We start from the raw sequence: 126321 nt of genomic DNA on the forward strand, positions 1-126321 counted from the left end.
TTATCTATAGAAGACCTTTTTAGGGGGTTCTGTTTAAGGGCTTCTTTCCATAGAAATCATTTTAAGATCTCCTATCATTAGAAGCCCTACCCCTTTCAAGGGCTTCTGTCGCCATAGAAGTCCTTTTTATTATGTCCATATTCTGTACTTTGCACTTACAATGATGTGTTTGTAGACGAATTTTTATTAGCTCAATGGGACACGCTACAAAGGACTGCACAAAACCCGCTATGGAACCAGCTATGAACATATTTTTGTACTCCATTGTTCAACAAGGGGAAAATACAAGCCTCTGAAGAAGCCATTGATCTGCAAAAGGGAAGGAGATAAGTAAGAAATATTTGTTCAAAACAAATAGGAATTTGTGTGGTCACCAACTACCTACCCCATTGTTGCGTTTATAGATTTGTTGTATTGCTGTCGGTACCGATGTATTAGAAGCCTGTTGCCATGTCTTAATCGTATCCAATGGATGAGCCACAAATACACCACAAGCGCCTGTAATTGAAAAAAGAAAAACACGGGAAATTTAATTAAAAGGTCATCAATGAAAGGTTAAGTGATAAGTGTGAAAATAAAAATAGGTTGCGATTTTTGTTTTCTTAATTAAAAACAAGTAAGAACGGCGTTAAGTTCGGCGGGGCCGAACTTGTTATACCCTCCACCACAAGTTGTATTGAAATAAAATGGAATAATTAGTTTCTTACTTAATACTAAATTTCAGCAATTTCGGTAAAACAATGTGAGGCACCATTCTATGGGGGCTATTTCAAAACGTCGATCAATACCGACAAATTTCTGACGGAAAGTTTTTAGGCTCAAAGAAGACTAAGTACCAAATTTCCTATATTACGGTAAGAGAATGTGGCTAAAACTTAAAAAATACCGAAAATCAAGAAGTTAGCTTCTATGCGGATATAGGAAGACGTGGACCTATACTGATAATACTCTTCTGGAATATTTTATAACTCTTGGAAGACGAAATAACGAATTTCAGCCATTTCGGTTGGATATTGACGTCACAATCTTCAGTATTACGAAAATCGGGAGGTACCGTTCTATGGGGGCTATATCGAAACGTGGACCTATACCGACGAATTTTAGTCAGAAATGGGGCAATATGAAAGCGTGGACCTGTACAGACATATTTCTGGCGAACAGTTTTATATCACATTGAAGACTAAATACCAAATTTCAGCCATTTTGGTGGAATATTGAAGACACAACCTTCAAAATACGAAAAATTGGGAGGTACCTTTCCATGGGGGCTATATGAAGGCGTGGACCTATACCGACAAATTTAAAGGGGAAGCTTGAGTACCCCCAACGAAGTCTAAATACCAAATTTCAGCCATTTCGGTGGAATATTGAGGCCACAACGTTCAAAATACCGAAAATCGGGAGGTACCGTTCTATGGGGGCTATATGAAGGCATGGACCGATACCGACAAAGTTCTGGGAGAAAGTTTTATACCACCAACGTTGACTAAGTACCAAATTTCAGCCATTTCGGTGTGATAATGAAGCTAAAACCTTCAAAATACCGAAAATCGGGAGGTACCGTTCTATGGGGGCTATATGAAGGTGTGGACCGATACCGACAAAATTCTGGGGGAAAGTTTTATACCCCCAAAGAAGACTACGTACCAAATTTCAGCCATTTTGGTAGGATAATGAAGCTAAAACCTTCAAAATACCAAAAATCGGGAGGTACCGTTCTATGGGGGCTATATGAAGGTGTGGACCGATAACGACGAAATTCGAGGGAAAAGTTTTATACCCCCAAAGAAGACTACGTACCAAATTTCAGCCATTTTGGTAGGATAATGAAGCTAAAACCTTCAAAATACCAAAAATCGGGAGGTACCGTTCTATGGGGGCTATATGAAGGTGTGGACCGATAACGACGAAATTCGAGGGAAAAGTTTTATACCCCCAAAGAAGACTACGTACTAAATTTCAGCCATTTTGGTAGGATAATGAAGCTAAAACCTTAAAAATACCGAAAATCGGGAGGTACCGTTCTATGGGGGCTATATCAAAACGTGGACCGATATATCCCATTTTCAATACCAACCATCCTGCAAGTAATAAAAACTTCTGTGCCAAATTTGGACTTTCTATCTTTAAAAATGCGAGCTGTATCTTGATTTCAACAGACAGACAGACGGACGGACGGACAGACGGACATGGTCAAATCGACATAGAATTTTATGCTGATCAATAATATATATACTTTATAGGGTCTCCGACGAATATTTCGATGTGTTACAAACGGAATGACAAATTTAATTATACCCTCCATATGGTGGAGGGTATAAAAAGCATTGTGAAGATGAGGTATTATAATGAACTTGCTTTGACGAAAAGGGAAATACCTGAGATGTTTTAAATGGGAATGCGGTAATTTTTTAATAGAAATTAATTTGTCTCAAGAAAAGTTTTAAGAAATAAATAAATCCCATTAAAAATAAGTCTGGCTTAACCCCATAGTTGTTGTTTTAATATTTTAAAGCAACTAATTTTTCGCCAAGGGTTAAGGCAGGAAAGTAAGATTCTCATCAGTTTTTTGTTTGCGGATATTCTCCGCTGAAGTTTTTTTTCAACAAATTCTTCGACAAAAAACATTTTATACCAAATATCAATTGTTGGCTCAAAATAGTTTCGAATTTCGCCTGCAGTTATTGAAACAATTGTGTCTTGATTTGTTGTTGTGATGTAATAGCATTAATTTCAGAATTCTACTTTTATTTCTGTTTCACAAAAAACAACTCAAAAACAATTTCTAATTTTTTTGCTGCACAAACTTTTATTAAAAATGATATCTAAAAATTTTATTTTGGTTTTTGTTTAATTAACCAATAATAGAAAAAGCACAATTTTTTCATGTGACATTAATTATTTGCATAAATATTCAAAATATTTCTCTACATTGGGTTCTAACGAAATTATTAATTAATTTTATTTATATTTAATGTTTTAGTGTAAACATTTTTAAAATATATAGAAGAAAATTTTAGCACACCCTAATGTCGCATTCAGAATTTCGTCACATTGCCAAATTTTTATAGAAATTTCTTTGCAAATATGACCATGTGAGTAACAACGTAATTGATGTTTATTACAAACAGACAAACAAACGAATTAAGTATCCATTAGCCACTTGTTTGGGAAACATCTGATTAAACAGAGAACGGAAACAAATAATGAGAAAATTCTAACAGCATTCCTTAGTACACAAATGGACTATGTTTTTTTATTTATTAAATATTAAAAACATTGTTCCACACAATTTCTTAAATTGTTCTTTTAATTAGACGGTGTAAACCACAATATGGGTCTTTCAATGAATTTACTTTATTATTTTATTTAGAGTCTTTTCAGTATTTTGTGGCATTTTTTGGACATTTGAACTTTGCCGACGAAAATATGGATTGGGATTAAAGTTCAAAAGTGTTGCCGAGGAGGTACTTGAAGGAATGGACCGACATAGTCCATTATGGAAGTCATTTCAGTGGGTCATCGTATAACTTTTGGACCAGTATGGCAGTAAGCATGGACTTGTCAGCGGAAAACATAATATCGTTCTAGACATGACCACAACGAACACCATCGGTATATATTTACAAACGATCTTCGAACAGAGCCTTAACTGCACTTTGGCACAAACGTTGAACTTTTATGGGCGAGGTAGCCTAAGAAGAGGACCAATATGGGCTATTTTAGAAGTTAAACTAAATTTGGACATAATATTAGAAGAATCAAAATTTGGACCAAACTGGATACCCTGTTCAAGAAAGAGTATCGTGCATATGTTGGACCGAATCGACAGATCTGTTCGAAGGTTATCTTGCACTCCAACAAGTACACATAGGGGTTGTTTGTCATAGGGGTTGTTTGTAATTTTCAGGCTATTTTTTCAGGAAGTATGGGCTCGACCATGATAAAACTTGTACCGTCGTATGGGGGGGCAGTGAATACAAGTTGATACAACAAAAATCAAAGCGATTCGTGAGCTGGTCCCAAACTGAACTATTTCGAAATTTTGTGTGGGGGGTACCCGATGGAGTGGACCGATTGAGTCCATATTGGATCCTCATCTAATCTGGCAGAAATTTCACGATGTCCAAAGTATGGACTAAATCGGTTCTCCCTTCAAGAGTTATCGTGCGCACAAATTTTCCGAACATTTTCGAACTTTTATGGGGGAGGTACCCGAAGGAGTGATCCGATATGGCCCATCTTCCTAAGTATAGGCAAAATATTACGATACCCAAAATTTGGTTCGAATCGGTTCATCAGTTCGAGAATTATCTTGCGCACCAGCCAGACAGACAGACGGATGGACATTGCTAAATCGACTCCAAATTGTCTGAAACGGATTTCGTCCAAACATACTTTTACACTTACATACTTTCCATTTCATTATTCCCTGTGAATGAATTCTGAGGAAAAAACTCACCCACATTACGGTACCTACAGATTTTAAAGCAAACTCGTGATACGAAATCAATATATTTTATATACGGCATAATTATTTGGTTTGGTTTGGTTTTGTTGTTGTTTTTTGGTCAGTAGCTGCGGGTATATCTTCGTCAGCACAGCTGACTGCTACTTTCTTACTTGTTCTTAAGTATTTCGAATGTTGCGTTCGACTTTTTATTCTTGCAAAATTTTTAATTTAAATAACGCTGTTCAATTCCAAAGGACGAAAAGAAAAAATATTGGTATTTTGCTTAAAAATCCTTAAATACCGCAAATACATATATAGTGCTTCTAGGTGTACCAGTACGAACTTTGGCGCCCACAGGCGTCATCTATTCCTAGAGGAGGGAATAAATTCAAAATTTGTTTTATTTTTAAATCTTCCTTCGTTATAGTAATATGTGTGTTCGTTTACTCAAAATTTGTACAAATTGTTACTGGATGTTGTTCGTTTACTCTACAGTACAATGCAAAAGACCTTAGACATTTACAAGAAGTTACTGGACTTGTACAAATTTGGGCAAATTATTGAGTAAATAAACACACCTAATTTCTCTATGGGAACACATGCAATTGGTGCGATAAACTCTAATGGGGAAAGGTTTGTTGAGCTATGTCAAACGTTTGATCTTGTAATAGGAGGCTCAATATTTCCTCACAAAAATATACACAAATACACATGGACATCGCCTAATGAAAGTATTAAAAACCAAATAGATCACATATGTTTCAGCGGCAAATGGAGAAGGAGCTTAGAGGACGTACGTTCCAAAAGAGGAGCAGATATGGACAGCGACCATGAACTAGTGGTAGCCACAATAAAAATAAAACTACAAAAGATTATTCGAAGGAACAAAGAAGGATACAAAAAACGCCTCAATGTAGCAATCTTGCGAAACACTGTGAAAAATGACGAAGTCGGAGAAACGTTAGAAAGATGTGTACCATCAGAAAATCGAACATGGGAAGAAACCTGTATACTACTAAATGAAATCGGAGAGAGCAACATAGGCTATATACAGAAAGGAAACAGAAAACCCTGGATATCAAATGAAACTTGGAACCTAATAGAGAAACGGAACCAATTAAAAATACAAAAGAACGACAACATGGACTTTATAAGCAAATATAAAGATGTAGCAAAGAAAGTTAAAAAATCGGCCAGAAATGATAAACGAGCGTATCTAAGGAACCTAGCCAGTCAAGCGGAAACCGCTGCCGGAGCCAACAACATGAGAGAACTACATCAAATAATCGGTCATATATCAAATAGCAATAAGCACAAAAACCAACTGATAAAAGACACCAACGGCAAACTGCTTACAACAACAGAAGAACAAACAAGAAGGTGGAAACAACACTTTGAAACTATAAGTTATGACGACGATTCTACTCGTTACGAAGCAATAGTTCGCCCAGAAATTAACAACAACATCACTGAGGCCACCCCCGACATCGACGAAATAAAAAGCGTCATAACAAAGTTAAAGAAAAATAAAGCTCCGGGAGAAGACGGAATCCCACCCGAACTGCTCCAAACAAACTCCTTGGCAGCAGCGAAAATACTCGCACCATATATACAACATGCATGGACGCATGAAAACCTTCCAGATGCATGGACAAAAGGAGCCATTATCAAACTCCCCAAAAAGAACGATCTCACAGATTGCAACAACTGGAGGGGTATAACACTCTTAAATACCATATATAAAATAATGGCTACCATCATAAACGATAGATTGAAATGTGTTGAAGAAGCATTGAGAGAAGAACAAGCAGGTTTTAGGCCCCATAGAAGCTGCTTGGATCAAACGAACACACTCCGAATAATTATGGAACAGTCTGTAGAATGGAGATCTCCGCTTTATCTCGTTTTTGTTGACTTCAAAAAAGCTTTTGACTCGATAAAGCGGACAGCAATATGGAATGCATTGTACTCGAAGGGCGTTCCACAAAAAATTGTTAATTTAATACGAGCGATGTACCAAAATGCTTCTTTGCATGTGAGGCACAATGGGATGATCAGCGAACCTTTTCGTACCAACGCCGGTGTAAAACAAGGATGCCCACTATCACCACTACTTTTTGCCATCGTTCTTGACGAGATAATGATAAAACTGAGCAAGCAGAAAAGAGGAATTGTCTGGAACTTCAACCAACATCTAGAAGACTTAGATTATGCGGACGACATATGTCTACTGTCTCATAAATTTACAGATATGCAGAGCAAACTTAATGACCTGGTTAACATGGCGAAAAAGGTCGGTCTTGAAATCAATACAGAAAAAACATATGCGATGAGATTAAACAACATAATAGACAACCACTTCGTGATTGAAAATCACATAATTAGCTATACGAACAATTTCTGCTATCTGGGAAGTATAATGGCAACCAACAACAGCGCGGAAGAAGATGTAACAAACAGACTCAAAAAAGCGAGATCTGCTTTTGGTCGTCTAAACAAGACCTGGAGGGCTACTCAGATCTCCCTTAAAACAAAAATAAGACTTTTTAATTCATGCGTTAAGTCCACACTTTTATACGGAAGCGAAACATGGCTCATGTCTAAGAGCATATCCCAACGGCTGCAAACTTTTGTCAACAAATGCCTACGGATAATATGTGGAATATTTTGGCCAAGAACAATTTCCAATGTTGATCTGCTTACCTTGACTAATGAAGAGAAGATTGAAAAGCAAATCATGAGGCGGAAATGGAAATGGATTGGGCATACCCTCCGAAAGCCCCCAGAAGCTATTCCAAGGGCAGCCCTTGAATGGAATCCCCAAGGAGCAAGGCGCACTGGCCGACCAAAGAATACTTGGCGGAGAACAGTGCATGCAGACCTGAAGAAGGCAAACAAATCATTCGATGAAATTAAAGTATTATGTCATGATAGATTAAGATGGAATAACTTTGTAGAAGTCCTATGTTCCCAAGAGGAATAAACAAGGAATAAAAAAAAAAAAATTTCTCTATATTGTTTAATATTTGCATAGAATATGGAATTAATAACGTAACGGTAAAACCTACGAAAATATTGTTAAGGCCAATCTTGTAGAGAATTTTCACTGCAACAACCTTTTTTTCAGTCTCATTTCCATAAGACTTGCGGTTTCCTACCAAAATCGTGAATACCTAAAAAAAACTCTAAAAATCTGAACTTTGACCGCGATTTATTTAAAAAGCCCTCCGGCGATTTTTTTAGCTTTTTGGTTTTTCTCATCTATGAACATTGTAGTTTTAGAATCCGCAAAAACTTCCCTGGTGTAAGCACCTTTCATTTAAATTTAGTTTTTACTTGTTTTCATAGTACCTACTGTCCTGAAGAGATTGTAGATACTTCTGTGAATATGATATTTGTTCCACAAACATCCCAAATAGTGAAGTATCCTTCTCTCATATCAATGAGTCCATTCCGATTCACATTAGCTTAATGATATATTATTTTTAACGCCGAGTCTGAGCGACGTAGAGAACCTGAGGAAATTTGAAACAACACATTTGTCTGGCCTAGAAATCGAACCCCGACATTCACTCACAGTGACACCCAAAGCACTAAGTACTTTGATATTCTTAATAGGAGCTACATACATAAATATTTATAGTCTAAAACACTTTAAAATCGAATTTTATTAAAATACTAGCAGAACCCTGGTCCGCGTTGCTGTCCCGTCGTAATGAGTTTTAATGATACATTTTTATGGACTTTATGCTTGACAATTCAAAATAGGTATTCTCTATTTGGTTTATACATATAGCGTTTAAAAGAAAGGCCAGGGGAAGGTGCCTCACCTCCTCCGAAATTCATAAAATATACATAACAACGGCAAACCTTGAGCTTTTGCTACAAATTAGGCCCCAAAGAAGTACCTAGATTGTAGATTAATTCGTAAATTTTTAAACGGATACATTCGTTGTTTTGGCAAATATATTGTTTTTAAAAATATCACATAGTTATCCCTGACAATTTCAGGAAAATCGTAAAATTTAAATTGTAATGAAAATTGAAAAAATTTGGTGTGGTCAAGCCAACTAAGTAGATAAGGTGGGAGACACAACCATAATTGTCTCCCAAATTAATTTTGAAACCGATACATTCGTAATTATTGTAAATATAGAATTTTTAAAGAAATAGGGTATAGAGGAATTACCCCGCCCCTTTCGAAAATCAACAGAATATGTCGCCTTTTATCACCGGGGTCCATCACTGTACATTCCATGACAATTTTAGGAAAATCAGTTCAGTAGTTTTTGTAGAAAATATTATAATTGAAAATTGAAAAAGTGGGCGTGGTCAAATTTTCTTAGCCGTTTTAAACTGATGTCATTACCAACGAACGACATTTGATTTTTATTTATAAAGATATAACATTTTTAAAGAAATAGGGTATAGGGGAAGTACCCCGCCCCCTCCGAAATTCAACAAAATTTGTAGCCCTGTTTACCTTTACATTCCCCGACTATTTCAGAGAAATCGGTTCAATAGTTTTTGTAGAAAAGATAAACATTGAAAAAAGTGTGCGTAAAAGTGGGCCTGGTCAAATTGTCTTTGCATAAAAACCTAAGTCAGGTTATGGCGAACATTTCACAAAAACAATTATCCAAATCGGGCCAGCCATTGTCAACTGATGCCATTACCAACGAACGACATTTGATTTTTATTTATAAAGATTGAGAGAGCTTATTTTTCCTGATACTCCTCTTGGGAGCATACTTATGGGTCGATTCCGTATTGCGACGCGAGTCGTGTCGCGTTTTCAGATGCAATTTTTCCATTACGTATGACAATATTCGCCTGACGTCGTCAAATTTTGTCGCCGTAACGTTCAAAATAAACCGAAGACCAAAAGATCCACTTTCTTAACCACACATATTAACAATTAACACTTTAGAATTTTTTCAGAAATGGTAAAATATTACTTGCCAACAAAACTTTTAAACTAAAATATCCTTTTCTATTCAGATATAAGTGGTCCCTTTGGTGCCATTATTGGTACGTGTGTTCTGTCAATGCATCCGACAACGCCCGGGAAATTTGCTTTTGAATAAAAATAGTTTTTATTTTGATGCTTTTCCTCTTCTGTTAATTTGGAACAATTCAAATTTTACACAGTTTTTCCTGTATTAACGCTAGAACTTCGCTTAAAACCTTTGAAAATGTGGGTTGAGCCATCCTGTGGTTAAAGTCATTGCCATGGGATTTTTAAACGCTTCCTTCTGCAAAATTCTTAAAGCGGCACACACTTTAAGGAGTGGCTGTATTGCTGTTGATCTTTGGATTTTTTAAAGTAATTTTTTAATGCCTCTAATATATAAACAGCGTCTTTTGGAAGCCGAAAATAGGCTTTTAAACCTAAAAAATTAACAATTATTTTGATGAATGTTGGAAACCAAACATACTCACAATACTGATGGCAATTCTAACGGATTCGATTTATCTCTTAAGTGTCGTCTGATAGATGCTACGTTAAGTGTATTTTCTTCACTATCATCAAAAAATAGTACCACTGAGCTTATTATTTTAGAAAACTATATCTTTTGTGTACAACTTGTTCTGACATTTTTTCAAATTTATCCAAATCAAAGCAAAAAAATCACCGATAACTTGTTATCGATGATTATTTTCTATCGCTTTACGTAGTACATTTTTTAATTTTGTCGCAGAGACGATTGACGTCGCGACATGGCTCGCGTCGCAATACGAAATCGACCCATTACTTACTTAGTTGGCCCTCTACATAACCTTGCCCGATAAGCCGAACTAAGACAAGATTTCCATTCCTCTCTATTTGTTACTTTACTTTTTCAATTTGGATTACCGCTTCTTTCGATCTCTTCTTACATGTGTTTACTCCATCGAAGCCTTGGCCGTCCAGTTCGTCGTCTATCGCCGTGCGGCCCATATTTATACGCCTTTTTAGCGGATTCATCATCGCTCATTCTTATGACATGGTCTAACCAACGCAATCGTTGTAGATCGATACGTTTAACTATACTGTTGTTGTTGTAAAGCCGATACCGCTCATTTTCTTCGAATTTTGTGTGTGAAGTATCCGAAGGAGTGGACCGATATAGCCCATATTCCAACCTGATACATGACTGCGAGAATTATCTGGCGGATTTGATAGTTGGTTGGTGCCGTCAGAGTTTCTTGGAACATTATTCATTCATTCATTTTTTTCGAATTTTGTGTGTGAGGTACCCGAAGGAGTGGACCGATATAGCCCATATTCCAACCTGATACATGACTGCGAGAATTATCTGGCGGATTTGATAGTTGGTTGGTGCCGTCAGAGTTTCTTGGAACATTAAGGCCAATATCTCAGGAAGTATGGACTTGCGCAAGAAACAAATTGTACCGTCGTAAAGGGAGCCGCAAAAACAACTTACTGAAACAAATTTCAAAACGATCCGAGAGGAGCTCTTAAACTTCAATTTAACCGAATTTTGTGTGGGAGGTACCCGAATGAGTGGACCAATATACTGCAAGCCAAGGTTTGCACTATTATAATACCAAAATATGACCATAGTTGGACCAAATTAAGTGTTTTTGATCAAAGCTCAAAAATGTGTCCAAAAATTATTAATAGAAATAGGAAAAAAAAAATAAGTAACAAACGAGTTTTTTTACGTTGTTATTCGATTGCCGTTCAAACCGTTTAAATATCAATATCTGCCCAAAGTAAAAGTAGAAAAATACGAAATGAAGCTTACACTTCTAATGTATCACTTTTCAAAATTTCCACTGCATCCACCTTTTATGGATGCTGAAATTTTGAAGCCAAATTTTAGGTGTTTGTTGTATTTTTTATTTAACAGGGACGCGCATTCTGCTTTTTCTAAGAACCATTAAGAGAATTAAAGTACTCGCTATTACGCATAATTTGATATGTATATTGACTATGTAGCCCACACATCATCACAGTAATCCACTGCCAAAGGCCAAAATTTAGTGCGATATTTTTTTGAAAACCCCTACTTATTGGGTATAGTATTTACCATATCCTTTTGATTGTGCTGGGACCCCAAGGTATTTTAGTTTTTTGACGGTCCGGATCATATGTAATATAAATCATGGATCATGAAAATCCATCCACTAGAACGGCGAAAATAACAACTGCAAAAACCGAAAAATGTGCAAAAAATGTTTTTGAAAATATCGCGGATTTAATCGCTTTGGGTGCCACCGTGGTGCAATGGTATGCACACCCGCCTTCCACGCTGAAGGTCGTGGCTTCGGTTCCCCGGCCATCAACATCAAACATTTTTCAAAATACCCCTCAGTAATTTTGGCGACATTTTCTGAGTATTTCAGCCATGTTAAACTTCTCTGCAAGAGGTGTCTTAGGATACGCCGTTCGGACTCGGCGATTAACTGTAGGTCCCATATCATTGAGCTAATATGAATCGGGGTGCACTCATTGATATGAGAGAAGTCTCCCTTGTCCCTTCCGGGATGTTTGTGGAACAATTAATCGCTTTTTCTCTGGATAATAATAACATAAATTAGGACTGGTTCTCAATATAATGAATAGCGTTTTTATACCCTCAGCTAACGAGGGTATATACACTTTCATACGGGCAAAATGTGCCTCATCGAAATAATGGTTTAAGACCCCAAGTATGTTTGGACGAAATGTGTTTGAGACAATTTGGAGTCGATTGAGCAATGTCCGTCCGTCTGTCTGTCTGTCTGGCTGGCTGGCTGGAGCGCACGAGAACTCTCGAACGGATCTGCCGCTTCGGACCACAATTTGACCTTAGTAATATTTTGTCCAAACATAGTATAAGTTTGAAGATAAGCCATATCGGTCCACTCCTTCAGGTACCTCCCCCCAAAAGTTCAAAAATGTTCGGAAAATTTGTTCATACGGTAACTCTTGAAGGAAGTGGCCGAATTGGTCCATACTTTACACATCCTAATATATCTACTAGATATAGATCACGTTCAAATATGGACTATATTTGTTCACTCCATCCGGTCCACACAAAATTTCGGATAAGTTCACTTTAAGACCTGCTATCGAATCACTTTGATTTCTGTTGAAGCAACTTGCATTCGCTGCCTCAATTACGATGGTAAACGTTTTTTCAGGGGCAAGTCCATACTTCTTGAGCAAACATCCCGAAGGGTGTAAAAACCCCCTATGGTACCATATGTAGTGGCTGGAGATCCACTTCCATAATGGTCAATGTAGATCCATTCCTTTTAGTATCTCCTCCGCAAAACTTTTGATCACTAATCCTAACAAACATTGTTGTCGGTTCAAATTCCCAAAATTTTTAAAAACCCCTAAATACACACGTTTTTTGGGAAAATTGTTCCAATATGCAGGCTGAGGGTATATCTCTGTCGGCAAAGCCGACTGCTACTTTTTTACTTGTTAAAAGATGTTTTCTTATAATCAGAATTGAAACCGCCATAACTTTTGCGCGCAATAACCAAAATTAGTATCTCGAACAGATTTGAGAATGGGAATTTTTACTCAATCCATGTAACAAAAATCTTTCATGTAGCTTCAAAAATAAAATTAAATTTTTTTCAAATGGAATATTAAAAATTTTGACTTTTCTTCATATACCCTTTCTAGCCTCATATACCCTTTCTAGGGTATAATAAGATTCACTTCCAAAATGGACAATAACGATGCATTCCTTCAGGTACCTCCTCCGTAACACTTTTGAGCTTTAATCCAAATATAAATGTATGTCGGCAAGTTTATACGTCCAAAAAGGACCACCAAATCTGAAAACATCTTATACATAACTATTGGGGGAACATTTTTGTTTGCGTAGCAGGTATTCGAGTCTAATTGTCCATAGATGAAAGTTTCAATTCACACAGGATTAAGGGTATATCTATGTCGGCAAAGCCGACTGATACTTTTTTACTTGTTTTACATTTCTCCCACTCTCCCTTTATCTCTTAATAGTTTTTTAACCACAAGCCCACAGCCAAACTCATGTTATATTAAGTCTGTCTGGTTACTTTCCCAGCAAGAATAGTCCAGCAAGAACTTTCTCAGAGAGTAAGTAGTTTTTATTCTCTTTTGCAAGAAAATAGTAAAAAGTAAACAAATACCTTCCCAGCAAAAACAATCAAGCAATCAGCTGACTTGCCAAAATAGAACAATTTGTCCGCCAATGAAGGAAGCAAAAATGTTTTATTTTGATAAAAATAAACAAGAAAATAACCCAAAAAAGGATTTTTCACTCTTTGCAACTGTGTTCTCCAAAAAAGCAATACAATTAGGCTTGCTATTTCCACAATAAAATTGTTTTTAGTTAATTTTCTCGTTTAGAGTTAAGCTTGATGATGTGAAATTATTTGCAAGTGAAAAAGGAAAGCCAAGGACTCGAACCCACATAGTCACCAAATTACGTTACCTGGTTTCATTGGTGGTAAAGCAAATCTTCGGACGTATCGACTATGTAATGGCTTCTCTGTCCTAGAACTTATCGTTTTTCAAATGCAAATGTGTTTTTGTACATTAACGCGGATACTTGGCCACAGAAATGTATTTTCTTCATGACAAACGCTTTTTGCGCTGACTTTGAAGTTATGAGTTGGCTTTGAACGCTAACACGCCATGACAACATTTTTTGATATGTTTTTCAAGGATTAACAAATTAACAAAAATCATTAAAAAATGATCTTCGCCCTAAAAAGGCAAAATTTCAAAAATAAAAAACAGGCTGATAAGCTCTATTGTAAACATGCTGTAAGTGTGGTTAATTAAACCGATAACTTTACTTAAAAGCAACGGGTGAACCTAAGAATTTTGGTTTTAATAGGTTTTCAAATGCATTTTTTGATTTTTTGCATTATTTCAGATTGGTGTAATAAATTCCTATGAAATTATTTGAAATCAATTTCTTATGTTAAAACAAGTAAAAAAGTATCAGTCGGCTTTGCCGACAGAGATATACCCTCAACCTGTGTATATTGAAACAATTTTTTTCAAAAAAAAAAAAAAAAACGCATGTATTTAGGGAGTTTTAAAAATTTTGGGCGTTTGAACTGACAAAAATGTTGATTAGGATTTAATATCAAAAGTTTTGCGGAGGAGATACTAAAAAGAATGGATCTCCAGCCACTACATATGGTACCATAGGGGTTTTTTAGAACTTCAGGGATGTTTGCTCAAGAAGTATGAACTTGTCCCTGAAACAACTTTTACCATCGCAATTGAGGCAGCAATGCAAGTTGCTTCAACAAAAATCAAAGTGATTCGAAAGCAGGTCTTAAAGTGAACATGTATCCGAAATTTTGAGTGGGAGGTACCGGATGGAGTGGACAAATATAGTCCATATTTGGACCTGATCTATATCTGGTAGATATATTAGGATGTGTAAAGTATGGACCAATTCGGCCACTCTCTACAAGAGTTATCGTACGCACAATTTTTCCGAACATTTTTGAACTTTTGTGGGGGAGGTACCTGAAGGAGTAGACCGATATGGCTTATCTTTGAACTTAAACTATGTTTGGACAGAATATTACTAAGGCCAAACTTTGGACCGAATCGGCAGACCTGTTCGAGAGTTATTTTGCCCTCCAACCTCCTCACACGTTGTCATAGGGGTTTTTTGCAACTTTCAGGCTATTTTCTCAGGAAGTATGGACTTGCCCCTGATGAAACTTATACCGTCGTATGGAGGGCAGTGAATACAAGTTGCTAAAGCAAAAATCAAAGCGATTCGAGAGATGTTCCTAAACTGAACTTTTGCAAAATTTTGTGTGGGAGGTACTCGACGGAGTGGACCGATTGAGTCCATATTAAAACCTGATCTAAGTCTGGTACACGCTCCACGATGGGCAAAGTATGAACCAAATCGGTTACACCCTTCAAGAGTTATCGTGCGTACAAATTTTCCGAACATTTTCGAACTTTTGTGGGGGAGGTACCGGAAGGAGTGGACCGATATAGCTCATCTTCGAACTTAAACTAAGTTTGGACAAAATATTACGAAAGCCAAAATTTGAACCGAATCGGTTCATCCCTTCGAGAGTTATCGTGCGCTCCAGCCAGCCAGACAGACAGACAGACGGACGGACATTGCTCAATCGACTCCAAATTGTCTGAAACACATTTCGTCCAAACATACTTGGGGTCTAAAACCATTATTTCGATGAGGCACATTTTGCCCGTATGAAAGTGTATATACCCTTCATAGCCTAAAGGCTGAGGGTATAAAAAAAAAACAATATAAGTCCATATTTACATTTGGCAATTTTCCTTGCGGTAATTGCCAGCCTGATGGAGAGAGAGGTGAGGCATGTGGTAACCTTTTGCCTCTCAACACCCCCTCTCACCGACAAACTGGCAATTGCCGCAAGGAAAATTGCCTAATGTATATGGATTAAATAATCTATCTTCCTTTTCCTTAATAACAATTCAAACAACAATGACTAACACAATAGAATATCACATTCATGTTTACAACAGCCGCGGAAAGGCCCATATGTAAACATGCCAAAACGTGGACGCCAACAAGACAACCAAACCACCGCTGAATGAAAGAGATATGTCGTCGAGAGCGTCATTTGAAAAATACGAAAAAGATCACGGTCGCCAAACATGAACTTGGCCAACTGTTGCAATACGGATAAGGTTAACAACAGCAACAACTTAGCATCAAATGATAATCGAAATGAGGTAGTCCCACAGAAAGAATTTTAACAATTATGCCACAAAAACTGTAGCGTGGAGGATAGAAAATTAGCATATAATATTTGTTTCTTTGTTACATCACTCAATTAGATAGGTTTTAAATTTATAACGTATTTTTTAATTTCTAACACATAACTTACCTCCAAAACAGCCTGCCACAAAATCACAGTATGTTTCTTTCATATTTCATTAAATATTTTGTTTTTTCTAGTAAAGGAGTTGTAAAATATCCAATAAGGCACTTAATACGCACGCACACTCTCACACACACTCTCTCAACTACACTTAGTCTAGTTTTTGTTGTTAAAAAAAATTAAAAATAATTTTCTAATTGCAAATTTAATTGAATTTGCTTCTTCTTATGACGAAACTCGGCACACTCGATATGTGTTAATTCACTTGTTTCCGATGTTGTTATTGTTGTTGTTTTTATTATATTTCGCGTTAATACAGTAATTGCGAATATTCCTCTGTGCCCGCCGCCGCAACTATATCAGCGCGTACAGAGGTTAACGCGTGCGAAAACACCCACCGAATCAACCGCCACCACCAACGTCTGCAGTGCAATGCGGACAACGTTTTGCTAACAACTGCATCTGACCAAGAAAAAACTATTCTAAAAAAACTATTCTTATTTGGCTTTCTCGGTGCATTTTCAACTTTTATCTTATTCTTGCAGAGGGAAATTTGGGAGAGAGAGAGCTTTTACATAAAAGCGTTTGTTCTGTGCATTGGGGAAAATCATTCAGTTTTAATAAGGAATCTTCTTGGTTTACTGTAATTCCTAACAATGTCCTTCTAATTAAATTATTTTGCTAATCCAGCCTGTCGTATACTTTATTTGCCTTCATTTGAGTATAACTCATACGCTAATAAGTCTATACTACGCTAACATAACAAGTAAGAAGTTGTTAAGTTCGGCCGGGCCCAAATTTTTATAACCTCCATCATAAAATAGTCTAAATTAAAATGGAATAATTAGTTTCCTTTTACAATTTTAAATGGAATGCCCAAATTATATAATCTAATCTAAAAATATATTCAGCCAGGTTAAATGTACCACCTACGGTGCTTTATCAAAGTGTGGACCTATCTTTACCTTTTTTCGTTTTATAACTACAGGGAACCACAAACGTCAAATTACGGGTAGTTCCCTAAAAATACCGAAAATCGGGAGGTACCGTTATATGAGAGCTATACCAAAACATGAACGTACATATGTGGACAATTTTTAATGAAAAAGTTTAGCGATCATTGAAAACTTAAAAATGTCAAATTATAGCTAGTTAGATTTTTGCTGGAGAAGTTTCGTTACCACAGAGAACCTCAAATGTCAAATTACAGCTAGTTTGGTTAAAAATTGTAGATAAAACCCTCAAAATACTGAAAATCGGGAGATATACCAAAATGAGAATATATATTGACGATTTTTCGTGAAGCATTTTTGTGACCACAGAGAACGTCAATGTCAAATTACAGCTATTTCGGTTAAAAATTGTACCTAAAACCCTCAAATACCGCAAATCGGGAGGTACCGTTATAAGGGGGCTATATCAAAACATGGACCTATGTTGACGATTTTTGGTGGAGAAATTTCGTGACCACTGAGACCTCAAATGTCATATTACAGCTAATTCGGTTAAAAATTGTAGCTTCTTCTTCTTCTTTATTTGCCGATCGCATTCATACAATAGCAAATTAAGTATTTTTAGCTGTATATATAGATATATGTTTATGAATATGTTGTGGTAAATTATTCAGCAATGGTGATCTCTCTATTTCTCGCAGCGTTGATAAGGCTTCTTTCATCTGTTTGATTTGTCCACTCCAAAATGTTTTTAATCCAGAATATTTCTTTTCTTCCTCTTGGGCTTTTCCCTCAATTTTACATTTAATTATGCTCTGGATGACAGAATACTTTTCGTTTCTCATTATGTGTCCCATATCATAGGATATCTTCCTACTTTTTATGACATCAAGAAGTTGTCGTTCAGTGTTCATTCTTCTCAGGACTTCTCCATTTGCTACTCGGTCGGTCCAAGGAATTTTCAGAGTTTTGCGATAAATCAATATTTCAAATGTTTTTGTTCGTCTATTGACTTTATTGTCCATATATAATATTTTATGAAGCTCATTATACCCTACACCACTATGTGGGGAGGGTATTATAAGTTGGTTTTGGCCAAAAAGTTTGTAACGCATCGAAATAATGGTCGTAGACCCATACTTATATATACCAAAATGAATGTCTCGACGAGCTGAGTCGATCTGGCTATGTGTGTCCGTCCGTCAGTCCGTCCGTCAGTCCGTCCGTCCGTCCGTCTGTCCATCTAAACCTTATAATCACGCTACAGGTCGCAATTTCGATCGGATCGTCACGAAATTTTGGGTGTTGGTGGGGGTCCCGGAGGGGAAGAAGCCCATTGATTTTGGTGATGGTCGGATAATATTTAGGGGTCGGAATGGGCAAAAAACTTATGTGGATAAAAAGACAACGTTTTTTTCCGAAGCGAATATCTCAGCTTCTATATGGGGTATACCAAAGTACAATGACAATGAAAGTAGAAAATATCAACTTTCTAATAATGTAAAGTAGGTTCTCGTAGGTGATCAAACAACGAAGATATCACAATAGTAGCAAATAAAACCCAAATTTTCATTTTTGCGATTTTAATTATAATGACAAATATCACAACTTTGGCTGGAGACTTTCCAAAAGCAAAGCCTGACTATGGAAGGAGAAGATTCCACCTTTACAATGATGCAAAGCTGGTTGGCGTAGGTGCCCAAATAACGGAGATATAGCAATAGTCGGTAATGCATGCATATTTTCAATTTTTTCCAAATCGCGCTACAGGTCGCAATTTTGATCCGATCGTCACGAAATTTTAGGGTTTAATGGGGATCCCACAGGGGAAGAAGCCTATTGCTTTTGATGATGGTCGGATAATATTCAGGGGTCGGAATGGCCAAAAACTTATTTGGAGAAAAGGTCAACGTTTTATTTCAAATATAATATCTCTGTTTTTAAGGGGTATATCAAAAGCAAAACCTGGCAAGGAAAGCCGGTGGTCGAACCACAGATATATAGCATGCATGCATATTTTCAAATTTTTTCCAAATCGCGCTACAGGTCGCAATTTTGATCGGATCGTCACGAGAGTTGATGCGGGTCCCACAGAGGAAGAAGCCTATTAAGTTTGGTGATGGTCGGATAATATTCAGGAGTCGGAATAAGCAAAAAACTTTTGTGGAGAAAAGTCAACGTTTTTTTCTTTTGCGAGTATATCCGCTTCTGGTAGGAGTATTCCAAAAGGAGTATTCCGTCAATGGAAGAAGAAAAGATCTTCTTTATATTGATGCAAAGTATATTGGCGTAAGTGGGCAAACAACCCATATATCGCAAAAGTCAGTAATATATCCAAAGTTTCCATTTTATGTAATCATGCTACAAGTTGGAATTTTGATCGGATAGTCACGAAGAAGCCTATTGATTTTGGTGATAGGAGGATAATATTTAGGGGTCGGAATGCGGAGACAAATTCAAAGTTTTATTCTTTGTGAATATATCGGCTTCAAGTAGGGGTATTCCAACGGTAAAGCGTGTCAATGGAAGAAGAAGATATTATCTTTACATTGGTGCAAAGTAGGTTGGCGAAGGTGGTCAAACAAGGGAGATACCACAATAGTCGGTAATGCATCCAATTCCTCAATTTTTTTGCAATCACGCTACAGGTCGCAATTTACATCGGATGGTCGCGAAATTATGTTTATGCTTATGGGGGTCCCAGAGAGAAAGAGGAATATTATGTTTGGCGGTAGTCGGATTATACTCCCTAAAAGAAATGTTTACCAGTGAAAAGCTTATGCACAGGGGTAGTGGTGTAGGGTATCACATGGTCGGCCCCCTCCCGACTATAGTCTTTGCTCACTTGTTTTTGTTGTAATGTTGACGTCATGACTTGTTAATATTTTGCGATGGTTAAAAAAGGATTGCCTAGCTACTTCTATTCGGCATTTTATCTCTCTCTCTCTAGGCATCCCATTGGTCATTTATAAGGACCCTAAGATAGACCGTATAGTCTAGTGGCAATTAATGTTGCTTGTCGGCGTATCTTACTTACTTAGCTGGCCCATTACAGAACATTTGTTCCATAAACGAACTAAGAAAGGATATCCAATTCTCTCTGTTTATTGCTTCGCTTTTTGGAATACTGAGCCTTGTTATCTCTTCATCCACTTGTTTGCGCCAACTATTCGTTGGCCTGCCAATTCTGCGTGAACCGCCATGTGGTTCGAATTTATACGCCTATTTAGCGGTTTCATCACCGCTCATTCTTATTATATGACCTAGCCAACGCAATCGCTACATCTCGATACGTTTAACTATGTTGATGTCGTTGTGTAGCAGATACAGCTCGTGGTATACGAAGTCGATATTCGCCGTCAACGCAGATAGGTCCGCAGATCTTTCGAAGAATTTTTCTCTCAAACACGTCAAGCACTGTCTTATCTGCTTGCGCAAGTATCTGGCAGTATCAGCGTTTTGTGTAGTGTTATTTTTGTTTGACGAGATGTGGCTTTGTTTTTAAAGTGCTTACTTAAACCATAGTAGCATCTGTTGGCCAATACAATTCTTCTTCTTATTTCACAACTGATGTTGTTTGTTGTGTTTATGGAAGTGCCGAGATAGGCGAAGTCTTTAATTACCTCAAAATTATAGGTACCCACTTCCACAGTTGGTCCGAGCTCTATGGACGCTTTGCGCGTCGACACCATCAACTTGGTCTTCTCATCGTTTACCGCCAGACCCACTTTAGCAGATTCTCCTTCGACCTTCATAAAGGTATCAGTTACTTCTTTTACTGATCGGCCCATGATGTCTATATCATCAGTATAAGCAAGTAACATGTGACTATTGGTGTAGATTGTGCCACTTCTTTTGACGTTTGCTTCTCGTATAACCTTTTCCAGCAGGATGTTGAAGAGATCACTCGAAAGGCTATCTCCTTGTCTGAAACCTCTTTTGGTACCAAACTCTTTGGAGAGGTTCTTTCCTATTTTAACTGAGGACCTCGTGTCAGTTAAAGTCATTTTACAAAGCCGGATGAGCTTTGCGGAGATACCAATTTCAGACATGACTTGGAATACCTTTGAACGCAGCGGACTGTCGAATGCTGCTTTATAATCGACAAAAAGGTGGTAGGTGTCGATCTGCATCTCTTGGGTCTTCTCCGGGATTTGCCGCAGGGTAAATATCTGGTCAATGGTGGACTTGCCAGGTCTAAAGCCGCATTGGTATGGTCCAATTATCTCGCTGACCATAGGCTTTAGTCGTTCGGACAATATCCCTGACACGATCTTGTAGGCAATAGGGAGATGACTTATGCCCCTATAGTTAGAGCATACAGTCTTATCTCCCTTCTTGTGGATGGGGCACAGGATACTCAGGTTCCAATCGTCGGGTACTCGTTCTTCCTGCCAGATGGTGCTAACTAGCTGATGAATACACCTTATCAGCGCGTCGCCTCCGGTTTTAAACAGCTCGACTGGTAAGCCATCGGCTTCTGCTGCTTTATTATTCTTCATCCGGTTGATTGCTGTTTTTACCTCATCTTGGCCGGGCGGTATACATTCTATACCATCTTCTGGGATTGGGACTGTGGTATCTTCGTCGTCTTCGCTGCTATTGGATACCAGCAGATTGGAGAAATGTTCCTTCCATATCCTGAGCACGCTATCTGTATCTGTTACTAAATTACCTTGCTGGTCTCTACAGGAGTATGTGCCTGTACCAAAGCCATCAGTTTGATGTTTCACTCTTTGGTAGAATTTTCGGACTTCATTCTGGTTCCTGTACATCTCTATTTTTTCGCACTCCCGATTTTCCATTTCTCTCTTTTTCTTGCGGAAAAGACGTTTCTCTTCTCTCCTTTTCTCCCGATATCTCTCTCGTGCGCTACGCGTTGCTACGGATTGTAAAGTAGCCCTATATGCCGCATTTTTCTCTTTGGTAGCAGTACGACACTCCGGGTCATACCATGAATTCCTTTGTGGAGGTCTCTGGTATCCAAGTATGGATTTTGCGGCTGTTTGCATGGAGTGAGCAATATTTTGCCATTGTGTTGTTATGTTATCGGGACAAGGAGTGCTCTCATTAAGCAATTGGGCTAGTTGAGTGGAATATGCTGTGGCTATCTGTTGTGTTTGCAGCCTATCGATGTCCAACTTCCGCGTTGTGTCTGTTCGTGCTTTAATAGTGCGATTCCCAAATCATTTTTGGAGTTGCCAACAAAAATCGGCAAAATTGAAACGCAAAATTATGAATGAAAAGTTCAAATAAAAGTTGACAACACTCTTTAGAACTTTACAACTACATTTTATTGGTCGTTAACTTACCGAAAAATATTGTTAATTACCGAAATTATAAGCATTTTAATTTTACCGAATTTTGTCGGTAAATCAAAAAAATAAGTTAAAGCTCCAAAAAATGAGTTAGAGAATCGCATTACAAGCATAACAGAATTAAGTTAATCATCGCTTACCACAAATTGCCTTTATTACACTGTGCGACAACAAAAAAAAATGACGAGGAAAATCGAGTAGATTATGAAAGTAGAACTAAAAATATGAGACACGTGTATCGGCGTTTTAAAAGTTTACGTCGGAAAGTAACGAAAATAGGCGGGGCAAGTTCCGCCCATTTTTATTTTTTCGAAATATTCGAGTTAAGATATCTTTGAATCCTTGCATAGCAGGTATATAGTGTCTTTGGCAGTTTTACGGAAGAGTATGTGGGCAATATTTTTGTTAAAAATGTTAACCCTCATGCGGTTCATCAAAGGGGTCTTTTTTGTCCTTTTTTCAAAAATCTTTCAAAAACTCCTTAAAAATGTGATTGTATCAAATCCAAATATTCTACAAAATTGTTTGCCATAAAATTTTACTATAGGTCTCAGAATACACCAAATCTGTAACTCTTGTCTAATCGCCAGGAATCTCTAAAAATGAAAAACACGTTTTAGGGTTAAAGTCGGACTTCATCTGAGTTTATTCAAAATTGTCCCACAAAACATAATTTTAGAGAGATGATGTTAGAGACAAAAATATTCTTCGTCAAATTTCACTATGGGTCACCAAAGAAATGAAATGTATATTTACATTTTATAGCATGAAAATATCAGTATCAATTTTGCTGAAAAAACATGAAAATATTTCCCAATTTTTTTGGTGAAAAATTGTTCCTTCTTTTTCGAGTTGGTACATGGAAGTAATATGAAACTTGGTTATAGGTGAAAAGTGTCAAAGGATGAAAAATTCTACACAAAATTTTACTATAAGTTTCAAAATAAACTATATATCTATGAACACTATTTCCTTAAAAAATTAGATTACAAATTTATATATATTAGGATGAAATTATATGTTTTAATTTTGGACTTTTAATTTTACATAATTCCATACTGGATCAAAATCTAGCAAAATCCTTTACTTTTTGGGAATATTGTTAAAGAAAGAAATGTTCCAAATGAAATTTCATTATGGGTCTCTGAATAAAAGAAATCTGTAACCATAGCATATAACATTCTTAGCAGCACTTGTTTTTGATATATATGTTTTAGGGCCATATTTCCCAACTTTCATACAGATTGTCGTTGTGATTGGATACTGTAAATATCATATTGATGGTTTTTCGTTGTGAATTCATACAGAAGATGTTGTACGTTCCATTCATAATGCTTTTGAAATATTTGTGGTGCATATATAATTGGCATATAAAAAACCCACATTGGACCTGCCCAAATTGCGTATTTTTAGTACTTTCAACTTAAATTCCGTAGTTTGGATAAACCATTCGTTGCTTATATTGTAACTGAAAATACATTAGAGGTCTACGGCTATGGTCAAGTGAAAATGGGCTCTCACATGCATAATTTGGTGTGGTCCAAAAAACTACAATGATGGGACTAACTCCTACTTTGGTGGCATTTACGGAATAAACCTTAGAAATTTACATAAATGACTATATCCTAACTGGGTTCGTTATGGCCATTCATGATACAGCTATTTATGTCAAATGCTAATGTTAATTCCGTAAATGCCACCAAAGTAGGAGTTAGCCCCATCATTGTAGTTTTTTGGACCACACCCAATTGTGCATGTGAGAGCCCATATGACACCTATATTTTCACTTGACCATAGCCGTAGACCTCTAATGTATTTTCAGTGACCCATAGTGAAATTTGACGAAGAATATTTTTGTCTCTGACATCATCTCTCTAAAATTATGTTTTGGGGGACAATTTTGAATAAACTCAGATGAAGTCCGACTTTAACCCTAAAACGTGTTTTTCATTTTTAGAGATTTCTGGCGATTAGACAAGAGTTACAGATTTGGTGTATTCTGAGACCTATAGTAGAATTTTATGGCGAACAATTTTGTAGAATATCTGGATTTGATGCAATCACATTTTTAAGGAGTTCTTGAAAGATTTTTGAAAAAAGGACAAAAAAGACCCCTTTGATGAACCGCATGAGGGTTAAAATTTTTAACAGAAATATTGCCCACATACTCCTCTGTAAAGTTGCCAAAAACACTATATACCTAAAATGCAAGGATTCAAAGATATCTTAACTCGAATATTTCGAAAAAATTAAAAATGGGCGGAACTTGCCCCGCCTATTTTGGTTACTTTCCGACGTAAACTTTGAAAACGCCGATACACGTGTCTCATATTTTTAGCACTACTTTCATAATCTACTCGATTTTCCTCGTCATTTTTTTGTTGTCGCACAGTGTTATTTAATATCAGTGATGGCTAAACAAATTTTAATTAAAATAAAAAAAACTTCATTGTTTTATACATTTCTCAATTTTTATTTTATTTAGGCATTTATTGTTATTGTTTGTTTGTTGTTTTTTCTTTATCTTTCATTTTTAAATTATTTTGTATAGATGATTTTCTTTTTTGTTGTTTTTTCTCTCGTTTTATGTTTATGTTTATTTATCATTATCATTTTATTTTTTTATTATAAATTATTTCCCTTTACTACTAAAACTTTTTGTTTTTTTTTTTTTTTTTCTTATCATGTTTTATTTGTTTATCTTAAATTTGTCATACATTTTTTTAATGTCAAATGAGAATTGGTGAGAGTCGAGGTGAGTGAAATTGTTTTGTATTTAAATTTGTTGGGCGAGGGGTGAGTTAGTGTGTGTGTATGTATGTGACAAGTGTATATTTTATAATTATTAGTTTGTTTTTCTTTGTTTTTATTTTAATTTAATACTTTTTTTGTATATTCATATGTCAGCAAATTGTTCAAATTGTTGTTTTGTTTTCATTTTTTAATATTTTTTTATTATTTATGTATATGTATATTATTTTTCGGTTTTTATCCTGCTTCTTTGACTATTAACAATGCGAATGAGTTTTTTTATTTATTTTTTATTTATTTTATTTTATTTTTTTATTTATTTTTTTGAATAATAAACATAAATTATGTGTAATAATATTTATATGATTAAAATAATAACTAGTTCAAATAAAAATTAAAAATAAAATAATTGTTTATATTTTGATGAATGTAATAATAGGTAGGTATGTAATTTAAAATTCTAGCATGAATAATTCTTAAGACATTTATTTTAATTTAAAATCATTTTTGGGTCAATTTTAATTTTTTTTACCAGGCTATATAGCTCATCGTCAAAACACCTCATTTAAATTCGGCAAAAATTCAGTCGAAACCACATTCCTCTAAGCTATTTCAACATTCAAATTGAACTTCCCGGGTAAGTAATTGTGGGTCTTTCACATGTCTGTCTGAATTAATCATGCTCGCTATATATTACTAAAATAAACGAAATTTACAAATGAATACTTATGATACAAAATGTATTTAAAACATTAGGTGTGTATGTTACTTAAATTACTATTACTTTATTTTGCACTCTTTACATAAAAACATGTTTTCCTTTGGAAAGGATGCACCAAAATGGGTGAAACAAAAACAGGAAATAAACAGGCCAATCATGAATATTTTCCTCGGAATTTTTCCCACACGGAAAATAATTTTAAAATGTGAAATTCTATTAAAATATATATTTTAAAATCACATAATTATGGAACATTCTCGCCGAATGAACAAAAATATTTTATTTTGGACATAAATGAAAAATTGTAAAATTTGGGGAAAGGGAACAGATTCCGCACGGAATTTTTATTCATGATTGCCCTGAATATGTCGACTGCTGAAATAAACGTGTTAAAATAAAATCAAAGAAGTGGTTTGATATCAAAACTATTAATAGTTCGAACGGAAAGAATCGGAATATATTTTGAAGAAACATTTGGAACTGACATTAAGGACGTAACCTGAAAGGCATATCGACACAATTCGAATACCAACAATGTCTAAAAATTACAATTTTGGGCGTGGGGGGTGGGGGAAGGGAGAGAGGACGTGTCTTGGCTGGGCACCCCTTGCTACTTCGGTGATTGAAACCATTCAGTAAGAAACACTTTCCAACTATGCATTTTTTAAAAAAGCGTCACCAAAGCCTTTGTTTATCTCTCGTACCATTAGTTTAGTCTTGAATAATGAGCATACTTTTAGGCGAAATATTAAAACCAAAATTTCGAGTTAGTACATGAAACATGAACAATTACACTGTGCTACAGTGAAAATTTGCAGGGATTCTAATGCATAAATTCGGTTTTGTGGGAGTCCACAGAAGACGAAAATACCTTTGGTTTCTTTGGGTCACTTCGGTTTTTCATTTTATAACGGTAAATGTAGTGAAAAATGGGCTTTCTAGGATTTTCAACTTTAAACGGACATTACTTCTTTTTTCCACAACCGATTTGCACACACGCATTAAAAAACAGTAAATGCGTAAATGACACCTAACAGTACAATTATTTACAGTTAGCAAGTAGGAAATTAAGTTGGCTTTCCAAAATGGGAAAAAGCAAGAAAATCCGTTGAAAAATGAATGCGTTATGGAATTTTTTGTGTTTCAACTTTTTGGTTTTTTTCATATTTTCCTTTACTGTTTTAATGCGTTTTTGTCACACTTAAACCACTATTACTTAGCCATTTGTTAACCGATTTTAAAAATCTATGGCTTGTTCGAAAGGCATTACTCTCCCCTTTGTAATAAAAAACAGTGTGTGCAAATCGGATCGGATCGTGGAAAAAAGAAGTAATGTCCGTTTAAATTTGAAAATCCAAGAAAGTCAATTTTTCACTACATTTACCGTTATAAAATCAAAACCCGAAGTGACCCAAAGAAACCAAAGGTATTTTCGTCTTCTATGGACTCCCACAAAACCGAATTTGTGCATCAGAAGTCCTGCAAAAAAATTTTGTCCACTTTTGTATCACAGTGTTATTAAGAAACATCTGCAGAAAAAAGTTCAACCGAATCTGCTGTAATTCGCCAATGTCCGACTTAGCGGCTTTGGCTATTAGTAGATTAATATTTACCTACTAATTTAGGTGTAATTTCTACCAAAAACAAGGTTTTCCATAGGAAAACTTTTATTCAGCCATGCTGAATTAGGTTTTCCATAGGAAAACTTCTATTCAGCCAGGCTGAATACGGTTTTCCATAGGAAAACTTCTATTCAGCCAGGCTGAATACGGTTTTCCAAAGGAAAACTTCTATTCAGCCTGGCTGAATAAGGTTTTCCATAGGTAACACTTCTATTCAGCCTGGCTGAATAAGGTTTACCATAGGTAACACTTCTATTCTGCCTGGCTGAATAAGGTTTACCATAGGTAACACTTCTATTCTGCCTGGCTGAATAAGGTTTACCATAGGTAACACTTCTATTCTGCCAGGCTGAATAAGGTTTTCCATAGGACAACTTCTATTCCGCCTGGCTGAATAAGGTTTTCCATTGGAAAATAATTTAAAAAAAGTTGAACTCTTTTAAAATCATTACTTTAAAGCTTTGGGAACTACTAGAATCACTTAATTATGGAATATTTTCGCCGAATCGACAAAAATATTCCCTTTCTGGACCCAAATATGAAAACAAAAAATTGTGGGAAAGGGAACAAATTCGGCACGGAATTTTTATTCATGATTGTCCTGAGTATTGACAGGATTGAGGCCATATCTTCCTTCTTTCCGGGGTTCGAGAGTGACTTAACCGCTGCACCCAATTCCGCACGTGCTAGTCAGTTGTTGTTGTAGCAATGCAAATATGTACGTTCGTGTATTATATCAGTTATCTGGGTCGCATATACAATTTTTAAATATTTTAAATATAAATGCAACTTATAATAATTCAAGCTAGTGCTTGCTGGTAGACCACGGTGAGCCTTAACTAATTTTAAATAGAATGTGCTTACACCTCGGAAGTTTTTGCTGATTCTGAAACTACAATGCTCATAGATGAGAAATATCATGAAACAAAAAATCGCCGGAGGTATTTTAAAATAAATCGCGATTTAAGTTCACATTTTTAGGGGTTCTTTAGGTTTTCACGATTTTGCTTGGAAACCGCGAGTTCTATGTAAATGGCACTAAAGCAAATGTTGTAGCAGAGAAAATTCTCCACAAGATTGGCCTTTATGATATTTTCGTATATTTTACCATTTTTGAGATATGGAAGTTCAAATTGGGACAATTCAAATTGGGACAAGTCTCCTTATAAAACAATGCCATTACTGCAATTTCCCATCTTAAACGTATATATCTCAAAAATGGTACAACCAAGGAAAAAATAAATCATCCAATCTTGTAGAGAATTTTCACAGCTACAACATTTTCTTTAGTCCCATTTTGATGTGACTTGCGGTTTTCAAGCAAAATCTTTAATACCTAAGATAAAAAACTAAAAATTTGAACTGAACCTCTATATCTCAAAAATTGTAAAACCTACGAAAGAACCTAAAGGTCAGGGGCCTAATTCTCGCATACGTGATCGAGTTATTTCGATCGATATTTTCAGTATTTGGATTACGGCATCCGTTGTCGAATACACTTTCGAGTGGAATCTTGCGAGTTTTTGCCCGCCACACATCTGCTGTCGAAATGATTATTTTTGTGGCACAAAACGAACTTTAATGAAACATTTTGCAATAAAATTAATCAAAATCACATACTAAATACTTTTTTCAATAAAATGAGTAAAAAAATAGACAAAAACGGGATGTTTCTTAAAAATTAAAAATATATTTTCCAATGCCAGAATGCGATTTTTATATTTTCACATAGTGGAATTTATTTCAGATCACAATTACTTTTAATTTTTCACAATTTTCTATTATTTTATAAAATTTTTATGTTTTCATTTCATTTTACGAGAAACTTGCCGCACAACAACTTGTTTGTGTGTAATATTTTGTGTTTACCATATGATTCACCGTTCGATAACCGTATGTATCGATAATTATACCCTATACCACAATGTGGAAAAGGGTATAATAAGTTTGTTTTCCCAAAAATTCATGTAACGCCGCGAAATATTCGTCGTAGACCCCTCATGTGGTATACCAAACTTCATATCTCGACGAGATAAAGCGATTTAGCGATGTGTGTCCGTCCGTCCGTCTGTCCGTCCATTAAAAATTGTAATCAAGCTAGAGGCCGCAATTATGGACCGATTGTCACGAAATTTAGTATGGAGGTCGGGTTTGGACCAGAATAGAACTGATTAGTTTTTGGCGATGATCGTGAAATGTTAAAGGGATGAAATGGACCAAAAACAAAATTTTTGCTCGATTTTGTAGCCGCTCTGTAGGTCGCAATAATAGTCCGATCGGCGCGAAATTTTAAACGTAGTTTTGGTTTGAGATGAAGAAGTAGCGTGCAAGTCAACGGTATGATCGGATAATATTTAGCGGGTTAAATTGATCAAAACTTTTGTGTGAAAATTGGTAAAATTTCTAATGCACATCTTATAACAGCTAGCCCGGAAAGCTAGTGCACAGGGATAGTGGTATAGGGTATCACATGGTCGGCCCCGTCCGACTATAGTCTGTTCTTACTTGTTTTTTTAAATAATTTCGATCGTACAAGGGAATCCAAAAATTTCGATCGTTCGTAATTTGTCTTCGAACAAAAACTCGCTCGATAACGGATTCGAGAATTAGTTTTGTAGAGAATTTTGACAGCTACAACAATTTCTTTAGACTCATTTCGATACGACTTGCGGTTGCCAACCAAAATCGTGAAAACCAAAAAAACCCTAAAAAACCCGAATTTTGTTCCGATGTTGGTACGATTGGTTTGCTGGGATGTGAAAGTGATGCTCGGTGAACTCCAGATCATACTCGAATATGTGCGGAGATGGCGTGCAGCGATGGGCTGCTGGGGTGGACTAAAGCCCCAAGATTCTTTGTTACGGGCGACAAAACGTAATCGGTTTGTACGATTCACTTTTGCTGGCACCCTTGCCTGGTTTTAGTAGAGACACCACCCTGGCCATTTTCTAGACTTCCGGCACTTTGTGGGTGGCTGAGTTGAGGCTTTATTTGAGAACTTGTGGGCCGATTCCGTACAGCGAGGCGATTCATGTCGCGTCGTCTATCGTCTCTGTGACAAAATTTAAAAAATGCACTACGTACAGCGATAGAAAATAATCGTCGATAAAAAGTTATTTTTATTTATTTTTTTATTTTTATTCATTAGTAAAAATGAACGTCCGTGCGGAGTTATTTTGTCCACTTTTTTCTCCCATCGGACGCCTCCCCAGGTGGTGGATAGGGGAACGCTCATCAGATATGATGGGTACCGCAAAAATAAAATATGCGGGGTGAACCAAAAAAAAACAAAGGAAGAAGGCAGCGTCTGACCAAAATTTGGCGGCAGCAAACAGCGTCTGTACTCCATGGGAGCGGCTGAATATATCGACGGAAAACAATAAACCCTTCAGAAGGCAACGGGAAACCACTGAAGTATCTTCCCTTGAAAATTATACAATATGGAAACAACAACAGAAAACACACGGCCCTCAGTCTCCGGCTCAAAGAGGGTGCTAAGAATCCCCGGAGGTAAAACAAAACAGAAAATGAAGATAGGAACATGGAATATTAGAAGTCTATACGAAACTGGAAAGCTGAATAACACCATAAGCGAAATGAACAGATTAAATATAGATATACTTGGAGTGAGTGAAACATGGTGGACAGGATGTGGAGATTTTAAATCAGAAAACACAAGAGTGTTCCATTCTGGAAATAGAGAAGGACATCATAGAAAAGGGGTGGCGATTATAACTAAAAATCATATAGGCGAATGTGTAATGGGATATGTCCCGAAGTCAGACAGAACAATGATGATAAAAATCAATGCTAAACCTCTTAATATAAATATAATACAGGTTTACGCACCTACACATGACTCCAGTTCGGACGAAATTGAAGAATTTTACGCTGAAATTGATGAATTAATAAAAATGACCAAACCTCATGAACTAAGCATCATACAGGGAGACTTCAATGCAAAAGTTGGGAAGGACGAAGTAATAGGAATTACTGGAAAACATGGACTCGGAGTTCGAAACGAAAGAGGTGACAGACTGGTGCAATTCTGCCAAGAACAACATCTTAAAATAACAAATACCCTATTTCACCTGCATCCTAGAAGATTGTATACTTGGAGATCACCGCAAGACAATCGCGAAAATATTGTAAGAAACCAGATTGATTACATACTTATAAATAGACGCTATTGTTCATGTGTCACAAAATGCACAACGTGTCCTGAAGCAGATGTTCCCTCGGACCACAATCTTTTAGTTCTTAATCTCCGTACTAAATTAGCAGTTATAAGGCGAAAAATTAAGAAATCTAGAATTGATCTGCAAAAAATGAAAGACCCAAACGTGAAAAGGGATATTAAAGCGCAAATTAATCACAAACTTGAGGTAATAAACAGTGATGATTTGGAAAATTTATGGGATAAGCTCAAAACAAACATCACCACCACCACAAAGGAATGTCTAGGAAATACGGATAGATCCTCAAAAGAAGAATGGATCACGAACGAAATAAAGGAACTGCGGGAACAGCGAAGCCGATACAAAAATATCAACTACGAAATGTACTGGGAAATAAATAAGGAAATACGAACTGCTACAAGGGCTGCAAAAACCGATCTACTTAATAAAAAATGTCAAGAAATTGAATCACTACAGAACCTGCATGATCATTTTAACCTTCACAAAAAACTAAAGGAAGCAGCTGGCGTCTATAAGCAGACTTCTACAACAATATTACTTGACGAAAATAATAAAGCCATTTTTGAGATATCAGACAAGAAAAGGGTATGGAAAAATTATGTAATGAGATTATTTAATGATGAAGGAAGAACCCCATATGAAGAAATACAAATCAATCTGACTGGGACACAGATAACTAAGAACGAGGTAGAATACGCACTCAACGCTCTTAAGGAGAATAAAGCATCAGGCCCTGACGAAATTCCCTCAGAGGTACTGAAATTGATAGATGGAGATAATATAAACCTACTCGTAAAACTCTTTAATCACGTATATGATACCGGAAAATACCCGTTAGACTGGCTTAAATCAAGGTTCATTACTATACCAAAAAAGAACAACGCCAAAAGATGCGAAGAATTTAGGCTTATAAGCATTATGAGTCATGCATTAAAAATATTCCTGCGCGTAATACATAGACGTATATACTCTAAGTGTGAACTGTCAATGGGAGCCACTCAGTTCGGTTTTAAGGAAGGAATGGGAACTAGGGAAGCTCTACTAAGCATTCAAATATTAATACAGAAGTGCCGAGATGTACATAAAGATGTATATATGTGTTTCATTGACTATGAAAAAGCCTTTGATACCGTCCTTCATGATAAGCTAATGCACATCCTCACAACGATTGGAATAGATGATAAAGAAATACGATGTATAAAAAACCTATACTGGAATCAAACGGCATATGTTGACATTGATGGGGAATTGACTGAGGAATTTTCAATTTCAAAGGGCGTCCGACAAGGTTGCATACTCTCTCCGCTACTATTTAATATATATTCCCAGATGATATTTATGGAAGCCATCGAATCGGAGAAAATTGGCATAAGCATATACGGAACACTTATTAATAACATACGATATGCAGACGATACAACACTATTAGCTGGTAGCATATCTGGACTTCAGAAATTAATCGACAAACTTACACATGTAAGTGAAACGTATGGACTTAAAATCAACACTAGGAAGACTAAATACATGGTAATAAGTCGAAATAACTTACCTAGCAATTTCAAATTAAAGATTAACGACTCCGAAATTGAAAAAGTCAATACCTTTAAATATCTGGGAATCAATATAAACGACAAATGGAATATATCCAATGAAATAAAGTGCCGTATAGAGATGGCTAGAGACGCCTTCTATAAATACTACAAAGTACTAACGAGTCACGACATTGGTATCCAAACAAAACACAGATTTATAAAATGTTACGTGTGGTCTGTTCTTTTATATGGCGCAGAAACTTGGACGCTAAAAACAAGCGACATGAAAAGACTCGAATCCTTTGAGATATGGATATACCGAAAAGTTCTAAAAATACGGTGGACAGACCGAATGAATAATAACGAAGTTCTTAGGAAAATGAATGCGAATAGGGAGCTAATAAGAACTATCAAAAGCCGAAAAGTGTCATATCTGGGACACATCATGAGAAATAACAAATACAAAATACTGCAAAACATTATCAAAGGAGTGATTGAAGGAAGACGAACCAGGGGCAGAAAAGAACTCTCCTGGCTGAAAAATATCCAAACCTGGACCGGACTCCAAGACGAAAGAAGCCTTCTAAATGCTGCGAGAAATAGAGATCTTCAATTAATATGAAATGTTCTAAAATATTCACTTTATCACTTAAAATTGTAAAAATATTGTATAATCGCATATATCCGAACATCGGATGTGCAAATAAAGAAGAAGAAGAAGAAAAATGAACGGCGACAGCTAATTTGTTGTCGCCCGAAAATGAACTTCATGGCGACAGAATTTGACGGCGTCAGGCGAATATTGCCGTACGGAATCTAAAAATTGCATTTGGCAATGCGACACGACTCGCCTCGCTGTACGGAATCGGCCCATTGGATTAGGGTTGGCTCGACAAAGATCATCACGTTCATTGACCAATCACACATCTTTTCATCAATTTTGGAACATCCCATCCTAATCTAAAGATAACCGTTTTGATGTTTTAATTATTTGTTGCTTTTAATTTTATTAATTACATTTATTTTCTTGACGGTGTGTATTTATAAATTAATACTCCTTATATAACAACTGTGGAAAACGTTTGTTTTATTTTTGTGAATTATACATTACACATTTTTATTTTTCATTATGTTTTATGCGTGACATTTATGCAATTAAGGATGAACAACTTTTTTAAGCATTTTCAATTGAAAACAAATATGGGCTGTTCCAGAACTGCAAGAATCTAATAATTTTTAAACATAAAGGAAAAAATGTTATCGTAGTAAAAAATAGTATCTTCTTGCAGGTTCTGGAACAGACCAATTATTTTTAATATGCAAAAGAAAAATAATCGGATCTTTAGCACGACATGCAACACACATATTAAAATATGGAACCTAATTTCCAGAGTATTTCAGTCAGGAAATGCCGTCTACTGAGGGGTATTTATTCGGCACCTCTCACAAAATGTCTTATGTTGTATGACCTGGAAATCAATCTTGGTGCAAGGTACCATGGCACCGCAGTGCCACCCAAATAATGATAATTAATAGATTTTTTTATAGAATTTTGTATTCCTTGTCCTTGGTTGAGGCAATGATCCCAATGATTTTTATCGAAAACATACAACTTTTACCTACCTGTAACACCATGTCTCAACATCTTTAGAAAAAATGTGGGTTTAACTTACCATTATAACAGCAGCGACTACCGGATAAGCCCACGGTAGCGGGTTCTTTCGTACCCGATTGACCCGAAACCATAGTGTTTCGACCAGCGGCTGCCAAGCCAGCATTAAACCTATGCTCCTACGTAGGTTTCATGCTACAACACCAACAACCGTATAAGCCCGGCTTCTAAAGCCGGCTTAATATTAATATTTAAAACGAATTTATTAGTGGGGGAAATTTGGCATTGTACGTCAAGGGGTAAGGCAGGGAAGACTATAGTTTCGATTGTCGCCACACAATCTCATCAGTTCCCTTGTTTTTTGATTGCTGATATTCTCTGCCGAAATTATTTTTCAATAACTTCTTTAACAAAAAAACTTTTTATACCCAAACATTAATCGTCGACTCGAGATATAAGAGTGACCATAGAATCTCCCAGATAATTTTTTCTCTGGCAATCCCACATAACCCCAACGAAAGAGTGTTTGCAAAACAAGTCAAACCTTCTCCACTGGTGAAGGCAGCATAATCAAATGTTTGTTGGTCTGCTTAGTCCGTGTCTATAGATTCAAACTGGAATGGCAAATTTTCTTCTCAATTTCTTTTAAAATTTCCTTGCAGTTTAGACACGCAAACAGCGTACGTAAAAATACTTTAAGAAACTTTTCCAATGATTTCGTTTCGTATTTTCCATAGGAACAATACAAAACTAAACATAACCCACGTTGACCGAACTCGCAGTTTAGTTTCGTTTTGTTTACACTCGTGAGTGCGAACAAAACGAAAAGCGAAAAGTTCTCAATTCCACAACAACAGATAGAAAACGAAAAAGTTCAAAACACATGAACGATTCAAAGAATGAATGATTCGTTTGGTGGTCATACTACGGTGTTCAGTATGGCCGACTTCCGTATTGTCAGTTGCTTTGTATTCGTGCATGAAACTAGGGGTTCTTAAATCGATTTCCCCACTACTGCAATTTCATAAAATTAATCTAGTATGGAACTCGATTTAAGAACCCCTAGTTTCATGCACGAATACAAAGCAACTGACAATACGGAAGTAAGTCTATGTTGATGTTTGCGATAGGAGGGTTGTTAAGCGTGGCTGACTTCCGTATTGTCAGTTGCTTTGTATTCGTGTATGAAACTAGGGGTTGTTTAATGTGGCTAAAACCTTGAAAATACCGAAAATCGGGTGATACCGTTTTATTGGAGCTATATCAAAACGTATCAGAAAGTTTTTGGTCCATTGGGAACCCTCAATGCAAAATTTGCAAAATGCAAAATGCAAAATGGGCGTGAAACATATGTAAAATCTTCAAAATTCCGAAAATTTGGAGGTATCGTTATATGGGGTCTATATCAAAACGTGGACCTATGTCCATAATTTTTATCGGAAAAGTTTTTTGTAAAGTGAAAACCGCACATCTCAAAATTCAACCAATTTGGTTGAAAAGTTTAGCTAAAATATTCAAAATACGTTGCATGGGGACTATCCCAAAACATGGACCGACCTTTCCAATTTTTTGCTCTCGACATTGTCACTGAACTAAAAGTATTTATACCAAAATTCATCTGCCAACGCCAACTCCTTTTATATTTGGCCACCGTTTATTTGAAATCGCAACATAGTGCAGCGTTTTTTTGAGGTTATGCGCCATTATCTCGGGAACTATGGACTTGCCCTCGAAAGAAATTACAATGACGTAACGGGGGCCGCATGAACATCCTGTTACAAAAAATTTCATAACGATTCGTGAGGTGTCACTAAACTGCACTTATTTCAAATTTTGTGTAGGAGGTACCTGTAGGAGTGGACCGATATAATCGATATTCGAACCTGATGAATGCCTAGAGGTAGTATTACCATATGCAAAGTTTGGTTCAATTCGGTTACTCCCTTCAAGAGTTATCGTGCGCACAAGTTTTGCGACAATTTTTGAACATTTGTGGGGGAGGTACCTGAAGGAGTGGACCTATATGGCCCATCTTCGAACTTAAATCGAATCTGGACAAAATATTTCGATACCCAAAATTTGAACCGAATCGATTGATCCGTTCGTGATTTATCGTGCGCACCAGCCAGCCAGCCAGACAGACAGACGGACGGACATTGCTAGATCTACTCAAAATTGTCTGAAACGGATATCGTACAAACATACTTGGGGTCTAAAACCATTATTTCGATGAGCACATTTTTGGTCGTATCAAAGTGTATATACCCTCTTTAGCCTAAAGGCTGAAAGTATAATTAAATAAATACATATGTACATATATGTTTACTATTAATTTTTGCTGATAATTTTGTGCTCAATTTATTTTTCATCACAAAAGTTTTTAATTGAAATGTATGAGTTGTTGTTTATTTGCCGGCGGAGAAAATAAAATGAAAGAAAATGCAGAAAAAACTGCGAAGAATAAAGAAAGAAAACAGAATTTGCGAGTACAGGTGTGTGTACCCCCTCTTATTCCTCTCTACTCCCACTCCCACAAACTCAATTTTCTTCCCCATTAACTTTGAACGTCTAAACGCCGCCTTATTACAGGAAAAATCAAAAGTTTTATTCTTTTGATAAATGTGTGAGAGGCGTGGGACCATAAAAATTGCCCGAAGTCGAGTTTTTTTACAGCTCCGACTCCAACAAGATTTGCTAAACTCCATCTGCGGAATCCTGGAAATAACATTTAGAAGCAATCAGAGACACAGCAGAAGAAAACAGAAATCCGAAACTATCAAGATATGGATGAAAATCAAGCCTATTATGAACCTACTGCTTGCATAACAGTACGTTTATATATAACCGGATTTAACAAACCCACTGCACAGAGCTCCTGAACCAACTTTAAATGGAAACTGCTTACACCTGGGAAGTTTTTGCGGATTCTGAAACTACAATGTTCATAGATGAGAAAAATCAAAAAACCAAAAAAATTGTCGTTTTTTAAGCAAATTGCGGTCAATGTTCACAATTTTAGATTTTTTAAGTTTTCACGATTTTGCTTGGATAACGCAAGTCGTATCAAAATGGAATTAAAGAAAATTTTGTTGCTGTGAAAATTCAATACAATATTGACATTAATGACATTTTCTTAGGTTTTACCATTTTTGAGATATAGGGACAAAGCACTGACTGTATCGCCAACTTATAAGACAATGAAACTGTAATTTCCCAGCTTAAACTTTTATTTATCAAAAATGGTACAACCTAGGAAAAAATTACAAAAGCCAATCTTGTAGAGAATATTCACAGCTATATGATTTTCTCTAGACCCATTTCAATAAAACTTGCCGTTTTCAAGCAAAATCGCGCAAATGAACTTGTATATCACAAAAATTATTTTTCTCATCTATGAACATTGTAGTTTCAGAATCGCCGTAAGCAAAACACAAAGAAAGTGTTTTCCAAATTTCCAATAAAAAGTGGTACCAAGTTAGTTTAAGAACAATAATTTTTCCAAAATGAATTTTGGAAATTGGACCTCCCTTCCTTCCTTTCCCATAATGTGCTGTGTAAAAAATATAAGGGATTTGTACGATTTTTTTAAGACAGTACTCATATTTATATATACATATTGTTTTTTGTGTTTATTTAAATTTTTATATTGAAAACAAAATATTAATAGAGTTTTTTTTTCAGAAAAGAAAAAATATAAAACAACAAATTGCAAATTTATAATTTAAGAGACAATTCAATGAGATTTGGCAAAAACAAATTAAAAGAATAGAGAAACGTTAACATTAAAAAAAATATGAGAACAATGACACAAACAGAATGGATTTCATTTCAATTGAAAATGCTAGTTTTTCCTTCGCTTTCTTTAAACTTTATAAGCGAACAGAAAATCACAAAATAAAACTAAAAAAAAAATGGTGAGGTTAGAATGAAATAGAATACGATTTCATGATGGTGGAAAATAACAAGAAGTAGGAGGGAGGAGAATGATGAAAAAATTCTGTTATTTGTTTTGTTTTTTATGTTATTTTTTATTGTTTTCTTTAAATTTCATTCTTCGCTTCTTCTGCTTCTTTTTCAATCGTGGTATCTGTTTTTTGTTTTTCTTTTCTTCTTCTTTAAGTGCTATATTATATAATAATTATTATTATTTTTACTTTTTGTTTTGTTTATAGGTTATGTTCTAAAGTCTAGACCATGTCTTCTAACACACAATCTGTCCATTCAGTATCATCATAGCAATCATTTCTTACTTCTTCACACATTACATCATTTGTATTTTATTGTTATTGTAGTTGGTTTTTTTTTTTTGTTTGTTTTACTATTTTTTATTATACTGCACTTATACAACAATTTTAGAATTTCCATTTTTTTATTATTATTTTTTTATTTTGTTTTTTATTTGTTTATTATTCAGCGTAAATAGCTTAAACTTGTTTCATTTCTTTGTTTAAATTTCTTTTTTCATTTCGAATTTTATGTTTTTTTTTTTTTGTATTATATAAAATAATAATAATTATATTTATAATAATAATTGTTATTATTATATTGTTAATAATTTTTATTTTTTGTTTTCTTCTGTAGCAAAAGCTGTATCAATCAAGTCTGCTGTTAGACTCCAGACTTGAGTTATTCTTCTGTTTTTTGTTTGTTTTTAGTTTAACGTGGGATGAGGGGGGGGGAGAGTTTGGTTTTTGGCCTTGTCTACATGTTGTTGTTATGGTTGGTTGGTTGGTTGCTTGTTATTCCTCCTTCTTCTTACTGCTTCCTTAATGCTGGGGGGAAATTTGCTTATATTTTGTAACATTGTTCTTGTAGATGTTTCTTCTGTATAATAGATGTGTTTTTTTGTTTCTAAAAATTAATTTTTTTCAATTTCTTTCCATTTGTTTTGTATTTAAATGTAAATGAGTTTTATTTGTAGTTTTGTTTTTGTTTCATTATGTTCATTTTTATTTGTTGTTTTTGTTTTTTGTTTAATTAATAATTAAATAGGCATAAGTTAAATCATATTAGAAGTTGCTTATACGACGACGACGAGGCCCACCTTCTTTGCTTCCTTGTCTGCGGTTGCTGTTCGTTCCTTCGTTCAGCATTCCTTTCCAGCTCAGCTTCTTTTTAGCATTTCCTTCCCGCTTTCTTGCTTAAAAATAGGCAGGGCTACACTTATTCCTCTTGCTTTCTTTCTTTGTAAGGGGTGTATGTGTGTTGGTTGTTGTTGTTGTATAGCTCGTTTCTTAAGATTTAATTTTGTTTTGTTTATATTTTACTTTAATTTTCTTTTTTTCTTTTTAATATATATAATAGATAGATTTTTTTCTCTTTAGGTTTCTCTGTAACAGGCGCTCTACGCTCTATTTTATGATGTTTTACTTTTGTTTTTGTTTCTCTTTGTTTTTGTTACCTAATAGGCTTATAACAGTTTTGAATTAATACGATTTATTTGAATATTTCCTGATGTGATCGTGTTGTTGTTGTGGTTTGTTGTTGTTTTGCCGTAAATGTATTGTTTTGCTCTTTTTGTTGTTTTTGTTGCTTTGTGGTGTTCTTCTGCTGCAATTGCATTTTGTTTGTCCATTCGTCACAATCAATCAACAACACACTTGTGAAGCGTCTTTAGTTCTCAACTTTTTCCACCTTTATTTTGGCAAAGGGATTGACACCAGCAGCTTGCGCTGAGCTTAACGCTGATTTATTATCGCCTGAAGCTCCCAGGGCATTGGCGGCTGCGGCACTGCTACTATTCGATTGTTGCGAATTTGTGTTCTGCTGCTGTTGACTGTTGGCGTTGCTGCCGCCACCGGCTGTTGTTGAGGCACCACTAGCATTTGTTGTTGGATTTGCTGCCTGTAAGCTCTTTGTACGATTGAGCTCTAATTCGTGTAATTTCTTCCATAGTTCTTCACGATCTCTTTCGCGTTTCTTCTCTCTGAAAAAAATACAACAAAAACAAAAATTTATAATTTAAAATTATCCACGTTGTTGGACAAATTATTTATAAATTATCCACCTTGGCGGATAAATTATTTATAAATTATTTTATACGACTATATAAATTATTTTTTTAATTATCCAAAATGGTGGATAATATATTCAAAAATTGTCCACGTAGGCAAATAATTTATAAATTATCCGCGATGGTGGATAATTTTTTTATAAATTATCCACGTTTGTGGATAATATATTTATAAATTGTCCACGTTAATGGATAAATTATTTACGTAGGTGGATAAATTATTTTAAATTATCCGTTACTGGATAAATTATTTATAAATTATTCACGTTAGCGTTTAAATTATTTATAAATTATCCAGATTGGTGGATAAATTATTTATAATTGTCCACTTTGGTTGATAAATTATTCATGCTGCCGGATAATTTATTTATAAATTATCCACGTTGGCGGATAAATTACTTATAAATTATCCACTTTAGTGGATAAATTATTTGTCATTTATCCGCATTGGCGGATAAATTATTTTTAAATTATCCACGTTGGTAAATAAACTTTTTATGAATTATCCACCTTGGTGGATAAATTATCCACGTTGGTGGATTATTTATAAATTATCCACGTTGTTAAATAAGTTATTGATAAATTATCCATGAGGGTGCATAAATTATTTATAAGATATCCACGATGATGGATAAATTTTTTATAATTTATCCACCTTGGCGGATAAAGTATTTATAAATTATCTACGTAGGCGGATAAATTTTTTACGTAGGTGGATAAATTATTTAAAATTATCCACGTTACTGGATAAATTATTAATAAATTATTCTGGTTGGTGGATAAATTACTTGCAAATTATCCACTTCGGTGGATAAATTATTTAAAATTATCCACGTTACTGGATAACCAATTTATAAATCATCCTGGTTGGTGGATAAAATATTCATTGATTATCTGCGTTAATGGATAAATTATTTATAAATTATCTACGTTGTTGGATAAATTATTCACGTTGGCGGATGATTTATTTATAAATAAATTATTAATTATCCGCGTTGGAGGATAAAATATTTACAAATTATCCACGATGATGGATAAATTTTTTATAAATTATCCACGTTGGTGGATTAATTGCTTATAAATAATCCACTATGGCGGATAAATTATTTAAAAAATATCCACTATGGTGGATAAATTATTTATAAATTATCCACGATGGTGGATAAATTATCCACGTTAGTGAATAAATTATTTATAAATTATCCACGTTGGTGGATAAATTATAATGGATTAATTGCTTATAAATTATCCACTATGGTGGATAAATTATTTAAAAATTATCCACTATGCAGGATAAATTATTTATAAATTATCCACGGTGGTGGATAAATTATTTATAAATTATCCACGTTGGTGAATAAATTACCCACATTAGTGGATAAATTATTATGGATTAATTGCTTATAAATTATCCACTATGGTGGATAAATTATTTAAAAATTATCCACTATGGTGGATAAATTATTTATAAATTATCCACGATGGTGGATAAATTATTTATAAATTATCCAGGGTGGATATCCACTTTAGTGGATAAATTATTATGGATTAATTGCTTATAAATTATCCACTATGGTGGATATATTATTTAAAAATTATCCACTATGGTGGATAAATTATTTATAAATTATCCACGATGGTGGATAAATTATTTATAAATTATCCACGTTGGTGAATAAATTATTTATAAAGTATCCACGGTGCTGGTTAAATTATCCACTTTGGTGGATAAATTATTATTGATTAATTGCTTATAAATTATCCACTATGGTGGATAAATTATTTACAAATTATCCCATATGGTGTATAAATTATTTATAAATTATCCACGGTGGTGGATAAATTATTTATAAATTATCCACGGTGGATATCCACTTTAGTGGATAAATTATTATGGATTAATTGCTTATAAATTATCCACTATGGTGGATAAATTATTTAAAAATTATCCTCTATGGTGGATAAATTATTTATAAATTATCCACGGTGGTGGATAAATTATTTATAAATTATCCACAGTAGTGGATAAATTATTTATAAATTATCCACGTTGGTGAATAAATTATTTATAAAGTATCCACGGTGATGGTTAAATTATCCACTTTGGTGGATAAATTATTATGGATTAATTGCTTATAAATTGTCCATTATGGTGGATAAATTATTTAAAAATTATCCACTATTGTGGATAAATTATTTACAAGTTATCCACGATGATGGATAAATTATTTATAAATTATCCACGTTGGTGGATAAATTATTATGGATTAATTGCTTATAAATTATCCACTATGGTGGATAAATTATTTAAAAATTATCCACTATGGTGGATAAATTATTTAAAAATTACCCACTATGGTGGATAAATTATTTATAAATTATCCACGGTGGATATCCACTTTAGTGGATAAATTATTATGGATTAATTGTTCATAAATTATCCACTATGGTGGATAAATTATTTAAAAATTATCCACTATGGTGTATAAATTATTTATAAATTATCCACGGTGGATATCCACTTTAGTGGATAAATTATTATGGATTAATTGCTTATAAATTATCCACTATAGTGGATAAATTATTTAAAAATTATCCACTATGGTGTATTAATTATTTATAAATTATCCACGGTGGTGGATAAATTATTAACAAATTATCCAGGGTGGATATCCACTTTAGTGGATAAATTATTATGGATTAATTGCTTATAAATTATCCACTATGGTGGATAAATTATTTATAAATTATCCACGGTGGTGGATAAATTATTTATAAATTATCCACGGTGGATATCCACTTTAGTGGATAAATTATTATGGATTAATTGCTTATAAATTATCCACTATGGTGGATAAATTATTTAAAAATTATCCACTATGGTGTATAAATTATTTATAAATTATCCACGGTGGTGGATAAATTATTTATAAATTATCCACGTTGGTGAATAAATTATTTATAAAGTATCCACGGTGGTGGTTAAATTATCCACTTTGGTGGATAAATTATTATGGATTAATTGCTTATAAATTGTTCATTATGGTGGATAACAAAAATTATCCACTATGGTGGATAAATTATTTACAAATTATCCACGATGATGGATAAATTATTTATAAATTATTCACGTTGGTGGATAAATTATTATGGATTAATTGCTTATAAATTATCCACTATGGTGGATAAATTATTTAAAAATTATCCACTATGGTGGATAAATTATTTAAAAATTATCCACTATGGTGTATAAATTATTTATAAATTATCCACGGTGGATATCCACTTTAGTGGATAAATTATTATGGATTAATTGCTTATAAATTATCCACTATGGTGGATAAATTATTTAAAAATTATCCACTATGGTGTATTAATTATTTATAAATTATCCACGGTGGTGGATAAATTATTAACAAATTATCCAGGGTGGATATCCACTTTAGTGGATAAATTATTATGGATTAATTGCTTATAAATTATCCACTATGGTGGATAAATTATTTACTTATCCACGATGATGGATAAATTATTTATAAATTATCCACGTTGGTGGATAAAATATTATGGATTAATTGCTTATAAATTATCCACTATGGTGGATAAATTATTTATAAATTATCCACGGTGGTGGATAAATTATTTATAAATTATCCACGGTGGATATCCACTTTAGTGGATAAATTATTATGGATTAATTGCTTATAAATTATCCACTATGGTGGATAAATTATTTACTTATCCACGATGATGGATAAATTATTTATAAATTATCCACGTTGGTGGATAAATTATTATGGATTAATTGCTTATAAATTATCCACTATGGTGGATAAATTATTTATAAATTATCCACGGTGGTGGATAAATTATTTATAAATTATCCACGGTGGATATCCACTTTAGTGGATAAATTATTATGGATTAATTGCTTATAAATTATCCACTATGGTGGATAAATTATTTACTTATCCACGATGATGGATAAATTATTTATAAATTATCCACGTTGGTGGATAAATTATTATGGATTAATTGCTTATAAATTATCCACTATGGTGGATAAATTATTTATAAATTATCCACGGTGGTGGATAAATTATTTATAAATTATCCACGGTGGATATCCACTTTAGTGGATAAATTATTATGGATTAATTGCTTATAAATTATCCACTATGGTGGATAAATTATTTAAAAATTATCCACTATGGTGTATAAATTATTTATAAATTATCCACGGTGGTGGATAAATTATTTATAAATTATCCACGTTGGTGAATAAATTATTTATAAAGTATCCACGGTGGTGGTTAAATTATCCACTTTTGTGGATAAATTATTATGGATTAATTGCTTATAAATTGTCCATTATGGTGGATAACAAAAATTATCCACTATGGTGGATAAATTATTTACAAATTATCCACGATTATGGATAAATTATGCATAAATTATCCACTATGGTGGATAAATCATGCATAAATTATCCACATAATATAAATTGTACACATTGGTGGATAAATTATCCACGTTGGTAGACAAATTATCACACCTTGGTCATAACTAATTCAAAATAAATGAATGAATAAATAAAAAAAAACGTTCTAATGTTCTAAACACTTACTTTTGCCTCTCCGCTTTGTAACTGGAGGTTAGTTCATCGAATAATTTCGAATTCATTTCCATAAAAGTCTTTAATACATTATAGACTAATGCCACAATTGTTTGATTCCAGTGTTCTTTGCTAATGCGATATAATGCCGGGAACATAATTGGCATTATAACGGCATTGTTTTCTTCAATTAGGGACATAGCATATTCATTGTTCCACAGATAAAGAGCACGCTCGGCAACCTAAGAAGACAAAGCAATCACCACATCATTATTATCGTCTCTATACAAAAGTTACAACAGGGGGAACTCACCTGAAAATGAGGACTCGATACACATTTGGCGATTTGACGAAATAGTGGTTCTTGAATTTTGACAAACTGAGGTGGATCAATCACATCGAGTATTTCCTCAATTTCACCCAAAAACATGACTTCCTTTTGCGAACAGGTCTTTGGCCAAAATTTCAAAAGGCCTCGTACAACGGGTTCCGTTAAAAATGGATCCTTTTCGAGAAATTGTACAATACAATAGGCCAACTGAGCATGATACAGCGATAGACATTTCACTTTGTGCAAAGGAAGCAAAACCTTAACTAAAAACTGTTTATGTTCGGCTTTAAGCGGTAGAGCGAAACCATTGATAATGCTGGAAGGAAACACAAGAGAGTGTATGAGAGAGAGAAAAAATGGGTATAAACGTCTTTGCTTACCTTCCCAGAATTTCCAGTAATTCACCGACTCCATTAAAATGCTCCGTTTCATAGATAAAACGCAAAAATATATTATTGATTTGCTTTCTTATAAATGCTCGTAAACCTAAAAATTTGCCATAAATACGATGCAAAACAGTTTTCAAAAAATCACGTTCACGTGGATCTTCCGAATCGAAAAGTTCCAAAAGCTAAAAGGAAAGGTGTAGGGGATGCATGTTTTATCACATCAAACGTGACTAGCATGAATTGACTTGAATACTCACTTGTAAAACAAACTTTTGATCAATAACACGTTTTCCTATGGTAGCTTGAAAATCTTGCGATTCTAGAAACCGCAAAAATACCTCATATACCAATTGTAGGTGCGGCCAAGATGCCTCCAATGTTGGATCATCTTCTTCGGGATCAAAATCTGGATTTTCACTTGGTGGCAATGTACGAAACAAATTGCATGAAATCTGCAAAATAAAAAAAACAATAACGTTATTAGGGTATAAATCTGGATACCAGGGGCACAAAAGAATTTCTAGAAGAAAAAATGACTTAACAAAGCGTTCTTCAATGAAAACATTTTATTCAAAGATCTTCCATAGAATACCTAATGATCGTCTTAAAGAAAGCTTAAAGGCGTTTAAAATTCATTGTGGAAAGCTACATAAGAGGACAAAAGTTCATATTTTTGAAAGCTGACAGATCTTCCCATACAATACCAAAATATGGAAGTTTCTGAAGTCTTGTTATAAAATACCAAGAACATTTCAACTAGAAGACCTATGGAGTTCTCTTAGAGGGTCATGTGGTCAAAGTTCGTCCCCATCGAAGCTTGCATTGTCGCTGTAGCATCAGATTTTTTATTACAGAATGGAAGAATGAAGAGACATCCCTTTGTGATGTCTGCCACTTTTGCAGACAATAAATTGGCAGATGGGTCACGGTGCTCTTGAATCAATTTTAAATGGAAGGTGTTTACACGTGGGAAGTTTTTGCGGATTCCGAAACAATAATGTTCATAGATGAGAAAAATCAGAAAACAAAAAAAAAAATCGCCGCAGCGCTTTTTAAATTAATCGCGTTTCAAGTTGACATTTTTAGAGTTTTTTAAGGTTTTCACAATTTTGCTTGAAAACCACAAATCCTATCGAAATGGGACTAAAGAAAATATTGTAGCTAAGAAAATTCTCTACAAGATTGACCTTTTTGATATTTTCGTAGGTTTTACCGTTATTGAGACATAGAAGTTCAAATTGGGACAATGCATTGACTGTATCGTCTCCTTATAAAACAATATCATGACTGCAATTTCCCAAGTTAAACTTATATATCTCAAAACTGGTGCAACCTAGGAAAAAATTACGAAAGACAATCTTGTAGAGAATTTTCACAGCTGTACGATTTTCTCTAGTCCCATTTCGATAGATATTGAGGTTTCCAAGCAAAATCGTGAAAACCTAACAAAAACAAAAAAAAAAACCTACAAATGTGACTTGAAATTCTATATCTCAAAAATGGTAAAACCAAATTCTTTTGATCCATGCCACCACACTCAAACTTCGCTGAGATGCAATAGATAACAGTAGTGGGTGCATTTCAGGGGTTGTTCGGGACTTATCCATGCGAGGACTACGACAGGGACTATGTTACTGTATGCTGCGTGAACACAGGCCCCAGTAAGACATCGTCGATCTGTAATGTAGATGTACTCAGATGGTCTTGGGGAAGTTTATTTCTCATCATGAGTTGTGGGTGGCATTCGATTTTCGGAACCGACCAAAGGGTTATAGGCTGGCTAAGCAGATTGAAAGCTCTATGTTTTGCACGGCGATTGAGGGAGGACAGAATTAGTGGAGAGTGACCTGGTCCGACAAATGACGTCACCTGGCAACCAGTAGTTTCTCTTGAGTCCGACCATTTCCCCAAAATTGTGTCCATCAGCAGACCGCCCGATTTCATCACATCTGGACGCCGCCCGACTTTCAGAGAGTTCACTAATCACCGCTTCAGAATAAGAGAATTGTGGGAAACGGCTAAGTCACTCTTGAACCCTGGAAAAAAAGAAGATAAGGCCTCAGTAGCGTTTGGCGACGTTACGCTGACAGATCTGACGAGGTGCGCAAGTTATTTCAGTCGACAGTTTGTCGAGCACCTCGGAAGTGACAGGGCGAAGAGAAGAGTACTACGTCGCATTAGATTTCTTCCTGCCGAGGATGAACCATCACAATTTACAATGGATGATGTTGCGAATGTCATCAGGAACGCTAAGTCATCCAAAGCGTTGGGCACTGATGGAATCTGCATGGTAATGCTGAAACAGCTGGATGAGCGCAAGAGTCGAGTATCTCGCTAAAGTTCTCAACCTGTCGCTAGCAACCCACACTGTCCCAGAAGTCTTTAAAATGAGGAGGGTGGTGCAGCTACCGAAACCAGACAAGGATGACTGCAAAGGTGACTCGCACAGACCGATTTGGCTTTTGTCACTCGTAGCTATCGTTCATGTATCCCACCCACTCCAGACGACATTGACATCTTTACGTATGCGGCTGATTGTTCGATTTCGGGTACCTTTTCTTTTGTATAACAAGTAAGAACGGCGTTAAGTTCGGCCGGGCCGAACTTGTTATACCCTCCACCACCAGTTGTATTGAAGTAAAATGGAATAATTTGTTTCCTTTCGTGTATGAAGAAGACTTAATACTAAATTTCAGCAATTTCGGTAAAACAATGTGAGGCACCATTCTATGGGGGCTATTTCAAAACGTCGATCTATACCGACAAATTTCTTACGGAAAGTTTTTAGGCTCAAAGAAGATAAATACCAAATTTCCTATATTTCGGTATGAGAATGTGCCTAAAACTTAAAAAATACCGAAAATCAAGAAGTACGCTTCTATGGGGATATAGGAAGACGTGGGCCTACACTGATAATACTCTTCTGGAATATTTTATTACTCTTGGAAGACGAAATAACGAATTTCAGCCATTTTGGTTGGATAGTGACGTCGCAGTCTTCAGTATTACGAAAATCGGGAGGTACCGTTCTATGGGGGCTATATCGAAACGTGGACCTATACCGACGAATTTTAGTCAGAAATAGGGCAATATGAAAGAGTGGACCTGTACAGACATATTTCTGGCGAACAGTTTTATATCACATTGAAGACTAAATACCAAATTTCAGCCATTTTGGTGGAATATTGAAGACACAACCTTCAAAACACGAAAAATCGGGAGGTACCTTTCCATGGGGGCTATATAAAGGCGTGAACCTATACCGACAAATTTAAAGGGGAAGTTTGAGTACCTCCAACGAAGTCTAAATACCAAATTTCAGCCATTTCGGTGGAATATTGAGGCCACAACGTTCAAAATACCGAAAATCGGGAGGTACCGTCCTATGGGGGCTATATGAAGACATGGACCGATACCGACAAAATTCTGGGAGAAAGTTTTGTACCCCTAAAGAAGACTACGTGCCAAATTTCAGCCATTTTTGTAGGATAATGAAGCTAAAACCTTCAAAATACCGAAAATCGGGAGGTACCGTTTTATGGGGGCTATATGAAGGTGTGGACCGACACCGACCAAATTCTGGGAGAAAGTTTTGTACCCCTAAAGAAGATTACGTACCAAATTTCAGACATTTTGGAAGGATAATGAAGCTAAAACCTTCAAAATACCGAAAATCGGGAGGTACCGTTCTATGGGGGCTATATGAAGGTGTGGACCGACACCGACAAAATTCTAGGGGAAAGTTGTATACCCCTAAAGAAGACTACGTACCAAATTTCAGCCATTTCGGTGTGGTAATGAAGCGAAAACCTTCAAAATACCGAAAAACGGGAGGTACCGTTCTATGGGGGCTATATGAAGGTATGGACCGACACCAACAAAATTCTGGGAGAAAGTTTTGTACCCCTAAAGAAGACTACGTGCCAAATTTCAGCCATTTCGGTGTGATAATGAAGCTAAAACCTTAAAAATACCGAAAATCGGGAGGTACCGTTCTATGGGGGCTATATCAAAACGTGGACCGATATATCCCATTTTCAGTACCAACCATCCTGCAAGTAATAGCAACTTCTGTACCAAATTTTGACTCTCTATCTTTAAAATTGCGAGCTGTATCTTGATTTCAACAGACAGACAGACGGACGGACGGACGGACATGGTCAGATCGACATAGAATTTTATGCTGATCAATAATATATATACTTTATAGGGTCTCCGGCGAATATTTCGATGTGTTACAAACGGAATGACAAATTTAACTATACCCTCCATATGGTGGAGGGTATAAAAAACCTCTTGAGGAATCTTTTGTTATGTAGAGGACCCCTTGAGACGTCTTCTGTTCTGCAGGAGACCTCTTAAGGTGTCCTCTATTCTATAAAAGACCTCTTAAGGTGTCCTTCATTCTAAAGAAAACCCCTTAAGGTGTCTTCTACTCTGTAGAAGACCCCTTAAATCGTCTTCTATTTTATAGAAGGCATCTTAAGGCGTCCTCTTTTCTATAGAAGACCTCTTAAGGCGTCTTCTATTCTATAGAAGACAACTTAGAGCGTCTTCTATTTTATAGAAGACCTCTTACGGCGTCTTTTTTTCTGCGTCGCATTAGATTTCTTCCTGCCGAGGATAAACCATCACAATTTACAATGCATGATGTTGCGAATGTCATCAGGAACGCTAAGTCATCCAAAGCGTTGGGCACTGATGGAATCTGCATGGTAATGCTGAAACAGGTAGATGTGCGCGAGAGTCGAGTATCTCGCTAAAATTCCCAACCTGTCTCTAGCAAACCACACTGTTCCAGAAGTCTTTTAAATGAGGAGGATGGTGCCGCTACCGAAGCCAGGCAAGGATGACTGCAAAGGTGAATCGCGCAGACAGATTTGGTTTTTGTCACTCGTTGTTGTTGTTGTAGCAGCATATAAACCTACGAAGAAGCATAGGTTTAATACTGGGTTGGCAGCCGTTGGCCGAAACACTATGGTTCCGGGTCAATCCGGTACGAAAGAACCCGCTGTCACTCGTAGCCATCTTTCATGTATCCTATCCACTCCAGACGACATTGACATCGTTACGTATGCGGCTGATTGTTCGATTTCGGGTACCTTTTCTTTTTCTTGAAGAATCTTCTGTTCTGTAGAGGACCCCTTGACGCGTCTACTGTAGGAGACCTCTTAAGGCATCTTCTATTCTATAGAAGGCCTCTTAAGGCGTCCTTCATTCTAAAGAAAATCCCTTAAGGTGTCTTCTATTCTGTAGAAGACCTCTTAAATCGTCTTCTAGTTTATTGAAGGCAACTTAAGGCGTCCTCTTTTCTATAGAAGACCTCTTAAGGCGTCCTCTTTTCTATAGAAGACCTCTTAAGGCGTCTTCTATTCTATAGAAGACAACTGAGAGCGTCTTCTATTCTATAGAAGACAACTTAAGACGTCCTTCATTCTAAAGAAAACCCCATAAGGCGTCTTCTATTCTGTAGAAGACCTCTTAAATTGTCTTTTATATTATAGAAGGCAACTTAAGGCGTATTCTATTTTATAGAATACCTCTTACGGCGTCTTCTTTTCTATAGAAGACCTCTTACGGCAACTTCTATTTTATAGAAGACCTCTTACGGCATCTTCTATTTTATAGAAGACCTCTTACGGCGTCTTTTTTCAATAAAAGGCCTCTTAAGGCGTCTTCTATTTTATAAAAGTCCTACAGAAGACAACTTAACTCAAGTCGGAAAACTTCCCCAAATTATCGCCTCTTCCGCTCGAGGAATATAAAATATACCACCACTAAATCTACGACCTCTGTGTGCACCACATGGGAGATGAGTACAGAACTAAATGTCCAGGTCGATGGAAAAGAATTCCGACCACCTCAAGACTCTAGGGGTCACGCTCGACAGTGTGGCAAGTCGTCCGCTCATGCACCAACTATCTACGTCAAGTTGAGGAACAAGTCTTTAGCCGACAGCATTTGGGGTACAGATAAAAAACCTTGCTCGCCACATATAACGCGATAGGTCGGTCTTTGGTAAGCTACGCTATGGAAAAATATTCAAACCTCTCAGAATGCCGTCCTGAGAACTGCAACAGGGTGCCTCCTTATGTCTCTAGTGGACCATCTACATGAGGAGACAAATATTCTTCCGGTACAGCAAAACAATGGCATTCCTTCATTGCAGTACTTGCTTGGGTATTACCGTGAGAGCCGTCCTAATTACAATATGGTGGATATGACCCCAACCCAGGCATGTCAGGAGGGATCTTCATGATCTAGAAAGATATGTCAAGCGTTGCAAGAGAGAACTCTTTCATCAACAAGCCTATCAAGCAGGTTTTAATAGCATTCACGCTGATGCAGTCGCAGATGCTATAAATAACTATGGTACGAATTAGGTCCTCGAAGAATATCCTAAATTTAAGCCAGCTTGAGAAAGTTAGTTGTCATAATAAACCAGAGTAGTTTTGGCTCTACTAAGCTCGGGATAGTGCAGCCGTCTGAATTTCTATAGGGCAAGGATCAATGACATCGTGCAAAACATCTGCCCAGCATGCGGCACAGGCCCGCACCACAGACTACACCTTTTCAACTGCCCTGGCAAACTCCTGCATATTTGTGGTGACATTCAATCGCTACATTCCTAGAACTGAAGATAGATTAAGCAGAAAAAGGAACATACAAACATATCAACTACCGTTACAACAACCACAACAACGACCATTGGTGAACACGCCAAAGAATGGAGTCGAATATATGCAGTTTTGTTGAAAAAAGGAAGTACTTTTAGGGGTTGGGATAGCAAAATCTTATGTTAATTGCTGTGTCTGTTGTTGCTACGGGGGACTGTGGTGTAGATTCGTATTTTGGTGACGTCTCACCAGGATCATCACGTAACAAAGTCCATATTGTAGTACCACATACGCATAAGTCCTCGATAACACCTTAAATGTACCAACTCCCGATATCTATTGCATCGTACCGATATTTGAGTGTCGTGAATGCGACGAACATCCCGACACGGACCAAAGGAATCTGGAGCAGGTATACCGATATATACCGCTCATCCATTCAACATAGTTCATTTTTTTTTTTTTTTTAATATCTTCAGAAGAACTTCTTATAGAGAACCCAAAAGAATGTTTTTAATAGAATTATGTTTGTCTTACCATACGAATAATTTCAGGATACACTGCCTCTGTAAGTACGCCTCTACCGTGTGTTATATAGGTGGATAAATCATTTAGGGCGGCACGTTTAATTTCTTTGCCCTTTAAATCTGTCACAGGATCCATGAAATCGAATGAAACGCAACACTGGCGCAATTTGCGAATGAATAATTCTTCTTGCTCCAAACTTGAACAGTCGGCTAGAACGAAAGAAACAAAACAAAAATCCACCACTTAGTAAGAAGATAATGTATTATTGCATATTAAAACTCACCTTTTAATGCCGGCAATTGTTGAAGTTCCACATCCTGTGAATTTCTATAACGTGAGGAACCTTGACTCTTTTTACTTTTCTTTTTTAGTGAACGTTTGGCGAATGGATCGATTCGATCAACAAATGTTCCCGATGACATTTTTACTCTCTGTTTTTGTTGTTCTTCTTCGTCTGTTGCTTGTTTGGTGCTGTTGTTATTATTATTATTATTGTTGTTTTTGTTTATTTGTGCTGCTGCTGCTAATCAACTTTGAATGGTGTTTGGGTGTTCTGTTTGGTTGGTTGGTTGGTTAGAATGGCGTTAAAACCGCCTGTTGGTTTTTTTATTTTTATTACTAGTGGTCGCTTGCTGCCGCTACTTTGCTGTTCTTGTTTTTTAGTATTTCATGTAAATTTTATTTATTTTTCGTTTTATTTGCAAAATCTGTAATAGAAGAAGAAAAAAGCATGAAACAAATTAAAACCCTTCAAGATACTCAAAATCGTATGGAAATGAAAACATGTTTTCTTCTATTCGTCTTTTAGCATTGAAACAATGAATAATACAATTGATTTTGTATTTGGCATTGTTTTTTTTAATCCTCCTCATCTAAAAATATTTATTCTCAAGATGTTCATTTGTATCGTCCGCGTCAGTCCCTCAAGCGGAAATCGAAACAAAATTTGCTAGCGCAGCCGTTAACAACAATTTCAATGACGCAATCTGCAACAGCATTGCGCCATACATCCATTGGGGCATGTGTGTGGTATTGGTCATAAATGCATGCATTTTAAACATTTTTTTTTAATTCATTCTAAAAGTTATTTGATTTTTTGACACATGAAAGCGGCGAAAAAATTTAAGAAATATACAGCAGTTGTTCGGAACGACTTCCTTTTGCTGAATTCTAAATCAAATGTGATCATAAGCTGGCAAATGGTAAGGTTTGCTGAAAAATGGTATCATCATTTCTGTATTCAAAAACAAGTACCGAAAACAATCGGGAATAAATACGAATTGGGGTGTTCATGGTGTGTTTGACTAACTTCACCAAAATAGTAATGGAATGCAGTTATTGTAGGGCTGCTATGTTGTAGTAGTAAGACCGACTGAAAAGTTATTTTCGCATAACAAAACCCTGATCTGGCCTATATTATAGTCGCTTATATCGCGTCACAGGTCTTTTTCCTTTATATCTCACTAAATTATTTGGAGATCACCATTGCAGGAGGAGGCTGCCAAATTGAATATTTTACCCTCAGCCTTCCCAAGGGAGATGTAATTTTCCTACTGGGCACGACTTGCTGCTGGCGGATGTTACGGGAGTTTTTGTGCATACCAAGGATCCAAGAGATTCCTTGGTATGCTGGGATAGCAATAAACCGGATCTAACAGATAGCTATATCTAAGAGATAGCAAACATCTCTTAAATATAGCTATCTTTGTCATGTATACCTGTGGATGAATAACGGATCGGGATAGTTCCACTAAAATAAATAACTAAAAGACAAAAGTTTCGGTGCAAGACCTAAATAACCCAGTGCTGGAGGTAAGCGTTGGTGTGGCCACAAAGCATTTGTAATCAAAATTAAGCAATTGTGATTCGGGTGAATAGGGGGTGGATGTACGGGTCTTACAGATGGACTTGCTACAAGTGCATTACAAATAAGTAATAGTATAGTTCAAGACCCGACGATCTTTTTGGACAAATATAAATCCAAAATGGGTGCAAACCAGTTTACGACTGACAGGACTGAAATTATGGAGGGGCACGACCTACACAGGACTCTAAAAACCGTAGAAAACATAGTAGGGAACTCCTAGACCAACCGAAAATGCTTGTTCAAGAAGTGCAAAGCAGGACATATTCACGGAGAACATGTTACGACAAGCTGAACACCGCGGAGTTTGCGGCCAAGTCTACTAAGATGAGAGTAATGTAGAAGAAGGGGACATTGCCTCAAGTGCACGACTGGCAGCAACTTCAGTTCCAGTTGGTGCGATAACGGCAAATGCTTCAAACTCAGGCGCATGAAAAAAATTGACAGAATTTGCCCTCGCTAGCTTCAGGTTAGCGAGAAGACGAAGTCTGCTGTCTCAAGCAACCTGGTGGAGTTATATTATGTTCCAAAGCCGAACCCAAAGGAATAAAGAAAGTCAAAGAAACCACCACTAAACCGAACAAGATACGTAAAGAAGATCAATTGACGAAACGGTCCGTTTCTAAGCCCAACTCAAACCGGAGAGTTAGTTTGTAGTGCTTTCTATCACTAACTGGGACGTATCTCCACAAATTCATGGAAAGGGATCCGAATTTTCCATACAGAGAAAGAGGTATTTTTCATCAGAATTTGCCTCGAAGCGAGCTTCAGCCTCTGTTCTGTGTTCAAACCAAAGCCTCTAAGGATACTGAGACGATGGCCAAAAAAAGTAAATAAAAAGAACCCTGCTGCTGCTCCAAGCAACATGGTGAAGGAAAGACCAACTAATCTACAATTTAACTAGTCGAATCTACCCAACGAGATCCGTAAAGGAGATCAATTGGGATGCGCAGGCTGTAAAAAGAAGCCAAAGTAATTTCGATGACTGAAAACTGAGAGAAAGCACAAAGTTCCACAAAAAAAAAAACTGGGAAGGGAGTTGGTCTTCGCCCAAGAAGGCAATGATTTCTCAGGCAGTCAATCCATCGAATTCACACGCATATTTCCTTGACCAAAAAGCCAAGAAGAAAAAGCAACCAATTATATCCGATGCCGAACTACGAGTGGCAATCAGTCATACAATCATGCGATGGTAATCAGGGAGACCGCCAGGCCTTTCTTTACAAAGGAATTAAGTTAACTACCTTAACAAGAAATCACTTGTCCAGGCTGTTAGTGGCCTTGAGGAATTTGGTGCTAAGCTCATTGCTCTATCACTCCATCACTGAGATTACCTACAGAAAAGAGTTAACAGCATGGGTTCAATCCTACCCCTACAGTGAATAAAGAACTCATTATGAAAATACTGAAGCTTAGAATACTGATCTCCTTCCGAATGACTGGACTATTACTAGTCTGACTATTTGTAAGGAGATTGGAGTTAAGATCGCTATCTTCAGCGCATCTATAAAGACTCCTTCAGCACGTCTATAAAGACAAAATGTTCAGCTCGTCTATAAAGACGACCTGTTCAACTTGTCTCCCTTCAACGTGACTCCCTACAGCTCGTCTATAAAGACGACTACCTACAGCTCGTCTATAAAGACGACTCCTTACAGCTCGCCTATAAAGACTCGTTTCAGCTCGCCTATAAAGACTCGCTGTGATGTATCTCACAAATTCATGTAAAGGGATTCGAATTTTCCATTCTGAGAAGGAAGTATTTTAAGCAGAATTTGCCTTCATGTGCCTCGTCGCGAGCTTCAGCCTCTGTTCTATGTTCAAGCCACAACATCTAAGGAAATTGAGACGATGGACAAACAAGTAAATAAAATGAAGAACCAAGCAACATGGTGGAGTAAAGGGCAACTAATCTACATACCCCTAAACCGAATGAGATCCGTAAAGGATCAGGGTGTACAGGCTGTAAATAAGCCAAAGTAATTTCGCTGTCTGAAAACTGAGAGAAAGAACAAAGTTCCACACAAAAAACTGGGAAAGGAGTTGGTCTTCGCCCAAGAAGGTAATGGGTTTTCTGGCAGTAAATCCATCGAATTCCTATGCATATTTCCTTGACCAAAAAGCCAAGACTATTACTAGTCTGACTATTTGTAAGGAGACTGGAGTTAAGGTCGCTGTGGGCTCAGTAAAGGGAGATTATATAGGCTATCTTCGGAGGCGACCTGTTCAGCTCGTCTACAAAGTCGTCTATAAAGACGACCGGTTCACCACGTCTATAAAGACGACCTGTTCAGCTCGTCTACAAAGTCGTCTATAAAGACGACCGGTTCACCACGTCTATAAAGACGACCTGTTCACCACGTCTATAAAGACGACCGGTTCACCACGTCTATAAAGACGACCTGTTCAGCCCGTCTATAAAGACGACCTGTTCAGCCCGTCTATAAAGACGACCTGTTCAGCCCGTCTATAAAGACGACCTGTTCAGCCCGTCTATAAAGACGACCTGTTCAGCCCGTCTATAAAGACGACCTGTTCAGCCCGTCTATAAAGACGACCTGTTCAGCCCGTCTATAAAGACGACCTGTTCAGCCCGTCTATAAAGACGACCTGTTCAGCCCGTCTATAAAGACGACCTGTTCAGCCCGTCTATAAAGACGACCTGTTCAGCCCGTCTATAAAGACGACCTGTTCAGCCCGTCTATAAAGACGACCTGTTCAGCGCGTCTATAAAGACGACCTGTTCAGTCCATCTATAAAGACGACCTGTTCAGCCCGTCTATAAAGACGACCTGTTCACCCCGTCTATAAAGACGACCTCTTCAACTCGTCTATAAAGACGACCCCTTCAGCTCGTCTATAAAGACGACCTCTTCAGCTCGTCTATAAAGACGACCTCGTCAGCTCGTCTATAAAGACGACCTGTTCAGCTCGTCTATAAAGACGACTTCTTCAGCTCGTCAATAAAGACGACCTGTTCAGTTCGTCTATAAAGACGACCTCTTCAGCTCGTCCATAAAGACGACCTCTTCAGCTCGTCCATAAAGACGACCTGTTCAGCTCGTCCATAAAGACGACCTGTTCAGCTCGTCCATAAAGACGACCTGTTCAGCTCGTCTATAAAGTCGACCTGTTCAGCTCGTCAATAAAGACGACCTGTTCAGCTCGTCTATAAAGACGACCTGTTCAGCTCGTCTATAAAGAAGACCTGTTCAGCTCGTCTATAAAGACGACCTGTTCAGCTCGTCCATAAAGACGACCTGTTCAGCTCGTCCATAAAGACGACCTGTTCAGCTCGTCCATAAAGACGACCTGTTCAGCTCGTCTATAAAGTCGACCTGTTCAGCTCGTCAATAAAGACGACCTGTTCAGCTCGTCAATAAAGACGACCTGTTCAGCTCGTCTATAAAGACGATCTGTTCAGCGCGTCTATAAAGACGACCTGTTCAGCGCGTCTATAAAGACGACCTGTTCAGCGCGTCTATAAAGACGACCTGTTCAGTCCATCTATAGAGACGACCTGTTCAGCCCGTCTATAAAGACGACCTGTTCAGCTCGTCTATAAAGACGACCTCTTCAGCTCGTCTATAAAGACTACCTCTTCAGCTCGTCCATAAAGACGACCTGTTCAGCTCGTCCATAAAGACGACCTGTTCAGCTCGTCCATAAAGACGACCTGTTCAGCTCGTCCATAAAGACGACCTGTTCAGCTCGTCTATAAAGTCGACCTGTTCAGCTCGTCAATAAAGACGACCTGTTCAGCTCGTCTATAAAGACGACCTGTTCAGCTCGTCTATAAAGACGACCAGTTCAGCTCGTCTATAAAGACGATCTGTTCAGCGCGTCTATAAAGACGACCTGTTCAGCGCGTCTATAAAGACGATCTGTTCAGCGCGTCTATAAAGACTAGTCTGACTATTTGTAAGGAGACTGGAGTTAAGGTCGCTGTGGGCTCAGTAAAGGGAGATTATATAGGCTATCTTCGGAGGCGACCTGTTCAGCTTGTCTACAAAGTCGTCTATAAAGACGACCGGTTCACCTCGTCTATAAAGACGACCTGTTCACCACGTCTATAAAGACGACCGGTTCACCACGTCTATAAAGACGACCTGTTCAGCCCGTCTATAAAGACCACCTCTTCAGCTCGTCTATAAAGACGACCTCTTCAGCTCGTCTATAAAGACGACCTCTTCAGCTCGTCTATAAAGACGACCTGTTCAGCTCGTCTATAAAGACGACCTGTTCAGCTCGTCTATAAAGACGACCTGTTCAGCTCGTCTATAAAGACGACCTGTTCTATAAAGACGACCTGTTCAGCGCGTCTATAAAGACGATCTGTTCAGTGCGTCTATAAAGACTAGTCTGACTATTTGTAAGGAGACTGGAGTTAAGGTCGCTGTGGGCTCAGTAAAGGGAGATTATATAGGCTATCTTCGGAGGCGACCTGTTCAGCTTGTCTACAAAGTCGTCTATAAAGACGACCGGTTCACCTCGTCTATAAAGACGACCTGTTCACCACGTCTATAAAGACGACCGGTTCACCACGTCTATAAAGACGACCTGTTCAGCCCGTCTATAAAGACGACCTCTTCAGCTCGTCTATAAAGACGACCTCTTCAGCTCGTCTATAAAGACGACCTCTTCAGCTCGTCTATAAAGACGACCTGTTCAGCTCGTCTATAAAGTCGACCTGTTCAGCTCGTCTATAAAGACGACCTGTTCAGCTCGTCTATAAAGACGACCTGTTCAGTTCGTCTATAAAGACGACCTCTTCAGCTCGTCTATAAAGACGACCTCTTCAGCTCATCTATAAAGACGACCTGTTCAGCTCGTCCATAAAGACGACCTGTTCAGCTCGTCTATAAAGACGACCTGTTCAGCTCGTCTATAAAGACGGCCTGTTCAGCTCGTCTATAAAGACGACCTGTTCAGCTCGTCTATAAAGACGACCTGTTCAGCTCGTCTATAAAGGCGACCTGTTAACCACGTCTATAAAGACGACCTGTTCACCACGTCTATAAAGACGGCCTGTTCAGCTCGTCTATAAAGACGACCTGTTCAGCTCGTCTAAAAAGACGGCCTGCTCAGCTCGTCTATAAAGACGGCCTGTTCAGTTCGTCTATAAAGACGACCTCTTCAGCTCGTCTATAAAGACGACCTCTTCAGCACGTCTATAAAGACGACCTCTTTAGCTCTTCTATAAAGACGACCTCTTCAGCTCGTCCATAAAGACGACATGTTCAGCTGGTCTATAAAGACGACCTGTTCAGCTCGCCAATAACCCACAGGCTCGTCTTTAAAAACGACCTCCAGGCTCGTCTATAAAGACTGGCTGTTCAGCTTGTCTATAAAGACTCTCTTTAAGTCGTCTATAAAGACTGCTTTAGGACGTCTATAAAGACCGCACTTATATCGTCTATAAAACTGCATATAGGTCATCTATAAAGACTGCATTTAAGTCGTCGATAAAAACTACCTTTAGGCTGTCTATAGGTCGTATATAAAAACTGTCTTTAGGTCATCTATAAAAACTGTCTTTAGGACGTCTATAAAGACCGCCTTTAGGTCGTATATAAAAACTGCCTTTAGGTCGTCTATAAAGACAGTCTTTAGGTCGGCTATAAAGACGGCCTTTAGGTCGGCAATAAAGACGGCCTTTAGGTCGGCAATAAAGACGGCCTTTAGGTCGTCTATAAAGACTGCCTTGAGGTCTTCTATAAAGACTGCCTTTAGGTCGTCTATAAAAGCTGCCTTTAGGTCGTCTATAAAGACTGCCTTTAGGTCGGCTATAAAGACTACCTTTAGGTCGTCTATAAAGACTGCCTTTAGATCGTCTGTAGAGACTGCCTTTAGGTCGTCTATAAAGACTACCTTATGCTTGTCCATAATGTTTTTCTCTGAGTTTTTTTTTTTTCATCTACAAGGCCTCATTCTGGTGGTCTCCTTTCAGCTCGTCTATAAGGACTCCCCTCCGCTTGTATATTAGGACTCCCTTTTGCTCATCTATAAAGACTACCTTCTGCTTTCCTTTTTGTTCATCTACGAAGCCTCATTCAGGTGATCTATAAAGACTCCATCTAACTCGCCTATAACGACTCTTTTTACTCTTCTCTAAAAACTTGTATAAACTCGCCCCTAAGACTTCCTCTTCCGGACAACTATTAAGTTGATACCTAAAAATAAATTCAAATTATTGATTGTCTACACGGTGTCAATTTAACAATTTATTTTTATGTCACCCACAGGACCTAATCAAATAACAAAGTTATCTCTCTCTCCACTTTAACACTCATGGATTGTCATGGATTTTCTAACTTTCATATCTGTGCTCTGCAGCTGGCTGGCTATTTGTAATCACATTTAATCCATACTCCCCATAGAGACTTATTTTACTCCGACAACGTTTTTCGTTGTTGGTAGAGATAAAATTGCAGTGAAACAACAATAAAAAAACAACAACAATTTTGTGTGATTGTTGTCTACAATAGGTGCTGTTTTTTTATGTGTGTCTGTATGTTTTGTAATGGCCAACAATTGCACAATTAGCATGCATACCTCTCTCTTTGCTGTTGTTGTTGTTTATATCTGTTGCTGATGTTGTTGTTGATGTTATTTATTATTACAATGACGATGAATAGTAGTAATGGTAGTTGTTGTTGTTTTGCTGATGAAGTAGTTGTTGCAGTTGTAGTAGTGCATTTAATGGAGGGATTGCATTTGATTAAATGTGTTTGTGTTGTTGCTGCTGCTGCTGTTGCGTCGTTGGTGCGTGTTAGATTTTGTATGAATTGTTTTAAATGATGGTTGGTTGCTTGACTGGCTGGCTGGCTGAATGAATGGTCGGTCGGTCGTTTCTTTGTATGTTATTTTGTTGCTGTTGCTGCTGCTGCTGATTCGTTTAATACCCTGTGCTGTTATTTCTGCTGCTGCTGCTAAGCTTCCATGATTTTCTGTTGACTTTTGTCGGCTATTGCATTTAATTTGATGGATGAGATGGCACGTCGTTTGAACTTTTCTACTGCGTAGTCTTCTTCTTCTTTTTTGTTGTGAATAATTCTCAATCACTCTCTGTCACTTTTTTCTCTGCTGTTCTCTCGATACTCATTTATCAATAATGGCCAAGAGGAGTAGTACATTAGCACCAAATGAAACTTGCTGTTGCTGTTATTGATGATAATGAAGCGATGGATGGAATTGATGAGAAGAGTTATAAAAGATGCTGATGTTCGGTTGATTACTGCTGCCGCCGTTAATTAGTTGTTGATAGATAAATGTTGTATCAAATAATGAGCATAAACTTTGGTAGGATGATTCGTTTTCTTCTTTTCCTCTTCGTTTTGATTCCTTCTGTTCTTGTGGTGACAGAAACGACGACGACGACAACAACAATCAATTGAATTATTCTCTCTTCCTTTCACCTTTGAGTTGATTGTTGTCACTGATGATGACTATATTTCTTTTATTGTTTATTTTTATTATTATTTAGCTTGGTTTGCTTTTTATCACCACAATGTTGGTTTTTTTGTGGGCTGTTGTTGTTCTGTTCTGTTGGTTATTGGTTACAGTGTATTGTGTTGTCGTCAGAGCCAAATTCTGAAATTGTTAAGAAAGAGAAAGAGAGGTAAAACAAGCGAAATGCAAATTATTTCTATTGATTCACAACAAAAACTGGGGAATGAATTTGAAGGGAGAAGACAGGGATGTGGTAGATTTAACAAATCGTTCATTTTGATGTTAAAAAAAAAAAATTTGAATCAATTGCCAAACCGCCGGCCAAACAACTAACCCAGTCAGCCAACCAAACGACCAACCAGCCAGCCAGCCAGTCATCCATCTAACCACCAAAGCTATCATTAAACAAAAATCTTACGTTCTAAATCAAAAGAATAGGTGGTGTTGTATATTGTGACCGTAAAGATATGTGTGAACAACAGATCGACGACAGCGGCAATGATGACGATGGCGACGACAACAGCAACAACAACAAAAGTAGTACCAACAACAATGGGATGAAAAACATGTTTTTCTAAAAAACCTACACACACGTTTTTTATGAAATATTAACAGATATTAAAAAAACAGCAACAACAACATCAACATATATGCCATAACCGCTCAGTTGGCGTGGACAATAAATTAACTGCTTTTTGAAAATAATAAAAATTATTAACAACGACCAGATTTGTGTTTTAAAGACGTTTTTAACCCATTAAGACATAAATCACAACTTTTAAGGTCCCCCCCATAAAAGTCTTAAAGATAATGTGTAGTAGTGTTAGACATGTCAATTGGTTGCCTTGGGTCCGATTCGACTTTATATAAAAGAAACTATGCAATTTAAAGATTGAATTAGTTCTAAAGGTAGTGTTCTATATATAGAAGCCCTATGGACCAAGTAAATTGGAATAAATACGTCGGGTTTTACGACAGGATGAGGGTAGGTAGGGTATTATAAAGTCACTAAAACCTCGTTTAGGGGCAACTCTCGTATCGGGCTAAAATTATTACCATAGATAGTCCTTAAAACCCTGATTGTGGGTCTTTATATTTCGGAAATCGCATATTTGAACACATTACCTTGCTTATGGGCACCTTTTGGATCTGGCTTAAATTTTTCCAATAGGTATACTACCTATATATATACTATATATATATATACTATTCCACTGACAGACCCAATCAACATAGTTTAAACAAACCGGAAAACTGAAATCTTAACTATATTGCACGAACACCATTTTAGGCGTGTGTTTTAGAACGAACACTCGGCCAATTATCGAGAGAAGTATGGACAATAAAATTATAGGCGCTGTAACGAAGACCGCAAAGACAATTAAAACGTTATCGAGAGAAGTGTATGAAGGAGTGGGCTTAAATATCGGGACATTTCGGGGCCCACGACGGCTACCCGCTACCTTAAACTTGGTTTAGGCGCAAACGTGTGAAACTTTTGCAGAGGAGGTACATGAAGAAATGCACCAACAGTGCAATTTGGAACGGGATCAAATTTTTGGAATCATTCCTGTCGAAAGATGTCGTGAAGATGCGGATGTGATAAACCGAGCACAAATATATTGGTCCTGGATTTTCCTACGTCCCAGCACAGAAAAACGAAACAAATACAAACGCATGTACACTGAGGTGACAGCCGCTGAGCGGAACGCTGATGTTGTGTGGTCCCGGGTCAATCCGGTACTGAGAATCCCGCTGTCGTGGGATTGTATGAATCGGAAGAAGATCAAGGTCGCGGCGGTGCAGGAAAACATGCGGAACGACCACAGCTCAGTACGTTGTGATGGTTACAACGTAATAAGGAAGGATCGCATCAGATGTGTAGGTGGGGGATTAGCTTTCCTTTTGCACCAGTCTGTTCAATACAGACCTATCTCATTTGAGCCTGCCCCTAACGAACCGTGGAATGCCAAGATAGAAAGGACGTTCCGAGACATCATAAATGCTGCAGCCGCTCGCCTGCCGGTCGAATATCCAAAGTAAGACCAAATTTCTCATCAGAGGCGACGAGATTAGCAAATGAGCGTGATGAGCTTCGTCGAACCAACCCCGACCACCCCAGAGTCAGGGAGCTGACATTGGAAGTTAACAGGCTGATTGGCGAACATAAGCGTAACAAGTGATTAAATCATCTGAAGAGTTGCAACATTGGAGCCGATATAAGTAAATTGTGGATAACGGTTAAGTCACTCTTGAACCCCGGAAGGAGGGATGACCGGACCTCAGTCACGTTTGGCGACGTTACGTTGACTGACCCGAAGAGGTGTGCAAGTTACTTCAATCGACAGTTTTCGAGGACCCCGAGACTGACAGGGCAAAGAGAAGAGTGTTACGTCGCATTAGATATCTTCCTGCCGAGGATGAACTACCACAGTTTACAATGGATGATGTTGCGAATGCTATCAGGAACTCTAAATCATCCAAAGCGTTGGGACCTGACGGAATTTCACTGGTAATGTTGAAACAGCTGGATGAGCCGGGAGTGGAGTATCTCACTAAAGTTCTTAACCTGTCGCTAGCCAGCCTTATTGTTCCCGAAGTCTGGAAAATGGCCAGGGTGGTCCCGCTACTGAAGCCAGGCAAGGATGCCAGCAAAGGTGAATCGTACAGGCCAACCCTTGAGGCCTTAGTCCTTCCCAGCATTGGAAATAGCTATCAAGTTGCCGATTATCAGCATGGATTCCGTAAGCAGCAGAGCACGACAACAGCGCTGCACGCCATCTTCACACATATTTGTTGAAGACTCAACCAGGAGCGACCGTGTGGTACAACAGTGATGGTGGCGCTTGACTTACCAAAAACCTTGGATGCTGTCAAGCACTCCACGCTATTCGAGGACATCGAGCAGACAACCCTCCGGCCAAGCTTGAAACGTTGGATAATCAAGTATATGTGTGATCGCCAGTCGTATGTGGAATTCAGGAACAAGAAATCCAAGCCCCGTAGAGTGAAACAGGGAGTTCCCCAAGGAGGGGTGATATCTCCGGAACTGTTTAACCTCTACCTTTCCTGTATTCCGCCCCCTCCAGACGGCATTGAGATCGTAACGTATGCGTATGATTGGCTATTCGGAGAAGATTTTGCCCTGCCTGCCGGTTTGACTTTTTGCTCCACCTTGAACGCATCAACCGATTTTGTGCTATATTTTCAGATCGTCTATAAAGACGACCTTAGATCGTCTATAAAGACGACCTTAGATCGTCTATAAAGACGACCTAAGATCGTCTATAAAGACGACCTTCAGATCGTCTATAAAGTCGACCTTCAGATCGTCAGAAAGACGACCTTAGATCGTCTATAAAGACGACCTTAGATCGTCTATAAAGACGACCTTAGATCGTCTATAAAGACGACCTTAGATCGTCTATAAAGACGACCTTAGATCGCCTATAAAGACGACCTTAGATCGTCTATAAAGACGACCTTAGATCGCCTATAAAGACGACCTTAGATCGTCTATAAAGACGACCTTAGATCGTCTATAAAGACGACCTTAGATCGTCTATAAAGACGACCTTAGATCGCCTATAAAGACGACCTTAGATCGTCTATAAAGACGACCTTAGATCGCCTATAATGACGACCTTAAATCGTCTATAAAGACGACCTTAGATCGCCTATAAAAACGACTTTCAGATCGTCTATAAAGACGACCTTTAGATCGTCTATAAAGACGACTTTCAGATCGTCTATAAAGACGACCTTTAGATCGTCTATAAAGACGACTTTCAGATCGTCTATAAAGACGACCTTTAGATCGTCTATAAAGACGACCTTTAGATCGTCTATAAAGACGGCCTTTACATCGTCTATAAAGACGACCTTTAGATCGCCTATAAAGTCGACCTTCAGATCCTATATAAAGACCTTTAGATCGTCTATAAATACGACCTTCAGATCGTCTATAAATACGACCTTCAGATCGTCTATAAAGACGACCTTAGATCGTCTATAAAGGCGACCTTAGATCGTCTATAAAGACGACCTTAGATCGTCTATAAAGACGACTTTAGATCGTCTATAAAGACGACCTTAGATCGTCTATAAAGACGACCTTAGATCGTCTATAAAAAAGACCTTCAGATCGTCTATAAAGACGACCTTAGATCGTCTATAAAGACGACCTTAGATCGTCTATAAAGACGACCTTAGATCGTCTATAAAGACGACTTTAGATCGTCTATAAAGACGACCTTAGATCGCCTATAAAGACGACCTTAGATTGTATATAAAGATGACCTCAGATCGTCTATAAAGACGACCTTAGAGCGTCTATAAAGGCGACCTTAGATCGTCTATAAAGACGACCTTAGATCGTCTATAAAGGCGACCTTAGATGGTCTATAAAGGCGACCTTAGATCGTCTATAAAGACGACCTTAGATCGTCTATAAAGACGACCTTAGATCGTCTATAAAGACGACCTTAGATCGTCTATAAAGACGACCTTAGATCGTCTATAAAGACGACCTTAGATCGTCTATAAAGACGACCTTAGATCGTCTATAAAAAAGACCTTCAGATCGTCTATAAAGACGACCTTAGATCGTTTATAAAGACGACCTTAGATCGTCTATAAAGACGACCTGCAGGCTCGTCTATAAAGACGACCTTTAGGCTCGTCTATAAGGACGACCTTTAGGCTCGTCTATAAAGACGACCTTTAGCCTCGTCTATAAGACCACATTCAGACTCGTCTTTAAAGACGAGCCCACCTTCAGAATGTCTATAAAGACGAGCCCACCTTCAGATCGTCTATAATAAAGACGACCTTCGGGCTCGTCTATAATAAAGACGACCTTCGGGCTCGTCTATAAAGACGACCTTAAGAATCTTCTATAAAGACGACCTTCAGGCTCGTCTATAAAGACGACCTTTAGGCTCGTCGTCTATAAAAACGACCTTCAGGCTCGTCTATAAAGACGACCTTCAGACTCGTCTATAAAGACGACCTTCAGGCTCGTCTATAAAAGCTCCATTCTGCTCATCTATAAAGACGACCTTCAGGCTCATCTATAAAGACGACCTTCTGGCTCGTCTATAAAGACGACCTTCTGGCTCGTCTATAAAGGCGAATTTCAGGCTCGTCTATAAAAGCGACTTTCAGGCTCGTCTATAAAGACGACTTTCAGGCTCGTCTATAAAGACGACCTTCAGGCTCGTCTATAAAGACGACCTTTTGGCTCGTCTATAAAGACGACCTTCAGGCTCGTCTATAAAGACGACCTTCAGGCTCGTCTATAAAGACGACCTTCAGGCTGGTGTATAGAGACGACCTTCAGGCTCGTCTATAAAGACGACCTTCAGGCTCGTCTATAAAGACGACCTTCAGGCTCGTCTATAAAGACGACCTTCTGGCTCGTCTATAAAGGCGAATTTCAGGCTCGTCTATAAAAGCGACTTTCAGGCTCGTCTATAAAGGCGAATTTCAGGCTCGTCTATAAAGACGACCTTCAGGCTCGTCTATAAAGACGACCTTCAGGCTCGTCTATAAAGACGACCTTCAGCTCGTTTATAAAAACTCCTTTCTTCTCGTCTTTAAAGGCTCCCTCCGACGCGTCTATCAAGACGTGATTTTGCTCGCCTATAAAAAAGACCTCCAGCTCGTTTAAAAAGGCTCCCTCCTCCTTCTCCCCTGAAAAGACTCCCTCCTCCAGATTGTCTATAAAGTCTCCTGTTTCTGCTCCTCTATTAAGACTCCCCTCCTGTTAGTCTGTATAGATTTCTTCCCGCCCTTCCAAAAAGACTCCCTCATTATCTTCCTTCCCTATAGAAAGTCTTCTATTAACAGAAGTTCTTCTAGTGGTCCATCTCCAGAAGACATCCGTTGAAATAACTAATTGTCATTGGCATTCCCCGTAAGCCAGACATTGGCATGCATAATGCAGGACAAACGAGAAAACAAAATTATACGCCAATAAAAGATTTTACGTCAGACAGAAGACAGAATGGAATAAAATTAGTTACGATACCGGAAGTATACGAAGATCTTATGCTAAACTAAATATTGTTACATATGTATGAAGAAGGTTCGTATGTATAAATCTTTCATAGGCGGCAATAACAGAAACACTGACCTACAAAATTTTATCGAAAGGTAAGAAAAGGTAAAAAGTTTGGTTTCATATCCCACATGTGCTTAAAAGTAATCCGTTTCGAGCAATTTCGGAGTCGATTTGTTTCAAATACATTGTTCAAGTACTGTTTGAATCCACTTTTCAAAATGCTTTGAATTTTTTACCACACAATGTCCGTGTGACTCTGATTACAGTGATATATGTGCATGTTTTCCTGAGGAATCTCATACTTGCTCAGATATAGGCCCAGAAGTGTACAAAAATAAAACCCCTATAGTCTGCCCCTAATGATAGATTTGTTTCTCAAAATTAGTGAATCAAACACAATGTAGAATTGTGTATCTGCCATGCTCTTCAAAAAATAATCTAAATATTTGAATATGCAATTTCAAAGTTGAAATTCAAAACTACATACAGGCAGACAGACAGACACAAGACCCTAAGAAGATTTTGGTAGAAAAAAATCCATCAACACTGTAGGTGGCGGCGATGGTGGTACTTTCGACGAATTTTTAAAATGCAAAAAAAAATAACAAAAACAACTACAAAACAAAAACAAACATGTAAATTTATTTTGCTTATTATTCAATGTTTCATTGCACTGAGGTGAAGATGACGATGATATATTGCGGCGGTGGCAGTGGCGTTGTTATGGAGAAGTAAAAGATAACACCAAGTAAGACAACAGAATATAAACAACAGCAACAACATCTCATGTAAAGATACTATATCTACACGCAGCAATACATACATGAACACCCATTGCAATGATGTTGGTGATGATGATGATCATCATCACCACCACTACAAATGTTAAATATTAACATTGAATTGTTTAATTTATCATAGGTTTGTTATAGAGAAAACAAATTTACACAAAATGCATATTGTAAAACACACACAAAAAATTCTAGTATATATTATTGGTCATGTCTCAGATGTGTACAAAAAAAAAGTACACATGTATGTAAGAAAGTATCTCTTAGGTTCTATTGACAAAAACCAGCAACACAGCCGAGGGGTTGGTGGGTGATGTGGGTGGGTGTGAGTTTGGTTTACGCTGGAACACACAAAGCACAGCTGCTTTAACGAAAACTACACCACACCACAACAACAAAGATGTTAAAATAACACAAACACTTGAAATAAAGGAGATAATTTTCTGTGTGTTATCCATTTTGCCCAGTTATCAGTTGAAAACGCGCAAAAAAATTCCTCTAGAATACTTTTTGCTTAAAGATAAAACGACGAAATGAATGTGTCAGTTTTTTTTCTGTTCTATTAGACTGAAAAAGTAGCATTAAAATAGGTGGGGTAAAGTAAGGTTGAAGATAAGAAGAAAAAAATTCATTTCACTGAGATTCTTTATTTGCCTTTTTATGGGAACTTTCAAATGTTAAACAACAAGGTATGACAAGTTTAGCTTCAAGACAAAGATGGGCAAAGAGCAAAAAATTAATTCAATTATTTCCTTATTTTCATTAGCTCTTTTTTCATAAGCTTCCTCCTGTTCGCGCCGGCTCACACTGGTCGAAACCATTGATCTAGCGGCTCGAAAGTCAAGAAATCGAACTATAAAATTGCGAAATATTTTCCATTGTATCGATTACAGACACTTTAAAGACAAAGTTTTCATTTTTAATTTTTTGTTGTTGTAAATATTCACTCAGTTATTCACTATCAAATACAAGAGGTTTTTGTTGCATCAGATTTTAATAAAATTGTTGCAAAAAATAACTTCATATTTGTTTAAATATTAAATAAATTCGTAATCAAACTGGACAACATTTATTTTTAATTAATAGCAGTATGTAGTAGTGTAGTATGAATTAAATTATAAAAATTAGTTTGGGGTCTGGAGGTACTTAGTTATATAGCAAAAAATTTAAAAAAAAAAAAATTAAATTTTTTCGTGTTGTACGCGCTTGTTCTATAGAGTGAATCTTGTAAACTTGGCCGAACTTAGGTTCGATTATTTTTTGGGGAAAGAAATTGGACTCTCTGGATACCACATTCGGGCTGCAAATATCTGCAAATCATTTGATGACTGCACTTTTAAAATAAGCATGCAATTCATACAAATTAAGCTGTGCATTTGTATGGGAGCTAAATCAAAATATGGACCTATCTTGAGAAATATTTGCAAGGAGGAGTTCTACCCCCGGAGACACTATAATACCATATTATAGCTAAATATGGTATAACAAGAAAAAATTCAACGAATCAAGGGGACCATAGAAAGGGGCTAAATCGGCGATAAACAGTAGGTCCCATATCATTGAGCTAAATATGAATCGGGGTGCACTCATTGATATGAGAGAAGTCTCCCTTGTCCCGTATGGGATGTTGTGGAACAATGTTTTTGTTATTTTATCTCAATTCGTTTGCAAGTTATTAATTTCGCGCCGCTAGATCAGTGCTTTCGACCACCGTGCGGCTGATCTATATAGACCACTCCTTGCTCTTCTATAAAGACTTCCCCTGCTACTCTTAAGGACTTTCCTCGTCAATAAAACTACCTTCAGCTCGTCTACAAAGACTCCCTGCAACACCTCTCTATAGATTCCCTTTTGGTCAACCATAAAGACATCATTGAACTCTTCTATAAATTATACCTTATGGTATTTACACAAAACAACATAATCCACTTGGGGTGTTTTGGAACAGTCGGACCATTATTGAGAGAAATGTGGAGAATACAATATTTATTATTTTTATATATTTATTTATTTACTTTTTAATTTATAATTTTTTTAATTTATTATTTTTAATTTATTTTTTATTTATTATTTATTATTCTTTAATTTATTATTTTTTTTTTTAATTTATTATTTTTAATTTATTAGTCTTTAATTTATTATTTTCTAATTTATTATTATTTTTTTTTTAATTTATTATTTCTTAATTTATTATTTTTCTATTTATTACTTTTCTATTTATTATTTTTTAATTTGTAATTTATTAATTATAATTTATTATTATTCATTATTTTTTAATTTATTATTTATTAAGTATTATTTATTATTTTTTAATTTATTATTTTTAATTTATTATTCTTTAATTTATTATTATTTTTTTTTTTAATTTATTATTACCTAATTTAAAATTGCTTGATTTATTATTTTTTAATCTATTATTTTTTAATTTATTATTCTTTAGTTTATTATTTTTAATGTATTACTTTTAATTTTTTTATTTATTATTTATTAATTTATTTTTTTATTTATTATTTTCAAATTTATTATTCATTATTCTTAAATTTATTTTTTTAATTTATTATTTTTTATTTATCATTTTTTAATTTATTATTTTTTAATTTATTATTTTCTTATTTATTATTATTATTTTTTTTAATTTATAATTCCTTAATTTATTTTTTTTTAATTTATTATTTTCTTCTTTATAATTTTTTGACTTATTATTTTTTAATTTATTATTTTTCAATTTATTATTTTCTAATCTATTATTTTTTAATTTATTATTTTTTAATTTATTATTTTTTTATTTATTATTTTTTTAATTTATTATTTTTTTAATTTATTATTTTTAAATTTATGATTAATTACTTATTATTTTTTAATTTATTATTTTTTAATTTATTATTTTTTAATTTATTATTTATAATTTATTATTTTTTTAATTTATAATTTATTAATTATAATTTATTATTATTTATTTTTTAATTTATTATTTATTACTTATTATTTTTTAATTTATTATTTATTACTTATTATTTTTTAATTTACTATTTTTAATTTATTATTCTTTAATTTACTATTCTTCAATTTATTAGTTTTTAATTTATTATTTTCTAATTTATTATTTTTAATTTATTATATTTTATTTTATTATTTTTTAATTTATTATTTTTTTTAGTTTATTATTCTTTAATTTATAATTTTTTAGTTAATTATTTTCTAATTTTTTATTTTTAATTTATTATTTTTTTATCTATTATTTTTTAATTTGTTATTCTTTAATTTATTATTTTTTAATTTATTTTTTAGTTTATTATTCTTTAATTTATTATTTTACTACTATTTTTTAATCAATTCTATTTTTTTTAATTTATTATTTTTTATTGGGTATATTATTTTTTTTAATTTATTATGTTTTAATTTATTATTCTTTAATTTATTATTTTTCTATTTGTTATTTTTCTATTTATTATTTTTCTACTTATTATTTTTTAATTTATTATTTATAATTTATTATTTTTTAATTTATAATTTATTATTTTTTAATTTATTACTTATTATTTATTTTTTATTATTTACTATTTATAGTTTATTATTATTTATTATATGTTATTTATTATAATTTATTGTTTTTTATATACCTATTATTCTTAAATTGGGAAGCGGATTCTATTGGTGTTTAGGGTTCTCTATGACACCAACATAGGACCAAGTTTCGGTGTATTTCCAAGGATTTTGCTTCACCTTTGGATTATAGGTACAAGCTGTAAATTTGCATTTGCAATTTTAATAAAGGTTGTGTAATTACTTTATTTTCCCATAATTTAAGCTGCTTAAACGTCATTTACACCATCCCTTATTATAGAGCAATAATTATTATATTTAGCCCTAATGTAAACGTACATTCAGTAACGTTTCAATAATCAATCACTGTAACTACCCCGGCTACCCAACAAAACCATATGATTGTCAAAAATGTAGATGTCATGAGAACTAATACTTCCTGTCAATGAGAGTAACGGTCAAAAGAGAAAAAACAATGATTTCAGCCAACAAAAGATCAATGCATCTGTAAAATTGATTGAAACAACGGTGCTTTTTTACATTCCCCATAAAACAATTGCACATCAACTTGTTTTACAAAGAAAAAAGAAGCAAACGCACACATGATGAAAATATGACTAGAAAAGAAAACAAACAACATACAACAACACCCAATAGTATTACCACCCAACAACACAAATGACAACTGTATCCGGCTAATAGTAGTAAAAGACACAAAGCTATCTTTTTATTTTTTTTAACTGTTCATAACAAAACAGGGTGAAGCTCCAACTAAAGACAACAACAACACACCACACATATCCACCATACATAAATGACCAAAATGAAAAGAAATGTGTATGGTCAGCAAGCAGCAAGTCAGTAGGTAATGGAGAGTATGAATAATCGAAGAAGAGAGTGACAGTGAAAAGGGGGGTAAAGATGGGGGTCAGTTTTAATGGGAGAAATAGACTACTCCGTACATAAATACACTTTGTATGAATATTTATTTTTGTTTTTATAACCATGTTCACATTTTCTTTTTAATATACACGCGCACTCAGTAGACCAAAAGACAACAGCAAACTGAGCAGCAGCAGATACAATGTTTTTTACGAGCCCCTTCGAGAGAGCTGCGTATAAAAACAGTGATGCTAACTCTAAGGAAATTTGGCACACACATTTAGCATTAACATTTTGTAACTTAGAAAACGCCATATTTTTTGCCAAAATTTGAATTTGTGAAAATTAAGATTTTATGCCCGTATAAAAATATTTTAATAACTAAATTTTTGTTTTAAATATAGTTTTCAACGTATTGGGTGTCCTTTATAAAAGGACAGTGGCGAAATACAGTTTGGCATGCATTAAGTAGCTTTATGCATTAGGTAGTAAAAAATTACAAATAGTTGTGATAAAAATGTCGGGTTTTTTGCAAAAAATAGTTGGTCGACTTATTTAAGACCAAATTGAATGGATAAATAAAAAATGAACCTACTTAGTTCAACAATAATAACCAAAAGAATAATTAACATGTAATGCAAGGTGCCAAGAAAATGTTTTCAAAATGTAATTAAGGTTCCAAAATACCCCATGTTTTCGGTAAATGATAAAAAATCATGACATTTTATGAATTTTATTCTTAACAAGGATTATTTGCTAGCAAGTATCAACAATATTAGACATGGAATATCCCCACTAGGAGGGTTACTATATGGACCAAGGGGGTACCAGATCATATTGCATGTAAACAATGTCCTATATGTTTCAAGCTGAGAATATCTAAAAACTAAGACGTTTTATGAGTATTTTGGTTTACCAAAATGGACTTCCATCAATTACAATGAATATTACCTACAGCAGAACTCTATCAGGAGGGTTGCCAGATCGACTAAAAAGTACCAGGTCTTATTAACAGTAAACGGCCAATCAGGCCCACAACCAGGACCGACAGGTGGTTTATTTAATTCCGAATTAATTAAGAGATAAGAATATTTCATAAAACAGTCGAAAATAGCACAAGACTAATATTCCTTAAAAAATTTGTGGGGTACAGATTTCTAAAATATTCGCAAATGCTTACTATGACCTACTGGAGACATTTCGTGTACTCTTAAGTATCACTGTGCCGTAATTTTCTAGGTGACCATCAAAGCCAAAAAACTTACTAGAATTCCCCAATCGGGCTGTTAAAAGATAAAATCGGATGTCTATAGCAAGCTCAGTATAATCTAGCAATATCTTGCATACTCGTATGTATTTCTAAACGATTTTTGTACTTCTTGGTTATATATTTGTTTGTTTTAGTGAATGTTCTTATCCCTCAAATCGATTTCAGTTGAATATACCACTTTTAAGATTTAATTGAGGCCTAGGACGTCCAGTACTTTTTTGGTACTTTTTTAGTCGATCTGGCAACCCTCCTGATCGAGTTCTGCTGTAGGTAATATTCATTGTAATTGATGGCAGTCCATTTTGGTAAACCAAAATACTCATAAAACGTCTTAGTTTGTAGATATTCTCGGCTTGAGACATATAGGGCATTGTTTACATGCAATATGATCTGGTACCCCCTTGGTCCATATAGTAACCCTCCTAGTGGGGATATTCCATGCCTAATATTATTGATTCTTGCTAGCAACTAATCCTTGTTAGGAATAAAATTCATAAAATGTCATGATTTTTTTTACATTTACCGAAAACATGAGGTATTTTGGAACCTTTATTACATTTTGAAAACATTTTCTTGGCACCTTGCATTACGTGTTAATTATTCTTTTAGTTATTATTTTTGAACTAAGTGGGTTACTTTTTTATTTATCCATTCAATTTGGTCTTAAATAAGTCGACCAACTAATTTTTGCAAAAAACCCGAAATTTTTATCACAACTATTTGTCAATTTTTACTAATTAATGCATGGAAAGTGTTCGTTTTCTCAGTTTGAAAACATTTCCTTGGCAAACTGTACATTACAATAAATTTCTATGGAAAGAATTAAGTGAACCACGAGCCCTATATTCCTTTGTGTCGAAGAATTCGTAAATTTTGCAATTTTTACTAGAAAAGTATTCTCGTACAAGAAAAGCAGCAGAATGGGAAATAAAAATTTTGTGCGCACGATAACTCTTGAAGAGTTACCCGTACGACGCACACTGGTCGTAACCATTGATCTAGCGGCGCGAAAGTCAAAAAATCAAAGTATAAAATTGCGAAATGTTTTCCATTGTAGCGATTACAGATACTCTGCTGACTAAAATTTTGTTTTTACTTTTTTGTTGTTGTAAATATTCACTCAGTTATTCACTGTCAAGTGCAAGAAATTTTGATGCAACCGATTTTAACAAAATTGCTTCTAAAAACTTGATTTCATATTTGTTTAATTGTTAAATAAATTCGTAATAAAACTAAACAAAGTTTATTTTTTATTGATAGGAGAGGGTGTAAGTTAAATTAAAAAAAAATGTTTGGTGCCTGAAGTTATATAGCAATAAATTTTCAAAAATTATAATTTTTTTATGTTTTTAGTACTTTATACTTTTGTTGAATGGAGCGTAACTACAAAGGTTCTCTAAGGTCCAGTCCAATATTTTGTTATTAATTAATTTGGACTTCCTAGATTCCGAATAACCACAATTTAGCTGCAAATCTTGCTGATAAATGGTATTGAAAAATAGCTTAAATCCTCAAAATACCCAAAATCTGTCGGTACAGTTATATGGGGGCTATATCGAAATGTAGACCTATGTTCACAATTTTTGGTGGAGAATGTTTGTGTCCACTGGGAACCCCAAATACCAAATTACACCTAATTTAGCCGGAAAATGTAGCTTTAAACCCCCAAAATACTGAAAATCGAGAGGTACCTTAAAAGGGGCCCATACCCAAACGTGTACCTATGTCCACAATTTTTAGTGGAAAGGTTTAGCGATCACTAGAAACCTTAAGTACCAAATTATAACTAATTTGGAAGGAAGGGGTGGCTTAAATCCTCAAAATACCAAATATCTGGAGGTACCGTTATATGGGGGCTATACCAAAATATTAGCCGATGTTGTTCATATTTAGTCCATTATTACCCACGAACACATACTGAGTTTGTGCAAAATTTCAGAAAGATATCTCCATTCGTTTCCAAGTTATTCGGGTATGTGATGGAAAACGATTCGACTCGTTTTGCCATAAATCGAAATCGTATATCTCTAATTTTGGCGAATATTTTAATGAAATTGAAAATGATTTTAAAAATATTATTCAAATAAGGGGCTTTTGCGAAGTAAACGATATATATAGTCAACGGCACTCCGATTATATACCATTTCGATTCTGCAAATCGAGTCGATTCGGTTTTCATCACATACCCGATTAATTTCGCTCAGCTAGATCAGTGATTTCGACCACTGTGCGACGGTACAAATTTCATCAGGGGCAAGTCCATACTTCATGATAAAGCAGTCTGAAAGTTGCAAAAACCCTATGACACCGTAATGTAGTGGTTGGAGCGAAAGATAACTTTCGAACGGATCTGCCGATTCGGTCCAAAATTTGGCCTTCGTAATATTTTGTCCAAACTTAGTTTAAGTTCGAAGATAAGCCATATCGGTCCCCAGCAAAATGTTTGCCTCCAAAGATGCAGTTAAATGATATGTACAAGTGATCTGGATGTGCATCAAATTATGCATTTTCACTGATGATTTTTACAAGAGCGTGACTACTGAAAGATGCACTCCAAAGCACTGCATTTTAACTAACCCTTTGGCACTGCATTTTAACTGACCCTTTGGCATTGCATTTTAACTAACCCTTTTGCACTGCATTTTAACTGACCCTCTGGCACTGCATTTTAACTAACCCTTTGGCATTGAATTTTAACTAACCCTTTGGGGTAGAATAGGAGGCAGTCCAAAGCACGTGTTTGGTACAGGCATTCTGCGGAAATTGTGCAAGCCATTACAAAATATGCCAGAACAAATAAAATGCATTTATTATTTGTGCAAAACAAAAATATTAACAACTTTGTTACATTAACACAAATTATGAAAATTCTCCATTGAATTCAATCGCAAACATGCGTGTTTCCTCCGCTCTCCATTTGTTCCAAGCTGAACTGTTTTTACTTCATTTGCTAAATGGGTTGTCTTCCCATCACCAGTTAAGATTTCGACACGTACTCCAACAGCACTCCATTCGGAAATTTTCTTCTCGTGAGTTACCGGAAAAATGTTCACAAATTAAATATTATTTAGTTTGTATTAACAAATGTTTGGAAATGTTAACACGCTTATCTCGTTTTGGAAAATGTAGAGATGTACAAACTGATTTATGTACATGTAGGGATCTCTAACAACTGCTAATAAAATGTAGCGAATGGAGTGCCTTTTTCACGACTCCGTTTGGACTGCATTCGGATGCTGTTAAATTGTGAGGAATTGGAGTGCCTTTTTCACGACTTAGTTGAACTGCATCCGGATGTTGTTAAAATGTGACAAGTGGATGTGATTCTTTGGATTGCATCCAAATGCGGTTAAAATGTGAGGACTGGAGTGCCTTTTTCACGACTCCAGTTGAACTGCATCAAAACATGCCGTGACAGAACTAGTCCACATTGCACTACTTCCAATTTATTTTGCTGGGAAAGTTTAACAATTCTGTTTTTGTCGGTGCAAATGAAATAGCTGAATGTTTTGGTGATTTTTTGCATCCACTTATTCTCAAAAAGAATGCCAGTTAAATACTCCATACCCTTACCACCCCGCGAAAAGTTTGCCTCCAAAGAGTCAGTTAAATGATATGTACAAGTGATTTGGAAGTGCATCAAATTATGCATTTTCACTCATGATTTTTACAAGGGAGTGACCCCGGAAAGAAGCACTCCATTGCACCGCATTTTAACTGACCCTTTGGCATTGCATTTTAACTGACCCTTTGGCACCGCATTTTAACTGAACCTTTGGCACCGCATTTTAACTGACCCTTTGGCATTGCATTTTAACTGACCCTTTGGGGTAGAATAGGAGGCAGTCCAGAGCACGTGTTTTGAATAACAAAATAAAATGCATTTATTATTTGTGTAAAACAAAAATATTAATAACTTTATTAAATTAACACAAATTATGAAAATTCTCTATTGCATTCAATCGCAAACATGTTTGTTTCCTCCGCTTTTCATTTAATCCAAACTTAAGTGCTTTTGCTTCATCTGCTAAATGGGTTTGATATTGTCTTCCCATCACCAGTTAAGATTTCGACATTTACTCCAACAGCACTCCATTGGGAAATTTTCTTCTCGTGAGTTACCGGGAAAATGTTCACAAATTAAATATTATTTAGTTTGTATTAACAAATGTTTGGAAATGTTAACACGCTTATCTCTTTTTGGAAAATGCCGCTGCCTGTAGAGATGTACAATCTGATTTATGTACATGTAGGGATCTCTAACAACTGCTAATAAAATGCAGCGAACGGAGTGCCTTTTTCACGACTCCGTTTGGACTGCATCCGGATGCTGTTAAATTGTGAGGAATTGGAGTGCCTTTTTCACGACTCCGTTGAACTGCATCCGGATGTTGTTAAAATGTGACAAGTGGATGTGATTCTTTGGATTGCATCCAAATGCGGTTAAAATGTGAGGACTGGAGTGCCTTTTTCACGACTCCGGTTGAACTGCATCAAAACATGCCGTGACAGAACTAGTCCACATTGCACTACTTCCAATTTATTTTGCTGGGTGTACTATATTTGTCCACTCCTTCAAGTACCTCCCACACAATATTTCGGATAACTTCACTTTAATACCTGCTGCTGAATCACTTTATTTTTATTGAAGCAACTTGCATTCGCTGTCTCCATTACGACTGTAAAAGTTTTTTCAGGGGCAAGTACATACTTCTTGAGAAAACAGCCCGAAAGTTATAAAAAACCCTATGGCACCATATGTAGTGGTTGGTGAGCACGATAACTCTCGAACTGATCAACCGATTTGGTTCAAAATATGACTCCCAAAATAATATCCACTTCCATAATGGACTATGTCGGCCCATTCCTTCAAGTACCTCCTCCGCAATACTTTTGAACTTTAATCCTAATAAACATTTTTGATGGCAACTGCAAATGTCCAAAAAATTCTGAAAAGATTCTGTCCGAAGATGAAACTTTCAATTCACATGGCTGATGGTATATCTCCGTCGGCAAAGCCGACTGATACTTTTTTACTTGTTATACCCTCCACCATAGGATGGGGCATATTAAGTTTGTAACTACTCGAAATAATCATTGTAGACCCCACAGACTATATATATTCTTGATCAGCGTGCAATTCTACATCGATATAACTATGTCCGTCCGTCTGTGGAAATCACTCTAGCGTCCGAACAGATTGACGTAGGTGGATGAAAAATCTATTATTTGTACGTAGGATTTTTGGTATTGAAAGCGGGCTATGTAGGTCCACGCTTTCGTATAGCCCCCATACAAAATGACGCGTGACGCGTCGTCGTTTTAAGGAATGTTTAAGATATTTTTCCCATTTTACCACCGAATTGGTTGTAACTTTGTATTTTGTGTCTCCAGAGGCCAAAAAACATTCCTACCAAAGTTGGTTTATATAGGTCCACGTTTTGGTATAGCCCCCATATAACGCCCCATATAAAGTACGCGTCATTTTAATATATTTTGAATGTTTTAGTCCCATTTGACGACAGAATCGGTTGTAACTTTGTATTTTGTGTTTCCAGAGGCTAAGAAATATTTCTACCATAAAATGTTTATATAGGTCCACGTTTGATATAGCCCCCATAGGACGATATCTCCCGATTTTCGGTATTTTGAAGGGTTTTGGTATTTAGTCTTCGTTGGGGGTATAGAACTTTCCCCCAGAAATTTGTAGGTATAGGTCCACGCCATCATATAGCCCCCATAGAACGGTACCTTCCGATTTTCGGTATTTTGAAGGTTTTGGCCACATTAATCCACCGAAATGGCTGAAATTTGTGGTGGAGGGTATAAATGTTCGGCCCGACCGAACTTAACGCTTTTCCTACTTGTTTTTTATCTGAATTTACTAATTTTGCTAATTTTATTTTATTACTCTTAAGTTAAGGCACTAATGTAAAAATAAAAAAACAAAATTACTTCGATTGGTTTACTCTTAGCAATCGCAGTTTTAATTCAAGTCACTCTTAAATGATTAATGAAGGATAGTTTATTAAATATTTTTAATTTTTTACTAGAGCTGTTGCTTCATTTTACCGTCTACCAAGCCTAAAAACGTCTTACAAAGAGTCAGAGTGGGAGAGCACAAGTAATTGACAGTTGTCAGTAGTAATTATCCTATTTGTTTCCTGATCGATCAAGTTTTATTTTATTAAAAAGTAATTATTTAATACATGGGGTTATTCTGAACGAAAATTCCCCGTGAATTTTCTCACTTTCTCCCTTATGTTGAAACGGCGAAGAGGCAAACTCACAGGGAATTTTCATTCAGAATATCCCCCATAATTACTTCAAAAAGAAAGTATAGCCGCGAAAATCCCCTCCTAAAAATCACTAAATTGGCATTACTAATAAATATCATCAAAGGAGGAGCAATAGAGAGACACAATGTGTACGAAGAGCAATCAAAATATTGTTTATTTTAGAAATTTGTATGTGAAATATTTATTATTTAAATAAATTATTGAAGGTTTTTCTAAATATTTTATGTCTATATTTGAATGTTTATTGCATTTTAATGTTTGCGGCCAAACAGAAAAAGAAAATATTTAAAAGAAAGAGTAGGACTGAGAAAAAGAGTCAATTGATTGAGAGTAGTTGTCATTAGTTGTTGACAGAAGAAAATAGACACTTTTTGACCAGCACAAAAACATTAAAAAAAACTGTGGACGAATTGATGGTCGTTGTTGGCAAAACAGAAAAAAGTACTCAACATTGTTGTTAGTGTTCCCTGAGGCGTATATCTAATATAAAATATGAAACATACTACTTATAGATAGATTCCAAATGGTTTCAGAGCGGCACAACAACAATAATAATGAGTAGCCAGCAGCAGAGCGGGCAGCTATGATGTTTGTTGATTAGGTAATTTTTCATTTTGTTTTCTGCCAACATTTGCTTAAATATTATTTTTGTTTGTTTGCCGTTTCATATTATTAAGATTCATTAAGAAAAATGACAACAATATCGCGAAAAAGAAGAAGACAAGCAAAGGCATCATTGTTGTGTAGAAGCAACAGCAGCAGAGCAATACTCGTGCATAATTAAATGGTTGCTTGTCATATTTAAAGTGGCGACCATAGGTCCAGTCCCCCCTTTGCGTCATTTGTTTTTAAATATGTTGGTAGGTATGTATATTTTTATAAATGTATGCAGCACAGAGTGGTGCCTACATGTGTGTATATTTATAAAAAAAAAACAAGTATTTTTATTTTGTGATGAGAAGAGTGTTAGTCGGAATGTTTATTCATTGCTGGGTTGTGCTAAATGACGATGGCAGCAACTGCGCCAGCAGCAGCAACAACAACATTGTGTTTATAACCCACATGTACAAAAGGCAAGGTAGACAGTCATTCCAAACCTCCCCCTCCCTTCCCTAACAACTTTTTCAAACGGTCAAGTGCAGTTATTTGTTGTTGTTTTTTCATATTTTCAAATTCACTAAATGAAATTGAAATTTTTACGTGATTTATTATTATTATTTTGCGTTATACCATTGCCTTTGTTGTTGTTGCTGTTCATTGTTATTTGTTTCATCATCAACAGAGAATAAGAAAAAAAAAACACAAAAAAGCAGATCAAAACAAACGAATTAATCAAAACAGAAGAACTATCTATTTAATAATTTTCACTTTCATAAGTGTGTGGGAATAATTATGTGAGATTTGGGGGGATCATTGCAAAATAGGTAGGGTATTTTTACCGTGGGATAAATGGACTTCTCTCACAGAATTTCAAGCTCTCTCCTTGTGTTGTCTAATCATTTTGTGGAGATATTTATGCAACAAAGTCGAAAACATAACCGTTTTATAGGTGAGAGCCGTATTTTGTTGTTTGGTAAAAAGACGATAAGCATGAAGAGAATGAAAAAAAATTGTTTATACGACAAAGATTCATCGTTTGACATCGTTGGAATAATTAACAATGGTGCCAACATGTCGTTATTTGGGTGATTTTTTTACATTAACGCCAAAACAAAACGGGGATATAAACAGTAACGAGAATTGTGGCAAATTAAAATGAACGTTTTGCAACATTTTGAAGTACGGTAACCTTTTTTGAGAAAATGTACAAAAGTTGTGAAAACTGTTTGTGATGCCTTCAAAATGTTTAAACACAAAGTTGATGTGCAATAGGAAATGTAGAAGGACGTTCTTCCAAGAGTTCTATATTCTGCAAAAATATACATGCAATTGGAAGAGCATTTGAAGCGCAATTTTTCCTCAGTAAAGTAAGCAAGAGCAGTGGTGCAGTGGAACCATGCCAAACTACGAAACTGAGGGTTCAAAGTAACCCTGACAGCACTTTTTTTGTCCATGAGCAAAGTAAAGCCCTAAACACATCCAACGTTTTTGTAAAGTTTTGTGTCATATCTGGTAGATGAATAAAAGACAAAGTGGTGCCAAGTTTCAATTTTTCTTTATTCTTCTATTAGAAATAACACAAAACTTTACAAAAACGTTGGATGTGTTTAGGGCTCTCGGACTCTCGGTTTTATAGTCGAGCTCACTTGACTATAAAACCGAGAGTTTCCAGTTCAAAAATTTACAACAGGGGCCTAATTATGTGATTCGATATTGAGTTGTTTCGACCTGAGTATTCAAAGTTGAGATAACAACATTCTTTATCGAGTAAACTTATCCAGTTATTGAACATAAATTTGCGAGTAATTTCTCGTAGCCAAGTTACCTAAAAAATCAAAGATTTCTTATTGTTAAAAATTTTAGTTTGTTGTCGGTTTATAGAAGAAAAACGAAATTAGTAAATGTTAGCATTTTTTACAAAAATAACAAGAGAAATTGGGAAAAGTCCTTTGCAGTCGTTTTGAGAAATTGTGATAAAATTAGAATTAAAATAAATATACAAATTTATGCATTCATTAGCCAAAAATTTACTGCTTGCAGTCGTTAAAAATAATTTGAAAAAGTAAGCATTTCCGCAAAAACAACGTATTTAATATTAGGTCTGTCTGGTTACCCTAAAACTTGTAACAATTTGTACCAATTGTTGCTGGAAGTCGTCTGTTAACACAAAAAAGACAGCAAAAAAGAGCGAAAGAGCGAATACCCTCAGCATTTCTGCTAATGAAGGTATATACACTTTCATACGGGCAAAATGTGCCTCATCGAAATAATGGTATTAGGCCCTAAGTATGTTTGGACGAAATCCGTTTCAGACAATTTGGAGTCATTGCTAAAATGTCCATCCGTCTGTCTGGCTGTTACGAACGATAACTCTCGAACTGATCAACCGATTCGAACCGAATTTTGGGTATCGTAATGTTTTGCCCAAACATAGTTTAAGTTCGAAGCCATATCGGTTCACTCCTTCCGGTACTTCCCCCACAAAAGTTCGTAAACGTTCGGAAAATTTGTGCGCACGATAACTCTTAAAGGAAGTAACCGATTTGGTCCATACTTTGTACATCGTGAAATTCCTACCAGACTTAGATGAGGTTCCAATATGGACTCAATCGGTCTATTCCTGCGGGTACCTCCCACACAAAATTTCGGAGAAGTTCAGTTTAGGACCTGTTCACGAATCGCTTTGATTTTTGTTGTAGCAACTTGCATTCACTGTCCCCCATATAACGATATAAGCTTCATCAGGGGCAAGTCAATACTTCATGAGGAAATAGCCTGAAAGGTACAAAAAATGCCTATGACACCGTGTGTAGTGGTTGGAGCGCAAGATAACTCGAACGGATCTGCCGATTCGGTCACAATATTTTGTGCAAACTTAGTTTAAGTTCGAAGATAAGCCATATCGGTCCACTCCTTCAGGTTCCTCCCCCACAAAAGTTCTAAAATGTTCGGAAAAATTGTGCACACGATAACTCTTGATGGGAGTGACCGATTTGGTCCATACTTTGACGTCCTAAAATATCTTAAGTAAAAATATAAAAAATTACCAATTATAATAAAACAATAAAAAAGAAGTAAAATATCCTTTTTCTTCAGTGCCAATTTTATCGCTTTTAAACTTCCAGTTGTGACGGAAGTGACAAGCCAGTTAGGGCCGCAAAAGTGGAACAGTTTCCTTAGTCATTTTTATACTTTTGGGCAAAAATGCGACAGAGACTACAATAGCTTTTAAGTGACCTTTCAGTCAAACAGGCGATAGAAAATGTTTGCAGGGCTGTAACTGCAATATTGTAAATTACGATACTAAGCTTTGCTATTGAGCTATGATTTATCAAATGCAATGTGTTTTTTGCAGTGAGTATCTTTTTTCCATTCAATCTGTCAATACCCATATCTCGGGAAGTATGGACTTCCCCCGGAAAATTATATATCGTTGTATTCAGGATGCCAAGGGCTGTCTACTGTAAAAATTTCAGCCCGATCCGAGAGGTGACCCTAAACAACCTAAAGTTGTGAAAATACAAATTTCCGAAATGTCAAGACCCATATCGAGAGGTGCCCGATCCGATCCGAGAGGTGCCCCTAAACAACCTAAAGTTGTGAAAATACAAATTTCCGAAATGTCAAGACCCATATCTCGGGAAGTATGGACTTCCCCCGGAAAATTATATATCTTTGTATTCAGGATGCCAAGGGCTGTCTACTGTAAAAATTTCAGCCCGATCCGAGAGGTGACCCTAAACAACCTAAAGGTGTGAAAATACAAATTTTCGAAATGTCAAGACCCATATCTCGGGAAGTATGGACTTCCCCCCGGAAAATTATATATCGTTGTATTCAGGATGCCAAGGGCTATCTACTGTAAAAATTTCAGTACGATCCGAGAGGTGCCCCTAAACGACATTTAAGCCCTGCATTGCTTCCACGATTAACGCTTTTTAGCGCAACCTTCGCAAATTATGAGTTTGGCTTTAACACGTCTTTACAACAATTTTAATATATTTTCGAGGACGTGGGTTTAAACGCCAGCCTGGCTCAAGATGATTTATTAATTTTTTTTTTTTTTTTTTTTTTTGTAACTTTCATTTGCAAAATTTAACAATATTTCTTTCCCTCCTTAAGGCAAATATTGCGATTTTTCCAAAGTGAAGAGTTAGCAATACTGCATTAAGCCTTGTTCTCAAACACACGAAGCCTACAACGACGACGACATTTCATGCATAATAGAGAGAAGAGGAGGAGAATAGTTGATGATTAGTTTTTTTTTTTTTGTTTCTTGTGGTAGTCTCTTGACTTTGGGTAAGGATGGATGACGGCTGGTTATATCCGAGTGACAGTATGTTGCTGTTGCTTTTTTTTTTTGTTGCTACTGATTATTTCGTTGGACTGTGTTGTTGGTTGGCTAGTTGGTAGATTTTGCTGCGGTTGTGTTCGTCGTAGCACGTCAAAAAAACATACAAATTCGACATTATTTTTATTCAACACTTTTACGTAGCTTTAGGTGTTCTTGCTTACACTTATTTTTAAATTCTTTGTTAAGTAAGCGTGCAGAGCAAAGCCACACTCACTAACTATGGTCACAACACTACAAACTATGTACATATATACTTGACTGCTATTGTTGTTGGTGTATTTAGAAACATACCAGAAAAAAAATCAATAATTTCTAAAAATAATGACTTGAAACGTACCATCATCATAATCAACGCACACAATTTACAGATAATTTTACCGAGATCATGGCCGATTTTCACTTTTTTCTGCCCTCATCACTAGGCTTCATAAAGAATAATTTTTTTTTTTTGTATTTTTCTTTGCTTTCAACTTCTACTTCATCACCTTATTTTCTTTTCTTTCTTTTGGGTTGTCGTCTTCTTTTCTTATTCGTTGTTGTTGTTGCTTTCTTTTTATTGTACTCAAATAATTTTCTACATTTTTTCACATAATAACCAGCAGAGTAGGAGAAGGAGGCAGCACAGCGGAGGAGGAGGCGGAGATAGCAAACGGGCCGAACGAACTGACCGCCGAGACGACTCTGGTGTATTTCGAAAATCTGTGTTCATTGAAAAAATATTCACATATTTTAGCACAAAACGATGAAACACAAAAACACACACGCACGCACGTAACAAACACTGCTGCTTTGCTGGCTGGTCACTCGAAAAACGTTAAATAATTTTTTTTTTTTCTTTTTGTTATGCGAAAGCAAAAAATATTTTTCTTTTTTGATACTTTTCTTATTTGAAAATCATATTTTGTGAAAACTTTTCTCACATCATTTTTTTACTTTTTGAAGATTTTATTTCTTGCAAAAGTTTTCTTTTTTTGGTTCCTCTATAATTTTTATACACTACACAACGGCTACCGTACCATCCGTAAAGGAGAAGAATTCCAACGAATATTTTATATTTTTCGGATACTCTTACACATTTGCGACGACGACGACAATGACGACGACGGCGTACTGCGTCTGAGCAACTAAAAATTGTCTGCTCCCAAGCACTACTGGTCGGTCTCTGGTGGTGGTGATGATGGTGGTCTGGTTCATAGAATCAAATATAACACACAAATGTTGTGTTGTGTTATTTGCTGTTACTTCATTTGCTCACCATAACACCTTCCCCCGCCCCCACCACAACACCCAACCATACGACAGTGGCAACACACAAACAGTTATGCTCTGAGTCCATGAAAGAAGATTACTCTCCCCAAAAAGCCCCAACAATTCTCCACACAATTTTTCTCATTCTCCCTCTGGGGATTTTGGTTGGTTATTCTGAGATTGTCTCTCCACATTGGAGCTTCGTATTTTTGCGTTCGTCGTCATTTAATTACGTTGACATCTCTGCTGCAGATATTGGCAGCTGGGGCAAGTGGCCTGGTACTCGTTTCTTTTGACGTTACTTTTTTTTCTTCTTTTTATGGTTCCTATTTTTCTGATGTCTCCTTTTTCGTTCATTGTTGTCTGTTTGTTTTCGCTTCTTCTTTCTTGGTAGCAAGAAACCCGCAACAAAAGCCCCCAACTACACCACCAACAACTAACTAACCATCGTCGTCATCGGTAGCCAGCAGCATCTGCTGTATTTGTCGTATTTTTAATAATACACCACCATCAATCACAACAACGACAACAACAACTGGTTGGTTAACTAAAAGCATTCATTTATGGACCACATTGCAAAAACATAATAACAGAGAACGAGAGCAAATCTGTTGAAAAGACAAACAACGAATTAAAACATGATTAGTGGTGAATTAGACTGAGCCGACTACCAGTGGGAAGCAAATGACCATTAATTATTAAATAAAATAGAACAGCGTTTCTTCTTCTTATCGAGTGATTTAAATAGCGGTAAATAGTAAGTGATAATGATGTTCTATTAGCCATATTCTGTCTATCTTTTAACCAACTTATCCAAACATTCCTTCACAGTGTTGTCATATATTTGTACAAGTAAATAAGTTCGGGGGAAATGCGAGTGTTGTCAACTTTCAAGAATAAAAATCACTAAAACAGCGGAAATGTAATTTTGTACAGATGATTATTCGTTTTATAGTCGACATTGATAATAGTCGATTTTACCGATTAATCAGGTAACTGAGACAAAAACTATATTAAAGTCGGTCGACCATTACTGGTATATTCACATAAATTCAAAAAATTTCGTTAAATGGTCCGCACGGTACAAACAACACCTAAAAGGACAAAATGACGTTGTCGAGCATAATGAAGAAAAGCTCAGACTTGGAGAGCTTGGATCCAATCACAATGCACTCAACGACACTGGAATCTCCCCTATCCTTATTAGATGGGATGCTAAAGACTTGGGAGAGAGTTCTGTGAGAAAAGCAGTTTGCAGCGGTACACCGCAGCGAGTTGTTATCTCACCCTTGCTTTGACTTGAGGTAATAAATGAAGTTCTTATGAGCTTCAACCACCTTAGAACGAAGGTGGTAGCTTATGCTGATGACTAGAAAGTCATTCTGATAAGCGGCAAGTTCTTAGTATCCTGTCTGATCTGACGCAAGATCCTTTGGTACAGCCGTCTCGCTGGGCCCATGTTAATGGACTGAGCCCATGTTAACGGAAAGCCAGCGCAAACGGAACTCGTACTTTAAGGGGTTATGGCCACTTATTGAGCACGAAGAAAAAACAATTTTCATTAATTTTTTTATGTTTCATGTATCATTTTAATTTCCGATGCATTCAATTGCATTTTCGAGGAGTGTGAGTGTGCAACTGAAATATTTTGAGGAAGTTTAATAACTACAAAGAATCTGACGATACATAAGTCAGCCCTACTTACACATATTGGCATATTCTTTGATAAAAATCAGGAAAAATTATTTTTTTTTTTGTCTGCGCAACTAGGCTAAACCCCTTAAGGGGTTATGACCACTTATTGAGCACGAAAAATTACAGTTGTCATGAATTTTTTACAAGAAATCTACTAAATTTTTTAAAAGATTTTATTTTTATCTGATTGATCACACCTTGAGCTACTTTCGGAATTTTTGTTGTTGAAAAATACTGCACAGTGTTGTGACAAATGGCCCCCTACGAAACACTGTTTTTATTAAAGCAGTTCGCGGTGCCCACTGTAGCTCGAAAACGAATGAACCGATCAGCACATGTTTTGCGGGATCATTAAGAACCTAATTACCTTGTACCATAGGTATCCATTTAAAAAAATTATAAACTGTCAAAGTCAAAATTTCGATTTTTCAATTTTTTTTCAATTTCAATTCTTTCTTTATTGCGTATAATATTAATATGGCTTAGAAATAATAAAATATATATAGACAAGAGGTTAGGAATTTCTAATTCCTTTTCTACTTTATAATTTTATAAAAAATGTAACAATAATAGAGTAAATAAATTAACATATATTTAAATGGGAAATACGCAAAAATAAAACCCCTTTTAACCCAGATATGCCCATTGCTTGATCGTGATTATTTTAAAAGTATTTTTATATTATTTTAGAAGCAAATGTGAAATAATAACAGTATGTTTATATGTTTTTTAAAAATTTTTTGAAAAAAGTGGTTTTTGAGGCCACTTTTGAACACAGGGTTTTATCATATAACTGGGAGTTATGGGACACAAAACATTTGACATATAGTCCAAAAACACCTTTTCGGCATCAAGTTAACGTTTTTTTGTAGTAGGCTCCACATCGTGTATGTTTTCGTTATAAAACTACCCAATAATTAATCGGTCATAACGCAAATCATTGTAAAAACTAAGCGATAGGTGGCAACTTCTATGAACTAGACCTCAAAACTCAAAAATAGTAGCTCAAAATAATGGAATCACATAATATCCTAAGAGCTACAGATGTGTACTGAGTAAATCACCAAAATAAACGGTACTTTGATGAACATAACATATCAAATTAGCAAGAATTTTGTGTGTCCTATATATAGGACGTTGGGCATATCTGGGTTAAACCATTTTGATGCAAGTTACGTTATTAAGGTAAAATTATGATGATATTAAATCATTAATATGCTGATATTGAGATGTTTGGCATTTTTCAATAAAATTTTCTGTCAACTTGTTGAACTAATTCGATTCCTGTAAAATGATGTAGACGTTGAGTTGAAAATAACCATGGAAGGTTGCATATCATTTTGAGAATTTTGTTTTGACAAATTTCTAATTTTTTGATATGACACATCGCCGAAGATGACCATACTGGGGCGCCGTAAAACATAAGTGGCTGAAAAATGATTTTATAGAGTAGTTTTTTATTATTTAAACTCAGCTCAGATCTTCAATTGATTAATGGGTATAGCAATCTTATGATCTTATTTATTTTATCCACAACATATGATATGTGACTCTTAAAAGTTATTCGGGTGTCCAGTATGAGACCCAGATATTTTACTTCGTTCTTCCATATAATGTTTTGGTTATTAAAAAGAATTTGTCGCTGTGGCACGAATCGAGGGCAACGCTTCCTGGTGATGTATATCGCTTCTGTTTTGTCAGTGTTGAGAAGAATTTTCCATTTGAAAAAATACTTGCTTAATTTTATTAAGGATGATTCCAGACTTTCAATGATATTGTTGGATAAAGTACCAGGACAAAGTATTGATGTGTCATCTGCAAAGATTGATGCTGTGCATCCGCCAAGATCAGGAAAATCTGAGGTGTATATATTGTATAAAATAGGAGAGAGGCAGGAACCCTGAGGACATCCTGCAACAATAGTTTTCTTCACTGAACAAGACGAGCCGATTGAGACAATGAATGTTCTTTCAGATAAGAAGCTTTGAATTATTTTTGTTATTTCCATAGGGAAATTACATTTGAACATTTTATAAATTAGTCCGTTATGCCAAACGCAATCGAATGCTGATTTGATATCCAATAAGACCATGCCTGTAGATTTGCCAGAGGAAAAATTATCATGAACAAAATCTCTTATTTTAATTAAGGGTTGGTTAGTGTTGTGTTCCTTTCTAAATCCGAATTGTTGTTGAGGAATAATATTGTGTTGTTCAATAAAACTGAGAATTTTCTCTTTGACTACTTTTTCCAAAATTTTGCTCATCGAAGATGGTAGACTAATAGGTCTATAATCAGAAGATGACTTTCCAGTTTTATTAGCCTTTTTAATGGGAACGGTTTTTGCACATTTCCATATTCGAGGAAAATAGCTTAAGCTCAAGAAAGAATTTATGATAAATGTTAAGAAGGTAACTCCAGCACGAGGTAGGTTTTTCAAGCAAATGTTATTAATATTATCAAAGCCTGGAGCTTTTTTATTTTTTAACATCTTCAAAATTTCACTGGTTTTGTCAATGCTAACCCGAAAACTTTCTGGAAGGCTAGTGTTGCTGCCATGCACCTCCAAAGCAATTTTATCTACTTCGTCAATCGTATTCTATCACTTAGATGAGATGATAATGAATGGTTGTTCAGGAAATGTTGAGCTAATAATTCACATTTATCCCCTGTTTTGAAGTATGATGTGTTATTACAGACTATGGTAGGGATCTGATTATTTTTTCTTTTCAAAACTTTGGAGTGGAATGGTTTCGACGCATGATCTAAAGAAGATAACGTTTCATTCCATGAACGGTTTCTATGTTCCAATAATTCTTTCTTAATTTGTTTATTAAGCCGGTTCATTGCGTAGCGATCGTTAGGGTCCCGAAATCGTTTAAAGTTTCTGGAATAAATATTCCTATGTTGAATCAAAATTTTGATATGGTTGGGTAATTTTCCAAATGATTTTACGTTTAGGGACAATATGGTCAACTGCCGACATCAAAATTCCTGTAAATTTTTCTATGTAAGAATCTATTAGATTTTCATCAGGTGCACAATTTTCGTAATCCAAGGTCGCCAAATTACGGTTAATAAATTGTTTATATCGATTCCAGTCTGCTCGTTTGTAGTTGTAATAGGATTTGTCGTTGATTTTTGCTCCAAAAACGATTTTACAGAATAGAAGCAGGCGATCGGATCCCAGATTGTTAACAGTTTTTACTCAAAGAATATTTTCAGACATATTCGTGATGAATAGATCTAAATTAGAAGGTTGTCTTCTACTATCAGCAGGTATATAAGACATATCCGAAGAAAATAAGACTTGGAGATTATTCATTCGTAGTTTTTCGATTATTCATTTGTAAATTTCCCCAGGAATTGCTCCTGGAGCAGCCCCAATGAGGGTGTCTTGAATTGAAATCGGCACCGACAATAAATTTGTTGCTAGTACAAATCAATTTCCGCAAATCAGAAGAACACAGCCTTTTCCTGTTAGAAAGGTCTCTGTTGCCGCCAGGGAAATAACAGGAGTAAATATTTATGTAATCGTGTTTAAATTGCTGACGTATTTACATTAGGTAATAGCTGGTGCTCAATATTTTTTTGATCAGTTTTGCAACGCCCCCACCTCCTTGATTTGATCGAGTGATCGCTTTCAAGCCAGGTTTCATTGAGAAGACATATATCAATATCCTGACTTTCAAGAAAGTAAATTAGTTCAAACATTTTGCTTCGTACGCCTCTGGCGTTCAATGAAATTACTCTTAAATGCGTGATCAATTTAAAAATTTAAATGTAAGAGAAGTAATGATTTCGAATTGGTCAGACTTTGACTTACATTTTTTCAAATTAGATATTAACTCAAGAGTTAAATTTTTCATTTCCTCTAGGGAAAATAATTCATTTGATGTTCCTTGTGGTTGGTTATTATTAGTGGCAGAAGTATGATGATCCTGGTTCAAGGAATTTGGAAACATTTGGGAATATTTTTGATTGCCAGAAAACTGTTACGTCGGATTAACTTGTCTTCTGGGCTGATATTTTTGCCTAATCTCTAAAAATGATTTCCTTGCAGGACAATCAAGAGAGGAAGATTTATGTTCTCCATTACAATGGCGCATTTTACGGTGTTAACTTTACATTCTGCCGTTAAATGATTTCCGGCACAATTAACAAAAGGTTTTGACATTGCATCTATTTGAGCCATGACCGAACATCTGACAGTTATAGCACTTTGTTACTTTATTTCTGCTAGGCTTTTGATATTCCCAACGAACTCTGATACGGTTTATATCAAAATAACTTTGACGTAATTCGTTTAAAGTTATTGACTTGCTTTCAAAGTACACAATATAAATAGCGTTTTCTTACGAGGCGTTAATTTTTTTGGTCACCAACTTAACATCTTTACATTTCAAACCCGTTTCAATAAGTTGGCCTTTTATTATTTTGGGGTCCATTTTATCCATGTTGAATAATAAAGCTTTATAAGGTTTTTCATTTTTTGCAGCATACGTAAAAAATTCAACCGCTAAATTTTCTGAAAGTCCCTTACAAATAGGCTCAACATCAGCAACATTGGTTAGAAATAGTTTCAACCCGATAGATATTTTTCTAATAGAATAATTGTTTACATTCAATATTGTACATAGTTCATGGATTTGCTCAGTTTTGCACTTCAGTATTGTAATTGGAGGCACCTTGACTTTTATCGAGCTATCGATAACTATTTCATTATTTCCATCACTGATGTCATCATCATCCAATGTTTGGAGAGGTAAATAAAAGTTTTGGTTGTTTGTTCTCTGGGGAGAACCCCCTGATTTCGCTCTCTTGCTCATCATTTTATGCCTCGGAGATGCAGAACCATCTTCGTCGCACTGTCTTTTAATTTTGTTTGGGAAAAGTTGTTATTTTTGTAAGTGTTAATACAGATCACAAAACAAAAATGACCGTATTTTGTTGTTTTTGGAGTTGTAAAGAAACTTCTGTTTAAGAAAGAACACGTCTGTATGGTATAAGCGGCACAATACGACTGATTTCGATTTTATCTTAAAAATTGATAGTTTTTCGCCATAAATCCGTAAAAACCATTTTATTTTTACAGTCCTTCGCTAAAGTACAATCTTTTTATATGTATAATTATCCCATAAAGACATACAAAGATCAGATTATCCGTATTCGAGCTACAGTGGGCACCGCATTAAAAATGCCATTTGGAGAAAACAGCGTATAAAACTTCAATGTTACATACAAATCACAATGAATTTTCCCTTTCTAACGCTCATATCTCAGCTAACTTTTTGCAACACATTCTATTCCACCTAAAAATTTTTCGTTTTTCTAAAATTTGTAAGTGGCCGTAACCCCCCTTAAATTCCAAATACGTCAAGTGGTACATATTCTTGCAATATATGAAAATACTATTTATTTTTAAATTTGGGATCCGGTCATAGCACGTTTAGATTCACCACTCCTCAACTTTCGCAAAATTATGAATGAGTTAAAATAAAAGTTGACAACACTGTTGCTATCGGTAGAACTTTACAACTACATTTTATTGGTCGTTAACTTACCGAAAAACATCGTTAATTACCGAAAACATAAGCATTTTAATCTTACCGCTAATTGTCGGTAAATCAAAAAATGAGTTGGAGAATAACACAACTGGTCATAGCACCTTAGGTTCACCACTCCTGTTTATTTATTTATTTTTTTTTTTGTACAGTTGTGGGTATATCTCAGTCCGCACAGCTGACATACATACTTTTTTTAACTTGTTTGTTGTTTACGTTCAAATATACAATATGTATTTTTATATCTTTTCTATTCCCATTTTGGCGATTTTTTCCACATCGTTATTAGTCAATACTGTAAATAAACTTGACATCGGTCAAATCTCCAGTATCTTATCCTCAAAGAGAGTTAAAAGTAAAATATTTTGCGATTTTTTTAGTTGCCTCACTTTGGCAACACTGTTAAAAAGAACTTGCACAAATCTCCCATATTGGGGCCGCAAAAAGGAGAGTTGATGGTGGGTCTCACATTTGAAAAGAGCAGACCGACCAAAAGAACGAAGAACAGGCGACCGACCGAACGAATGAACGACAACAACAAAATATAAATCTCGTGAATAGATTTACGAATATAAAATCTAAAATGTAACACACAAAAAAGTAGGAAGGAAATACCTGCAAAACAGAGTGTACAAGTGAATAATGCAAAACAACACAACAATAATCAAGAAGAAAATGAAAATTGAAATACAATTTTGCTAAAGCGTAAAGAACATTAAGTGGTTGGTTGGTGGTAATAGCGGCGCAACGAGCAAAGAATAAAATAAACGAAAATGTGCGAATGGAGAACAATGGACGATGGTGATGTTGTTGGTTGGTTGGTTGAGGCTCCTCTGCGTTCGGCAATCGTTACGGCTGCCGACGACTCCGCCGTCATCTCTGTGGGAATCCACCGGGCTATCAACAGCTGTATTCTGTTAATGAAGTGCCTACGTATTATTGTTAGTTGTTAGCGGCGGCGGCGGCGTTATTACGTTTGTCTCCGGCTTGTTTATGAATAGCCCACAAGTGAACGTCAATGAGCTAGCAATGATTCAATGCAACTTGTATAGCGTCGTAAAGCAAAAATAAACATTTAAGTAATAAATTGCTAATTTGCAAAAAGTTAGAAATGCATATGACAAATTTATTTATTTTTTTTTCTTATAGGATGAACACCGTGAGGATATACACAAAATGTTTGGTGTGAAAGGGAAAAAAGATCATTTATCTCCGCATTTCTTATCAATAAATTCCGACTTCTTGGAAGAAAACTTTCGCTTTTCTGCCGTTGGAGTAAGTGTCCCTAAGACGGAGGGCTTTCCTTGAACTTGTTTGGAAGCACAATTTTGATATTTAAAATTATCATGATAATGGCTATATCTTGATATTATTGGCAGATGTTTTTTTGATAACTTTTACGTCAAAACAAATTGTGATACGCCATTATCATGATAATAAACGTCAGTATAAATGTACTCTAAGTATCAATTAGAAGTTAAAACTTAGTATTATTGTTATTAAAAAGCTGCAAATGTTCCCACTGTAAAAGAGAAATAATACGGCGTATTCTGAAAGCCTTTTCCAAATTTTTTAATTGATCCAAGTTTATCAATATTGATTTTTGTTGTATTGCTCCCGGTTGTAAAGGTAAATTTTAACAAAAAGGAAATATACCATATTCCCAAAATTATAATATAATTTATTTAAGATCTGATTTTTTACGGTAAAAATATTTGCAAAATTAAAACCCAAATTATTAATGAAAAGTACCACAAAAATTGACAATACTGTTGCTATCGCTAGGACTTAAGCCGAAAACACCTCCAACATTTGGGTAAAGTTCTGTGTTATTTCTAGTGGAAGAAAAAAAGACAAAGAACAGTGCAAGTAAAAGTGCATGTTTGAATTTTTCTTTATTTTTACCAGAGATGACACAACGCTAGGACCGGAGACGCTGATCCACTCTTTAGACGAGTTTCAGGCAGACAAGGCCCTAAGGAACTGGATAAACCACATGCTAAGGAATTGATGGATAAGCTGCGGGCTATATGACGTCAAAATAAGAGACAAAGTCGGACGAACACGAACAAGTAGGGCTTGCATTCCTACTGCACCAGTCTGTCCAGTACAGACCTATCTCGCCTGAGCTAGACTCTAGTGACCCATACTTGGAGTGTATGGGGGTAGCGGTAAGGTGTGGATCCGCCGAGATAGAACTGCTGAATGTGTATATCCCGCCGGTCAATAGCTGTGCCCCGCGTTATTTGCCTAACATCAGGCCTCTGTTGCGAGGGGATAACCGGCTGGCCCTAGGGGATTTTAATGCACATCACGAGTTATGGCATTCAGCTCTAGGAAATGACCAGAGAGGTACAGATCTGGCTGAGCAAATAGATAGCTCCACATTCTGCACTGCGAACGAGGACGCACCCACCAGGATTAGAGGAGACTGCCACAGTTCGCCTGACATATCCATCGTGTCACCTGGTCTGACGAATGACGTGACATGGCAACCCGTCATTTCCCTTGGGTCGGATCATCTCCCAATCCTCATCTCCATAAACAGACCACCAGACTTCATAACCTCTGAACGCCGCACTTTCATTAATCATGGAAAAGCGGATTGGCAAGGTTTCAGAGAGTTCACTAATCAACACTTCAGAGAACTGCCCAGTCCCTCTGATGTTCGGGTAGCAGAGAGGAAGTTCCGAGACATCATCACTGCTGCAGCCGCTCGCTTTATCCCTGCTGGTCGAATACCTGAAATAAGACCAAATTTCCCAGCAGAGGCGACGGGATTAGCTAATGAGCGTGATGAGCTTCGCCGTACGAACCCTAACGACCCCAGAGTCAGGGAACTGACAATGGAAGTCAATAGATTAGTCAGTGAACACAAGCGGAAAAAGTGGCCAGAACATCTGAAGTGCTGCAACATTGGAGCCGGCTGCAATAAATTGTGGACAACGGTTAAGGCGCTATCGAACCCTGGTAGGAGAGACCATCGGACATCTGTCACGTTTAACGGCGTGGCTGTGACAGATCCGAAGAGGTGCGCTGGCTATTTCTGCCGACAATTTATCGAGCACCCCGATAGCGACCGGGCGAAGAGAAGTGTTTTGCGTCGTTTGCGATCTCTTCCAGCCGAAGAAGAACCGCCACAATTTACGATGGATGATGTTGCAGATGTTGTCCGAGGCGCAAAGTCATCCAAAGCGCTTGGACCTGACGGAATTTCTATGGTGATGCTAAAACAGCTGGATGGCCCAGGAGTCGAGTATTTAAGTAAGGTCCTCAACTTATCGCTAGCCACCCTAATAGTTCCCGATGCCTGGAAGATGGGCAGGGTGGTCCCGCTGCTGAAACCTGGCAAAGATGCCAGTAAAGGTGAGTCGTACAGGCCGATTTCACTTCTATCACCAGTAGCAAAGATACTCGAGGCATTACTCCTCCCCAGCATCAGAACGTGTTATCCAGTTGCAGATCATCAACACGGGTTCCGGAAGCAGCACAATACCACAACAGCACTGCACGCCATTTCCACATATATTGGACAAGGATTCAACCAGTACAAACCATGTCACAGAACAGTGATGGTAGCATTGGATCTGACCAAAGCGTTTGATACGGTCAGCCATGTTAGACTGTTCGAGGATATCGAGAATACTACCCTCCGGCCTTGTCTGAAACGCTGGGTCATCAACTATTTGCGTGGTCGCCAGTCATACGTGAAATTCAGAGACAGGAAGTCCAAACCCCATAGAGTGAAACAGGGAGTTCCCCAAGGTGGGGTGGTATCTCCGGATCTGGTTAACCTCTACCTCTCTGCAATTCCACGCCCTCCCGACGGTATTGAGTTAATTACGTACGAGGATGATTGTACACTCATGGCGTCAGGTGCCAATATCGGTAACGTTTGTAAAAGGCTAAATGCCTATCTCATTGATCTTGTAGAGTTTTTCCACGCGAGGAATATGAAAATATCCACCACTAAGTCAACAGCCACACTGTTCACCACATGGACGGCGCAAATGAAGCTCCCACTGAATGTGCAGGTCGACGGTGCAACTATTCCGACCACAAACTACCCCAAAGTCCTTGGGGTCACATTCGATAGCATGTATAAGTCGTCCCAGCATACTACAGTTATCTGCGATAAGCTGAGAAACAGGAACAAGGTCCTCAAGTCCCTAGCCGGCAGCACTTGGGGTGCGGATAAAGAAACTTTGTTAACCACATACAACGCGATAGGCCGGTCTGTGGTAAGCTATGCGGCGCCAGCGTGGTTTGCTAACGTAAGTGATACGCAATGGGATGAACTACAAATCTGTCAGAATGCTGCCCTGAGAACAGCTACAGGGTGTCACCTCCTGTCTGCAGTGGACCATTTACATGAGGAGACAAAGATCCTTCCTGTGAGTCGTCACAACAGGATGTTGACGATGCAGTACTTGCTTGGATGCTATAGGCAAGACCACCCAAATCACCATCTGGTGGATATGCCTGCACCCCCCAGGCGAGTTAGGGAGGATTATAGAGATCTAGAGAGAGAGGTCCAAAGATATAAAAGAGAACCTCTAGATCAACGTGCATACCAGGCAGGTTTAAGAGACATTCATACTGATGCGGTTGCGGAGGCTCTGGCAGCCTACAGTGCGAATATAGTCCTCGAAGATCATCCACCACCCGTGGCAGCGGAAGAGCAGCAGCTGCCAAGACAAACGAGAGTCGTGTTGGCGCAACTTAGATCTGGTTGGTGCAGCCGCCTTAATTCTTACTGGGCCAGGATTGATGGCACGCGGAATATCTGCCCAGCATGTGGCACCGGTCCGCATACTACGCAGCACCTGTTTAACTGCCCAGCCAACCCGACTGACTTAACTCCTCTCTCTCTTTGGACTAATCCTATTCAGGTGGCGTCCTTTCTGAACTTGGAGCTGGAGGCAGAGCCGAATCAATAAAATAAAGATGTACATGTACTTGTAGAAGCTGCTACAACAACAACATCAACAAAGTCGGACAAGGAACGCCACAGGGAGTGATACTATCACCTCTTTTGTGGGTTACCACCATAAATAGCCCCTTAAGGACCTTAACCGAAGAATAATTTGACCCAGTCTGCTACGTTATAATACTTCTAAGGGTAAAGAATCCGAACATACTTTATAGAAAAGCAGAAACTGCACTCAAAAGTGCATACAACTGGGCCAGACCGAGAGGTCTGGACGTTAACCCGAAAAAACGGAACTATGTCTATTCACTAGGAAAACGAAAGTGGGAAACTTCGAGGAACCAGTTTTCTTAAATAAGACAATAAATATTTCCCGTACAGTTAAATACCTGGTAGTAATTCTGGATAGGAAACTTAAATGGAAAGACCATATTCAAGAAAGAGCCAACAAGGCCCAAATATGTTGGTCAACTTGTAGAAGGGCAATAGGCTCAAAATGGGGTTTTAATCCTAGGATGGCACACTGGCTATACACTGGCCAATCCTAGCATACGCGTCTGTGGTATGTTGGACAGCTTTGGACAAAAAAATACAATGTGAAGATATTGCAAAAAGTTCAAAGAACATGGGCTTTAGAAACAATTTTGGTTGTACACCCAATAGAAATTCAGGTAAGGTATAAGGCATCCATCGCAGCTACAAGGCTAAAGTCGATGAGCGAGTGGATCGGTAGAGACCACCAAAACATACTAAATTCCACAACGGGTGAATCTATAAACCAAATAGTATCAGACCGTATACCTGACACTAGTGAAGTAGCATTGTGTGAAGTTTTAATACCAGACAACGACATGTGGATCGATGGAGCTCTAGCACAGACTCCCGCTGGAAGCTGCGGGTTTACGGATGGGGCTGTGCTAGATGGGAGATCCGATCTGAGTCTGTATATTATGGAACCAGAAACGAAAATCTCCCTCCGACTGCCGGATCATAATACGATTCTCCAGGCGGAAATCCGAGCGATAACAGAGTGTCTGACCAGGTTTGACACTCACACAAAGCCACCGACTGACGATGAGATGAATATTATAATTATCACATCCCAAGTGTCAAAGGAAGCATCTTCCTCGGTTACCCTAGGGAGCACTAACCTTGGCGTTGAAATGCTAACTCCTTTTGGGGGATAAAGCATAGGTCGGACCCGACAAGCCTGCACTGTCCAGCCAAGACGCCTTCTTAGAAGGGGTAGTAGAGGAGTAAAAGACACCCCCACTTCCCCAACAACCAGGAGAAGCAGTACCAAGCAAGGATAGATATAACTACAAAAGGGCTATCAAGGCGGAATTTCGGGAAATCGCACTGAAAATTCGACTTATTAGGCGGTTTGAGCGCAAATACCTTCACATTGAGAAGCTCTTCCTTCCGATAGACCAAATTCCTACCCCTGGAAAGAAGCCAGTTTCCAAACCAACGGCTGTGATAAAGGCACCCGTTCCAGGTAAGCACAAAAACCGGGGATGTCGAGCTGCTCGAGTCCTTTGCGACATCTTTGGTGTCTGCGGTAGGGTCGGGCGGCCCGACACTTTCGGCCCTGAAGACAACGAAACAGTCAGAACCCAGGACCCCCTCAAGCATCCCCTAGTGCCTTGAGTCTTAAGGAGCTCAACCTGCGGCGTTGTTCACTGCTTGGACAGGCTAGCGTTCTACAACGGACAAGTAGTCAGATTGGACTATGCTACAGGGCGGGTGAAACTGCCCAGCAAACCAAATTTCGGATGTCTGACACATATGAAAAATTTCGGAGGCAAACTCGCACAGACTTCGTTCCGATTTCTATACGATTTTTAGTAGGGGAATTCGTTCGGATTTCGGAGAGAACGTCGGAAGTACATTTTCTTTGGGATATACCAATTATTTTCTTCCGATTTCAGTACAAATACGGATCGATATGTCGGAAACATTTTGTTTATTCGCACAACAACCATGAATATATCGAACAGCAAGGGTTTGGTTTCATTTTAGTTTGTTGTCGAAAAACAAAATGGTTGGTTATAAAATTCGCATATAAAATTTTTAAATATAAATGCAACATATAATAATTCAAGCAAGATGCGCACACGCCACAGCTATCTGCGACAAACTGAAAAGCACGAACAAGGTCCTCAATTCCCTATCCGGCAGCACTTGGGGTGCAGATAAAGAAACCTTGTTGACCACATATAACGCGAAAGGTCGGTCTGTGGTAAGCTATACGGCTCCAGTTTGGTCCCCGAGAATATGCGATACGTATTGGAAAAAGATTCAAACCTGTCAGAATGCCGACCTGAGAACAGCAACAGGGTGCCTCCTCAAGTCTTCAGTGGACCATCTAAATGAGGAGGCAAAGATTCTTCCTGGAAAGCAACATAATGAAATGCTTTCGTTGCAGTACTTGCTTGGGTGTTACCGTGAGAGCCTACCCAATCACCATCTGCTGGCTAGGCCCGACACATTCAGGCATATCAGGAAGGATATTCATGCTCTAGAGAGGGATGTCCAACAATATTGGAGAGAACCCCTAGATCAACAGGCATATCAGGCAAGTTTAAATAGTATTCACACGGATGCAGTTTCTAAGGCCATAAGCAAATATAGTGTGAATTAAGTTCTAGGAGTACATCCGCCATCTACGCAGCTGAGGAGCGCCAGCTGCGACGACAAACCAGAGTAGTTTTGGCTCAACTACTCTCAGGATATTGCAGTCGTCTAAATTCTTATTGGGCGGAAAACGATCGCGCTGTGCAAGACATCTGCCCAGTATGCGGCATGGGCCCGCACGACACAAAGCACCTTTTCAACTGTCCCGCCAAACCTACTCATCTAACTCCAGTGGATCTGTGGCTATATCCCATCGAATCAGCCATTTTCCTCGAACTGGAGATAGACCCAGAGCCAGATTGAACACAATAACGAACAACAATAAAACCACTGTTACAACAACAAAACCACTGAAAAGGAATCAAAACGATGCGAGAGGAGCTCTTAACGTTCAGTTTTTTACCCGAAGGTGTGGACCATAGCCCATATACCAACCTGATACATGACTGGATGAAATACTATGATGTACAAAGTCTGCATCAATCAGAAACTCGCAGCAAAAATTATCTTGCGGATTTGCCATTTTGGGGGGTGCCGTCAGCGTTCCTTGGAACATTTTGCTCAATATCTCAGGAAATACGGATTTGCGGAAGAAAAAAATTGTACCGTCGTATAGGGAGCCGCATGGACAACTTACTGAAACAAATTTCAAAACAATCCGAGAGGGGCTGTTAAATTTCACTTTATCCGAATTTTGTGTGGGAGGTACTCGAAGCAATGGACCAATATAGTCCATATTCGAACCCAATCTATATTTGGAAGGAATAATAGGATGTGCATAGTTTGGAACAAATCGATTGCTTCCTTCTGACCATTTTACAGACAAATTTTGAACTTTTGTGGGGGAGGTACCCGAAGGTGTGAACCGATAAGGCCCATCTTCGAACTTAAACTAAGTGTGGACAAAATATTATGGTACCCAAAATTTGGTGCGCAACAGCAAGACAGACGGACGGACATGGCTAAATCGACTCCAAATTGTCTAAAACGAATTTCGTCCAAACCCGTTATTTCGATGAGGCCTAAAGGCTGAGGGTATAATAACACAAATTAGTGTAGTTTGTACCTTAAACCAGTAAGAATGGCGATAAGTTCGGCCGACCGAACTTCTTATACCCTCCAGCACGAGTTATATGGAAGTAAAATGGAACAATTAGTTTCCTTTCATTTACGAAGAAGACTAAATACCAAATTTCAGCAATTTCGGTAAAACAATGTGGCTAACCTTCAAAATACCAAATTCGGGAGGTACCGTTCTATGGAGCAGTATCAAAACATCGATCTATATCTACACATTTCTGGCGGAAAGTTTTTAGACTCAAAGAAGACTAAATACCAAGTTTCCTATACTTCGGTAAGATAGTGTGGCCACACCCTTCATAATATCGAAAATCGGGAGGAACCGTCCTATGGGGGCTAAATGCAGGCTTGGACCAGTACCGACAAATTTTTGGGGGAAAGTTTTATACCACCAACGAAGACTAAATACCAAATGTTTGCCATTTCGGTGGGCTTGTAGCCACAACCTTCAAAATACCGAAAGTCTGGAGGTACCGTTCCATGTGGGCTATATGCAGGCGTGGACCAGCTGTACCGACAAATTTATGGGGGAAAGTTTTATATCACCAACAAAGATTAAGTACCAAATTTCAGCAATTTCGGGGGTCTATTGTGGCCACTACCTTCAAAATACCGAAAATCTGGAGGTAACGTTCTATGGGGGCTATATTAAGGCGTGGGAATATACCGACAAATTTCATATGGAATGTTTTGTACACCCAAAGAAGACTAAATACCAAATTTCAGCCATTTCGATGGATTATTGTGGCCACAAACTACAAACTACCGAAAATCGGGAGGTACATTTCTATGGGGGCTTTACCGCCAAATTTCATATGGAAACTTTTATACCCCCAATGAAGACTAAATACCAAATTTTAGCCCTTTCGGTGTCATAATGATGCTAAAGCCTTCAAAATACCGAAAATCTGGAGGTACCGTTCTATGGGGGCTCTGTTAAGGCATGGACCTGTACCGACAAATTTCTGGAGGAAAGTTATATACCCTCAACTAAGACTAAATACCAAATTTCAGCCATTTCGGTGGATTATAGTGGCCACAACCTTCAAAATACCGAAAATCTGGAGGTAACGTTCTATGGGGGCTATATGAAAGCGTGGACCTATATCGACAAATTTCTGGGGGACAGTTTTATACCCCCAACGAAGACCCAGTACCAAATTTCAGCCATTTCGGAGTGATAATGAGGCTAAAAAATACCGAAAATCGGGTGGTAGTGTTCTATGGGGTCTATATCACAGCGTGGACCGATATATCCCATTTGCAATACCAAACATCCTAGGAGTAAAAGAAACTTCTATACCAAATTACAAAGCTCTATCTTAAAAATTGCGATCTGTATCTTGATTTCAACAGACGGACGGACAGACATGTTTATATCGACTTAGAATTTTACCCTGATCAAGAATATATACTTTATTGTGTCTCTGATGAATATTTCGATGTGTTACAAACGAAATGTCAAATTTAATTATACCCTCCATATTATGGTGGAGGGTATGCAAAGCCACCGGACATAAACCTATAGTCAATTGCAGCAGCACAATGTTTTCATTAAGGCTACAATTATCCATCCATAAATAAATACTTGCGAGTACTCCGACAGTTTAACTCTATTTAAATTGTACCAGTTGAGAACCATAACCTATATTGAGGTGTCATGATCAGAATGCAGCTCATCTATCTAATGGTTTAAAATTATTCCCAACCCATTGTCAATAAATAGATAAATCTACGACTCCCATTCCTACACCGTCCATTGCAATTAATGAATTTCAGTGAAAAAGTTACTATCCCAACACAGCATATTCTACTTCAAATATCTTTTAAATGTACATACTTGATTGCAAATTAAGATAACCTACATTATTCTTGGTATCGATCTGCCATTCCAAGTACTATTTGCAAATCAAATGCACAATAATCCTCAGACTGGAAAAATAATCTCATGTCGTTTGTTTTTTTCTCAATAAGTGGAGACAATTGATCGTAATTCTTTTGATAGACAGACCGACGACATATGTACGTATGTATGTATATACAACAAAGTGACCTACTAAGATTTTGCAACTTGTTAACATGTAGAATACAACAAAGATAATAGATTCAATAAAAATTAACTATTGAAAGTGGGAGATAGTGGAAAATCAATTGTCAATATTGTCGGAGAGAAAACAATGTGAAAAACGAGCAACATTTTCATAGCCAAAGATTTTTATGAATAATGTGTATTAGAATTTTTAAATCACAAACGTATTTTTTTATCGTCCTGATCATAAAATTGTTCTTTGCCAATGGAATTTTGTGAACGAATATTCTTTGTCATGAATAATATTATGTTATGTTTTTATCGATGTTTATTTTCAACTTGGGGACATTTATTACGAAATCTGTAAAACTAAAGTAATAATAAATATGAAGTAAAAAAGAAATGTAAAACCAGAAAGGAAACAGTCTGGACGAGAGCGAACATATGTTACGCTACACAACTGGGGCCTAATTACGACATTCGATTCGATATCATTTGCTCGCGAATGAAAAAATCGAACGATTAAACCCTATTCGCACCACCAATCGTACATTTACTAAGGTAGATGCATTAGCAATTTGTCACAACAACGTCAAAAAGCTTTACAAAAATAAATCATTTCGTACATTTTTCTAGCACACCTTTATTTTGAAATTATTACGCAAAGTATTATTTAACATTTTCAGCAAACATTTTTAGTTTTTGTTTAAAAATAAACACATTTTTTACCATCTACTTTCTTAATGTTCTTTGAAGAACACAGGTTTTCATAGTTCGATTTTTCCATTCACGAGCAAATACTCGAATTGAATGTCGTAATTAGGCCCCTGCTCCGACGACGAGTGATAGTTTAAAACACAGCGACTTAGGTTAGGTTGAAAAGAGGGACGATATAAGAATCGCCACATGCCCGTATGGACATACACTTAAGCCAGTATAGGCCTGTTGTGCGCTCTAATTGCGGAAGCCTAAGGGGAATAAATTTTTTATTGCTTAATTTATTGAAAGAAAATAAATTTGTCAGTTAAGAAATTCTGTGCCATTGACATAATCTCTTAAGTTTTTGAACTCGCTTGCACTAATTTGGTAGAGTTCTAGTATAGTGTTATTTCCTAGAAATTGGTTTCTTAGCGTCGCGAAGGCTGGGCAATGACAGAGATAGTGTTCCAACGTTTCGTCGTCCTCTCGGCATGCTCTGCATTCGCTGCTTTCTGTACAACCAATTTTGTGCAGGTGTGCTTGTAGCCCTAGGTGTCCTGTAAGGATGCCTGTCAGTCTTCTAATGTCCTTTTTACTCATTTGAAGGTTTGCCCAGAAGATTTTTGTATTTTCCCTTTCTCTTCAGTGTTCCAGAGGGATGTATTGGCGTTTTCTGCCCATGCCTTTAACTCTAGACGCGCCGCTTTTAAAGGCTTAGCGTTATCTAGGCTTATCGTCGTGGGAAGAAGTTAAATGTATTTGTAACAATAGAATAGAATGGAATTTTCTTGTAAATGCCCTATGTTCCCAAGTGGAATGAATAAAGGAAAAAAAGGCTTATCGTAATTTGTTCCCTGGCTTGCCTTGCCAATGAGTTAGTTATCTCATTATCCCTAATCCCTTTTTGTCCTGGTACCCATATAATGTTAACCGTTGATTGATTTTTTACACTGCAGGAAAGTTTTTGATTTCACCGTCTTATGATGTTTACAGTGATTGACCTTGTGTTAGCATTAAACCAGTTCAGACACTCTGTGATCGCTCGGATTTCGACCTGTAGGATTGTGTTATGATCCGGCAGTCGAAGGGAGATTCTAGTTTCCTGGTTTTCGATATATAGACCCAGACCCGTTCTCCCCCCCTAGAACGGCCCCATCTGTGAACCCACAGCTTCCAGTTGGCATCCGTTCCAGGGTTCCATCGATCCACATGTCCCTGTCCGGTATTAAAATTTCACACAAGGCGGATTCAATTGTTTCAGGTATACGGTCTGATACAATATGATCTATTGACTCACCCGTTGTAACCTGTAATATGCTTTGGTGGTATGTTTGGTGGTCTCTTACGATCTACTCGCTCATCGACTTAAGTCTTATAGCTGCGATGGCTGCCTCATACTTAACCTGAATTTCTATTGGGTGGACAAATAAAATTGTCTCTAAAGCCCTAGTTGGTGTAGCTCTCATTGCCCCACTAATACTTAAGCAGCACGTTCTTTGGACTTTTTGCAGTACTTTTACGTTGCATTTCTTGTCCGTAGCTGTCCACCATACCACAGAAGCGTACGTTAGAATCGGTCTAATTACGCTTCTGTATAACCAGTGTGTCATCCTAGGATTGAAACCCCATTTTGAGCCTATAGCCCTTTTGCAGGTTGACCAACATCTGTGGGCTTTATTAGCCCTTTCCTGAATATGGTCTCTCCATTTAAGTTTCCTGTCTAGAATTACTCACAGGTACTTAATTGTTGGAGAAATGTTTATCATCTTATCTAGGAAAACGGGTTCTTCGCAAGCTCCTATTTTCGATTTCCTAGTGAATAGACATAGCTGTGTTTTTTCCGGGTTGACATTTAGACCTCTCGGTCTTGCCCAGTTGTACGCTATTTTTAGAGCCGTTTCGGCCCTTCTACAGAGTATATTTGGATTCTTTCCCCTAAGAAGTATTATAACGTCGTCTGCATAGCAGATGGGTTCAAATCTCTCCTTGGTTAAGATCCTTAGTAGACTATTTATGGTGGTGTATTCCCCCCTGTGACGTCCCCTGACCAACTTTGTCTCTTTTTGTTACGTCTTGTAGCGCGCAGCTTATCCATCTATTCCTTAGCATGTGGTCTATCCAGTGCCTCAAGGCCCGGTTTACCTGAAACTCGTCTAAGGAGTGGATTAGCGTTTCGATGCTGACGTTGTTGAACGACGTCGATGCAAACTGCGAGTGTATACATCTTCTTCTCAACACACAGCGACTTAAGAATCAAGAATTTCAATTAAGATTGGCGAAACAAGTTGAGTTATGCTACCCACCCTCATAGTTCCCGAGGTATGCTAATTGGAAGGATGGTCCCACTACTGAAGCCAATCAAGGATGCTATACAGGATGGCGTAGCAAAGACTCTTGAAGCCTTAAGGCCTCGACACATAAGAAGCAGGGCATTCTTGCTGAAGACAGACCTAGTTCGGCCAAAAAAAAAAGATTTCAGAATAAAATTTGAATTAGGTCGAAATTAGTCTTTTAGTCATTTAAGAGGTATGACTTAAGCAAGAATGCCATGCTTTTTATGTGTCGAAGCCTTTAGTCCTCCCCAGCGTCAGAAATAGCTACCCAGTTGGCTTATCAAAAGCCATTGATACTGTCAAACAATCTACGCTGACAACGACAACGAGCAGAAAAGCCTCCGGCCAAGTTTACATGTGAGTGGACGCCAGTCGTACATAGAATTCAGGTGCAAGAAGTCTCAACCCCGCAGAGTGGAACAGGGAGTTCCAAAAGGTGGGGTGATATCTCCGGAACTGTTTAACCTCTACCTCTCATGCATTCCGCCCTCTCCAGATGGCATAGAGATAGTAACGTATGCGGACGATTATACGATCTTGGCGTCAGGTACCTTCCCTGGTGACATCTATCAGAGACTGCACTCCTATTTAACCGATCTTACCAACTTTTTTCCATGCGCCACTAAATCTACGGCCACTCTGTTCACCACATTGACTGCGCAGTTTGGAAGAGTGTTGAATGTCGTGGTGGTTGGTAGCAGAGTTCACATTCTTGGGGTCACATTCGAAACTATGTTCAAGTCGTGCGCATGTCACAGCTATCTGTAGCTTAGATGTAGGAAGAAGGTCGTAAACGTATCTAGCCGGCAGTAATTGGGGTGCGGATAAAGGGACTTTGTTGACCACATATAACCATTATGGTCCGCGGATATAAGCGTAATGCGATAAAAAAGTATTCAAACCTGTCAAAATATACATGAGGTACACCAACTCAATGGCAGGCTTTCGTTGCAGTACTTGCTCGGGTGTTACCGTGAGAGCCAATCACCATCTTGTGGGTAGGTCCGACAAACCAGGTGCTTTAGGGAGGGTATCCACGCTCTAGAGGAATAGGTCCAACGATACAAGAGAGAACCTATTAATGAGCCTGATCAATGTAAGTCGTCACGACAAACCACAGTAGTTTTGGCTCCTTACGCTCGGGATGGTGCTGCAAGGATCGATGACACCATGCGAAACAGTATGCGGCACAGGCCCGCACGACACACTACACATTTTCAACTGCCCTGCCAAGCCTACTCAACTAACTCCATTGTTACATCCCATCGAAGCAGCCACATTCCTAGAACTGGAAATAGACCCAGAGCCAGATTAAGCAGGAACACGAGCATACAAACATATCAAATAGGGAAAATTTTCTTAAATAGCAAGTATCCTCTAAATAGCCGGACAGGTGCTAATTTCGGGCACGGGAACGAAATATCTTTTAAATTGTAATTAGCTTTCTCTAAGTAGACAGCATTTAACAAGGCAATTTTCGCAACTTCAGAGATCCATACCTCCGGAAGTATGGACTTTCGCAACAAATGTTATGTATATTTGTGGTCAGAGTGTAGAGACCTGACATGTTACCCCAAAAGCTCTAAAAAATCTACAGTGACCAACTAAAGTACCTTATGGCCACGATGACAATCGAAAGGAATGACTCCGACACTTTTGCGCTTGAAAACGTTGAAACTTTTTTACTTGTTAAATGTAAAAATATTCATACTGACCTTCTCTGAAAGTAGTTTAGTTAAGACACCGGTATAGGAACTTAATATCAAAAGGTATTTTTTTTTTAATTTTAAACCGATCTGAATGCCACGAGTTTTGCAAAATAAAAGTACATTTTCGTTTATAGCCCCTTCGGAATAGCAAGTAAATTAATTGTCGATAGCTAAGCTAATGATGCGAAGAAGCAATGTGTTCTTTTCAAAAAAGGTCCACTTGTTTAATGTTAATTATTTCATTATTCAATATTTTATCAATGAATTGAAATAAATAGTTCTTTATGCCTGTATCTGTGTGTTCCGTTAATTGTTTATTGTTTCAAAAATATAAATATTTTTAGTCGATATTGTGGTGGGAGCTTCTGTAAAGAAAATAGCTCAAGGAAAACAATGTCAATAACAAAAGGTGAAAACAAAATTAAAATATAACAACGACAATCGAAAAAAAAGCAACACAAAGATAGAGAGACAGGTGGGTCGGTCTGGAACACAACAAAAATTGTGTGAGAATTTATGACACTTCCTAAAGGAATGTATATCAACAATGGAGGGAGAATGAACAACACAAAAAACAACACAAGATGATATTTATAGAAACACTGATCTTTTATACGGAAATTATCAAGTTCAGTTTCAAAAATAACAACATTCTATGAAAAAATGGTCTGTGAGTGTGTATTTATGCGTGGGCGGATTAGTAGTAGGTATAAACTAAATGCAAAATAATAACAATAATTATTAACAAAAGGTGGTAACAAATTTCAAATTTACTCGAAAGTCATTTAAGTTTGCAACTGGACAACCACCGGCTGATTAGCTGGCAGACTAGCCAGCCAGTTAGCTATTCATGGAGTTGAGACCTACATAATTGTTTGTCATTTCATTAATTCTTCGCCGTTGTTGTCGTTTCGATTAGTGTCATTTACATTTGCTTATTGCTGTCCACATTTTGGCATTTGAAGCAGCACAGCGCACAAACATTCATTTATTTATATGTTTGTTTTGTCCATAAATTGTACTTGCACTTTTGTTAAGCTTTAGCTACATATACCTAATATTGGGGTCTATTTCCATACAGAGTACACACAACAGAAGGAGGAGGGCAACCAACCAGTGACGATGGACGATGGCGACAACGGTAGGCGAAGTGATGGACAAACGAGCATTTTTTCTTTCTCTATGTTTTTTGTTAATCGGTCAATGTTCGCTTGTTAATATTTTTATTGTCGTTTATCTTCTGCCTACTATTTTTCTTTTTTCTATGAATACAAAAATGCACAATTAAATTGCCTGTAAAATTGTTTGGAACGGGAGGTGGGGAGTGGACTATATATGTAACATAACTATACAGACGACGTTTGATCGGTCGGTCATTCGCTCACTTTTCCAAAGTAATTTAGCAATAATTTGTTGTATGCACACAACACAAAAGCAAGCCTACAATCTTAGTGGTGCTAAGCAAAAAAAGAAGAAACAATTGATTTGTGTGACTGTGTCTCAAACATTCAAGCAAATTACTTACCAAATCATTAGCAATCTTTGTGGGGACCCAAACGAGTCATTTGATTGTTTATCGACAATTGACAACTTCTCCTGATTAACTGGTGATATCTGTAAGAATTGGGAACAGCTTTGTTTGATTTACTTGGTGTCGGAAAAATGTTTTAAAGATTATTAAAATTTATGGTATTATATTTATAAATTCCCTGTGCTGATTCCCTGCATATATGAGATCAGGCAATCCAACCGACGAGAGTTAGTTATCTTTGCTGAATTATTGTTTTATGCGTTTGAATTTTTTTTTTTTTTTTTTTTGTTACTTTGCGTTTGCCGTATAGCTACAAAATTAGATTTCAAGAAAATGATTAATTGCAATTTATTTCGTCACTTTTTATTTTATTTCTTGCTTTTTTCTTCGTAATGAGACATCAGGAAAGGAAAATCGATTTTTTTCATATTCTACTCATTTTCCGTGTCTCGGTTTCGGTCCTGCCTCACAATCCACCACTCTCTCTTTGCTAGATGGCTGGCTGGTTGGTGTGTATAATTCAAAATAGCAGTGAGGGGGAGCAAAAATATTCACACAAATTTGCACTGCAATTTATTTCTTCATTTATTTCAATCGAAAAGCAAAATTTTCCACAATTTTCTTTTGCAAAATTTTTCCTACTTTTATTTTTTCCTTTTTTTGCAAATTTCATTAATTTTTTCCAATCTTTCTTCTATTTTTTGCTTGCTTGCTTCTTTTTTTCTTTTCTCTTTCTTTTCAATTTTTTCTGGGGCACACACACAATTTTTTCTTTCTTTCTCCAAGTAACTTTTTTTTGGTTAATTGCTGTTAAATAAAAGCAAATTTATTCTTTGCGGAATTTCTTCAACAAAACAAAATTCCAAATTACACACTTTTTCGTAACCAGTTTTCACCACCAATATTGCATTGCAATTTATTATGGAATTATTAAACGTTTTAAAATTCTTTTCTATTTTCTGCGTTTTACAGAGCTTCAGTTCGAATTGGGGATCTATAAGTCGAAAAAGGAAAACCAAGAAAAGTGCTGCCAATATCTCTGACTTGTCAAAATCTGGCAATTTTCTTTTTGGGGTTGTGGTAAGCAGTATGGCGATACATTAAATTTACATCTAAAGGAGTGTTTACACTTTCTCTCAATGTCGTATGAGCTGTCACTTCTTTTATCCATTCGACATTCTCTATGTTTGTCAAAATTGCCGCCAACCATAAAACTTTCGATTTGTGCGTTTATACCTGCAAATGCTATTTTCATATGACATAACCAACAAATACAAATAAGGCCGCCATCAGACTATCTGCTTTTTCACATGTATGACATCAGCTGTTCTGTATATTAGTATACCCAAAGTGACAACATACATGTGAAAAAGCAGATGGTCTGATGGCCGCCTAACAGGGGCCTAATTACGACATTCGAATCGATGATGATACAATTACTTAGGTAGATGCCTCAGCCCAGCTGATCGAATCTAAAACGTCCAAAAAAACCTAGAAATTCGCCATGAAAAATCAAAAAAAAAACATATGATTTGGTAAATAACACTATGTTTACATTTGACATATACGCAAAATTGACAGATGAAATCGAGTGGATTTCGTAAATGTAAACATAGTATGTGTTCGCTTCCCGTACACAAAATTTATACCTGTGTTCCTTTACTTACCTGAGGTTACAATCTGTTACCATTTTTAACCTGTAAAGCGATCCTTAACCCCAAACAGTGGTAAAACTTTCTGCAGGTAAAAAATGGTAGAACGGATTTTCGACTTTTGTTTGACGATTATTTCACAATGAAGAAAAAAATGGACGAAAAACAGAACAAAAAATCGAACGCTGACAAAACTAAATTAAAAACTGTTTCTTTTTGACATTGCTACCAGATCTACCATTTTTCCGTTCCTATACTTTTCTGGTAAAATTGTTCATGAGAGAGCAATTTTGATACTTATATGAAAATCGTTTACGACTTTTACAACTTTTACTACAATTTACAATTTTCCTTCTCAGAAGTGCGATTCTCTAATTAATTTTTTGAGTAACCGACAATTGGCTTTAAGTAAAAATGCTTATAATTTCGGTAATTACCTAAGTTTCTCGGTAAGTTAGCGACGAATAAAAAGCAGTCGTAAAGTTCTAACGATAGGAAGAGTGTTGTCAACCTTTATTTGTACTTTTCATGCATAATTTTGCCTTTTATTTTTACCGATTTTTGAATGAGTTAGAGAATCGCACTACTGGTTTTGCTTTTGATATACCTCTTAAAGAAACAAAGATATTGGCTTTAAAATACATAAAACGTTGACCTTTTCTCCAAATAAGTTTTGCCCATTCTAAGGGCCATTATTATATATGATCTTTTACTACCTGATAGATTTGAAAACGCAAAATAAACCAATTTCGAGGCATTAAAAATATAATTTTTACATTAGAATTTAATCCAAAGATGCTCCTCCTTGAGATTCAATCACCACTTTTAACTTTAAGTTAACCAGAGCGCTATAAATCTGTTCGGTAAATCCAAATTATAACAAAAGAAGACTTATAATAATGGGGGTATCCCTTAAATATTATCCGACCATCATCAAAATCAATAGACTTCTTCCTCTGTGGGACCCCATTAACCCCCAATATTTCGTGACGATCCGATCACAAATACCACGTGTAGCGCGATTTCGAAAAAAAAAATTAAAAATGGAATGTATTACCGACTATTGCGATATCTCTGTTGTTTGACCACCTACGACAACCTACTTTACATCGTTGTAAAGATGAGAAATTCTACTTTTATAGTCAATCTCTGTTTGTGGAAGCTCCCCAACCAAAGCTGTGATATTTGTCATTATAATTAATATCGCAGAAATGAAAAGTTGGGTTGTATTAGCGACTATTGCGATATCTTCGTTGTTTAACCACCTACGACAATCTACTATACATCGTTGTAAAGGTGATATTTTCTAATTTCATTAAACTGCAAACTTTTTGCTAGGATATAATCCATTATAACCCAGCAGTAAGTTTGCATCCGTGGATGCAGTTTAATCAGTACAAATGTACAGTACATGTGCCGCTGGAGTACATCACCCAGCAAAAAAATTTGGAAGTTGTGCAATCGGAGTTATGATTTCACAACATCTTTCGATGTAGTCCAACAGCAGTTGCTGTAGAGATCCCTACAGAAAAAAACAGTTGGTTGATACCTACACATTTCTTCAAAAGATAAACAAGAGTGTATATATATATATTCGAACAATTTGTTATAAAATAAAGAAATAAAAACTTAAGTTGCGAACATTTTTGCTTTAATTCACGAGACGGAAATTTTTAATGGAGTGGAGTTGGAGTCCATGTCGAAAGCTGAACTAGTGATGGGAAGGCAACATAAAACCAAAGATGTCAATATTATAAGATAGGTAAAGTCAATTGTGAAAAATTAACTGTAGAGGGAGTTAAGGCCTGCGTACATAAGCTGCCTTGCCTGCTTACCTTGCTTACTTCTGATAAAAGAATAAAAAAGAAAAGGGCAACCCAGTTCGAATTTTCCTCGGCCTTCTTTATTCTTTTATTTTTATTATGTCAAAAATGAAGCAGAAAAGCGCGGCAATCAGGCAGAGCAGCTTATGTACGCAGGCCTTAAACCTCTGTTGCTATATCATAGCAACATTTTGTTAAACGAAAACTGTTACTCATTGGAATATTGACAAGAAAAACATTAAAACTCAAATTTTACGGCGTTGACTTTTGTTTTTGTATTAAATAAAAAATAAGAAATAGTGAAGAAATAAATTTCAGCCACAAAACACGACGTTAATGTTTTCTGCCGCGAGAAATGGGAATCAAAAACGATTGGCATTGCTGTTATCAATTCCAATGAGTTGTGTAGCCATCTGTAACCAAAATGTGGAACTACTAGCATATGTTTTTGGAAAATGCATTTGTTCGGGTCTTTATTGCTATACGTCTTTGATAAAACAACTTTAGGATGATGAAAGAAACTCAGATGCGCTTGGATTAAATCGAGAACGGAGGAAGTAAGCTCAAATGTGATTGAATTTAATGGAAAAATTTTTTTAATTTGTGTTTATATAATAAAGTTCATTGTGTTCTTGTTTTACACAAAAAAAAATGAATTTTATTTATTTTGGGATATTTCGCAATGGCTTGCATTTTAATTGCATCTTTGGGCTGATTAAAAATGCAATCCGAAGAGAGCCTTTAAATTCAATCCAAAACATTACATCAAAAGCTGTGATTTGGATCGAAAATGGAGTGCATCCTAGCTGTGTGCTGTGGAAGCAAAATCGAGTGCATCCTAGCTGCGCGCTCTCTTGTAAAACGGCAAATGTACTGTAAACTCGTAGTGATTCAACTGCATCCGCGGATGCAAACATTTTGCTGGGAATCCATAGTAGAATACTCGTAATAAAAGGTAGTCGGATCTGTCAAAATTTAGGTAAATACAACTCTGTATGCCTGTACTTGACCGTGTCAAATACAGAGTAACAATAATGAGACATGACGTTTCATAACAAAAACAAAATATAGTTTCTGTATTTTTTTTAAATGCTACGTACAAACATATATTTTTTGGTGAAAATAAAAAGAAAATAATCAAATCATCAAAAATATTGAAAAGTTGGTGTCTTAATTGAACGAAATCAGTTTGTGCTTCAATATAAGTGTTAGTTCCATCTAAACATGGCAAATTCTTCATCCCAGCTGTAGAAGTTCTTATTTATTTTTACAGGAGGACGCACATAGAAACTTTGCACGTCGTAAAAATTCTTCTAAACGCACATCAACCTCCCAGGGAGTCTATATCGGAAAACATCCCTACAGAAAAAAACAGTTGCTTGATCCCTGCACATTTTTGCGGTAATTCACGAGACGGACATTTTTAATGGAGTGGAGTTGGAGTCCACTTCGAAAGCTGAACTAGTGATGGGAAGGCAACATAAAAAAACTTTAGGATGATGAAAGAAAATCGGATGCACTTGGATTAAATCGAGAACGGAGGAAGTAATGCTTGGTTTATATTTACGAAATCCACTCGATTTCAACTGTCAATTCCTTTGCGTATACGTCAAATCAAAACTCATCTGAAATCCATTTGATTTCATTTGACATTTAAGTAATGTAATTGACAGCTGAAAACGAGTGGATTTCGTAAATGTAAACCAAGCATAAGCTCAAATGTGATTGAATTTAATGGACACTTTTTTGAATTTGTGTTTATATAATAAAGTTCTTTAGACGGATAAAAACACAATCCGAAGAATGCCTTTAAATTCAATCCAAAGCACTGCATTTAAAGCCGTGGTTTGGATCGAAAATGGAGTACATCCTAGCTGAGCGCTCTTGTAAAATTCATAAATGAATTCATAGGAAAAGATGTACTCCAACAGCGATTGTACTATACATTTGTAGTGATTAAACGGCATCCGCGGATGCAAACTTTTTGTTGGGTATTGATTGTCAAAAACCCAAAACATGCCTGTGTGACGTAGGCGTCCAGATAACTGAAAAAACAGTTGTAAAGTTATGAATGAAAATCGTCGATTTCGTTTTGTTTTCTGTTCACATATTTTGTTTTTGTTAATGTTATTTTGTTTTAAATACATTTCAATTACTATCTCACACATTTTTACAAAAATGTCAAAAATTTGTTAACCCGACTGTCTGTGAAAAAATTATGGACAGCTGGAAGACAGCCGAAAAATGTATGTATGGCTGTGTTTAGACACACAAATTTCTCGGGAAAGTAAATTGAGTTTTTTGGGAGACAGCGGGGAGAAAAGAGCTCCTCAATACTCTTTCGTACCCCCTATTGCCTAAAAACTGAATTTACACTGACTATGTGTTAGTAAATCAGAGTTGTATTTGAAGACAGTCTGCCTTGTGTAAACGCCTAGTCGATGGTCAGACTAGCAAGGTTTCTTGAAACCAATTTCATTAAAGTTTCGTTAGTGTCCACACACGTTAACGTGAAATTTAAGATTTTTGCGTGTCCTCTTAATTTTACCATTCGTGTTTGTTCTGTTTCTCATACCAATAAAAAGAAAACAAACATAAATAAACTAAAAAACTGAAGCATTGTGGCGTTTTTTATTGGGATAGCGTTAGCAATTTTGTTTTTTCAAAATAGTCTGGCTTAATCCCATTGTTGTTGTTTTAATATTTTAAACAACTATTTTATTAGTGGAAAAGATTTGGCATTGTTCGCCAAGGGGTAAGGCAGGGAATACCATGGTACAATAATTTGGAAGGTAGGTCAGGTTCGAACAAATTGTGAAAAACAAGGCCTGGGTGTATTTGCTTATTCTGTCAGAATTACGATAACTGAATATGCAACAGGTTGTACTGTTTATTTGATATTTTGGATCATTAACTAAAAAACGCGAAAAATGAATGGTAGAGTAAGTTTTCTTTACAGAGTCAGCTTCTGTATATGTTCAAAAGTTTGTTTCATCACAATGTTGTAATAAATATAAATAAGACATGTTATAATAACAATTTTCATTTCGACTGAATTTTAATATGTATAAAATATTTTGTCATATTTTTCAAAACCATACACATATATACACAATTTTTGTATGCTGATTTGAAAGAATAAGCAAACCAATAGAAAAAAATTGTATTCAGCTGTTTGCTATGTCCTACCTTGTAATGATTCTACCATGGGGAATACTATAGTTTCGATCCACGCCACTGGATCTCATCAGTTCCCTTGTTTCTTGTTTGGATATTCTCCACCGAAGTTATTTTTCAATAACTTCTTCAACAAGAAACTTTTTATACCCAAACATCAATCGTCAGCTCGAAGTATAAAGGTAAGCAAAGAAAAAAGTTCAATGAGAAGTTTTTCCTTGGCAACCTCATACAACTCCGACGAAAGTGTCTGCGAAAACAATTCAAACCTCTTCCACTTGTATGTGTCGTCGAATTTCGACAAATGCACACACCAAAATTTGGTTGGTCTGCTTTACAGCAAAAAAACAACAAAATAATTAACATTAATAAATAAATTAATATTAATAGCTAATTTTTTTTACTATTTCATTAATTAAATGTTTTTATTAAATCTTTTTATGTTTGTTTTGATGTTAACGTTTGCTTGAGAAAATAAAAATGAAAGAAAAAAACTTGCAACGAATAACAAGAAGAGACAACACAACAAACACAGAAAACCATGTACATGGGTTTCACTACTTCATACCCCTCGCCTTTAAACTTGACGTCGCCATGTTGAAATCGTGCTAGTCTGACCATCAACCTAGTACGTCACACAGGGAAGTTTTTGGTTTTTGACAATCAATACATGTACTCTACTGTCCTGTCATGTGTAAACGAAGGGTTTCTCTTACTAGCCGTTTACACCAGACAGTTTGTCTTCAAATACAACTCTGATTTACTAACACATACATACATTTGTCGGCTGTCTTCAAGCTGTCCATCATTTTTCACAGACAGTAAGTTTGAATTGTTACTTTTTAGTGCAAAAAACTATAGCCCTTGGCACATACGGTCCGTTTAGTGACACGTTGGGACATGCGTTGTCCCAAAACAGTTAAATTATGTTTAACTTTAAAGCGTCAGCCACATTGTTGTTTTTCAAAAAACTTGGCATCACTTACAGTTTTTCATGTGGTTGTTATACCGCGACGCTCAACGCATCGTATGTGCCTAGCGCTTATCAGTTTTTAAATATCACAAAAAATTGCTTCTTGCCGTACGTACCAATTTATGGATTATTTTTCAATTTCATTTGAAAAATGACAAATGAATTATAAAAGCGCAAGCGTTGCCATATCAGATTTTTCTAATGACTCTACCTCTATTATGGCCCGGCACATACGGTACGTTGTGCGTTGCGTCACGCGTTAAAAACAACAACCACATGCAAAAAATGTAAGTGATGCCAAGTTTGTTCTTGAAGTTTTCATGTGGTTGTTGTAACGCGACGCACAACGTACCGTATGTGCCGGGGCCATTAGTATGCCATGCCTATTCGAAGGTCAAACTAGCGCTGCTTCAACATGGCGACTTCAAGTTTATTGGCGAGGGGTACCAAATAGTGAAACATGGTTTTCTGTGTTTGCCATATTGCTTTGTTTGGTTATTCGTAATTTGTTATCCCATACAAAATACTCGTGCCAAACTTTAAATTTCAATTTAACTGCATTTGTGTGTGGACACTAATGAAACTTCAAAAGAGATTTGAAGAAAAAACGTTTCAATTGAAACGCTCTAGTGTGACCTTCGACCAATGTATGCAAACTTTTTGCTGGGACGATACAGAACTGCAACAATTTCAAGTGTGGCCAACACACTCAATGCTGTGCTCGAATATTGTTGATTGGCATCATTTTTCAATGTATTGGCACCATTTTCATGATTTCTCTTTTAACCACTCTTTATTTGATATCCGTTTTGTTTGGCAATTCTCAAGATAGTTTGTGAATCACTTCATTTGTTGCTTTAGGAAAAAAATTAAGCTGTGCACGGAAAAAAATATAAATTTCTTTTTCTTTGTAAATTTTCAAATACGCAGACGGAGGACGACGAACGGACGGAACAACGATCTTTCGCACATCGATGTATTCAGTTTATGGGCAAATAAAAGACGAACGTAAACAAATAAAACAAGAAAAAAGAACGACTGGTGGTTGTGTTGTCGAGAGATGTCTTCTTCGTTGTCCGCAGAAAATGTAAATATTGGTAGTGGTAGTGCTGGTGATGGCTCCTCACAAGATGGATCTGCTCCGAGTATGTGCTTGGAATTGGCCTTGGAAGGTGAACGCTTATGCAAGGCAGGTGATTGTCGAGCAGGTGTGGCCTTTTTTCAAGCAGCCATTCGTGCAGGAACCGATGACCTTCGCACATTATCTGCGATCTATTCACAATTGGGCAACGCCTACTTCTATTTGGGAGACTATTCCAAGGCAATGCAATATCATAAATTGGATTTGACATTGGCACGTTCCATGAATGATAAGCTGGGCGAAGCAAAGTCATCGGGAAATTTGGGTAATACATTCAAGGTGATGGGACGCTTTGATGAAGCGGTTATGTGTTGTGATCGCCACCTGACATTGGCTCGGCAATTGGGTGATAAGTTGTCGGTAAGTCGATTATTATTTTAACCGCCTCAATGATTTACTTTCGATTGCTATACATTTTTTATTGTATTTTAGGAGGGTAGGGCTCTGTACAATTTAGGAAATGTTTATCATGCCAAGGGTAAACATATGGGCCAACGGAATCCTGGTGATTTTGGTGATGATGTTAAGGAGGCATTGACCAAAGCTGTGGAATATTATCAGGAGAATTTGAAGTTAATGCGGGAGTTGGGTGATCGTGGTGCCCAGGGTAGAGCCTGTGGTAATTTGGGAAACACCTATTATTTATTGGGTAAGTACATTTTTGTAAAATATTGGGTGGATTCCCTAATTCCTTTGCTTTTTCTCTAATTTTAGGAGACTTCCAGGCCGCCATTGAACACCACCAAGAACGTTTGCGTATTGCCCGTGAATTTGGCGACAAGGCGGCTGAACGTCGTGCCAACAGCAATTTGGGTAATTCCCATATATTTTTGGGACAATTCGAAGAAGCTGCCGATCATTACAAACGAACATTGGCCTTGGCCATAGAGCTGGGTGAACGTGAAGTTGAGGCCCAATCATGCTATAGCTTGGGTAATACCTACACGCTATTGCGTGAATTTGCCACCGCCATTGATTATCATCAACGTCATTTGGGTATTGCCCAAGAATTGGGAGATCGTGTTGGCGAGGCACGTGCCTGTTGGTCTTTGGGTAATGCCCATTCCGCCATAGGGAATCATGAAAAAGCTTTAAAATATGCAGAATCGCATTTACATTTGGCCAAAGAACTACAAGATCCGGTGGGAGAGAGTACTGCCCGTGTTAATATTGCTGATTTACGTAAACTTTTGGGTATGCCCGAAGTGGCACCATCGCCTGTTGATGATGATCGTTCCAGTAATACTGATTTATCACAGGGTAGTGATGTCCAATCGGATTGTTCGGAAAATTCACAAGGACGTATGGTAAGTGGAAGTTGAGAAACTTGAAGGATCCTTATTCAAAAAATAAATGTATGCAGGCTCCACAGACCTTCTGAAGTCTTTGAACCTTATAAGATGTTTTGAAGGTTGGCTTTCCATTGAAGAGCTTTTGATGGTCTTCTAAACTAAGATGGTCTTCTACCTACAGAAGTCCTTTTGATGATCTATCCATAGAAGACATTTTAAGGGTGTTCTCTCTTTAGAGGATCTTCTATCCATAGAAGACTTTTCAAGTTCTTCCATCTTTAGAGGTCTTTTGAGGATCTTCTGTGCGAAAAATACCTTTTGAGGGTCTTCTGTCCTGAGAAGACATTTTAAGGGTCTTCTCTTCTACCTTTGGAATGTCTTCTATCAAGAAGACCTTTTGATTTACTTTTTCTTGAAGATAAGTTTTGGAGGTCTCTTTTCTTAGAAGATCTTTTCTTTGATTTTATTCTGAGGATAACTCTTGAAGGCCGTTTGAGGGCCCTCTTCTATCCATAAAAGACCTTTTTCATAGTCTTCTGTCCATAAAAGACCTTTTTGATAGTCTTCTATCCATAGAAGATCTTTTGATTCCCCTTTTGACGATAGCATTTAGAGATCTCTTTCCTTTGAAGATAGTTTGAGGGTCTTCTATCGTTAGAAGACCTTTTTAGGGTCTTCTGTCCTTTGATTGAAGACTATTTGATTGACTTTTTTAAGACAAGTTTTGTAGGTCTCTTTCCTTACAAGACCTTTTGAGGATCTTCTTTCCTGAGAAGATATTTTGAGGGTCTTCTCTGTAGGGAAGACGTTTGATGGTTTCTTTCAGAGGAGACCGTTAAGGGTCTTCTTTCCAGAGAAACCTTTGGGGTCTTCTATCCATTAAATACCTATTGAGAGACCTTTACACAAACTTTTAATTGAACAGTTTTCTAATGCCTTTTCTCTCTTGTCTTCTTCTAGGTACGTGTACGTCGTCAAAGTATGGAGCAATTGGATTTGATTAAAATCACACCCGATGGTAAACGACAACAAAAACAAGATAAGTCAATGCGTCCGCCCATTGGCAAAGCCCAGGATGATGATTTCTTTGAGTTGTTATCACGTTCACAGTCAAAACGCATGGATGATCAACGTTGTTCAATAAAAATCAATAAAATAAGTCAGGGACCAAGCATTACAGCACCAATTTCTGTTGGCGGTGCTGCAGTGGCTGCAGCCGCCGCCGGAGGAGGAGCTACACGCAAACCGTTACAACAACACAATTCAATACAAAATAATAATGGCTTTTCCAATGGTGATGGCAATAGTAATGGTGCTGGAGCAAATGGTTTACCTGGTCTCAAAACCAATACCGCGTCAACAGCTGAAAATAATGCCACATCAGCAACTGGTGGTTCTACAGCTGTTGCTGGCAGTCATCCCCAACTACTGCGTAGTGCCACAGCTACGGAAAAAGTTGATGATGACTTTTTGGACATGTTAATGCGTTGCCAAAGTTCACGTTTGGAAGAACAACGTTCCGAATTGCCAAGACCAAATGTACTCATTGATGCTGAGGCCCAGCCAAGAAATCGACCAGCCGGTAGAGGTACCACAGTACCAGATGAGGATTTCTTTTCGCTTATTATGAAAGTTCAAAGTGGTCGCATGGAAGATCAAAGAGCAGCTATACCCATGACAAGACGTGGTGATGGTCCCACTGGAGGCAGTGGTGGTGGTGGCGGTAGTGGCTCAAACAAGTAAATTGTATTTACACAAATTAGATAGTCTTATATGTAATCCTTCCATTCATCTCTAACTATATACACACATATATATCTATCTCTCCTCTTGTACTTCCCCCTCCACCATATCCCTCCTCCAATCTCGAAGTGATTCCAATTTTTTAAAATATCAATGCATATTGGCGTTTTGTCTCTCATTTATTTTTTTAAATTAATTATAATTAAACTTATTTTAATTTTATTCGCAACTCTTGCATTCAAATTACATTCTTAAACAAATAAGGAAAAAAACTAACAATTTTTTTAAAATATTCCACTATTTATTATAATTCAAGAACAAGAAATGAAAAAGTTCTTTAATATAATCAGAAACTTATTAAACAAATATTTATATAACTATTTGCACATGTGGTAGATATTGTGAAGATCATAAAAAAACAACAACAAAACTGCAATCTTTTTTATTTGGAATTTTTAATTGTATATTAGCGTGACTAAACACCTCACACACACACTCTCTTTCATTTTCAATAAATATTTAAAGATTTTAAATATTTTTTTTGTGGAGGTGTTTAATCAAATACCCAGGAAGATCATGGAATGGTGTTTGCATTTGTCTAAAGCTTTTATAATTTGCTATATTTTATTTCCATGTTTACAGTCAAACTCCTCACACCTTCCCAGCCCCTTATAATTATTATTCTACCAAACAAAACAAAGAAATATTTATATACTCCTTTTTAGAAATTATATTTAAAAATATACAAAAAAAAACTTTTTTAAAACCAAAAACAACAAACAAAACATTATTTTTTTTCTAGTTAAATAGTGAAACAAAATGTTGGAACAAAACTACTTTTCAAACTAAACACACTCAAAGAAATTTCAAAAAAAATCAAAACATTAAATCATAGAAAGTTAAGAAAGACAAGGCCAAGAAGATTCAAAAGTTCTCTTTTTTCTATACCTATAAACTTAAAGAAAGAATAACTTTTTATATCAACATGACTTCCATGTAATTTTTTTAGAAAAAGAAAAATGAAAGTCAGCTACTTGTATTGCATAGCATATTTCCTTAACATGTGTGTAAAAAATTAAAAAAAAATCAAAATACAACTGCAACATTTGTTAGCAACTTTAATCTCTATACATACATAAATTACAAAACAAAAACAAACAAAATAATATTGCGAATTTCTAGGGCATTTATTTTACATACTCACATAGAAACGTACACACAACCAAATACACTTCCTATGGGAAAACAAACAAACACAATTTGTTGTGTTCTATTATTGTTTATCTATACACACTTTACTCAGCAATGATCACTCGACAGCTTTTGTTTACAGATATAGACAGATAGCCATATACAAATATTTTCCAGATTTTCATGTTTGTATACTTGTTCTTTCAGTAGATCGTTTAGAATATTTCATATGTAGTCATTAATTTCGTGAGACATATTTCAACAAAGGTTCGAATTTTGCATACCGTAAAATTTCTTTCAAAGATACATACATATATGAAGGGGCCATATCACTCCATTATATATCGAAATTTGTCAATCACTCCAATTATTGATCGGCGGTTCTATATTTCCACAAATATACGTGGCCATCACCATCTGGTAATACAAAAATCGAATAGATCACATATCGTTACCTGAAATGCATACACCGCAAATGGAGCGGATCGTTTATAGATGTACGAACCCAGCAAAATGTTCGATGACAAATCAGATTTTTTCCAGATTTTCATGTTTGTATACTTGTTCTTTCAGTAGATCGTTTAGAATATTTCATATGTAGTCATTAATTTCGTGAGACATATTTCAACAAAGGTTTGAATTTTCATTTCGTAAAATTTCTTTCAAAGATACATACATAAATGAAGGGGCCATATCACTCCATTATATATCGAAATTTGTCAATCACTCCAATTAGTGATCGGCGGTTCTATATTTCCACAAATATACGTGGCCATCACCATCTGGTAATACAAAAATCGAATAGATCACATATCGTTACCTGAAATGCATACACCGCAAATGGAGAGGATCGTTAATAGATGTACGAACCCAGCAAAATGTTCGATTGCAAATCATGGGTGCAAGTGACATGGCATCGATGAAAATTCCGTTGAATCACCGATGAAATTTACAAGGGAGTGAAACAAACTTTCACGAATTCATTGTCATAGCATTTTTCACAAGTTCATGGCATCTTGCACCATTACCAGTTCATTGTCATGGCATCTTGCACCACTTTTTTGTGATGACATTTTGCTCCAATGCATTGGATGTGGATTTCCAACAATCAGAAATAAAATTTGCGGACCAAATATGTAATTTGTTGAATACAATACCCAGATGATTCTATCACCAGATGTGATGTTTCTTTATTTTTATGTAATTTTCAAGATTATTATCTTTATGTGTTTTTATGCCCTCAGCCTTTAGGCT

General features: G+C 36.5%; 4 protein-coding genes across 12 annotated transcripts in view; 2 read left to right on the top strand and 2 right to left on the bottom strand.

Annotated features, from left to right (window-relative positions):
* The window catches only part of LOC141389875 (solute carrier family 25 member 48), a 21632-nt gene extending 4871 nt beyond the window's left edge, over positions 1 to 16761 (bottom strand). Inside the window, 4 exon segments of the mRNA XM_073962065.1 lie at positions 160 to 267; positions 270 to 309; positions 386 to 498; positions 16307 to 16761. Of these exon segments, the coding sequence (XP_073818166.1) occupies positions 160 to 267; positions 270 to 309; positions 386 to 498; positions 16307 to 16349 (304 nt within the window). The 5' untranslated portion in view covers positions 16350 to 16761.
* Positions 16762 to 39929: 23168 nt separating this feature from the next.
* Positions 39930 to 113131, bottom strand: wdb (serine/threonine-protein phosphatase regulatory subunit widerborst). Of its 9 annotated transcripts, XM_073962087.1 has the most exons (11): positions 112951 to 113079; positions 112368 to 112385; positions 112070 to 112158; positions 61921 to 62958; positions 53785 to 54208; positions 53511 to 53710; positions 46614 to 46808; positions 46348 to 46538; positions 45950 to 46283; positions 45649 to 45878; positions 39930 to 40934 (listed from the first exon to the last, which is right to left on the bottom strand). In XM_073962087.1, the coding sequence occupies exons 5-11, from the start codon at positions 53921 to 53923 to the stop codon at positions 40622 to 40624; spliced, it is 1602 nt and encodes a 533-aa protein (XP_073818188.1). In that variant the 5' UTR covers positions 53924 to 54208; positions 61921 to 62958; positions 112070 to 112158; positions 112368 to 112385; positions 112951 to 113079; the 3' UTR covers positions 39930 to 40621. The 9 variants fall into 9 exon arrangements, with proteins under 9 accessions (XP_073818188.1, XP_073818187.1, XP_073818195.1 ...); XM_073962086.1 differs by lacking the exon at positions 112368 to 112385 and having other exon boundaries at positions 112951 to 113131; XM_073962094.1 differs by lacking the exon at positions 61921 to 62958.
* On the top strand, positions 97038 to 100657 carry LOC141392576 (uncharacterized). Its single transcript, XM_073965511.1, has 3 exons — positions 97038 to 97047; positions 97204 to 98097; positions 100572 to 100657. The coding sequence occupies exons 1-3, from the start codon at positions 97038 to 97040 to the stop codon at positions 100655 to 100657; spliced, it is 990 nt and encodes a 329-aa protein (XP_073821612.1).
* Positions 113132 to 120506: 7375 nt separating the features above from the next.
* On the top strand, positions 120507 to 124661 carry pins (G-protein-signaling modulator pins). Its single transcript, XM_073962067.1, has 4 exons — positions 120507 to 121201; positions 121274 to 121490; positions 121556 to 122148; positions 123094 to 124661. The coding sequence occupies exons 1-4, from the start codon at positions 120761 to 120763 to the stop codon at positions 123874 to 123876; spliced, it is 2034 nt and encodes a 677-aa protein (XP_073818168.1). The 5' UTR covers positions 120507 to 120760; the 3' UTR covers positions 123877 to 124661.
* Positions 124662 to 126321: the final 1660 nt, after the last annotated feature.

The sequence above is a fragment of the Musca autumnalis genome, unplaced genomic scaffold (genome assembly GCF_047663935.1).
Source record: "Musca autumnalis isolate F117 unplaced genomic scaffold, ASM4766393v1 scaffold_1, whole genome shotgun sequence".
Lineage (NCBI taxonomy): Eukaryota > Metazoa > Arthropoda > Insecta > Diptera > Muscidae > Musca > Musca autumnalis.

What these genes read in the sequence shown, in the direction of transcription:
- LOC141392576 (XM_073965511.1), top strand. An exon ending in TAAGGCGCTATCGAACCCTG is followed by an intron (nt 98,098 to 100,571) that starts GTAGGAGAGACC and finishes TTTTAATCCTAG; the next exon opens with GATGGCACACTGGCTATACA.
- pins (XM_073962067.1), top strand. Translation starts at nt 120,761, where the DNA reads ATGTCTTCTTCGTTGTCCGCAGAAAATGTAAATATTGGTAGTGGTAGT. An exon ending in AAACACCTATTATTTATTGG is followed by an intron (nt 121,491 to 121,555) that starts GTAAGTACATTT and finishes CTCTAATTTTAG; the next exon opens with GAGACTTCCAGGCCGCCATT. An exon ending in AAAATTCACAAGGACGTATG is followed by an intron (nt 122,149 to 123,093) that starts GTAAGTGGAAGT and finishes GTCTTCTTCTAG; the next exon opens with GTACGTGTACGTCGTCAAAG.
- wdb (XM_073962086.1), bottom strand. Translation starts at nt 53,923, where the DNA reads ATGTCATCGGGAACATTTGTTGATCGAATCGATCCATTCGCCAAACGT. An exon ending in ACAATTGCCGGCATTAAAAG is followed by an intron (nt 53,711 to 53,784) that starts GTGAGTTTTAAT and finishes CTTTCGTTCTAG; the next exon opens with CCGACTGTTCAAGTTTGGAG. An exon ending in ATCCTGAAATTATTCGTATG is followed by an intron (nt 46,809 to 53,510) that starts GTAAGACAAACA and finishes TTTATTTTGCAG; the next exon opens with ATTTCATGCAATTTGTTTCG.